The 117912-nt window shown below is 40.3% G+C and overlaps 3 protein-coding genes across 4 annotated transcripts; 2 read left to right on the plus strand and 1 right to left on the minus strand.

The window, feature by feature from the left end:
• The first annotated feature begins 1175 nt into the window (after positions 1-1175).
• Positions 1176-34857, plus strand: LOC137287848 (adhesion G protein-coupled receptor B1-like). Its single transcript, XM_067820230.1, has 29 exons — positions 1176-1251; positions 2317-2418; positions 3764-3865; positions 6019-6189; positions 6688-6918; positions 7383-7598; positions 8228-8362; positions 8939-9037; positions 10433-10527; positions 11366-11554; positions 12841-12915; positions 13317-13425; positions 14332-14439; positions 15250-15316; positions 15559-15679; positions 22616-22662; positions 23780-23891; positions 25203-25306; positions 27232-27334; positions 27933-28083; positions 28580-28649; positions 28893-28959; positions 29451-29536; positions 30498-30624; positions 31239-31280; positions 33187-33276; positions 33438-33474; positions 34258-34424; positions 34699-34857. The coding sequence occupies exons 1-29, from the start codon at positions 1176-1178 to the stop codon at positions 34855-34857; spliced, it is 3258 nt and encodes a 1085-aa protein (XP_067676331.1).
• On the minus strand, positions 17376-19781 carry LOC137286660 (uncharacterized). The gene has a single exon (XM_067818636.1). It carries the CDS (start codon positions 19779-19781, stop codon positions 17376-17378), a length of 2406 nt encoding a protein of 801 aa, XP_067674737.1.
• A 10173-nt stretch (positions 34858-45030) lies between the features above and the next one.
• LOC137287596 (adhesion G protein-coupled receptor L4-like) lies at positions 45031-91262 on the plus strand. Of its 2 annotated transcripts, XM_067819968.1 has the most exons (33): positions 45031-45139; positions 54588-54677; positions 55230-55322; positions 56189-56293; positions 58785-58868; positions 59274-59498; positions 59682-59897; positions 61127-61261; positions 61606-61848; positions 62032-62247; positions 63072-63206; positions 63670-63768; positions 64370-64464; positions 64958-65149; positions 66903-66977; positions 73923-74031; positions 74558-74665; positions 77638-77704; positions 78114-78237; positions 78896-78942; positions 81307-81418; positions 81772-81875; positions 83250-83352; positions 83568-83718; positions 85049-85118; positions 85266-85332; positions 86008-86093; positions 86578-86704; positions 87819-87860; positions 88284-88346; positions 89338-89380; positions 89815-89936; positions 90085-91262. In XM_067819968.1, the coding sequence occupies exons 2-33, from the start codon at positions 54611-54613 to the stop codon at positions 90205-90207; spliced, it is 3648 nt and encodes a 1215-aa protein (XP_067676069.1). In that variant the 5' UTR covers positions 45031-45139; positions 54588-54610; the 3' UTR covers positions 90208-91262. The 2 variants fall into 2 exon arrangements, with proteins under 2 accessions (XP_067676069.1, XP_067676070.1); XM_067819969.1 differs by lacking the exons at positions 61606-61848; positions 62032-62247; positions 63072-63206 and having other exon boundaries at positions 45058-45139.
• The last annotated feature ends 26650 nt before the right edge of the window (positions 91263-117912 follow it).

Below are 117912 nucleotides of genomic sequence, written 5' to 3' on the forward strand. Positions count from 1 at the left end.
GTCGTTCTTCAGTCTGTGTAAGCGATTGTCGACTCATTGTGTCTTTTTCTGCTTGTCTGCTGGCCTACCGCTTAACTGTTTGTATATCATTGTCTGTCTGTTTGCCGACTGTTCGTTTGTATCTTTGTACCTTATGTTTGACGGTTAATGGTCCCGTTCAATCCCTGCCTGCCCGTATATCTTTCTTATCCACGTGTGCATGTTTATTGGCTGACCCTTTGTCTGTATCCTTGTCTGAATGTATGCTAGTCTCTTGGTTAGTCTGGCGGTTTAGCGTTGGCTCGTGGCGCCAAAGACGAGGGTTCGATTCCTCACATGGGTAATGGGTGAACCCCACTTCGGAGGCCCCCGATATCGCTGAGGCAGTGCTTAAAGCGACATAAAACCATACTCACTCATCACAATACATTATATGTTGACTAAAGTTTGCCCGCTTTCGTATGCGTCATGTGCATAATGTGACCATATCATATGTCAGTACACTGTCTCTAAACCTCTCTGGGAAATATGGAAAGAGTGTTGTTGATCTGTTAACAAAATCATACGGTGACTTTATGAAATATATCTGACCATTTAACCAGTCCATTCACCCAAATACTTACTCTATGTGTTTAAAGCAATGTAAAATTTCTCCACTCACAGTCCTAGAGATCAATTACATGTCACCTTCATATATCGGTGTTTATACATATGGCGAAATTTCTCCATGTATTCATAAAATAGTGATGCAAACTATTTTTGTCTGAGGGTTTATATTGATTTATAGAGCGCACATAACCACGCAACTAGTGTATCTCCAAGGCGCTGATGGTTTTCTTCACTCGATCATTCGGTGTCAGTCTCAGCAGCACATCGTATGATCAATCTCGACTCCCCGGGGATCATACACCTCTTGCAGACACTAGGAGCACCGAGTTATTGCAGCTTTGTCAGCCTTACGAGGTGGACTGGCACACATAGTCACAGTACTTTGACCAGGTTTACTGCACGTTAGTGTAACTGCAAGTAGGTGTTTGCACGGATATATGTGGCCACTATCTGGTCATATACCAGCGGATTTGTGGGTGCTTTTAAGTGCACAGGGTTGTGTACTACACGCTAGTTTGATACCATCAGTATATGATAACTGGAATAACTGAGTTATAACTGTATTTATTTCCAGGTTAGTTGGACAAATGGAATTACTTCGCATTTGTGTGGTTGCTACGACAGTGTGGCTCAGTGGAGTGGTTCTTTCTGAAGACACCACAGGTAAGTATTTATATCATCATCATCATCATCATCACCATCGTCGTCGTTATCATCGTTATCATCGTCGTCGTTATCATCATCATCATCATCACCATCATCATCATCATCATCATCATCATCGTAATCGTTGTCATCGTCCGCATTATTAGTAGCTGCAATTATTCATGTCATCATCATTTTCAGCGTCAGCAGTATCGGAACTAAACAATATACGACCCGTGCTTGTCGTGAAAGGTGACTAACTGGGTCGGGCGGTCAGGATCGCTGACTTGGTTGATGTACGTTGACACTGGGTAGCTTTTAAAACCAGTTTCACTACGGATCATCACGGGTCTATGAATGAACTAATGTTAAGGAGGTAGTTCAAGATCCGTAACATTATTAAAGAGGCCCTCCTGGGCAGAGTTAAATGTTTGAAGTGCACACAGTCAATTTCTGGGTTCGATTCCAAATGTAGATGTGTGAACCCAATCTATGGTCATATGGCAGGACTATGCTAAAACAATCAAACCCCACGAGAAAAGCCAGTAGAAACTATAGACTTGATGATTAAAATAGATTCAAACTACTAGTATTTAAAAAAAATTACTGTCTTGGATTAAACTGAGTCATTTCGGTGACCCTCTTCTGCCCGTTCCTCAAAGTGATTGTAGCGCTGACGTGGTAGGAACTCTCATATGTAAACCTATGACTTTCTAAGTGCTACGATTGCCCCCAGATAAACCTAAACTCTTGTGCATCCTTTGAAACCCCGATAATCTAACCCTCTTTCTAATTATGGGTGGTTACTGTTTGGGTAGACGGTAGAAGGAGGCATATTACTATATTACTATTTTACTATTTATGTTTCTTAATCATCTGAATATTTGCTTTGCTGAACAAAGTCGCTGTGAGCTGTATCATCCTGATCAGCGGTAATCCATGCTGTATAACGGCCAAATATCCCAGTATGTAACATCACAGCTTCGTGCATCAAACCTAATGCAAGAGCTATTCGTTAGAATACCAGTGTGGCGCTGACAGCTTCATTCTGCATCAAGCATTAACATCCGCCGACTATTTCAGACATTTTCGACTCAGAGCTGTGGGAATTCTCCAAAGAGAGTTTCTTGCAAGTTGATGAAGCGTTGCTCCGCCGACGGCGGGACACTGACGTCGGCAGTGGAGGCATGTTGTTTTGAAACTGCACATTTTGAATATAACTATCTAACACTGCTCACGCCTGCCATGTGTTCACCTCTCCTTAACTTATATAACAGATCTTATTGATCCTATATATCGTCACCAGATCCTAAAGTCTTTGCCATCACATACAGATCCTTACACTTTCACTGACGCATTAATAACGATAGAACCTAGAGTCGTCACTGTTTGCAATGCTCATTTCACCGATTCAGGCGTTACCTAACCGCAAATCACGCAATATTTCGTGAAGATTCATTTTTCTGAGACAAAGAGACTAGTACGAGACCATCAACGCCAGGTTTACATCCTTGCACACCTAAACAGTTGGTTAAGGCCTGTTTTATGGGGATTGCCTTGATTTTGGATGAGATCGCCGCCATTTTATTTGAAACAACTGCTTGTAATATGAAATGTAGAGTGTGATTGGTCAATTTGAAGAAGGAACATAATCGATAATATAAACTGGCGCCGAGTCACAAAAGCTATTTGGGCAAGGGTGGAAACTAGACACATTTCTGTCAGTTCAAGAAATGTTCCAGACACGACATTCAGAAGAATGCTACCCTTTTATGTAAGACTTACAGTTTATCTCTTCCAAGGAAAATCTGAGTACCGTCACTCCGCTGACCAATATACACGATCGATGCCCAGCTGTTTTCTGTACGAAAGAAAGCATCAGACGGTCTGTTCTCCACACCCGGAGGCAAAGATGCAGGTTTTATTCCCTATCTTGGTAAAATATATGAGCCATGATATATTTTTCAGACTTCATTTTGCCTTGGTATATGCTGTAAATACGCGGGAACCATACACCTTTTCACAAAGTGATTCTTGGAAGTTCGTCATGCCCTTGTAAAAGTATATTTTCATTTACAGTAAATCAAAACACTTAATTTTTGGCACAACCTATAATGAAAGAAATCACGAAAAATATCAATTTCCGCTGTTTTATGCCACCGACAATGCTTATGCAGATTATCGGTTGGTAAATAGTAATGACGTTTGGTTCGGCCCAACCATTTTATGACGTGAACGCTTCGCACGAATCCCCGGGTAGACGTGATCCTATCCAGCAGCATAGGTGTCCTCGAATGGACCTCGAATACAGACGTCTTGTTAAGGTGTGTAGGGTGTATAAACAAAATCGTCAATACTTTGGTGAAGTAATGACGTATGCCAACGGTTAGATCTTGCAGATGGACACATGGCTATGTTTGTGTCCGTGTGACACATGGTGGGCTTATGTTTGCGTCCGTTTGACACATGGTGAGCTTATGTTTGTGTCCGTGTGACACATGATGAGCTTAAGTTTGTGTCCGTGGTCTAGCTGCCTTAGTCATTGCAGCTAGGAAGAAGCAGCACATCCGTCCACTAGACTCGACCACTGCCCTTCCAGACAGAACAACAGTGGAAATCACACGGTACGAAGGTACGGTGATGGTTGTAGTCTTACAGACAACTGGTTCAACTCTCGGTACGTCCTTGACACCAATGTCAGCATCGACAAATGCTGTCACTTCACTCTAGACTACCATACTCCGGAAGGGCTGTTGATGTATGAGGATACTTACACGCTTAATGGGTAAAATCCGCCGATACAGAGTTGACGGAAATGATCAGTTTCCTACACAGAAGTAGTTAATACGCCAACATAATAACTTCACCCATGCTAGTTAACGCATCATAGCCAGTGCTGTTTGTTTATAATCCTCATTGCAGTGACGGTCTACGTACACACACCTTCCTTTAACACACCATGTACATTCCGCGTCATGTCGAAGACCCGGGTTCGATTCCCCTCGTAGGTACAATGTGTGAAACCCATTTCTGGTGTCCCCTGCCGTGATATTGCTGGAATATTGCTAAAAGCGGCGTAAAACTAAACTCACTCATTCAGTGTACATTCCATCCACATCAAGAACTAATGCAGGTTAGAATTGATCTTTAGTTGGCCATGCTTGTTGTAAGATTCGATTAACGGGATCACGTGGTCAGGTTTGCTGACTTGGACACATGCTGTCGTGTCCCAGTTGCGTAGATCAATGTTCATGCTGTTGATCACTAGATTGTCTGATCGAGACTCGTTTATTTACTGACCGCTGCAATATAGCTGGAATATTGCTAAGTGCGACGTAAAACTAGACAAACTCACTCACTCACAAGAAGAGTTGCACACTGCACTCTGCCAGAAACATTTTCCCGGCAATTTTTGCGGATCACTCTCCTAGCACTATTTCAACACAAGTTGTACAAGCCAATCTCCCATAACCATGTTCCACATACCGTCCACACTCCTTGCAATACTTCCCAGCACAGCCCTCCAAGTAACGCTTCCAATACCACGTCTTTCTAAAGAGCACATTTAATTCAATGCAATGAATATTATCCAGTAATACTGCTCCTTCAACGCATCTGACATGATTAGTAAATGATTTTCATGTTTATTCAAGAAATTTGGTTTATAATTGTTGACCAACTATTTTAGGAGGTGATATAGACACATCGACTTCACAGGATACACCGTCTACTATATCGATAGATCCTGGTAAGTGTACCATTCTATGCAGAAAACAGGGACAAACAATCACCCTTTGGTGCAGTATATCAAATTAGGGTAGAACTGCGTTGAGTCTTAATTTGTTTGTTTTAGAAACATAGTTTTGATTACGCAACATACACGCATTAGTTGTATTCTGTCTCAAGATGTTAATTCAAGTTGACAAGAAAAGGAATTGCTATGACTGTTTGCAGTGAAAACGTACCGATGACTTAAAGGTTTAACAAAAATTAAAGTGACATTAGGATGGTGAATTCTCATAATCATACTTTGCCAACTGAACATTTGAATATCAGAATTTTATTCAGCTTAGTATAAAAGTTGTTTAACAAAACGATTACAGTTTCAAACCGCTTTATTTGTTTGTATTTGCAAGGGGTATGCACATTAAATCAAACACCGAGAACAAGTAGAGTTGGTGTAAGTACGTTCATCGGTCCGTTTTCACTACAAACAGACTATATAAACACTTTCATCGACAACATTCGACATTATACTTGCGCTTCAATCAATTGCTGCCACTGACAAAATACTATACAACCATCATCATGACTTCATAAGAACAACTACACAGATAAACCGTAGTGCTGAACGTAGATTAGAATTAACCAATTACCGTTTTTTCCCCATAAATCTACATATACTTATATCCCGTTTCCTATAATGCCCGCATGCGATGGTGTAACTGTTTCAAGGCAACATCTATTTGATACCTCTTTCAACTACCATTCTGTTTCTTTTCATTCATGTGATATAAGGCAGTGCTGGAACTGAGAAAGATACACTATTCATTTGCCAGTGTTTCTGCAGGTGTTTGTCGTATGTGCGACATGAATCAAAGTGACATTAGGATATTTCCAAAAGATTTTCGACTTTCCATGTGCGAAGTATATCTCTATGTTACAAGTCTTCACGTTTGGTAGGTTTCTGGACTTCGTATTTCGTCTCATGCCGTTAATTCAGTTGTAGAAAGAACGTTTTATGCAGTGAAAATTGAATGTAATGAGAATGCTCAAATTCAACAGGAGTTTCCATACTTTCGACAACAAGTACGGAATATGGCGTTTCATATTCCTCATCTTCGACAGCAAGTACAGAATATGGTGTTTCGTATACCTCAATCTCGACAGCAAATGAGGGAACTGCAACTACTTCAACGACAGAAAGGACAACTACAACACCAGTCATTACTCCTGGTGAGAATCTATTAGGCGTTTACAATAACAAGATTTCTTGGTGTAAGTAAAAAGTGTTTGAATGTTTAGAGACTGAAAAACAGTTTTGATGACAAATCAGCCAGTAGTGATTGTCTATGAGGCAGGCTCCAGTAAAGTGACATCATGTCAAAATATTATCACCCACTTGGTGTAATATTACCGATTAAGCTAAAAATCGCCTTGTGACTTATTGCTTCCCGACAAGCATGTTTTTCATCATGGAGCATACACATCTCTAATCCGCATCTACCAAGATCACAAGATGACAGTGGTTTTACTAATCCATATTGTGCTCATGGAAACAAATAAGGGAAAACATGAAAGCACAAATGTTTCTTTATTCTTTTCTTTTGTGTAAAACTTTGGAAATACATTAAGGAACAATTGTGCTATCGTGTTTCACCTTTTCTGTTACCATGAGTATATTGCAAGCGGCTGTGACATAATTAAACAGCTGCCCGTTTTATTTCGCTTCAGTGAACATCACAGGGAAGTGCAACCACACGGATGAAACGACAATCAGTGGCAAAACTACACTTGGGATCGGCTGTGTCTTCCGCAGTGTGCCTTCCAGAAATCTCACCGTAACCTGCCAGAAAGGAGGTTCCTTGATCTCATCATCAAATAGAATACTGTACAGAACTGGGCGTGAATCTGGGTCGTTTTTTGTCCGGCTACAATTTAATCCAATTTTGCGCCTTGATAGAGGTGGGTATTTTAAAAGTCTTTCAGTTTATCCATAATTATTGGATTTTTGTAGTATATACGTTTCGTACCAATCGTGTAATCAGAGCTGTTAATACATTTATACCGAATAACTTAAGTGAGAGTATTTACCTTTTCTTTTTTCAAACTGTTTCAAACGATCTTTGACGTTGGGAAGTGAGGGACGAGGACAAATTTTATGGCAATACAATTTCTTTATTCTGTATAGGTGCCGTTTCTTTTTCACTTGCTTGACAGCGACAATAGAATCTGTGTGGAAACGTCGCAAACCGAGAATAAAGAAATTAACTTTTTGGTATAGATAAAACAAACCGAAATATTCCCCATGACCATCTTTGTTTTAGGTAAAAGTGGGTGGGTCATGTGTCTGAATATCATTCTCAATCTTTCTCTTTGAAACTGGTATGGAAAATGATATTTTCTTGCTGTAAATTTCGCTGTTCTAGGTAACTACTCCTGCAAGGCTACAGTGAATGAGTCATCTATGGAGATAATTGTCTCCATCCAGGTGTTTGAAAATCCCACTGTGACGTTGTTCCCGTCTACGCTGTCTCTGTTGGAAGGTGACCAGAAGAACCTCACCTGCAAGGTTACCAACACAGATGATGTGAAGACGATCCCTCCAAGTCTAGTATGGTGTGGCCCAGGTGGATCCATCATAGGTCAGTGTTGAATATGTGATCATGTGGAAACGATCTGAAACTGTATATTGTCTCATCCAGCTATCAGCAGGTTAAGACACATAATGCGTTATCTGCACTGTACCTCCCATGAAAGGAGAAATGCCAAGAAGACTAGGTCACCCTTTACATACGATAAAATATTGAGTATGGAATAGGATACGAATTCAGGACACTTCAACCACATTAACTCGGTGCGCTGCAAGAGTTGTCTGATGCCCAGGGAGTTGAGTTTGATAATACGACGTGCCGCTGAAACTGAATGGGCAGTCATTGGGGGAAATACAAAACGCATTTGCACAGCTTAGCTAGATATTGTTGCTATACAAATGTTAGTATCATAAAAAATTATTTGAAGGCAGGAGCATCATTTATCATTGAAGTACTGTTCCATGTCACACAGTCACATTTATTAGTAGCTGTATATTGAACGACATTAATGAACGAAACAGTACGTGATTATTCAAACGTTTCAGCAACAGAAACCAGAATATGTTTACTCCTCAGTTTAGAATGACGTTTCACACTGATCTGTAGCAATGATATCAGCGCACAAGTGTTCGATACACTTTTGAAATGTTCTCTTTCATCGACGTGTCCTTCCAATACAGATCGATCAAAGATCGTGAACGTGATGGATGGGATGGGGATTCTGATGCTGAATTCGACTGATGCGGATGGCGTCTACGGTTGTGGAGTCACCAACTGCACTGAAACTGCCACCCTTGTTAAAATAAGGGACGAAGGTAAGAATCCTGGCAAGGTGATAGGGTGAGTGAGTTTAGTTTTTTTACGCCCCACTCAACAGTATTCCAGCTATATGGCGGCAGTCTGTGAATAATCGAATCTGGACAAGACAACCCAGTGATCAACAATATGAGCATCGATCTAAGCAGTTGGGAACCGATGGCATCTGTCAACCAAGTCAGCGAACCTGACGACCCTTTAGTCGCCTCTTACGACAAGCATGGGTTTTTGAAGGCCTGTTCTCCCCCGGGTCCTTCACGGTGGGCAAGGTCATAGGAAATTTGAGCGAAAAGCGGAGTTGATTCTACAACTCTCACTGTACCAAACCAAAGTGTTCCAAGGATCACTGTCAGTCGCACGTTGTAGAAATACCAGCACAGTGTCTCAGGGAGTTTAGTTAACGGCGCAATATTCCCGCAATATCACGGAGGGCACATATTTATCTCATGCTTGTAGTAATTTCAAAATTTACGTTGTTATGTATCTGTATTTCTGTCAAGCTATGTGATACAAAGCGAATTCCCTTTAAGGTAATAAAGTATTGTCTATTGTCTGTTGTTGTCTATTTCTTTCAGATAACCTGTGTCCACAAAGCACAGACTCCAGAGGAACAGCGTGGCCACAAACTGTCGGAAATACAACCTTGGTGCTGCCCTGTCCTGTGGGATTTCGAGGTGGGTTCTTGTTTGATGACTGGAACACTTTGGAGATAAACGTCATAGGTTGGCCAATTTGTGGGTGTTATTGAGTATGTGAAGCAAGGGAATATTTCACGGCGTCAGCTGGAGGTTTCAGATGAAATACTCCCTTCAAATACTCAATAACACCCGGAAATTGGCCAACCCATGACGTTTATTGACATTGTAAACAAAAACGTAAACCAAAGCATTTTACTGCCTGCATTCGTTAACGTCACAATATTATTTGAGTGACGTCACCACTGTTGATGACATAATAAAACAATTGTGTGCGATGTTTTAATGTGTCAATACGCAGTGAATAGTCTAGCAGTTTCCGGGAATCTATTACCATTTGATCATGTTTTTCAACCAATCAGATTACAGGACAAAGGAACTTTTGGTTTACAATTAGAATTATTTTATACATTTCAATATATCTAAGTCCCTGCAAACCAAGGACATATTCACAGAATACAGAAGACACAGAAGAAGGCAGCCAGGACAGTGACATTCAGATCCAAGTACGATCATATCACGTCAACACTAAATCTTTGCACTTGCAAAGGTCGCGCTCTCCCCCTTACGTATCAGTGCTTAAATGGAACTGCACCCGAGTACTTGTGTGAACTCATCAATGTGTCCATACCATCTTGTTCTCTTAGATCAGACACACAACATCTCCCCCAGATACCAAGTTGGAAGCTCAAAAGATCTGGACGATGTTCATTCAAAAGCTCTATGGAATGCCTTGACATTAGACATTAGAAAATGCCCATCGTTGGAGAGTTTTAAAGTTCATTTGAAGACACGTCTCTTCAATATTATCCTGACTAAACTATCACTTGCTGCACACGTACATCGCTTTGAGCATATTGTATATGGATAAGGCGCTATAGAAATATTCATTTATCATTATTGTATTATCCCTATTGTCGGAAATAGTAACCATGTATGTTAATATGTAGAAAAAATGATTGTATTATCTTCCAAGTAAGTATACTAAAGTTTGCAAAACATGCCTTGTTGTTTAAAGGCACTGTTTCACGTGAACTGATGTTTTGCAAAACAAATGTTGAAAATAATTTTGTCATGAGGTCAGTAAATGATGAAAATTAGTGAACTTTGGCGAATTCTCAAGAAAACTTTACACCACAACGCAGGTGTAAGAGAGTCTAACACTTTTGCCGTCTAGTTTCTGAAAATACTAGACAGAAGACATCTTTCTCCTTATAGCCTCTGTATGTTGAGTATGAGATTTGATGTGATTTCATACATTTGATAAACCCCAATGTTCTCAGCATCTCTGAGATGTTTGGTTTCAAAGGAGTTATCGTGTTCATTTAAAAATGCGGCTTGAACAGCTCCTTCACAACGTGTTTCATATTGAAGGTAACGTTCAACGTGTCTGTGACGCCACTGGTGTGTGGAAAGAATCAAACTACATAACCTGTGTTAGAGAAGAGATAGCTCAAATAGAGGAAGAGGTGAGTCAAGTTAATATGCAGCAGGCAAGCTGTGAACGTATATGTGATCTTACGTAGACGTCAGTCTCTTCTGTTAATATACTTAGGGTCGATGGACTGCGACATACGAACAGAAATACACATACATTGGAGTAAGTGAGTTTAGTTTTAAGCCGCAGTCAGCAGTGCTCTAGCTGTATTGCGTCGGCCTGGAACGAGTCGAGTCTGGGCCAGACAAGCAATGATCAACAGTATGATTATCGTTCTACGTAAATGGGATCCGATGATATGTTCATCCAAGTCATCAGCGAGCCTGTCCACCCTTATGTCGCCCCTTGCGACAAGCATGGGTAACTGAAGGTCATTCTAACCCGGATCTGGAACTATAACGTACATAAAAGCACGATTGTGGAACGGTAACTCACGGATCATAGATAGCAGCATGCAGACTGTGGAACAGAAACGCAGATTATGGAAGAATAACATACAGGTCATTGAACAATAACACACACAGACAGTGGAACGATAACACACATATAGACAGTGGAACGATAACACATACACTATGCAACAGGAACATGCAGCGTATGGAACAATAAACACACATACACGGCACACACACACACACACACACACACACACACACACACACATGCACACACTATGTAAAGAAACGGATGGTAACACGCGGATTATGAGACAATGGCATGCAGTAGCATGCAGGTTATGGAACAAAAACACAGATTGACATGACAATGAGGAATTAATGTAGAAGGAGATATTGTGGTTTCCATTTAAACGTATCTGTATGATTTCCTTACAGTTTTAAAGCCTTTACCTGTGTATTTCTACTCCACAGGTGTCTGCAATCAAACAGGGAGGTGCGTCTAGTGATGCCGTCAAGAATGTGTTGGAGAGTCTTCAGAAGGCGACCAAGAACAACGATTCCTCTTCGGGAGATCTGGACAGATCCATTGACCTAGTGGACACGCTGGTCACTGCAGTGAGCAAGTCAGCCGTCATTGTTATTGACAGTGCAACTACACAGGTGACTTGAGTCTCAAAAGGATGAATACATGGGAATAAAATCATGATCATGATCATCATCATCAGCAGCAGCAGCATCATCAGCATCATCATCATCAGTATCGGAACCAAACATTATACGATCCATTATACGAACCGGGTTAGAATTGTTTTCAGCACCCCATGCTTGTCGTTAAATGCGACCAACGGGATTGGGTGGTCAGGTTCGTAGACCTGGTTGACAAATGTCATCACATCCATGCTGCATATTCATGCTGTTGGTCACTGGATTGTCTGGTCCAGTTTCGATTATTCGATTAAATCCGCCACTTAGCTGAAATATTGCTGAGTGCGGCGTTAAATAACAAACTAACCACTAAATCAAAATGTATGTTTGTCTTTAGAAATTGTAGAGCTACTGATATCATTGATATCATATAGATTTCTATCAGTCACATTCAATAGCCAAGGTTGGATTCAAGGGTAAGATGGTTGTGTGTTTCCTGATATCAATCATGAATATTCTTATCTGCAACAGAAATGCAACTCTGGCTTTTGGCTAGTAATTAAATAGAAGACATAAACAGGAAAGCTTATTTTCATTTTTTTCGGAACTGCGTTTCTTTTGCTGTTCAGTGCATTTGTTACATTTGAAAGTTTAAACCTTCTTCCATATGTTGCTACATATGACTTCACTTTGGGAGAGCATAAATTCAAACACCCTCGTAGAACGATATATGTATGTTCATGTCAAGCAGTACTATCAGGTGCAGATGACATGACACAGATGACATGACACAGATGACATGACACAGATGACATGACACAGATGACATGACACAGATGACATGACACAGATGACATGTGACAGGCATACAGAGACATACTGAGTAACATCAAGATGTCATAATGTTAGGTCATTCATTAGCATCTTTATCAAACACAAGTAGGTTAAAAACCTGGCAAATGTATGCGTGTATATTTCTTGTATAACAGTACTAGCATCATGTGTGTATTTGTATGTTTATAGCTCAAGTAGTTGACTAATATTTTTAGAACTCTTGAAGGTCCGGGGTAGAATTGATAACCCATGGGGTAACTAATGCTTGTCGTAAGAGACAATTAATGCGATCGGGTGGTCAGTCTCGTTGGCTTGGTTGACGTCATCAGTTCCCAGTTGCTCAGAACGATGCTCATGCTGAGGATCACTGGGTTGTCTTGTTCAATGTTTACAGACCGACACCGTATATCTGGAATATTGCTGAGTGCGGCGTACCACTAAAGTCATTCACTCACTTATATTTTTAGACTTTCATCAACGTGGTTGACAACATTCTGTCTGTGAACACAAGTCAACAAGCCTGGAAACAGGTTCAGAGCAGGGTGAGTTTAACAGTGCTTCAAACACATTTCGATATCCACCGATTTCCAACGGTGACCAATAACATGTGATGTGTGTTCTACCAACCACTGAAGTCTCTATTATAGAGGTATCTCCGGTCTTCTTCTATGCAATTCCTTCAATACTGGCGCTAATTACATCACCTACGCACATTGCCAAATTCTCCCTTTAATGCTGACTTATTCATTTCTTAAATTCTTACAGGAATCATCTCTTTAGGCATTTCCAGGAATATTACACATGATTTCTTTGAGAGCCATTTTAGGATTTGTTAAGATAAAGGAAAACCTAGTTTGTATTCAACTTCTTTATTGCAACTAGTACGACGTTTTCCGTCATTGTATATGAATGGTATTTTTATCTGAATATATTTTTGATTAAGGATGAAACAAAGGCTGCATCCTTGATGAGGTCAGTTACATCCTTCGGTTTGTCTGCTGCTAAATCACAGGCGGTCAACACACCTTTGAGAGTTACCAGTTCAACTTTGGGTAAGACTTCTGATCTACATGACCTCATGACTATAGCTGTTCCATACCGAAGTGTCAGACGGTATCGAAATATATTATACACAAAGAACTCCCTGCATGCTTACAATGACACTTTTTATCACGTACAGTAAATTCGTGGTAAGCACGATGGAAAAACGTTAGTTTCTAACTTGCATGATTCTTTTTTTTTTTGACTCACACATTTTGACTATTAAACTACAAAATAATTTGATTTGGTGATAATTGCTCAAAGAAAACAACACTGATTTTCATACAAAACCATGTCCGCACAAGCATGGTCCTGGAATGTTTAATGTTGAATGGTAAATGTGTCTCACACGATTCAAGGCCAGTACCAAGTCAAACCTACTTCTGACTGTATGACAGCCAGCACTCTCCTCCTCATAGACCTTGTCCGCCTACTGATCCTCTGAAGGGACAGTGTACGCAATTCCTCGTGTAAAGCAGCTTCCAATTGGACCAGGTTATGTACAGGAGGATCCCTTTGTTGCGCAGGACGACCAGCCATGTGCCAGATATGCTCCAAAATGTTGAGACTGGGACTCATTCAATCGTGCGATATATCACGGGGTGCTTTACCAAGTTCTTTGTGTATAGTATCTAAATCGGACGCGCGCTTTTGTATTTCTTTCTTGTACCAGAGTAAAAAGTGCATATCAAATAATACACACAGAAAAAGTATGAGATCTTAGACGAAAAGACGCCTCTGGATATTTGAACAATTCAAGACTACTAGTTTAGACGAAGATATTTCCATTGTAGGACAATGAATTTAGATAAGCGAAATCTTGCTAAAACCTAAGATTACCGTAAAATATCTACCTGTCTATCGTTATTTGTGATGTAGATCTACATATTTCCTTGCTGTTATGTGATTCATTCCAGTGATGGAAGTCGCCAATATTACAAGGGAGGATATTATGTTCTCGTCAATGGCCCTGGCGGAAACTGGAGACTATGTGATACTTCCAAAGGAGAACTTCCGTGATTCTGGTAAAATACGTAAACTGACATACGAAAGAAAGGATACAAGGAACCTTTTATGAATAACTTTTAAAGATAAAAAGTACATATTTTGGACCCCCTTTTCCCTGTGACAAGGAGTTGGAACAGTGAAACTAATGCACTTATGCACGTGAGATACTTGATGAGCGTTAATTTAGACCAACACTTCTTGTTCTTTGTGTTTCACTTAAATTATGTGCATACCCCTTTGTGATGCAAATCACCAATAGCGATTTCAAACTATGATCGGTTTACCTAAGTGGAATAAAATTCTTATATTTAAATGTTCAACTGGCAAAGTCAAATTATGAGGATTCGCAATTTCAATTTCACTTTATTTTACTTTTTTGTTTAAATTGAAATTCATCGGTACGTTTACAGTGCAAAGAGACTGTAGCCACTTTCTTCAGACAACTGTTCGAAACTCAATTTTGCAAAATATTCCATTCTGTTTTCTGTTTACACATGAATTCAAGCGTTGTCAAACAAATTCGCAACGTCGAAAAGATTATTATCCCAAGTTCAATACATGATGAATTAAGTAAAAATTGGCGACTTCTCAACAATACATTACACCACAATGTAGCTGTTCACATGCACGAAATTAGCAAATGTAATTTGATGCATGTTCCTCGTGTGAAACATCTGTATAAGGTTTGCTGTTGGTTCCCCCAAGTCAGTGATGAAAGTCATCTTCGATTTATGACATATAGTCAGTGCCTTTGGAGGCTCTGAACCTTTGATGGGTAGTATGTTTGACATTATTGATGGAAACTGGTTTTCTTCTATTTTTTTCAGAAAAAATTACCTACGTTGCAGCGTTTTACAAAGCAATGGCAGAATTCCTACCGACAAATACATCCAGGTTAGAAAATATTGTGCTTCAAGTGTAAACACAAACGCAATTAATCATAATGAAATAAGTGTCTCCATATTTACATTAAAAACTTGACTCTTAAAACTGAAGTGTTCTCTAGCATTATAAATGTCTATTTAAAGAAACAATCCCTGAACCAAAACCCATTTATGTTGGAGACAGAATATAATCACACACCCATATTAGTGGTCCTTGTGAAAGGACCGACGCATGTGGTGTATATTTTTCAGTGGGAACGTAGCCATGGACAAAGAGATCAACTCTCAAATTCTTGCACTTGCTGTCCAAATCGAAGGAAAGGAATTCTCAAGTCTCAACATGAACGTATCCCTAAACTTCCACCATATACAGGTAATTGTTGTACTGGAGCCTAGTTAAGCAGCGAGTGGATTGGTTTCAGTGAGTGAGTGAGTTTAGTTTAACGCCGCACTGAGTAATATTCCAGCTATGAGAAGGCGGTCTGTAAATAATCGAGTCAAGAGACAAGAAAATCTAGTGATCAACAGCATGAGTATCGGTCTGCACAGTTAGGAACCGATGACATGTGTCAACCAAGTCAGCGAGCCTGACTATCTTATCCCGTTAGTCCCCTCTTACGACAAGTATAGTCGCCTTTTATGGCAAGCATGGGTTGCTGAAGGCCTATTCTACCTTCAGGGTAGAAACCTGTTGGTTTTGTTGTGAAAGCCTAAGTGCTAGGGAAAGGCGCTTACCTTGTGCTTGGTAAGCGTGGATGATGGGGAGATCGTTGTCGGTTTGCGTAGCAGTCAGCGTCTTGTCTGTTCGGTGTCCTATCTCGATCTGTCAATCGTCACCTGTCAGATTTGGCGGGTAAGTTGATCACGTGCCTCGATCACACCCGGAAACATACGAGTGTCACTGGATGGCCAGTCCGATGAGACCCGATGTACGAGTGCGGAAGCACCGATCACTACATTCCTCCCTCTTTTCTGGACTGGTACACACTCTCTGGGACTTAGAAGGGCTGAGGGAGGATCCAACAGGGGACGTCAGCAGGTCATGAGAAAATCCCTGCAGGGTTGGGCAGCAACGTTGTGCTATCAACCGAGACAGTTCACGTAACTCATGATTAGAATATGATGCACATCTGAATAAGAAAATCCCCAACCAGGTTGTTTGGTGGCAACCGAGTCGGTTCACATAACTTACCAGACAAATTAATTAACCCATGATTCAAAGGGTGATTCGACATGATTTATTTCCATGGCAACCCCTAAGACTTCACGAGCCTGAAGCACCACTTGCTGATCCGAAGGGTTCACAAGGCACACAATCGGAGTACTTCCACTAGTTTGGTATGTCCTTGCAATCAGCAGATCTTGTTGCGTTAGACGTGGCTCTATAATGAAATCTGAGAGTTTTTTCGATATCGGACATTCAAGCTGTCTTACCGAATTGGGTGGAATGACAACCTTTCTGGTTACTGAAATTCTTGACACTTGTGGTACCTTTTGAGAACGACATAGGGTCATCTCAATTGTATCTGATCCAATCTGCAGTATCTGTTGAGTCAGGTCCAGATGAGCACCCTGAGGAACTAAGAAGTCCAATCCCAGAAGAACATCATCGTGAATAGGACCCACTACTACAGGAATCGAATAGGTTTGAGACCCTAGTTGCAGCTGGAGGGGTTCTGTCACAAATGAAGACAGAAGTAGATCTTTCCCAGCAGTTCTCAACTTAATGTCCTGTTTCTTCCGAGGTTTCCGTAAGAGTTTCTCATAAAGAGTGTCTGAAATTATGGTAACCTCAGCCGCGGTATCCACCACTGCAGTTGTATGCTGGTTTTGGATTTGGACTGGTACCAGAAACATAGACCCACTTTTTAATTGACTAACTGTGATCTGCGGAAGTGATGGACCATCGCCCTCCGAGGAACTAGCTGACTCGGGAGTTGTAGACGGGATGCAGGAAGTCATTGGAGACGGGTTATTTTCAGCGATGCCCATCAATGGCTGACATGGGACCACAGAAGTCTCATTTTCGGTCACTTGTTCTAGTTGGCCTTCTTCAACAGGGACCGAGGTTAGGCCTCCAAGCTCGATCCGGACACGTTTAAAGCCTCAGTAGCATCTTGGATTGCTTTAACCTCTTTTTCCTGAGTGTAAAATGTGACCTTCTTCTCTCCTGGCCTACCTTCCTTAGAAGGACAATCTTTGCGGAAATGACCTGTCCTCCCACATTTGAAGCACTCCCCCGATCTTGTTGGTGATGATGAGGGGCTTCGAAATCGTCTGCTCAAGAGGGCAGTCAACTTCCGTATATCTAAGGACATCTCCTCAACCCGAGCTTCCAGGTGAGTCAAACGTTCCAACACACTAGTCCTTTCGGATTGTGAGGGAATTTGCCGCTTATCCTGTGAAGGAGTGTGACTGGATTGAAAAGTCATTTGCGACTCCAAGTACTCCTCTTTCTCTGAATCATTGGCCAATTTCGATTGCTTGACATCTCGTCTAACCACTGATCTACCATATACCGCCTGGGTGTTCTGGAAGTACTTCTGCACAGCATCCATAGCAGATTCCAGAGTTCTCAATCCCAGGTTGGAAACATAGTGGGCAGCTTCTTTATTTGCACATCCTTGGCAGAATCTCCGCACCACTTGTTGTTCCACAAAGTCATCAGGTAAATTCGGAAAGGCAGCAATCGCGACTTGAAGCACCCGCTCTGCCCATTCTTCTAAGGACTCATCTGAATTCTGTCGAAGGTTTGGAAACTGCAGTTGGGCAGTCTCTGCATGGCACTGTTTCCCAAACCGCCTTTCAAGTTTCCGCACCATTCCTTGGAAGGAAATAAACTCATCTCTCTCTAGGAGTAGGGTAAAGAAATCAGCTGCTTTACCGGTTAGGCAGTAACACAGCCGATCTAACTTTTCCTCATCCTTCCAGGACTGAGAGCGAGCAAAACGTTGAAATTTCATATAGAATGAGGACCATCTAGTACTACCGTCGTAGGATAACATCCTCGGTAGTTGAGTGGAGGGTTTATCCCCTCGATGTCTCCTCACAAGATCCTGAGGACGAACCTCATCAAAGTCACCATCCGAAGAGTAATCAGGGGATTCTCTCCAGGCAGCCTGATGTCGATAAGGTTTACGTAGAGGATTACCCATCCTCTGCCTCTCTCTGGAATCATCTTTTAAATATTGACCCCGACGTGGCTGGGACCCCCCACAACTGTTTTCTTGGCGGACTACAGGATATGTAGCATCCTCTCGACACTGTCTGGAATAATATTCCCTTGACTGATGGTCCATGATGTCCACCGGTATGCGGGATTTTTGTGATCGGGAACATTGATGGTTACCATAAGAATGGTCATATGGGTCTTGATATACAGGATACTTATCTGTATATTTTGACCAACCGTGTTCCGTCCAGTCTTCTGGATACCTTTCCTCTCGGGGCCCAGCAGGGGTACTAGAAGTAGGAGGCCCAACAGGGTCACTCCTGTTCCGTTGGAACAGATATTCATCACCTTCTTCTGACTCACTATCTGAGATTTCCCTGCTTTTCGACATCCTGTGCCACAGACTGTCATCTCGTCCAGGCTGGGGACAATGGGACCTAGATGTAGCTGCCCCGTGGGTGGATGGGTTTTCACGTGTGTTAATCCCCTGGGCTAAGTTAGCTGGGATTGGTTGAGGGGCCATATGCTTGGTCTGGCCTGTCCCCCTCCGCTCCCTATACCCAGGGGTTAGAGCATATGTCTGAGGGACATTCCCCTTAGCACCTTGGAGGACCCGAGGGTCTATCTCCTCAGTACAGGGCTTTGTCCTTGAACCCTGCCAGAACACATCCATACCATGTACCACAGAAGAAGGGTGAGGCATGGGTGCCCTCGCAAAACGGCCAGATACAGGATCTTTAGGATCACTGGCTTCCAGATTGGCAAGAACATCAGAGAAAGCCTCCATTTCCTTGCTGAACTCGTGAGAGGCCGCTTGCCACTGGTCATAGAGAGCGCTATGACTCTGTGGAGTAAGTCCTCTACGCCTGGCCTGCAGGTTGGTTTCCGCTTGTTCCAACTGTTTTAAATTTGACTTAACAGCTTCAGCATCCGAAATTTGGGTGGGTTTTGGGACTATAGGCTCAGTAACGGACAATTCACAATGGGCACTCTCGGTGACCGGTGTGTACTGTCCCAATATTGCTTTGCTTTTGGATGGTGCAGCCTGCCCTGGAGCCTGTGGCTCCACCATCCTGCGTGACCAAGTGCCTGCATCTGGAATACCAGGAGAGTCCACAGCAAAAGAAATAGCACGGAGAGCCTCCTCAGGGTTTCTGATAGAGGGGAGTTTTCGGAAATCCTCCTCTGTCAGTACACCTTGGGTCTCTCTAAGCTGCACAATTTTCCGGGCCAGTTTCATCCCTATTCCTGGAATAAGCCTGAGTTCATCTTCAGAGCAGATGTTAATATAGACTGGTGGCATGATTGAATTGTCTGAAATAATCCAACAACCACAATTAATATAGGAAAATTTCGTACAAGTTATGACCCCATTTTTGGAACGAATACTATTGGGAACATAATTGTCCGAGCCTTCCCTACAGTATTCTTGCTCTTGTACTACAACCTATGGTAAGACCAAGCTGACCTATAGGTACTTACATGGTAGCTGAATAACCTGAAACTAACTTAAGTATAGAGTTGCCAATATTATGGATAAGACAAACTCTGTATATATGTCAAAGGATAGAAGGTGAAGGTCACACCCCATGTGACAGGTCTACACCCAAGCAGTAGAGACCATGACGGCAGAGAAGACCTGAGACATACCACCAACCCAAGCCACCACCAATAGAGAACTGATACCAACCCGACAGCACCGTGCCACACGTTGCTGATAGGGTGAGGCAATGGCAGCAGACTGTTATGCCCATCGTCCAAAGAAAGACAGAGCGCCAGTCGATTGTGATGAATGCTCCACGTTGCCGAGTATACTGACTGCGGACCAGTAGTATGTTATCATTCATATGAAGGACAGAGCATAAAAGTGGACGGCATAATGTCAGCAACTGGACTTACAGGCTTCACAAACCAGAATCAAGTGAACGGTATCGTTCCCAGGAGGACCGACAACCCAGCCGCTAAGCGTAAGCTACCCTTACCTAACACCACCAGACTTACAGATGCACACACACAATGCCGCAGGCAAGATAACAGAACTATACCAGTAGTCAACAAAGGCAAATGGCATACCCCAAAATAATCTGTACGGCCAGCGGGCGTCCAGTACTGAAATGCAACCCGGCCTCACTAGGGTGAAACACTACCCAATCTAACGTTTGACCTATGCTGATAAAACATAATCATATTTCATGCACAACATAAACATGATTATAAAAATGACAAATAAATAAACACTAATATTTGGCATAAGCTACCACACTTATCATATGGATATAAATAATAAACAACTAATATACACACCAGGCCTAGGCGACAATTAACCACTGTCAGTCAGTCTTGACAAGAGTGAGTGAGCGCAGAAGTGTCATCCTAAAACCTTGTACAAAACAATAATGCACAGTGAATACATACCTGCTAAACCATTCATCAAAGAAAAGACCGGCAGGCTACTTACCCACTTTTAAAGTGCATTAAAATAAATACATAAGTATATATGCAATTAGAATATAAATGGATATATATTGCAACACTACACATGTAGAAATATGCTGACAGAATTTGGGTTAAATACAAAATACGCAAAGCCATGTGAACGTTGCTACAGCGTTGCCATGTATCCAGCGACAGTGATTGATAGCTAGATACATCACAACACTGAAATCAACACCATGAAATGTACATGTAATACGCGGGGTGCGAGGCATGCAGCTTCCAGCGGTTGATATGAACAAGCACATGGATAGTGGATACATCAACACCCTTTGTTATTACTATGTTATTTACATTGCGATTATTTGTTTACGGCCGAAAAGGGATAAATATATAACTAAAGAGCATTGGGGTATTACTCTTATAGCCATGGAAAAAGCTTAGAACGCTCCACACAGCGAATTTTGCTCTATATAAGGACACCACGTGACCCATTCATCAGTCCTTTCCCATGGTCGTGTGACATATTTATTTTGTCACAAATTTCACAAATAGGCTTAATCCTGTTCACAGCGCCATTGTTGTGAAAGCCTAAGTGCTAGGGAAAGGCGCTTACCTTGTGCTTGGTAAGCGTGGATGATGGGGAGATCGTTGTCGGTTTGCGTAGCAGTCAGCGTCTTGTCTGTTCGGTGTCCTATCTCGATCTGTCAATCGTCACCTGTCAGATTTGGCGGGTAAGTTGATCACGTGCCTCGATCACACCCGGAAACATACGAGTGTCACTGGATGGCCAGTCCGATGAGACCCGATGTACGAGTGCGGAAGCACCGATCACTACATTTTCAAACCTATAAGTGTGTAAGTGAATATGATTTTAGTAATATTCCATTTAGCAGTAATACAGTAATATCAGTTTGGGGACCGCAAGAAACAGGCTTCATACATTGTAACTATGTGGGGAATTGAACCCTGGTCTTTGGTTTGACGAGCGAACGCATGACCGATTATGCTCCTTTTTACACCTTGGAGTAGCGTTTCTTTTTTTCGAAAGCAAAACACATAACACACGTAAGAAAAAGAAAAAAAAGATGTAATGTCCATGAGACAATGCATAAACAATAACATCACTATGCCAACACACACACACACACACACACACACACACACACACACACACACACACACACACACACACACACACACACACACAATCTTACACCATACAAAACATTTGGAATCAAGAACCCTGAGCCGCATATTGAGAAAACATACAGGAAAACCAACCACACGTTCATTCGTACATGTAAAACAACACACCGTGTAAGTATTTACATTTGATTTATGTCATCTAATTATGTATATAAAAGTTTACTTTGCTATGTGCATAATAATTACAAATGTATAATTACTAACCTTTAGCTAAATCTTTAAACTTCTGAAACAATCCTCATGTGCATAACAGTGGTGTGCAACTGGTTAGTAGGAACATGGCGTTGAGAAGTATATTTGAATTAAACCAATCATACGAGAAGCTGAGCTTGGACCATTGTTAAAACAACCAAAGACAATGGATGGTTTCAAATCAATTAATTTCGGATTCGAATGGAATGCCTTACACGCATGGGACACAGTGCCTTGGGTTTTGTTAGGCTTTTTTGCATCATCATGCACACGATATATCCTAAATATGTAATACCATTTCAGACGAACTACTCAGAACCAGCCTGTGGATACTGGGATTTTGATAAAAGGTAAATATTTGTTGATACCCTCCTGACAGCAGGTCTTCAGGGCTTTGTGGGAGCCATGCGATGATTGGTTGTTTGATTGTTGTTTAACGCCGCGCTCAACAGTATTCCAGCTATATAGCGGCGGTCTGTAAATAATCGAGACTGGGGAATACCATTCAAGGATCAACAGCATGAACATCGTGCTACGCAAATGGAATACGATGACATGTGTCAACCAAGTCAGCGAGCCTGACCACCCGATCCCGTTAGTCCCCTCTTACGACAGTCATCAGTTGTTGAAAACCAACTCTTACCCAGATCTTCACAGGTTGGGATGGTTACTGTCAGACTGCGAAACAATGAGGTGATTTCATAGTATCGGACCCAAACACCCTAGTTTTTTATAGAGTCAGAAGCATGTGTATTGGCACCAACGTATGTACAGTGCAGAACAGGTAACAGATATCCATAGCTCTCTCAGCGCTAAGACAGTCGTAAGTTAATGTTAGTGTACGGCACTTATGACTGAGAGAGCTCCGAGCTCCGAGCTCCCTGGGTCCTGGGCTTTATCTTACCTTGAAAAAAAAAAATAAAAAAAATCAAAAAAAATCATTGTTCAGGGACGCTTTAACAAGTTTTCATGACACCCATCCCAGGAGGGTGACAACTGGAAGATATATTACTCGCTGCCATGGTAACCACCAAACTCTCCGCCGATAAGCTGTTTCGCTAACAATCCTATGACGTCACAATATGACGAATGCAGTGCCCGGTGTTCGGAAAACTTTCAATTAGCGGTTTTCGATTAGCTGACGCCATTTTGTCACAGAGTCAGAATCGATCTTCTAAATAAAATAAACTGATATTTTGTAAATTAAATATGGCGGTAAGATAAATACGTTGTATGCTCTCCCTTGGGTGACACTGTCTGACGTAAACCTCGTCATAGAAGTGTTATTCCTCGCCTTCCCACTCGGATAACACTGCTACAACGAGGCTTTGAAAATATTCCAACGTGCTGAATTTAAATGCTACTGACGGAGGCCGTATAGATGGTCTATTGATTATAGTTACATGTTATGACTGATTTGTATCCGAACTGTCTGATTTCAACAGATACCTGTGATCATTGTTGCAGTTCCTGGTACACAGACGGCTGCACAAGCTACGAAGTGAACGAGTCCTTCACAAGATGTGAATGTGACCACCTCACTAACTTCGCCATTCTCATGAGCCCTGGAAGGACAGTGGTAAAAGCTTTAAATTCATTCGTAATCCAGATATCTGGACATATCTTTCATGGTTCATTTTCAGAATGAATTTTATTGTTATTGGACTCGAAATACATCATTCATTCGCAATTAAATGTAGAAATACAAGTCAGAGAGTGAGTGATGGTTGTACGCTGCAATTATCAAGCAATATTACTTCCCCAGAAATATGTTTCATACATTGGACACATATGGGGAATCGAACCCGGGTCTCTGGCATCATGAGCGAACCCATGAAGCACAAGGCTACTCCATCGACCTTCATAGTCAGAAAATAATCAGAACATTTATATGAATGGTCACTCAAAGCAAGTAGCTGTACAGAATTAAAGGGAGCATAACGTACAAACGTTCTTCAGGGCAGTCAGTTTTGCGTGGAACGGTAGTTTTGCTGTATTTCAGCATTTATTGTAGTTCGCCCATAGCAAACTTACATAACACGTATTGAAAACATTACTTGCTTAATACTTACAGGTTGTTAAGTTTGATCAAGTGAATACTAATGTGACCGTGTCACAACGTGTTGGGTCTATTATTTTGAAGGGGTGTGCCTTTGTCAGGTGATTGTTAACATGTCCGAACAGCCAGCGTTTGACATCTCAGTGTGTCGAGAAATCGTGATCAGTGTGCTAACTTTCTTCAAACAATTAGCTGCAGATGGTTTGATGTTTTCTATTCGGGCTTTTAGGCGGCGAACTCCCCTGTTTAATGAAATTAACTCGACCAGCCGTTTGTGCCGTTTGACCTCCCAGATCATGCATATGTAAAGTAGCTCAGGTCAAGCTGGACAACCTGTAGTGGCCTATTATCGCCTACGTTAAACATTGTCACATGATTGTGCAACGGTTCACCTTTTACTGAGCACCTAGCGATGCAGTCAAGAATTATATTGGCACTGAAAATGGCGATAACGTTAATAGCTTGATTTACATCTAGTGACTTTAACCATCTATTTTCACTTAGTGATGCCGTTATGAAATTGATTTACACATTGGGGCAACATTAAGAAATTCACTTTGTGCGTTAGTTTAATGTGTTTCCGATTTATTGTAGAAACTGTGGGCCCATAGAAACACACCTTGCACTTAGTGACACAGTTAACAACTTACTTTACGTCGAGTGACGTTAACCATTTTTTAAAATGTCGTGATGCCGTTAAGGATGTAATATAAATTTGTGGCACCGTTAGGAATTTACTTTACATTTGCTTAAATTAGCAAGGTCTTACACGGCAGTGTTGGACCGTCAAGATTGATAGGAGAAACATAATCATTATTTTCACTCTTCTAGCCGGAGGAGGACCTGATTATATTGAAGATCATCTCCATAGTAGGCTGCTCCTTGTCTATCCTTGGCTGCGTGGTGACAGTACTGACACACGTGTGTTTGTGGAGGTAGGGGGGCTGGGCACCTTATTGCCATCGTCTGGACATCATGCTCGCTGCTGCTGAAACTATTCAGATAATACTCTGAACTCAAATGCAATTGTACGGAAACGTCCTAGTGCCACAGCCTGAATTTTTTTATCTCCTAATTAGGACTTAATATTTCCTAATTAGTACTTAATGTCTCCTAATTAGGACCTAGTATCTCCTAATTAGGACTTAGTATCTACTAATTAGGAATTAGGTTTGCACTGGATGGGAGCAAGATGGTTGCCTTCGTTGTTTCAACATTGATTGGAACAGCGTTTTCAACTGGAATTGGTTTTCATTTGTCAGCATCATCGTTGTATTGGGATTCTTGAGAGGCATTTAGAAGTTGCTGAAAATAATAAGACGAGTATACTGATGACAACTTCTTTTTATTGTCTAACACGACGTTTCGGTTCTATTTCTTGCCCCTTCTTCAAGTGATAGAGATAGGAGTACGAGACATATTATATATACCAGTACTTACAAGACAAGTACATGTATATACAAACAAATCACAGAGGACAGATGAAATGCAGTTATAAAAACAATGATAACATTGATTAAGTGAAGCCAGTTAACAAATGTGTACAGAGTCATATACAGATAATTAGATTTACAGGAAGCCTGAGATGTACATGTGTATACAATCAATGAGGTATATGAAATAGACGTTATATAAACAATGATGATGGGGAGATGTAAACACAACAGAGTGATATAAGCCTGAGGTGTGTATGTGTATACAATCAGTGAGGTGGATGAAATAGACGTTATATAAACAATGATGATGGGGAGATGTAAACACAACAGAGTGATATAGTCCTGAGGTGTGTATGTGTATACAATCAATGAGGTGGATGAAATAGATGTTATATAAACAATGATGATGGGGAGATGTAAACACAACAGAGTGATATACAGCTGATTAAATGACATTAGGGGTGGCTTTTGTGATGTTCCAGGCACTGGCGAGATATACACCTTGATGTTTCATTTTATTCGGACAACACTTTGAAGACCATCATTAAACCAAATGAACGAGGTACCAGGAACCAGACTATGCAAAACTTCTAAATGCCTCTCAAGAATCCCAATACAATGATGGTGCTGACAAATGAAAACCAATTCCAATTAAAAACGCTGTTCCAACCAATGTTGAAACAACGAAGGCAACCATCTTGCTCCCATCCAGTGCAAACCTCTAAACTCTACTAATTCCTAATTAGTAGATATTAAGTCCTAATTAGGAGATACTATGTACTAATTACTAGATACTAAGTCCTAATTAGGAAATATTAAGTCCCAATTAAGACATATTAAGTACTAATTAGGAAGTATTAAATCCTTATTAGGAGATAGAAAAAAATCAGGCTGTGGCACTAGGACGTTTCCGTACAAATGTATACTTGTAATGATTGCAAACCTGAATAATTTTAGTGTTTTTCAATATTCAAGCCCCGAAGAATATCCTATCATTGAAATGTTAAATATGATTTATTTGTATGTGTTTATAACGATGTCCATTCTGTCAAATACTAATTTTAATTTGACAAGTCGCAATTTGGGTGTTGTATCGATAAATGAGACGTAAACTACAATCTCCCATTCACTAAATACTTTAACAGAGTGAATTTGATCACTAGATCTAGGGGAGGTAAGTCAGTTTTTAAACTACAATCTTCCATTCAGTAACTGCTTTAAGAGAGTGAATCTGTTCACTTGACCTGAGGGAGGTAATTCAGCAATCTTCCATTCACTAACTGCTTTACGAAATTGAATATGTTCACTCGATCTGAGGGAGGTAATCAAGTTATTAAAGGGTCAAATTATCACGCTAATGAAATTGGATATTCGATATCCTGAATGTGTTCCACTCATGTGTGTTCACTTCTTCCTGTGTATAGATACGTTCGCTCGTCCAAGTCCGTCATCTTGGTGAACCTTTGCATTGCGTTGACCTTGGCCTACATCGTCTTCCTGGCTGGTGTGGAGAGAACTGAAAACAAGGTAACGTTGCAACACAAATAGCGGTTTCTTATACAGGAATGATTGCTCCTCCAAGTGTGCCACCCTTGCGAACCTGATCCTTGGCCTGCCTCGCCTTCCTGCCCAATTTTGTTTTGACCAGGGCTACTTTATATCATCCTTCTTATTTACAGAGTGAGAATTTAAATGCTATCGATTGAGGTCTCTTGCTATTATATTTTCCTGTTTATTATTCACCCCTGTCCAGGCTGCTACTGATCATAGTTACACGTTCATTATTCGCCCCCGTCCACGTTACCAGACTTCTATTGATTATAGTTACATGTTAACTATTCGCCCCCGTCCACGTTACCAGACTTCTATTGATTATAGTTACATGTTAACTATTCGCCCCCGTCCACGTTACCAGACTTCTATTGATTATAGTTACATGCTAACTATTCGCCCCCGTCCACGTTACCAGACTTCTATTGATTATAGTTACATGTTAACTATTCGCCCCCGTCCATGTTTCCACACTGCTATTAATTATAGTTACATGTTAATCATTCGCCCCGCCCATGTTTCCAGACTGCTATTGATTGTGGTAACATGTTCTTTACATGGTCCATGTTTCCAGGCAGTGTGTACAGCCGTCTCCGCCATGTTGCACTACTTTTTCCTGGCTGCTTTCTCTCTCATGTTTGCCCAAGGAGTCGACATCGCCATTCAGGTGGTGCATGTCTTCAGGGATAATTCCAAGCAGAAGATCTTAATGCCTCTAGCATGGGGTAAGCCTGACCCTTTAAGTTTGCCATAATTTTGTTCATAATTTTTCTTACAGCATGTAGGTCCTGGTTAAAAGTAATCCTAAGCAAACCATGCCTGCAGCGACTTATGGGATCAGATGGTCAGATACACTAACTTGGTTTTACACGTCATTGTATCCCAATTGCGTAGGTTGATGCTTATGATGTTAATCACTGGATTGTCTGTTGAGACTCCATTATTTACAGACCACCTTCCTATAGCCGGACTATTGCTGCGTTTGATGTCGAACAGCAACCCAAATATTCGCAGACGCATCATAATTTTGACTCAGCCTAACCCTGTTGTAGGTAGAATATCACAGATTAAGTTGACATTGTATATCTGTTGCCCTTCGGTATATCAAATGAGAAACATAACAATACCTATTGTTTATTCTGAAACATATATGTTTAGTTTTAAAATTATTTATATTATGTGCCTTCTTCATGTAAAACCTTGTTTCACCTGTCCACACAGGTGTGCCAGCAGTTATAGTCGGTATTACCCTAGGGGTGACTAAGCTGGAGGGATACGGAAACGACCAGTTGTAAGTTGGACTGCCCTGTGATCACTTGTTATTAGGGAAATCCGTTAATGATAACAGTGTATTCTGTTTGATGCACAAGGTTTGTGCTGGCATAAATTAAGTGTAATATGTTGTTTACTCTTTTGTGAGGAAAGGAAAATAAATGTGAATATAAATCTGGGGTGGTAATACAGATGGCAGTTTGTTTAAATTCAGTGACTTAATTACAGAAACAGTTGTTAATTGTCAGAATTTCTGTTTCAGCTGCTGGCTTACCATCACCGATGGTGTGCTCTATGCATTCGTTGGACCAGTTCTCTTTGTAATACTTGTAAGGCAAACTTCTAAAGGATCAAACAATGACATAAGTGTACCGTTTTTGGTCATTAATAAAACTGGATCATTTTAGAAATATTGAAACAATTTCCAAATAGTATATAACTGTCACTGTCCACTCAGTATGACATACTGCTAAAAGCAAACCAACCATCTTCATCCTCAGCCGATTACCCGCTTCACCTCCACCTCATCCCAGCTCCTCAACCTCCTCCTCCACATCCTCTTCCTCCTCTTCCACTCCTCCACCACCAACCCCAACTCCCCCTGCACCTTCACATCCACATCCTCAACATTCACCTCCACCTCCAACCCCATCTCCATCCCCATCCCAATCCCATTCCCACCCCCACCTCCACATCCAGCTCCACATCCTCAACCTGCACCCCCAACTCCATCTCCTCCTCCACCGTTACCTTCATCTTCACCACCTCCTTTATCATCTTAAATATATCTTATTGTTGTTGTAATTGTTATTTTATACAGGCTAATTCCGTGATAATCGTCATCATTCTGCGGGTTCTGTGTTCAACAAAGATAATGGTCACTAAAAGAAAGAGAGAGAGGGCTGTGTGAGTAAACATGTGTGATACATAGTCCCGTTTAGAATTTTATAACTTGAAGATGTCTCCTAGAGTTGCACCTGACCTGGTTTTCTCTAATTTTCTTCCATAATCATGGTGCAAATAGTCGGTATAAACGTGAATGGTATGACCATTTTCAAGAGGAAGTGGTGCGACATCACAAACATTCAAGAAGTTCCCAGAGTATCCAAATAAGTAACCTCTACGGTACCTAAGTCACGGTATCGGTTGATCATGCATGGGTGTCATCATATAGCAGTTGCCCTGGTTTATGCTTGTGATGTTGTCTGTCTGATCCATACTCGATTATTTCCAGAAAAGTTGTCATACGTGGGTATTACTGTTTTATGAATAAAACAAATACCTTATTCTCAACCAGTTTGTGTATGCTCCTATGACATTTCCCGACGACTTCAATCTTTGATGAAATCTCGTGCTTATATATGCCACTGGGAAAGGAGTTTGGACCAGTGAACCTGAGAAGTCGCTCAAAGTAATGCAAATGTAGCTGGACGTCAAGTCATCTCATGGATGACATTGTCACCGTGTCAGCTTGCCGACGGGGTTAACCTCTTTGATCGTGTGGACAATTTTGGATGGAAAGGTCTTTGGTTCGAATTCCCAAACCCGAAATTGGTTGGTCGCTACACAAACAGGACTGATGGACATTTTGCATGGTATTTGATGAAAAAGAGTGAGCACAGCCAGACAATTAGATACAACAGATGCTCATATTTAACCTGATAAACTTATGGCAAGACTTGTAAGTTACTGACCTCTGAACAAAGCATTATCCGGCGGACATGTAACATCAGCCGAAGTTACTCGACCCAGTTGAAATTTCACTTGCTCCTGGCATTGGGCAATGGGATGTTTTGATCCTGTGAGACAACACGGCTATCTGTATTACGTGACTACCTCTCATAAAACCCCGTGTTTTGTCTTTCAGAACAACTGTTCGAAGTCTGTGTGTTCTCATGCCAGTTCTTGGTGTCACGTGGGTGTTTGGCGTTCTGGCAATCAACGACTACACAGTAATCTTCCAATATCTCTTTGCCAGCTTCAATTCCCTGCAGGTAATGTAGCTTATGTTTTTACAATTTATGTTCAGTTGATAAACTGATTCTTGTTCAACTCCGCACTCAGCAGTATTCCAGCTGTATGGCGGTCTGTAAATAATCAAATCTAGACTAGACAAACCAGTGATGAACATCATGAGGATTGATTTATGCAACCGTAAAACGATAACATGTGTCAACAATGCCTACAGGACCGATCTCCAGATCCTGGTATTTGCTTTTAACGACAAGCAAGGTTTGCTGAAGACCAGTTCGAAACAGTGTTCGCTCATCACGTAGAATACCAGGGATGGGCACATGAGTACAAAGCGTGAAGCCCATCTCTCGTGTTCCCAGCCGTGATATCACTAATTTGCAATAAGTGAAGTAAAATCACACGTACTCACTGACCCTTAGTTTTCTGTATGTAAAAGTGGGTATCGCTAATTTTCCATAACAGTGTTTTTTTCCCACGAAATGTCTTTCCAAGTGAATATATATAAACATTTGGTTACCATTACGAAGATAATTTGGTGGTGCCCGTTTTTGTCACCTTTTCGTCTGTTATGCAAATATATTACTGTCAATGGTGGTATAAATGTTTATATGGAATGGAAAAGTATTTATTTCAGGGGTTCCTGATATTTATTATGCACTGCCTTTTCAACAGAGCTGTAAGTATGGCTATTCAGAATAATTTATTCCATTCATGAATATATTTCATACAGACCCTGAAATATATATACCCAAGTCAGGTCATATATGTCCGGAACATGCAGCGCGGTCTGAAAACCAAGACAACCTCGATCACTTATATATGGACATAATTCCGTAGCTTTTGTAAAATGAAATATGTTCATTTTAGAGACAAGACAGTAAGAAAGCAGTACTTATGATGTGGAAGTTTCATGGATAATATACGAATGACATGAAAGCATCACATATGATGTGTAGATGTAAATATGAAATATGATATTTTTTTCAAAGTTGAATGCATGTAAATTGTCATATATGATTTATCTAAGTATCAAGTATGATGTATAGTATTCCCAGAAATTATTGAGAATCATGTTGCGTCATGTAACTCATTACGTTTATTAACTTCTGGCATTTTACTTACATAAACATGTTAAAACATCATCCTTTTACAGTCTCAGTCTTGTTTTAGTACTTTGTTAGACCTCCTCGCTCAGCAATGCATGCCTGAATACGCCTAGGCACACTAGTACTACCCATCAAAGTTTGTAGGTAATCGTGTGACAGGGTATCCCAATATTGGACCACCTCGGCCTTCATATCTTCAATATTTCTCAGTCCCTTTTGGTTTATTCTGTCCTTCATGACTCCCCACACATTCTCACTTGGGTTTAGGTCTGGACTGTAACTGGGCCAGTCTAAAACTTGAACATTTTCGCCCGACAACCACTGTTTTGTGTAGCGCGCAGTGTGTTTTGGGTCATTATCATGCTGGAAAATCCAATCATCTTCATACAATGTTTGTGCTATCGGAAGAAGGTGACCATTTAGAATGTCAACGTATCTTTCTTTTGTCAACTTTCCCGTGAAAACACACAATGGCGTCACTCCGCGAGCCGATATGCCACCCCACATGTGAAACTGAAAATGTTTTGGTCGCTGGTAGATAGGTTTGACAGTATCTTTGGTCCAAATTTTCACACAATTAGGGAAAAGCCAAACAGAACTTTCATCCGAAAAGAAAACATTATCGCAATCTTGATTTTCATGAGCCCGACACCAGTTTAAACGTTTTTCCTTTAGTGCATCTTTCATCAACGGCGAGGGAATTCCACGTTTTTTCACCCAACTAAGTCTCTGTAATTCCTGCCTAACTGTTTCATTGCATACCTGAGGACTTCCTCTGCTAATCATTTCATTTCTGATGTTCTCAACACTTTTCAATTTGCCCCTACTCACAATCTGCCCAAGTCTTCGGCGATCCACAACACTGAATTTCCTAGGCCGACCTGCCCCTGCTTTGTGCTCTATCCCGGTTCCTATTTGAATATTCTTCAAAGTTCTGTATACTGTAGACAGAGGAATACCATGTCTACAAGCTAACACTTTAGCATCAGCCTCACCCCTTTCAAAATCATCTAGAATGAGCTTTCTTTTCTCTCTTGCTGTAAATTCTGCCATGTCAACACAGGAAACCGTCTGCTCAGACAAGGGAGATAACTCTTGACGTAATGAGCTGCCTTCTAAGCCTTCAAGAGTTGTCTCCCATATTTAGTATGCTTAGTGCATAGTTTAAGCCCTTTTTCCAATCTTAACATCATTAGAAAAAAAGCAAAGATTTTCTCATTAATTTCTGGGAACACTGTATGTACGTTAGTAACATTTGTAATGTATGTATGAGTCATCTATGTTGTGTGTATGTGAGTACCATACATAATATATTTATGCAAATATCATATATATGTTTGTAATTATGATGTGTAAATATGATATATGTTTGTAATTAACATGTATAATATGTATGTTTGTAAGCATCAGATATGGTGTATGTGTGTAAGTATCATCTGTGGTGTTTTTAGAACATTGGGTATGATGATTTTTCAGATAATCGACGGCATACGAAAGGCAAAAGCCCGCTATGACACAAACAAAACAACATCCAAATCACTTCCTGATTCGCGGAATAACTGGAAGGTAGGTCGTGTACTTATTACAAAAAATCAATTTCGGAACAATTTCAATCGTTTTCTGATTCAGGAATGGCAGTTGGGTCAAGTGAAAAAAACATTCTCAATTTTTTAAATTAACAAGTGTTGAGCAATCTATTGCAGTCATATTGTGATCTTCTTTTTAAGTATGAAGAAAAGAAGAAGCATCAAGAAGATATGACAGGTAATTGGATTCACGTCTTTGAGAACAGAATCTGTTTCTCTATAGTGAATGGATGAGTGAGGTTTACGCTGGTTTTGGCAATATTCCAGCACATTTACTGCGGAGGATACAAGAAGACTTTACACTTTGCAGTTATGTGGGAAATCGAACCCTTGTCTTCGGCACTGACTCATTCACACTCACATATCCAGTTGTCGTTTACCTAGAACATGGGTGTATAAGCTCCGAACTACGCCGTCAAAACTGCAAAAGACGGACAGAATGGCAGTTAGGTTTCTAAGCATGATATTGACACTCAGTAATAGGTGGGATGATCAAATATTTTTTGAGATAAGAGGAGTGCCAAGGAGTGCATCATATTGACACTCAGTAAATAGGTGGGATGATCAAATATGTGTTTGAGATAAGAGGAGTGCATCATATTGACGCTCAGTAAATAGGTGGGATGATCAAATATTTGTTTGAGATAAGAGGAGTGCAGAGGAGTGCATCATATTGACGCTCAGTAAATAGATGGGATGATCAAATATGTGTTTGAGATAAGAGGAGTGCAGAGGAGTCCATCATATTGACACTCAGTAATATGTGGGATGATCAAATAATTTTTGAAATAAGAGGAATGCAGATCTTATGGATAGCATGCATTACGTTCATTGTGGATCGGTAAGGTTTATCAGCATTAAGATTCCGATATGTTGTTCTACCTAACAACGTTTCGTTGTAATTGCGTTGCCTTATTATTCTACTCAGCATAGCTGTTTTGTTTCTTTGAATGTTTGCTAGAGATTCCTACCGACTACGATTCCGACGACCCATCTGACAAGGCACCGTCATCAAGATTGGAGATGATGTTGCAAGACAATGACGTGTGGCAGAGAGCTGCGTATAACAACGACGCGTACCTCCCCCGTCCGAAGGTGCGACGAGAGTTAAAGAGGGTGCCAAGTCAGGTTTGTTTAATTTTTTTTGCATAACGACTCAGTCGGCAATATTACGGGTAAATGACAACTGCCTGCGTCTACATGAGTGATTTTAGTTTTACGACCCTTTTAGTAACAGATTAGCAACATTAAGGCGCGGGACATAACGCATGGGCTTCACACGTTGCACCCATTTAGGGAATCGAGTTGCGTCCCTTGATATGAAACCATTCCCTTCCAATGACTTAACCTGACTCTCACTATAACACCTTTCCTAATTCAGTAATGACTGATATATTTCCAGGATTATTCAGAGAGTTCCGGGGACACGGACAACTGTTTGCCAGACTACCCAACAGGTCCAATGTACATGAATCCTGTTTACATAAACACTGATGTTGAAGACGAACCATATACATCCATTTTAAAGATTTCCAGACCTTCATTCAACACTCACCTATAGACAGAGATCCTTCACAACACTGGGAGAAACGTTCCTCTTTTGACCGCAGACTATGGTGCATGACGGCTTCAGTGGTGCTCAAAAGTTAAACTTTGTGATATTTTTACAGAGCATTATTGGATAACCTACAAACACATAGTTTCTTGTGTATAATGATGTTGACAGCCGTAGTAAATACTCAGTCAACGCCATTATGCATCCCGGACACAAACCCAGACCACCTCATACCGAACAAAGTCGGTTCATGTAAACTGACGGACAAAAAACACTTACCGGTGTTACTTTTCTTGGTGGCTAAACTTGAACAAGCACACAAATGTCACTTGATTAAATCACGACCACTGGTGTGGTGTTCTCACTTGTATTTTGTAAATTTGCAAAGAGACGTGTCATTAACCAGTTATTAGGGAAACTACGTGCAGGTTACTACTGCCACTGCCAACATGGAGTGTCACATACATAATAAATTAATATGACAAAGTATAACTGTCATTGTGACATTGACATGATTAGTAAATAAAAATAATCACTAAAGTTCATGGTTGCTAAGCCATGAAATGTATACTGGGTATTTTTATGATTGGTATGTTATCAGTGTGTCAATGGCCATTATTCATAATTTACATATATCCCTAATTTGTTTTGTCCAGTATATCTACTAGAATACAGGATTACACCTGACTTACCAATATGAGAAAATGTTGTAATATGAAGCAGCAAGGTCATCTCTATGGCAAGCTGTTACGGTCACAATTTTGTATTCGTGAAACGTGCCAGGGTTGCTGTGCTATATGAGAACATCAACCTGAGACAAAAGCTCTTACTCGCTGGTGACGTATTTCATCCGGATAACACAGACGATTGCAGGCAATGTTTTTTCTGGCAATGTTTCAAGTAGTTATATGTAAATGTTATACTCATATGTAAATGTTTTAGCAAAATCCAGTTTTCATGTGTACACCTTTTTTGCCAACAGATTATCATAAACGTGTTTTCATTGAATACCATTTGCTGTGTCATACCGTCTTAGAAAAATGTTCCTAGATAAAACACATGTGTCAGCAACATTTTGTGTTTAATCACAATAATGATGGGGAAAAAGAACTTTTAAACAAATTGAAACTGTTCATGACTCAAGTTTTGTTTGTGTAAATTCGATAATCTTGTGTTTTGTGCAATAATATAATATCACAATAAATGTATCTCTTTTCCATTCTCTACTTGAAAAAACCCATGTTTTATATAGTCAGATGTACAGCTTTAAGCCATATATACATACTAGTATTTATGTCTGGATATTTGTTTGTGACGTGGAGTAAATGAATCACTGCTCAATATACTGATGTTATCATTTATGTGGCACTAAATATATAAGCACTCAGTTTAAGCTTTGCTGGACCCCTTTCTCAGAACGGGACGGTAGGATTGCCTAGTGGTTAAAGCGTTGGCTCTTCACACCGAAGACCCGGGTTTGATTCCTCACATGGAAACAAGGTGTGAAGCTCGCATTGCTGGAATATTGCTAAGAACGGCGTAAACCATGCCCTCTCGGTAACCTTCTAAGAACGGCCTTCACGAACTTACTCAAGTACGTAATGTGAGTAACTTAAAAGAGGATTCCATTGCTCCATACTGACATGTATTTGTGAGTGAGTGAGTATAGTTTTACGCCGCACCCAGCAATATTCCAGCTTCACGGGCCGACATGTATTTGTGAAGCTGTTGCCACTGAAGCTGTAGGCCACAGCCTACACATACCTAGCTTCAGTTGTGTCAAGATGCTCATCTTTGTAACATGGTCAATATCAATAGTAATATGCTATCTACATTTTCTAATTTTGAATTGTCATGATCTATAGCAGTATGATTACATTATAATACAGTGGATCGTGTTCTCGCCTGGATAAAGCCAACTGATATTTTCGGTATCATTTGGGGTCATATATGGATATCGATGCAAGTTAGAGAGGTCATATGGAAATTTTAGGGACTACTTCACAGAGTACACAAACATGGCGTCTAGGGTCGGCGGCTGTTTACGGACTGACGGCCGTGGCTACGGTACTGTAAGTGCTTTGAAAAGTCATGCCTGCTTATGATAGATAGAATAGATTACAAACCTGACATAGACATTTATAGGCTTACGATGATACCAACATCAGTCCAGACTGCAAATGAATCATGATCTGTGGCAAATGAAATGGCATTTTTAAAAAAATTATAAAGTATGAATGCCATTGTATGATAAACAGGTTATCACATTCGTGTGTTTGGGGATGGTTAATATCCTGCATTAGGAATAAACACTATGTTTTTAGCTCCCCAAGGCTCGCTAAATGCAATGTTTATTTCTTAAGCAAGATATTAACCACCGCAAAACACAATCGCGTGACGACCTTTACTTACCTGTCAGGTGTGAGAATAGAACACTGACAAGAGTTGGACCTACACATAATGAATTCTGTGACGTTATACCACTAACGCAGATGATTGAGACTTGAATCTCAATATTGACCCTGAGTTCATTGCTTCTCTTGGTTACACAGAGACCTCCATTGAAGCGGTTTTCAATGATGATCGGGTGGCATACAATGAATCCTTTCAGTGGCATGGCTGCATTGCCATCTTTGAGCCAAGGATGACTAGGTGGTGTATAGTGAACGGGTTCTGTGACATAAAGGCATTGTCATCACTGAACCAAGGATAACAGGGTGGCCTACAGTGAACTGGGTCTGTGACATAAAGGCATTGTCATCACTGAGCCAAGGATAACAGGGTGGCCTACAGTGAACTGGGTCTGTGACATAAAGGCATTGTCATCACTGAACCAAGGATAACAGGGTGGCCTACAGTGAACTGGGTCTGTGACATAAAGGCATTGTCATCACTGAGCCAAGAATTACCGGGTGGCCTACAGTGAATGGGTTCAGTGACATAACAGCATTGTCATCACTGAGCCAAGGATTACCGGGTGGCCTAGAGTGGTACAGACAGCCACTTATAGGTATGAAATCTCACAGATGTTGTTAACGTGCGACAGGGTTAAATGAAGGTATTTTGTCTTTCTGTATCTTATGTCCGTATTATTAGGACGGACAGCGATCGTCACCGATATTGTGAGCATGTGAAGGTATAAATAAATTAAGGCATGTTGTCTTTATGTATTTTGTATGTCAGTATCAGTAGGACAGACAGCGATGGTCACGTATCAGATCGTCGCCGATATTGTAAATTTGCGACCGGGTGAAATTAAGGATTTCTTTGTATATTTTGTATGTCAGTATCTGTAGGACTGACAGCGATGGTCACGTATCAGATCGTCTCAGATATTGTTACTATGCGACAGGGTTAAATTATGTTATGTTCTCTTTTAGTATTTTTATGTCATCAATTGGATCAATATGGAACCAAAACAAACAACGAGACACTGTCATCGAAAATATGTAATGCTTTATAATATGTACTCTTCAAAAAGGTTGAGAAACTGTACTTTCATTGTACGATTGTCGAAATGATGTCAAATGTTTTATACGGTATCGAAAAAGAACAAAATGTCAATGGTATGGTTTATGAAAGCGTCATTTGCCCAAAATAGTTGATGAAATAACCTTATCCAAAGAGTTAGAAAACTATGCTTCTAGGTCGATAACGGAGTCTAGCTCTGGCTGTACAGGGTCGGGGAAGCATGCCCCCTATAATCTTTTTACAGGTTACTTTTTTGCATAAACGAATTGATGTATAACACTCTTTTAAAGTGCTCCCTTAAATGAGAAATGATAACTTCGGTCCTGTTCAATGTTATGGTTAATAAAAGCTTCACATTCCTAAAATATTTGATGAAATAACATTATCCAAAGTATTAGAAGACTGAGCTTCACGGTCGATAACTGCGTCCAAGCTCTTGTTGTAGCTATTCAAAGTGGTCTGTCAGATAACTCTGATATCACTTTTGATACATTGAGAAGCTTACGATTAACTCTCCTCTTCGCTTTCTTTCATATCATATGTTACATTATGTCAGAATTGGAGTCATCTTCAAGCCAAAGCTGTTCTGGCAACAATCACCTGCCATACAAAAAGACATGTGTCAGTGCACATTGAATCAGTCTGTCTGCATTTACATAGATCTCTGCTGGCATACTGACTTTATTGCATTTACACGATGTTAGTTCAACCGATCCACGGGGAGGAGAATATCTGGACATCAGTACACCAAAAAAGTCATAAGCTGCCCATCACAAATGCTCCAACCATGGTCAACTGGTGAAGGAATATGATTAGCTGTTGACACTGTTTCCAAACATGCACTTGGTAGTTTACTTGCTCAGTGATATTTTAAACTGTTGGATGTTGGGAGCTTTTCATTTAATGGCTTGTCTCATCTACAGGCATCACTGGAATATTTGGTACATACATTGAGCTAAAAGTCTGTGCGATGTGAACTGGTAATGTTGATAGGCTTTTGTATTATAAGTTCTGGTTTGTAGATATTATAGTAAGCCCTCTGCCATCCTGATGCCCTAAACAATGAACTGGACCACCTCAGAAAGACATTCCCTACACTCAACGGTTACCCTGCCCAACTTGTCACAGCCACCATCAACAAGACCCTCAAGGACCGAGAACCCCGCCTCAAGCCTTCTCCATCACCCATCAGAGTAACCATACCCTACCTTGGCCCCATCAGTCATCAGATATCATGCCTCATCAAGACCAAATCCGGCATCGATGTCACCTTCTCCAGCGGCAAGACCATCAAAACCTACCTAAAAGCCAACGGTAAAGGACCTAGCTGTAAACACCCTAACCCGAGAGGATGCATCTACCAGATCCCTTGCAACTGTGGCGACCTATACATTGGAGAAACGCTGAGACCAATCAACACCAGAATGAAGGAACACCAGACCTCCGTCAGCAGACTCGACCAGAAATCGGTCATCTCTGAACGCATTCTCAAGAACCCTGGACATTCAATTCGATGGGAGGACACTAGGATACGATCTACCAACAACAACAACAACAACTGGCGCCAAAGGAAACTACAAGAGGCCATCGATATCCGGAGACAGAAACCAGCAATCAACCGTGACCAAGGAGTGTACTTACCAAGTGCCTGGGACTTATTGATAAATTAATCTTATCTATCTGTGTACATTCTATCTATGTAAGTCATTAGTTTTGACACAACAGTGTGCCAATGTATAGAAAATCTACCCGTGAACATCCTTATCAACTTGTGTTTGTACGTCATCAACCCTCATGTAATCATGTTCATCAACCCTCATGTAAATCATGTACATCATCCTTAATCCCCAATCATGTGTTATGTAAACATCATCCTATCATGCGTAATGTATCACCACTGGCTTCCATCCTTATGCCCAATCATGTACATTGTCCTTATCCCCTATCTGTGTTATGTAAACATATCCTATCATCTGTAATGTATTACCATTGGCTTCCATCATTGTTATTATAACTGTCGGCTTCCTATCGGTGCTTGTTTATACTGGCTTCCAGCTTTCGTTAATTCATTCCACCTGTTACTTTGTTATTGTTTTACCTAATAAATATAGCTCTGTACCCCATTCTCATTCACCTGAAGAAGGAGTAAGCATTAACTCCGAAACGTTGTGTTCTCATAATAAAGAAGTTGATATCCATAAAAATCTTCATTCTTATCAAAACAATTCTTCTCGAGTTCACAACTTTCAAAAACAAAACAAGAAAACAAACAAGTACACTTGGACCTGTGCGGATTACGTTTGTTAATGTCATTATTCCATACATGGAACACTACCAAATCATAAACACATATAAACACCAACATTGCAGAATGTGTGTCTAAATTGACCTAATTGAGATTTGAACAAGGTCAAAGGTAACTGAGGCCGACACGTAAAACCAGAGCTAAAAAAAAATGAGATAAAAATCCTCTGGAACCGTGTTACCTCAACGTATGCAGCACTACCTATTCCACTGGAGGGTTTACAGTAGTAGACACGCATAGTACATTGTCAAAAAATGTACGAATAGTAAAACATCCACATCCTGCTGCTCCTGAAGAATCCTTGATCCACTTCTGTCCATGGATTTGTCTTCTTGGCAGTCATCCTGCCTCTGGCAGACTTCAGGGTCCCTTTCCGTCACCAGGACGATGGCATCCAATAATAAAGGTAAACATATTTTACATCATTGGTATTGTGTGTATTAAGACAAAATATATGCCTCCACGAGAAAAAAGCTCAAATATGAAACGCAAGTTGTGACTTGGCTGGAGACGCAATTGAAAACAAGGAGGCATTTCTTGTTTTCTTTAAAAGATCGTTTGATTCAAAACAGTTGCTTCCGTGGGCGACAGTTCTACTTATAAAGGTAAATAGTATTCTACATCATTTAAACTTCCCACATATATTAAGACTGCATGAGTGTTGTTTTCACACCGCTTTTAGCAACAATCCAGCTATATCACGGTGAGAAAGAACAAACATATGCTTCACACATCATTCCCATATGGGAAATCGAATTAGGGTTGTTTGGAGCGTCATGAGCAAACGCTTTAACCATTCGGTTATTCGACAATCCCCAAAGATTTAAATGCAAAACAAATATGTCGGGACGTGAAAACAAAATTTAATCTAAATATTTAACGGAAATATTGAAATGCTTTACCAGCATCGTACAGGGTCTGCACGAAGGGGGGCCCTATGGACACTACCACCTAAATCAACCAGTCAAGTGCAGTCAGCATTGGGCTTACTGGGGATGCTGAAAAGACAGGGACCACAGAGTGTGCCAACCCTAGACTAGCTGGGTTGCTGTAACAACCATCCTGACTGTACATTTAGGCCCTTGCACCGGACCTACAGTCGGCGGAGGGGTACGCGGAGAGCGGACGTACTATGGAGCCACCATGGGACAAAAACTCGGAAAGCCTGCGTACTAAAGTCCAGGTGGTAGGGTTTAGAGGGACACAACGCCAAATCTAGAATGTGCCAGGGTTCCTGCATCTGAAAGAAATGAGTCATGTATAAGCACCAGGAATCAGATTTCTCGCGGATGTAGATTGGTTTGACAACAGCGAGTAAGTGTGGTTTTATGCCGCTTTTGGCAACATTCCAACGACGGATCTCAGAATTGGCGTGAGACATATTATTTAAGTGGGGCATCGAACACTGGCATTGAACATGGCTGAACATGAAAAAAATGATACCACAATCTGAGAGTATTACCGGACTTTTCATGAGCCCAAGTCATCGTGCTAACTGAAAATAGTGTCAAACCAAATCAGTACTGGGGAGGCTACGGAATCCTATTTCTAGGTCCCTTTTGAGATTCTCCTCCTTTACTATAGAGCCAGGCTCAACTCCCAGATGGGTACAATGTGTGCCCAGACAGCTATATTGCTGTAATGTTTACTTGGTGTTTGCTCAGCCATTCGTTTCGTCTGTTACGTTACTTTATAAACGATAACTCCCCCTAGACTCAAATGACCCCGCTTATCAGGATCAAATCACCCCATTCTCATGATCAAATAACACCATTCTTATGATCAAATCACCCCATTCTTATGATCAAATCACTCCCTTCTCAGAATCATCATCCCCTTCTCAGTATCAAATCACCATGTACCCATTATCAATAGCCCTTTTTTGGATCAAATCACCCTATTCTCATTATCATCAGCTCTTCCTTGGATCAAATCACCCTCTTCTCAGGATCAAACACCCACTTCTCAGAATAGCGGTCCTTCTTTTCTCGAGCGCAAATCATGTAAATCGCGTAAAAGTAAACTCATTCACTCCCTTGTCTACCCGGGTGACAGTACTGACACACGCGTGTTTGTCGGTGTAGGGAGTGCTGGAGCCAGTATATGGACGCCAGGCTCTCTGCTGCTGAAACCACTCACATGACACTCAGAAGACAAGAGCAATACTCGCCTTGTAATCAGTATGTGTGGCTTTGTAACACACCAGAGCAAATTAAAATCATACAATTGAAAAGTATTTTGCGTGCTTTTGTATAGATGTTCATTTAGTCAAATTCTACTTTTACTTTACTGAGTCGGAATATCTTAGATTGATGAAAGAGCCAATCTTTCCAATCACTCACTGCTTTAGAGAGTGAATCTGTTCACTCAGTATCTGTTAGGTATTCAGTTGTTAAAGTACAATCTTCCATTTACTAAGTGCTGGAAGTGTGTGAATCTGTTCACGTGAAGTACTGAGAGAGGTACGTCAGCTGTTAAATTGCAATCTTCCATTCCCTAACTGTTTTAAGAAGGCGAATGTGTTCACTTGTTAAAGTGTCTCTTCGTTGAGCTGATTAAGCTTCGTTGAGTCCATATCCCGGATGTGTCTTTCACATACATTATACGGTTCATATCCCGCCAGTTATTAATATCGCTACACACACTACATACCACCTACTCTGACACTTATCACTTCTTCGTGTAAACATATACGTTCGGTCTTCATCCTGGTGAACATTTGTACTGTGTCGACCTTGGCCTATATGGTCTTACTGACTGGCATTGTGGGAGCGGAAACTTGTCATTGAAATGCTAGCATCTTAAATATTATCATGGCTTGATGTTTTTGATCACACTATGCAGAACTTGAAGTACATTGTATTGCTTTTATTTCATAAAGAAACAGCTACATGTTTATTATTCGTCCCCGTCCATGTTTCCAACCTGCTATTGATAATAATAATGATATGTTCATTATTCGTCCCCGTCCATGTTTCTAACCTGCTATTGATAATAATATGTTCATTATTCGCCCCCTCCATGTTTCCAACCTGCTATTGATAATAATAATAATATGCTCATTATTCGTCCAGGTCTATGTTTCCAAGCTGCTATTGATAATAATATGTTCATTATTCGCCCCCTCCATGTTTCCAACCTGCTATTGATAATAATAATAATATGCTCATTATTCGTCCAGGTCTATGTTTCCAAACTGCTGTTGATAATAATAATATGTTCATCATTCGCCCTCGTCCATGTTTCACTACTTCGTGTACAGTGTGTACAGTCGTCTCCTCCATGTTGGACTACTTCGTCCCGGCTGTTTTCTCCCTCATGTTTGCCAAGGAGTCGACATTGCCACTGCCTCTGACATGTGCTAAAGCTGACTGCCGCCATCTCTTGTGTATCAGTTTAGTTACAGCATGCGGCATGACTAGGCTTCCGGATAACGCCGAACCCTGGAGGTCCGGGTTTGTACTTGACGTGACTGAGGCGGCCATCTGGATCAGGGAGTCAGGCTCGCTGATGAATGTCGTGTCCAAATTGGGTACATCAGTAGTCAATGTTGATCACTGGATTGTCTGATCCAGACCAGATAATTTACATACCGCCGTCATGTAAATACAATCGTGGATGATCATTAAGTATTGTGGAAGCAAAAGAAGATACAATGTTACAGCATAAACCTTTTGTCTATGGTCGTATTTAAAATTTTCAGTTAAGATATTTAACGAAAGTCATCAACATTTGTCGTGTATTACTACTGAAGCATCCTCTTGGTCAAGTGTTGTGGAATATCAGTTGGCCACGTTTTAGCATGAGATATGTTGTTTCCTGCTGCCACATCGGTTTGTTATTGGAGACCGGCAATACACCAGCTAAACTTTAATTGCATGTAATGCCACGTCCAGAGGCATTTTGGTAGCAAAGTGGTTAAAGCGTTCGCTTAGAAGCGCCAATATCGATTCCCATCATAGGTGCAATGTGATATTGCGGCGTAAACCTTCACTCATTCATTCATGTCACGTCGTGTGATATGTTGATTTAGGCTATCAGAAATAAGCGAGGTTTCCATTTGTTTTTTGTTTTGCTCAGGATAGTTAACTGGCAATTAAGATTATTAACTAACATCATGTCTTTGAATTGGCACATTGTACAGAAAATTATGTTTCTCACATAACATTCTTGATACATAATGAAAAGGAGCCCACTCCCCCTGGTCCTTCAAAAGTGATTTGAATCGGATGATTGATTGAGTAATACCGGCCTTAGTGACCACCCATTCTTTTTAATTCGTACGCAGTATGATCGAACTGTGGTCGGAAACGGAGTTGCCCAAACGACGGATCCCGGAAGCGACATAGCCAGTAGTGATGATGTGTACGTTACAGCGCGTATGTCTTTAAAACACTTCCCTGTATGACAGAGGACAAGAGTTTCACTCAACGCGCTATGCAGTTTATGGACGACAGATTTCATGTACACCCTCCATTTTGAACGGCTTACTTCAGAAAAGTTCCAGACTTGGTAAGACAAAATTGCCTAGTTTAACTGAAAAGATGCATGCATGTTTAAGGAACTATCACTTGTTTGTATGTGTGTATGTTTGTCGTGTAACGCTGCATAATATCATCGCTATATAGCGTCGGTCAGTAAATAATCCAATGATCAAGAGAATGAGCATTATCTGCGCAGTTACGATACTATGACATGTGTCAGCCACGTCAGCGAGCCTGACCGACCGATCCCCTTAGTTGCCGTGTACGACAAACAGGTTTAGGTTCACGGGTCGTTTACACAATGTCTTTTGTTGGAGCCGCCGTGGCTGAGTGGGTTAGATGGCTGATGTTGTATGCTGGATTAGTGCTTTAAGCAGACTAAAGCTTAGTCTCTGACTATATATATATTTTCTTTTCAAATTGAAATGGAGCTCCAGTGAGTAGAGATATTCAGAATCTGAGGAAATCTAAACTTGTTTATTACTGGCTCTATAGCATTGCATAAGAAACTGTGCATAAAGGTCAATGATGCGGTTCATTGAATGTGAGACAGGCTATGCTTCACTCTCAGTGTGAGGGTTGGAATTCCGGTTGAGGCTCATCCTGAAATTGGTGCTTTGAGGAAACGAGAAGCGTTAATTAAAGCGTTTTCAAGAACATCTGACAGAAGTGATCGGTCTTTCTCTTGCGGAATAAGCAAATATACTATTGTATGCTGTTACAATGCTGGTGCGTAATATATACTAGCCACATAAAGAAACTGTAAAAATATTATCCCAGTTGATAAGTACAACAACAGTGTCAAAGGTACATACAAACTTTAATGGAGGAATCATGAGGCCATAACAAGTCGGGAGAATTTCAACTGAAAAGTCAATCAGAATGACGTCACGAGTACACAAGCGGGACAGGGGTCACACGACCATGGCACAAGCTCAATAACGGATATGTCCACCATCGGCATTGAGATCAACGACGCATAGAGTCTATCAAACGTGCAAGGAAGGCTTGTGGGATGTCACACCAGATTCTCTGAAGTTCTGTTGCAAGGTCAAAGGCGTTATCTGGCGGATGAGATAGACGTAGACGTCGATCCGTCTCGTCCCAAACATGCTGTATCTAGGAGCGATCAGGTGAATTTGCAAGCCAAGACAGTAAGTCAACGTTGTGGTGTTGCAAGAAACAACAAGCAACCCTTGCCGTATGAGGGCGAGCATTGTCCTGTTGGAATGTTAACCCAGGACCATAACGTTGCAGAAAAGGAATTGCCACGGGTGGAAGAATCTGATCCCTGTAGCCCACACCAGTTAAGTTGCCCTGAACTATCACCAAAGGAGTTCTTTGGCGTGCTGTTATTCCACCCCAAATCATAACGGAACCATCAGCACCAAAGCGATTCCTCTCCAAGATACAGGCCTGTGTATAACGTTTTCCCTCGCGTCTATAGGCTATTAAAGAAAATATTAAACCTAGACTCATCTGTAAAAACATTTCTCCACCAAACCAAGGGTCTGCGGACATGATTTTGGCACCACATTCGGCGATCTTGTCGATGACGTTGTATCAGGATAGGTCGTATGGCGGGATGTCGTGGTCTGATCCCGTGATGACGTAAACGTTGTCGAACTGTTTTGGAGTGAATACGGCAAAGTCCTGGGATGGTCCGGACAGTCATCACTGGATTCTGAAACCTGTGGTCACCCTGATCCATTTATCCTGTCTTGACGTTGACCTCCAGAACGTGACCGATCGGTTACGTCATTTGTGTTGTGGTAACGTCTCACCAGGGCAGAAATGGTGTTCCAATGGCAGTAGAAATGTGCAGCCACTTTTCGTTTGAGACATTCCCCCAGGGACCATGGACGTGGCTCATGACATTGTGCAGATGTTAGCCTTGGCAAGCTATATTGGATACATGTCACTAATCTCTGAGTTTAAATCCTTATGTGTCCACAGAGGTTTGATAAATTTAGACTTAAACGTTTGTATGCACAGTTTCTTTATGTGCCGAGTATACTTGTTAGTAATGTATGTCACACGTTTGACACAAAATTAGCAAAATGAGCACCCATTTGGAAGCGGTCGAATCTTGGGCGAAAAGGACCACGCATTTATTAGGTTCTTGTGTACTTCAGAAATCCACCGTCACAGTTCGTTTGAGTCAGAAACGAACCGATGAATTGCAAATTGTTTGATTGTACAAAGCTGCTACATAAATATAAATAGTACACATGTTTATCATTTAGTAATACCCAACAGCTTGCTTATTTTTGAAATTTTCTGGACTCCAGAACATAAAAAAAACAAAAACAAAAAAAAAAAAAAAAAACAAACAAAAAAAACAAAAACAACAAAAACAAAAACCCCATATCATCAATGAAAACGCAAAAGTTGTTATTTGTCGTGGCGACACCGCTGAAACGGAACAGCCACTATCTCGTTGGACGGGATACACATGTCTGATGAATATGATGATGAATGATTAAAGCGTACTGTTTTCTCTTTGCTGAAGCCGAAAGGTAAAACCATTTTAAGCTATGTTCAAATATCGGAAAGCTGTTTGGTATTAGTAAATGATAAACATCTGTGCTATTTATATTTATGTGGCAATTTTGTACAATAGTAAAATTTGAATTTCATCGGTCCGTTTCTGACTCAAACGGACGGTAGATGATATTACCTAAAGCAAGCTGAATGAGTAGAGGTTGTCCTGTAAGTAACATGAAACTGGACCATTCATGTTGTATGAGCTCTGACGTAAGACTAATGGTAAATGAAATAGAATACACCACTTCTCTCGGAATGGCAGATATGACTGGTTTCGTATGAACGTATATATGTACATTCGGTGTGCATCCTTTCAGCGTTGTATATAAACTATCATTTGCTTGTAGTGTACATTAGATATCTCAACCAGGAAGAACTGAACATAAACATAAAGTTACATTCATCATAGTGAAGTGGCACCACTTGATGGTGTGTGATCATGTAGAGGTCCATGACAGCAATGTACTTATACACATCAGGGGAAGGGTGTGTGTGTGTGTGTAGGGGTGGGGGTGGGGCGAGGGGGTGCAGGAGGAAGAGGTAGATGACAATGTATCATAGGGTGGTGATGATCGGGGCAACTACGCTCTGACGAGGATGATAATAATGTATGATATTATACATTTCTTACAAGACAAGTAACAGTTATTATATGGAGTATATAACGGGATAGATTTCATTACATCATTTGATGATGATGATGATGATGATGGTGGTGGTGGTGGTGATAATGGCACATACGACGAGGATGATAATAGCCACGTGTGAAGGAGCCAAGGAAAAAACGGCCATGAAGCTGATTATGATGTTTCGAATGAAGTGTTATATCTGTATTGTTTTTGTCATATATTTTTGAGAAATCGTGTAATCACCCGAGAGAGAGAGAGAGAGAGAGAGAGAGAGAGAGAGAGAGAGAGAAAGAGAGTGGGAGAGAGAAACAAAGAGAGAGGCTAGGGAGAGCGCAGAGCGCAGATTCATTATTATGATATGATCATATTACATTGGATTGAAATCCCATGATTTACAATTACTAAACAACAGAACAACTATCAAAGACAGAATGACCGAAACTTTATTTGTATTACAGCAGAACATGTGTTACATCCACTCACGCTTAGAAAGCTGTTGATCTAATACGATTTCAGCTTCAATGCATAAGAAAATACAGTCAAACATATTCAATATACTTTGATTTAATAAAGATATAGCTGAAACTTGTGAAGTTGTGTTTCTACACCAATGCTTTTGTAACACATTAACAGATAACAACAACAACAACAACAACAACAACAACAAAAACAAACAAAAAGTAAATCCCAAAACTAAAACAAACTTATGTCTGCTTTCTAAACGAAGACAACGTTGTTATTAATATGTGATGTTATCTGTCAAACAACTAAGACATATTTCACTTACTTGAAGACAAGTATTCTACAGTTAATATTTGAATGTACTTACTCAAGCCTATATATAGTCTGGTTCATAATTATTGAGAATTTTTCTTCTTACTTTGAGCTATCCTAACACCTCAACTGATTCACTGATACTTAAAACTAAGTAATGGTATAAGGGAGGTAACTCTTCTTGGCCTACTGAGTATAGTACAATTAGAGTTACCTCCCCTGAATTTGTAGCAGACGTCATTTTCCCCAGCACTGTCAACAATGTCTGTTGAAGATAAAAGAAGGTTGATTTCTGAGTTGTGTAATCAAGGAATTGATGATGTAAATACATTGGCAGAGAGAACAGAAACTCCTCTTTCTACTGTGTATAGGATTAGGAAGAATTTTAAAGAGGGAAAGGATTTTGGGCACCAGAAAGGAGCAGGGAGACCCAGAAAATTGGACTTCTCAGATCGCGTCCGGCTGGGAATTTTAGCGTCTAAAAAGCAAAAGGCAAGCATCTCCAACATCAGGTATGAAATGATAGAAAGGGGATCAACAGTTGTATCAAAATCTACAGTTAGAAGAAATCTGATTGATCTTGGATGGGAGAAAAAGACTGGAATTCCTTCTCCTCTCATGAAACAAGAACATAAAGACAGGCGTGTTGAGTCGTGTTTGGCACATGAAAACTTTGACTGGGAAAATGTGATTTTTACTGATGAAAGCTCAATATGGGTATATCCCAATAATGTGAAACTTTGGACAAAGTCTGCGTCAGCACCGTTGTATCGACGACCTAAATACAGCCCAAAGTTTCATGTATGGGGAGGGATATCCTTATTAGGAACGACCCCGCTGTGTGTGTTTGAGGGAAATCTGACAAGTCAACGCTACATTAACATATTAGATAATTTTCTGCTTCCAAGTGCACATGTGTTTTATGGAAATGACTGGATTTTGCAGCAAGATAATGATCCTAAACACACCGCAAAACATGCCAAGCAGTGGTTTCAGGAGAAAAATGTGACTGCATTACCATTTCCTGCATATAGTCCTGACTTAAATCCCATTGAGAACATTTGGGGGATGATGAAGGAATGTGTGAATCAAAAGGGGTTGACAAAAATTGAAGACATGAAGAGAGAAGTGGTCCGATACTGGGACAGCATAACTCACGAGACACTAACCTCTCTGATAGGAAGTATGCCTACCCGTCTTAGACTGTGCCGTGAAGCTCAAGGAGACTTGATAAAATATTAAATTGTTACCTACACAACATGAAAAGGTCTATTCACTTTCACAATACATTCAATTTTATCTGATTTGTTCTCGTTTAATAATATGAAATGCTTTAGCTATTCTCAATAATTTTGAACCATACTGTATATGTATATCTATGTATGTATATGTATATCCACACACTATGTATGTATGTATGTATGTATGTATGTATGTATGTATGTATGTATGTATGTATGTATGTATGTATGTATGTATGTATGTATGTATGTATGTATGTATGTATGTTTGTATGTGTATGTGTGTATGTGTACGTATGTATACACGTGTATGTGTGTGCATTTACGTATGTGTGCAGTATTATGTTCCCGTTCCAATTCCATTGCAACCTTGAAAGATATGTTGATCCACATTAGAGCCAACTAGATCGCCACATGAGCAAACAGTTCCTATTACATACAACATCCCTGTTGCACCGTGACTTACCAAATTGCACAATCCTGTCTCATCTTTGTGCAGGATGAATATAACTACACATGTGAATAAAGTAGTGAAAAAAATATTCTATAGTTCACAGAGTTTGAAAAATTGTTCACGCGTTTTTGCTTCTACACCAACTCCTTTTCTCATGTAACAGAAACAAACAAAATCCTATAAAGTTCAATTTCTTTTTCAAATTCAGAAGAATTTCAAAGGACTCCTAGACACTCCTATTCCTAATGCACCAGGTCTACTCGTTACTTTTAGCTGGACACATTTTGAAAGAATAACCTCTGAAACAATACACACTTGCAAATACTGGAAATGAAATCCTTTCTTCAAAGTTAGCAGATTAATCGCGAGGCGGTAGTTCTTGTTGTCAGATAGTGGAGATTTTGTCGGGGCAGGGGGGATGTTGTTAGACAGTGGAGATGTCAAACAGTTTGAGATGTCAGACAGTGGGAGATGTTGTTAAACAGTGGAATGTCGGGGCAGTGGAGAAGATGTCAGACAATGATAGATATTGTCAGACAGTGGGAGATGATATATTTCGGTGGAGATGTTGTCATTCAGTGGAGATGTTGTCAGACATTGAGAGATGTTGTCGGAGAGTGCTAGATGTTGTCAGACATAGGGTAATGTTGTTAGTCAGGGGGATATCAGGTAGTGGGAGATTTATTTAAAAAGCGGGAGGGGTTGTCAAAGAGTGGTGGATGTCCGGGAGTTGGAGATGTTTTCAGACAGTAGGAGATGTTGTCAGACATGGGTCATCTTGTCAGGCATTTGGGAGACTTTTTCAGATCGTGGGAGACGTTATCAGATACTGGTGAAGTCAGACAGCGGGATATGTTGTCAGACATAGGGTAATGTTATTAGACAGGGAAATGTCAGGCAGTGGGAGATGTATTTAGAAAAAGGTTGTCAGAGAGTGGTGGATGTTGTTAGGGAGTTGGTGATGTTTTCAGACAGTGGAGATGTCATCAGACAGTGGGAGATGTTATAAGACAGTGGGAGATATTGTCAGACATTGGTCATGTCAGGCATTTGGAGACCTTTTCAGACGGATCAAGATGGTATCAACCCCTGGAGAGGTGAAACAGTGGGAGATTTTGTCAGACAATAGAGTTATTGTCAGGCAATGGGAAATATTGGCAGATAGCGGGTGATGTCATAAAATAGCAGAAATTTCAGTCAGTGGACATGGTGTCAGGTACTTGAAAGTGTTGTCCGACAGCAGATAGTGGAGATGTCATCGGGAGATGTTTTCAGGTTGAGGAGATGTCAGCCAGTGGGAGGTGTTGTCAGACAATGTAGATGTGAAATATTGTCAGACAGTGGGAGATGCTTTCAGACATTTGGATGAGTTGTCAGACAGTGAAGATGTTGCCAGACATATTTTCAGATGGTGGGAGATGTCAGACAGTAGGAGATGTTTCAAACGATTTAGAAGTTGTGACAAAGTGTTAGATGTTGTCAGGTTTTGGGAGATGTTTTTAGATAGTGGGAGATGTGGACACTGGGAGATTCTGGTATAAAGTGGGAATTGTTCTCAAACAGATGAGATGCTGTCAGGCAGCGTGGAGTGTCAGAGATTGGGAGATGTTGTAACACAGGGAGATGTCAGGCAGTGGGAGATGTATTCAGACAGTCGGAGGTGTTGTCAAGGAGTTGAGGTGCCAGGGAATTAGAAATCTTTAAGACAGTAGGGATGTTATCAGACAGTGGGAGATGTTGTCAGACATTGGAAGATGTCATAAGACAGTAGAAATGTTGTCAGACAGTGTGAAATGTGAGACAGTGGAGATGGTATCAGGCATTTGGGGACGTTGTCATATGTTTGGAAATGTTGTCAGCTAGTGGGAGATGTCAAACAATGGTGAGGGCGTCAGGCCTTTGGAGATGTTGTCCGACAGTAGAGATGGACAGTGAAGATGTTCCCACACATTGGCAGATGTTACAGTACAGGTGTTTTCAGACATGGCGAGATGTAGTTTGAGAGTAGGAGATGTTTTTCAAGACCGTGGAGATGTTGACAGACAGTAGAGATGTCAGACAAATGGGAGATTTGACTCAGAGTGGGGACGTTATCAGACAGTGAGAGATGTCAGGCAGTGGGAGATTCTTCAGACAGTGGAGATGCTGTCAGGAAGAGGAGAAAAATGCTAGACATTTGAGATGTTGTCAGACACTGGAACTTATTGTTATAAGGTGGCGATATTGTAAGACAGTGGGGTTGTTGTCAGACAGAGGTGAGTGTTTTCATGCAGTTGGAGACATATTGTCAGACGATGGATATGTTGACGGTAGTTCAAATGTTGTCAGGCAGTGGGAAATGTTGTCAGGGAATGGAGTTGTTGTCAGGCAGTGGGAAGTGTTGTCAGACAGTGGGAGATGTTGTCAGGCAGTGAGAGATGTCTGACCCAAGGAGATTTTTGAGACAGTGGAAACAGAGTAGGAGATGTTGTCAGACAATGGGAGAAGTTGTCAGATAGTGGGGATGTTTCAGACAGTGGGAGATGTTACCAGACAGAGGGAAATGTCAGGAAGCGGGAGAGATTTTAAGAGGGAGATGTTGTCACACATTTTGATATGTTGTCAGACATTTGGGATGTTTTGAGAGAGTGGGATATTTTGTCAGACAATGGAGGTGTTGTCAGTTGAGAATTTGTCAGACAGTGGAGGTGTTGTCAGAAATTGGGAGATGCTGTAACAGTGCAGACAGTGGAATATGTCATACAGTTTAGATGTTGTCAGACAGCGGGAGATGTTTTGAGACAGTGGAAGTTTTGCCAGACTGTGGGAGACGTTGTCAGGCGTTGAGGCATACTGTCAGACAGTGGAGATGTTTCAGCTATGTAGATGTTGTCAGACAGTGGGAGATGCTTTGAGGCAGAGGGTGATGTTATTAGAACTGTTAGATGTTTATATAACGTTGGAAGATGTCAGACGTTGGAAATATCTGCAGGAAGTTGAAATGTTCGCTAAATTCAAAATAATGGCTACTGTTTTGTTTCATAGTACTCATCCCACTTTTTCACCGAATATCACTATGTTGATTCCACAAAGAGAATGTACAGTTTAACAATGTGAAAGAAGAAGCTACAGGCGTGTAATATATAGAAAATATGACCACTGATGTCTGCTCCATGATATTTTAGCCAACAGTGAAGCAGATAGAAAGAATGACAGCCGGGTTGTTTCATTCTGTGCTCATCCAATATCACTATAACCTCTTGACATCTTTGATGGAGAGCTCTGAGATGTTGAAGTATTGGCAAAACTGGAGGCACAAGTTGCAACCTAAGCGTAGTGTTGCAACATTTTAAAGTTATGTTAAGTTGACAGATCGTCCTTAAACACTGAATATTTCTCCCAATAATAGGACATAATTCTATTAAACTTTGCTTTATGTTGTTATAATGTTTTTTTATAATAAGTGCAAGTTTTTGACAATTTCCCACAATAATATGTTTATTTTGAGATTTCAACATAGGAGATAATGTATTCTGGGTAGAACTTGATCAGCTGGATTTACACATCTTACAATTTTAGGGATGACCCGTGGTGTTAGTGTATAGTCAAACCCCTACCTCGAAACGCTGTACTGGTGATTTGATTGTTTCATTTCATTCATTTGTTATAGACTGATTTTAACTGATATCATAAAGTTATAATTGACACGAACAGAGCATTTTCAAAAGCATGAACTAATTCTGATATAATAAATGAAAATAGTTTACGAGTAAATCGGCAATAAAGGTGGCGACAACCTACATGATCTAACTTGAATATTGTTCTCTAGTGTTGACTTTCACCACTTTATAGATCTCCTTTCAGGTTAGCCTGACATGTGTCCCTACTACTCGTGTCTAGTGGCTATCGCTATCTGTCATGTTGGGTCAGTTCAGTCCTTGGGTAAGTTTTAATTGACGTGTTTTCTCTCTCCTGTTCATTCATTCATTCATTCATTCATTTCGTTATCTTTAATAAAGAGGCACATTCAAGCTCCTCCAGAGGCGTGAATGCAACGCTAGTGTTTAAAAACGTTGTTCATTAAAGGCCTTGACCTGTTCTTTTTTCATCTTTGAGTAATGCTGGAATGTAGATCCTGATCTTCTTACTGCTGCTGATGTTTCTGCCGCAATAAAAACCAACGAAGGTGAAACATTTTGAGAGGGTGTTGAATTAAACCTCGAGGCTAGGGTTATGAAATCGAATTAGAACCTTATTTTGTGATCTTGGATCTGAATGTCAAATGGCAATAAGAGACTGTGGATGCACGGATGTTGCGTGTCACCTTGTTTTGATTTCTTGTTGCTGTTGGCATGGTTATACTGACGTCGTTTGATCGAGGCAAAATAAGTACATATGTATTAATTTTACCTTAACGGCAGCCTGCTGAGTTAAATCTTGTCTGGCTCCCTCACTCCAGTTTAGCATAACGTGTATTTGTCAACATATTTGCAGAGTTCCAGTGCTCGGACACACATTGTGAACAACAGAGTGTTCTGTGCGACGGATATCAAGATTGTGATGACTCGAGTGATGAGAACAACTGTTGTAAGTATTCTACACATTAATCCAGAGATAAGGGGCGGTAGGGTAGTCTGGCGGTTAGTGTGCTCGCCCGACAAGAGTTCGATTCCATAACAAGGGTACTATATGTAGAGCCCCTTTCTGGTATCCCTTGCCTTGATATCACTGAAATAATGCTGAAAGAGGTGTAAACTCACTCATTCCAGAAGGGACCGCGCAGGATATTATGTTAATTTGACGAATTACTGAAAACAAACGCGAAATTATTTTATGAAGTGATGTTGTGACGATGTACACTCTTCGAAACAAGAAATGCTTAGTTGTTTTCAGCAGTACATTTCGATATATTTTGACAGCAGTCTTCATTAAGGCCATTCCTTTGTTTGAGTTATGTCGTGGTTGTTGTCTATTGCCGACAAACGCATCCCAATAATGTGTTTGTAGACGTTTGTCAGAGAAAATAAAGTGTATGCAGAGAACGTTATTCACCCAATGCACGTGCAGTGTGTCTGGGAACACGAGTAGAGACATCGACTAGAACAATGCTTCATTGCGAAATTCACCACAGCACGACTATTGCTTCGATATACCCGCTTCAATTTGACCCAAGACCGTCCCAGAAGTGGAAGGCCAAGAGTGACCACAGCAACATCGTCCACATCCTTTGAATTCACCTCCTTCCACTTTTTAACCGCCAGAAGGAGCTCTTTCAACACAAACTTAATCGACTTTTGTACGCTTAAATACGTTTAATACATTCCCTTATTATTGGCCTTAGTGGGGTTGTATTTGAGAGTGTCTATATATGACATTGCCTTCAGTGTTTATAAAATGCAATAGATCTTTCCAGTGGAGAAAAATTCACTTTCCTGTCTGCATAATGGTTCCAGCCGAAATTGGGTATTTCATGTGCCGGAATTCCACCCCTATTGATTCGTCGCTCGTGTGTAATGGAAACGACGACTGTGGGGACGGGAGCGATGAGATTCCATGTGGTAAGTTTGTTTAACAATAGAAGAGACAAATAAGAGAAACTGTCACATTTAGAGTATGACTTTGTGGTAAACCCGTGGTTAAAGCGTTCTCTAGTCACATCGAAACCGCGGTTTTCCTCAAGAGGGCACTGTGTGTAAAGTCTCCCCTGGAGTTCCTGGTCGTTATATTTTTTTGAATATACTGCTCACAAAAAGTAGGGGATATTGAAGTTGAAATCAGTGACTACACCACAGGAATGTATACGCCTCTGATTACTTTAGACATGTTTGAGAACAATCACTGGGCAACCCTATCATGATGCAGTTTGATCTCGGGCTGTTCTAGGGTTATGAAATGTTGCGCCCAAACTTACCAGGGTGGGTCGTAAAAAATGACACCATGTTTCACTCGTGCATTTGGCAAAATGCCTCATGTGCAATAATGGCTATAAACGCTGTTCTCTGACCACGTCCTACGGTCTTTCCACTAATGGGCACAATGCAAAGACTTCGAGAAGACGAATGATTGAGAGGCATAGGGGTGCTCAGGCCGGAAGAATACAAGCCTACACTGCAGTACAGCTTGGAGTTTCACAGTCTGTCGTCAGCCGGCTGTGGGCACGCTACCAAGCAACTGGTCGAGTAGCCGACCGACCACGAAGTACCACCAGACACGATGACCGACGGATCATCATCGGAGCCCTTCGCGATCGTCGACAAAATGCGACACAGCTGCAGCAAGTACACAGACAGGTCACCGGGAATCGCACCTCGACACAGACAATACGTAACCGTCTCCATGCTTCCAACTTCCGATCACGGCGACCTTACATTCCCTTGCCCCTAACAGACCAAACACAGGCAGACCCGGAGAGAGTGGTGTCAGGGTCATCACAAGTGGACCAATGGCCGGTGGCCCCACGTTATGTTTAGCGACGAGTCAAGGTTCACGTTGAACTTCAGTGACGGTCGTCATCGGGTCTGGCGTCGCCGTGGGGAACGTCAACAATCACGATCGACATGGAAGTGGATCTGTGATGGTGTGGGGTGGGATCACGATGACTGGTAGGATCGATCTGCACGTTTGCCAAGGGAGAGTCACTGGGCTCTACTACCATGACAACATCATTACGCCACACGTCTTGCCGTTTGAACGTCGCCACGGGCAAGGTTTTGTGTTCCAGGATGATAACGCCAGGGCTCACCGTGCTCGTGTTGTCCTTGATCATCTCCAGCAACACCAAATCCAAACTCTTCCTTGGCCAGCATTGTCCCCAGACCTCTCCCCCATCGAGCATGTGTGAGATATGCTTGGATGACGACTGCAGGGGCGTCTTCACCCATGTCAAGACTTTTGACGTGGCAATCCAAGAGGAATGGCATAGGATTCCCAACCTGACATTGATCGACCCATTAGGAGTATGAGACGTCGGTGTCAAGCTTGCCTGACTGCTAATGGTGGACCTACCCGCTATTTCGAGACTGTAACATTTGGATTACCGCCCCTTACGAACTTGACAATGTCCACAAAGGTCATACGCATCATTACCAAACATAATTTGTTAACAACAGTTCATAGACTTACTCGTCTGCACATGTACATATCTTGCAGACGGTGATTAAACATTTATTTGATTTTATTAGTCTTTACCTTTCATTATCCCCTACTTTTTGTGCGCACTATATAAAAACCAGGAATTCCAGGAAATCCGTAAAACCATACCAAGTCACTCATGAGCCCAATGGAACGCATTACTTTGTTCAGAGTTTTTTTCTGCCAGGATGAAAGCAATATGAAAGCAAGCTAGATGTTAAAAGGTGTCGGTCTCTTGTCCATAAAGTACAGGTCTAGGATATTCCACTTCTCGCCCTCCCGCTATTTTGAAAAATGAGACCACCCCTGATGATTTATTAGACGAGAACATGTCCTGTGGAATCTGATCCTGTGGAATCTGATCCTGAATCTCCTTTCCAGGCACACTGAACTATAAAACAATTTTATTCTTTTATTGTGTCTGTGTGCTCTTTTGTGTTTACCACCATAATATGGTCTGTACATAATGGAATCTGGACCATACAATCCAGTGATCAGCAGCACTGGCATCGATCTACGAAACTGAGATTCGATGACATGTGTCCACTAAATCATAGAGCCTGACCATCCAACCCTGTAACTCGAATCCTTACGTGTGTTGATTTATGTGAGACATCTGCCAGAGTTATTTATTTCTATAATATATTTGGCTCATATTTTTTTCAGATGTATATGTTTCAATGTCAATTATCCCTGATTCGTATACATCCATGGCACAAATCTTCACGTGCAGATATGTTTTCTGAACGTTTTGCACAATTTCGTCCCATTAATTGTAGCTGAAAATGAAGGTTTCATAAGGTGCATAACGGCATAACAGTACGTTAGGGTCTCCTTGGACGATTAATATACGTACGTAAATTATACTAGAATAAAACGCTATTAAATAGATGTGTCATGATTCTGCATATTTAACAGGGAATTGCACGCCCCCAACAACTATCAGAACGACATCTCCTTCAACGACAACAAAGCCAACTACAACAACTGTCGTTACTCCTGGTGAGAAACTTTTCAAAAGTATTTTTCTGAATAGCAAAATGAAAATATGGTGAAAACAGTGGAACACACACAGTCACAGACACAGACACAGACACTGCTCGCTTTACATCACCTGAGAATTTGTGAGGATTAATGGACAGGAATTGTTATTGGTCGCTGCACTGCCCACCTGATGTCATGGATCTAGATTTCTGAGCGTCAAACCAGAATATTGCTGACTGTTGGCTTAAACAACATTCACGCTATCTTTTTTCAGTGAACATCACAGAGTAATGAAGATACGAAAAAAAAATATCCCGTGAGTTGCTAATTTTCACCAACTCAAGAGACAATCAACTGGCGATCAGTGTGGCTGATTGTGTTGCTGTATGCCATAATATGCCAGTTCAAACTATTTTGTTTCAGTGAACATCACGGGGATGTGCAACCAGACGGACCAGACGTATATTAGTGGCGAAACAGACGTAGAGGTCAGCTGTATCTTCGTGCCTTCCAGAAATCTCACTGTTACCTGCCAGAAAGGAGATAACCTGATCTCACCTTCTGACAGAATACTCTACCAAACTCGACGTCAACCTGACTCGTTTTCTGTTCAGCTAAGATTTACTCCAATCTTGCGGCGCGATAGAGGTAGGTAAGACAGATGTCCAAATGTTTTGTGTCTTTTCAAAGTCCTCCATTTCCTCGAGGACAGGTATATCAGAAAACAGAGAAAATAATGTATAAATGCTCGGTTACCAAACAGTCCTTATTTGGCACGTATCATCCATCCTGACCAATAATAAATGTGTCATGTACTTCTCTATATTCTAGGTAACTACTCCTGCAATGGTACAGTGGATGAGTCATCTAGGGAGATACCCTTCTCAATGCAGGTGTTTGAAAATCCCACTGTGACGCTGTTACCGCCTATATGGTTCCTCTTAGAAGGTGACCAGAAGAACCTTACCTGCAAGGTTACCAACACAGGTGCTGTGAGGACGATCCCTGCAAGACTAGAATGGTGTGGCCCAGGTGGATCCATCATAGGTCAGTGTTGAATATGTGATCAAGAGGAAATGAAATTGAAATATGACTGAAACTGTATACTGTCCCATCTAAAATTACGTCCAGACACATAATCCGTAATATACCCAGTACCCTAGTCTTAGCTGAATGTATATTCCTGCAACACCACAATATGGATTATCAGATGCATCTACATTCGGCCGCGGAGAGGTCGTCACATAAGTCTTTAACTTCAGCATAAACTTGACATCGTACATCCAGTGTTTGAGTATGTACATAAACTCGACACTCGGTTAAAATAGTATCTCTTTTTATGTCGACCAGGTCCAGGCTTGGGTGTCTCTATTTCATTACTTTTGAGGTACAATCGAACTGTTCTTTTTTATCACGGACACCCCAAAGCGGGTTTACTGCTTCTGCTGATATTAATTTGAGCAGGGTAACAGAACTCAGTAGCCAAGTAAACGTGTCAAATAAAAAGAGTGCATAACATTTCTACACATGTGGCATTAATGGCCAACACGTGTCTGTTTCACATTTTGAGCATAGATGTACATGTGTAAATATTAACTGCTTGGATCCCGAAAGGTCGGGAGACATAATGGTTTTGATTGAGTTTCGGTCGAGGTCGGCCACGGCGTTCCCATTCTTCCGGAACAAACCTACTTGAACAGTCTTCACCAGAGTTGCTATACTGCCCATCTATATCATGTATATGTGTCTTTTGGGGGTTTGATGCTTTTCAATTATATTTTGTTCTGTTTTCATTGCAACAATTTGGACTTGGTCTTTTGAAGGGTAGAGCTTGTGTTTGGAACATAACTCTAATATCACTTCACTCATCTTCGTCTAATTTTGTATTATTAATGCCAACAAATCTATAAAACGTTGAACTACAAAACATGAACTTTCTCTTTATATTTGCAAAATAGGTTTGTCGTGTCAGAGGTGTGTCATTCTTTCTTGTCATGTTACTTGGAGACATGGAAGAAATCAAATGAACTGTTTGAGGTATCAACGTTTAATTGGGGGAGGTGTGTGTGTGTGTGTGTGTGTGTGTGTGTAACATCTCTTTGTACGAGTAAAACGTTTCAGCTGTAAAACGTTAATACAACGATTGAGGTCTGCAGGAACTATCAGAGCTTACAATTACTATGTCTGCATACAGTGGTATGTGTTACATTGCTCAACACTGTGACGGTGCAATTATTCTGGTGGGTAACCGTTACAACGCTGTCTTTTTCTGTCAGACAAATCGAAAATCGTGAGAGTAAAAGAAGGGATGGAGAGGCTGATGCTGAACTCGACTGACGCATCTGGAGACTACATGTGTGGTGTGACAAACTGTACAGAAACAGCAACGCTTGTTATCATCAAGCCAGATGGTAATGATAATACCTCCACACATTCTTATCAAAGGTTCCGTGAGTTTTTAGTTCTGACCCGAATAGCTGGTGGTCAGTCTGCCTGAATTAGTTGTTGCGCCCCTCTGAAGCCAAATATATGCAGAGAGCCATGCATGTCGAAAACGACCACAAAGGTTTGGAGTCTTTGTGACGTTTTCATTAGTACTGATTGCTCCTCCGCTTTGTCAAATGCCCGCCATATAGTTGGAATAATGCTGAGTGAGAAGTCAAAGAACTAAAACATACCTTAGTGTTCCAATTTCCCAATGTCTCTGAACGAAGTTTCAGACTGTAGTTTGCTGGTCTTCCGAATTTATTTACAGACAACCGTGTTAAACCAGTGAACATCACAGGGAAGTGCAACCAGACGGACCAGACGTATATTAGTGGTGAAACAGACGTAGAGGTCAGCTGTATCTTCGTGCCTTCCAGAAATCTCACTGTTACCTGCCAGAAAGGAGATAACCTGATCTCACCTTCTGACAGAATACTCTACCAAACTCGACGTCAACCTGACTCGTTTTCTGTTCAGCTAAGATTTACTCCAATCTTGCGGCGCGATAGAGGTAGGTAAGACAGACGTCCAAATGTTTTGCGTGTTTTCAAAGTCCTCCATTTCCTCGAGGACAGGTATATCAGAAAACAGAGAAAATAATGTGTAAATGCTCGGTTACCAAACAATCCTTATTTGGCACGTATCATCCATCCTGACCAATAATAAATGTGTCATGTACTTCTCTATATTCTAGGTAACTACTCCTGCAATGGTACAGTGGATGAGTCATCTAGGGAGATACCCTTCTCAATGCAGGTGTTTGAAAATCCCACTGTGACGTTGTTCCCGTCTACGCTGTCCCTGTTGGAAGGTGACCAGAAGAACCTCACCTGCAAGGTGACCAACACAGATGCTGTAAAGACGATCCCTGCAAGACTAGAATGGTGTGGCCTAGGTGGATCCATCATAGGTCAGTGTTGAATGTGTGATCAAGAGAAAATTGGAGGTGTTCTTTTTTAACGGACATCCCAAAGCAGGTTTACTGTTTCTGCTGATATTAGTTTGATCATGGTAACATAACTCAAAAGCCAAGTAAACATATCTAATTATAAATTTCTGAACTTGTGGCATCAATGGCCAACATGTTTCTGTTTCACATTTTGAACACAGATATACATGCGTAAATGTCAGCTGCTTGTACCCTCAAGAATCGGGAGACATGATGTTTTTGACATGAGTTTCGGTCGAGATCGTTGCCGATGTCGGCCACGGCGTTCCCATTCTTTCCGGAACACAAATACTTGAACAATCTTCACCAGAGTTGATATACTACCTGTACACATCATGTAGATGTGTCTTTTGTGGGTTTGATGTGGTCAGCATATGTTATCATTGCAACAATTTGGACTTGGTCTTTTTGAAGGGTAGGGCTTGTGTTTAAAGCATAACTTTAAAATCACTTCACTCATCTTTATCTAATTTTGTATTATTAATGCCAATGAAGCTATAAAACCTTGAACTAAAAACATGAACTTACTCTTTATATTTGCAAAATACTTTTATCATGTTTTCATGCTTAGAAAAATGGAAGAAATCAAATGAACTGTTTGAGGTATCAACGTTTAATTTGGGGTGTTGAAGGAGGTGAAGGGGGGACGAGGAGGGGGGGGGGGGGGAGGAGACATTTCTTTCTCCGAGTAAAACGTTTCAGCTGTAAAACGCTCAATTGCCCAACACTATGACAGTGCAATCATTCTGGTGGGTAACATTTAGAACTCTGTCTTTTTCTGTCAGACAAATTGAAAATCCTGAGAGTGAGAGAAGGGATGGAGAGGCTGATGCTGAACTCGACTGATGCACCTGGAAACTACATGTGTGGTGTGACAAACTGTACAGAAACAGCAACGCTTGTTATCATCAAGCCCAATGGTAATGATAATATCTCCTTTTCAAAATCCATTTACTCCCTCTCAAATCAGCCAGTGACTGTTAGTTTTCAGGAACCCATGCTTGTTGCAAGAGGTTGGTTCGACCAGCTGAATTTATTTATGCATGTTCCAGGAGCGCGTACCAGTACTCATGATATCAATCACTGGATTGTACAGCGACTTTTTTCTCAAATTCGACAGTCATAAATCTGGTCCATTGCTTAATGCGGCGAACAAAAAGCCGACATATCAAATTGTTTTGTTGATATGGAATAAATGTACATCCAGAAGCAGTGTATATGTCGGTACTGAGAGGATCAGTTACAATACTGAGAACATGCGGGTAACATTTCCCTTGTTTGTCTGACCTGTAGAGTACATCCTCTCAATCCTACAACAACAAATTATATATTTCTCTTGTACGTGTGGTTTCGGTGTATTATATTCAATGTCACTGCTTTTAGAAAAGGTGTGTCCTGAAATCACAGACTCCAGAGGAACATCGTGGCCTCAGACTGTCGGGAATACGACCATAGTGCTGCTATGTCCTGAGGGGTTTCTAGGTATGTGTGTTGAGATGTTTGGGAAAGGGCTGATGACATTTGGCTTTTGCGTGTTTACAACATGTATGGTTCGACGTACGGTTCCTTCCTGATTGAGAGTTACATATATATAGAACGTCATACTAGTGCATTGGACTGTTTTGTATTGAACGAGAAGATTGGTGCAGATTAACAAGGAGTTTGAAGAACGAGTGGCAGGACAATCGAAACGGTGCAGGGGTACCAAAAGTAACAGTAAGGACGTTCATGGGATTCAACCCGTCAGTTGATTTGCAACGGCTGGTACAAGTGAACAATGCTTTAATATTGTCCGAATATCTGATCATTGAGGCTGAGACCTCCATTACTCCATGAACATATGCAAGACCTTCTCTAAATTGAGTCAGATGTTTGATTTATGACAATACAATAATTCAGTAAAACATGTAAAATTCTGTGTGGAGTTTACCTGTTGCACGTGAAGTGTCAGTGGAGTTTCGAAACGTAATTTAGTTCTGTCTATTTACCTGAAAAACTGCTTTCAATACCTGAACGTGCTTAATTAGCATTAGTCCACACACTTAGATAAACTGTTTGCGCAATGACCTTTACAATCTTGAAGGTGACGTTCGACGTGTTTGTGACGTCACTGGTGAGTGGAAGGAATTAAACTACATAACCTGCGTGAGAGAGGAGATAGACCAAATAGAGGAAGAGGTCAGTCAAGTTTACACTATGCGTTGTCAAACAACACCTTTGATAAAGTGTAGCGTGAAGATTACATGTTGATCGTTGTCATTGTCAGATAACTAGTGAAGAGGTTAGAACTAATCTTCCTCATCTTGTTGAGACAGGAGACTAACATTTCAGGTGGTCAGCCTTACTGACTTGGTTCACACATCTCCCACCCCACCTCACCCCACCCCACCCCAATCACTGATAACGGCTGTGGTTCGTGAAAAATCACATCTACATAACAATACACATCGATTTCCTAAATCTTTGATTTTCAACGGAATCGTAAAACAATATACCAAGAATTGTGAGTCCGTCTAACGCATGTATTTTGGTATCTGCGATCACTGATAGAGGAAGTTGTTCGAATATTTCTGATGATACTCAGCATTTCTAGTCTTCTATTTTTAATGAAACAGTTCAAGCATACTAACAGGAACACAGAAGTGAACATTGTTTTACCTCTTGTGTTTAGGTAGCTTCGATCGCCGAAGGAGTTGTGACCAGCGAGAAGGTCAGTGATGTGCTAGAGAAGCTGCAGGAGGTTACCAAGGTCAACGACTCCACCGCCGGAGATCTGGACAAATCCATTGACCTTGTGGACACGCTGGCCACTGCACTGAACAAATTAGCTTCTCCGATTGTAGAGGACATTCCTACAGCACAGGTATGAGTGCATGTGGAGATTTAAACCCTGTATCTATACATATAGGTGTCTGTACACATGTTGCTATGCATACCTGTATCCACAGATACACGAAGGTATCTTTCCACTAAGGTATCTGCACACAAAGGTATCTATATCCTCACAACCTACCCTGGTGTGTCTATACGACTTTGTCGTATAGAGGAAGCAGGGTAAGGGTACATTGATAGTAATGTGTTCCATGAAAGTACGGTGTAGGGTACCTTGATAGCAAGGTTTAGGGTATCTTTCTAGTAAGGATACCTTAATTGTGCACCGTGAAAGTAAGGTGTAGTGTACCTTGGTAGTAAGGTATAAGGGTACCTTGATAGCAAGGTTTAGGGCACATTTGCAGTAACGTGTAAGGATACCTTAACAGTAAGATGTACTGTGAAAGTAAGGTGTAAGGGTGCCTTGATAGTAAGGTGAAGGGTACCATGGCATTTATGTGTGAGGGTACCTCGATAGTAAGGTGTAGAATACGTTGGTATTAAGGTGTAATGGTACCTTAATAGTGAAGTGTTTGGTAACTCTACTGTACGGTGTAAGATACCTTGGTAGACTTGTGTATGGTACCTTGTTACAAAGGTGTAGGATATCTTGGTAGTAAAATATATGCTGCTAATATCCTCTTGGGTACCTTAGTAGGCGTGGCGTTTATGCTCTAGTACAGATGTAAGCTATTTTAATCTTAGAGCATTCTTGTAAATATATGTGCAGTTAATAAAATCAGACACTGTATTCATGTTGACTTCACGCTTTGTTGAGGATCCCGGGTTTTTCCACTCGTTTGGATGATCCTATCGCAAGCCCTGGTTAAACATATCCTTGTTCTCTGTATCTGCATGTTGCTCGACTCACGGACTTGCCTTGTGCCAACACTTCTTTGTGTGTTTCAAATATCTACATACATCATCTAAGCTTTCCAAACTTTTAGTAGGACAGACACTCTCAATAATGGTTAGTCGGAATTGAGCAATGTCCCGCACGGACACACGCGTTGTCTGTCTGTTTCTGATAAACCTCAACAGATGTTGTCATGTTTGTGGATATTACACAGTTTGTCACAAGTCAGTTTTTGCTCATAGAATGAACAATAGCGGATCAGAAAAAAACATCCCGTCATTCCATTTGGTTTACAACTCACAAAACTTACTTAATCATTTTGTAAACTGGCAAGGCTGGATAAACTCGGGTCGGGAAGTGTTTTCAGTTACATCACCAGATTTGGTTAAACCCACTAGCAAGGAGTTTGGTGCTGACAAACCGAGAATAGAAACCAAGGAATAACTGGGATTCGAACCCAGAGGATATATGTTTGCAGTTCGGCTGAGAGTGTCGGTTATACAACACCATTGTCCCAGCTTTAGTCAAGGGTAACAGCAAAATGAATTGTGAATTCTGTCATAGTGACAGAATACAAGTAATCCTTCATTGTAAAGCCGTAAAGCTAACCACACTTGCTACTATACCCATTTTGAATGCTCTTCGCATCCATTGTTATACTGAATGAATACATTTCACACTTAGTGTGCTGAACAATTGCGCCTCAGGTGGGAAAACTGCTTAGAACATCAGTGCTTCTGGGAATTAACAGCTAAAACTCACTCACTCACTCACTCATTCACACACTCAATCACTCAATCATTCACTCAATCACCCAATCACTCACTCAGACGAAGACAGTCCATGTCTTTGAAGTAGCATAACGTTTGTTAATGATTTTTACTTTCAGTCCTTTCTTAATGTGGTTGACAACATCCTGTCTGTTGACACCAGCAAAGAGGACTGGCAGCAAGTTAAGAAAAGAGTAAGTATATAATTTTTATAGGGACAAAATGGGTGATAATGAATGCCAGGACACGCATGCCAATTTGCACAGATGTATATGACGTCACAAACGTGCCTAGTAATACGTGACAAGCTCAGTGACAGAATGTGCAACTGATCTCTGGATATGATGGCTTCAGATCAGTTCCCAGTACGTTTTTATGCTAGGCACATATTGTTGTCAACTAATCTTAGCTTACGTTTGAAAAATAATGGTACCTTAGTAGACATGTGTATGGTACCTTGGTACAAAGGTGTGGGGTACCTCGGTAGACAAGGTGTTCACCCTAAAGGAACGGATGTAGAAACAACCATCTTGTGTATAAATGTATAGTCACCGTTGCTCTGGTTCCCATTGGGAAATATAGTAACTTGTGACAATACAATATTTTAAAAGGTTTATCTGTGTTTTTATGAATAACAGTGTCGCCCGGTCTCTCCAAGAATAGCTTTGTTTGTAGCATGTTTACCCACCCCTAGAAATCTTTTGAGGAAGATTTTCACAGGCAGTTTCAAGATCAGTATGTCTAATGTTATTTAAGCAAATTAACATTGGTTCCAAAACTTTACTGCTGCATAGCCAAAGTTTTACAGGCTTTTGTCCATTTGAATCTTGATGAAACACGATACCCAGGTACTTGTAACAGGTTACAGGTTCAAGATTTATCGTTTTAATGCTCTATTTTTCATGCTTGGAAAGTATACCTCCATTTCTGAAAACAATGATTCTATGATTTGTCTGTGGTTACACTCAGTCCCCATTTCGAGCAACACTCAAATAATACATCTAATTGCCTTTGTAGGCCATCAGTGACCAAAACGAAAATATAACATCACCTGCAAATAGCAACAACATTAAGTCGTCAATACTCAGGTTAACAAATATACCATAATTGCAGGCTTTACAACTTTCGTGCACAAGGACATTAGTAAAGAATATAAACAACTCCATATATTAACTCCATGTACCGAAAAAAGTTGTCTTGAAATTATAGACATTTACAGCTCCTTTTATGGAGGAATATCCATCTTTTACAATAAGATATAACAATTTTCCTTGATGTGTTCATTTTAAATCTATAAATGCACAGTAAAATCCACCTTGCACATAAAGCCTGTAGAGTAAATACATGGTCTACAGAGGAATACTCAGTGCGAAACTGAGCTTGAGATTCAGAAATAATTATTAATTCATAGATATCTGACCCAATTCTTAAACCTTTTACTATCTAACATTTTACTGTTTAATCTTACCACAACAGTTCAAGAACGATATGCCTATGTAGTTGTTTGGGTTATTTCTTTTCCCTGATTTAAGTAACGGGATTACCATACCAGTGTTCAAGCTATTGGGAATTATGCTACTATCCAGAACTATTAAACAATGAGAGTAGAAAAGCTATAAAGATTCAGGTGGTATACCGTCATCACAGGGGGATTTACCAATTACTGTCAAGTAACTCTTATTCTATGATTACGCTTTTCGATATCTCATTAGTGAAGTCTATTGGGAGATTATCACCATATTCACATGTGTGGTTATCGACAAAACTATACACTTCTTCGTCGAAACAGTTATTTTCGGTATTTTACTTTGAGTTAAGTAGATCAGAGTAGTAGGAAAACCATGCATCTGGTGTGATATTACTCATTCCTTTACCGGCGTTTCACAGTCCTCCAGAAAACTTTTTAATCGTATTGTGACGCATCATTTGGAATCTCATGTGCAGGTAGTAGTTGGGCTTTCCTCATCTTGCAAGAGGTATTGGACTTCCTTCAGCTTGCAAGACGTATTGGACTTTCTTCAACTTGCAAAAAGTATTAGACTTTCTTTAACTTGCAAGAATAATTAGACTTGCTTCACCTTGCAAGTAATGTTGGACTTTCTTCAACTTCCAAGACGTATTGGACTTCCTTCAACTTGCAAGACGTAAAACGTTTGCTTTGAACCTGCTTGCAAATAATTTCTCTGCTTTCAGAAAGTTACACTCATTGTCAAACCATGGCGGTTGATTATTACTTATTTCTTTCTTCTTTTTTGTTTGCATTATAGTCCACATTAAAGTGGAAATATCCATTAATTTGGAAACAGCGATCTGGTCGGCGATCTGACTCAGTCCTCCACATTAGGAAATAAACAAGTATTCATGGATGACAATGCCAGGCCATATCGTTCACGTGCAGTGACGGCATATCTTCAGACTGAGGCTATCAAAACATTACCATGGTCGGCTATGGGCCCGGATTTGAATCCTTTAGAACATATCTGGGACTTTCTTGGACGTCGTGTGAGGTTGAGGCAACCTCCTGTACAGAATCTGGAAGCTGCTTTTCATGATGAATTGCAGCGATTGCCACTTGATGGCACTTGATTAACAAATGACCTTTCCTGATTGTTAATTTGTCAGGCAGTTGGCCATTGATGTTGCCTCAACCATACTTTTTCATTGTTTAATTTCAGCAAGAAAACAGTGTTGTCAAATTATCATTTGTCTTTCAAATTAATAAACAGGAATTCACTCAATTTTCCTCTTTTTCATTTGCCAAAAGATTGTACCATTCACTGGCGATGATTTTTCATTGTAAAATAGTACAAAAGTTATATCAAGTTTTCCTTCTGATCATTAGGAAAATATGGGGGTGCTTAATTAAAGTCCAGGTGTATATATTACATTGGTTATGTTTCACTATGTGGTGCTGTAGAGCATAAACATAACTGTTTTGTATCTATACACAGCAAGTCTGATAAAGCAACACAAAAAGCCATGGAATGCCGTTCAAGAGCACAATGCTCGGGCGCGTTGTGACATGTATAATGTCAATGACTGTGAAAGGTTAAAAGTTTGGGGCTGATTTGAACGCACTTTTTGAGGACATTTTGTCTGCCATTTTTGTCTGCCAATTGGAGCTTACGCTTTGTGTATCTTGTGACGAAACAGTCAGTATTGTATACTGGAAGCCATTAAAGACACTGAAAACCATTAAAAACGCAATTGGTATTTGGTGTCCTGGAACTTACAAAACTTCTATTGAAGATTTTTTTCCTGGGATAGAGAGGATGTTGGGATAAAAGCCTGATTATCTTGCCCATTTCGAGCCTCTGAGCATTCCTCTTTTATGAACTTTTATGCTCAAAAATGAACCTTTGTCATTTATCGTAAACACAATCAGATTCATGACACACGTTGTGCACGTGCATTATCTGCACCCAGTTTTTTTAAAAGCACAAGAAATTGTGAAACTGAATCACTTTGAGAAAATGTCACGCTTGACACAAGACGCAAAGAATCGGGTTCTCGCTATGGTTAGCGGTGCTGCTTCAAATGTGATGATTGTCAGGCACTGTAATGTGCTTCCAACCACCAGGACCACATCATCCGAGTCTCACACTTGCGAAATCAGTTCAAAATAGTTGATGATACTGCAAAGAGGACAACTGGGATAAGACACCGTCATGTCTGTGCCTAAAGGTTGTGAAGATGCAGGTTTAGTGTACTCTTAACAGATGGACATTGACGGATTTATCGACGTCTAGAGGAAAGACTTGCGCCAAGGTGTGGTTTTAAACATACTCATTTTGGAAGGGCTAGTGCCATGACCAAAGACAAGTGCTGAATTGACACCAGCCCTTCAACATCCCTGGCACACCATTCCACAGCTGTTTCTGTGAAATCTGTGTCTCCCAATGCCCTTGGAGACTGTCTTGTTGTTGATGGTGGACACACATGATATTGGCTGCAAGTGACCCCTCCTTTGTTTGAAATTGTTGCATCACTGACGTTGTTGTTGAAAGGATATTTTCTGACTAGGTTATCCACAGATTTGTATTTAAAACATATCTACCAGTTACATCTAGATACGTTGTCATTTGTGTGAGTAAAGAGTGTATGAATATCAAATTGTCAGTAAAAATGTAATTATAAGAACATGTGACTATCGCCATGTTAGGTGTCATCCTTTTGAGCCAGACTTAACGAAATGCACACATTGTATTGTAAGTAATTGGGTTTGGACAGAGAATCTAGTTATCAACAGCTAGTTGCCTCTTACCACAAGCATGGGTATTAGAATGGGGGTTTTGAGCCACACCCAATATAAGCCATATAATTATCAATAATGCGAATCTAGACCCCCTTTATCACAAACACCGAAAACAACAGACACTCTCCATCTGCTTCACATAAGGTGACTTTGTTCACATAAAGATGGCTTTAGGGGTTTTCCCCCACCTTGACCTCAGCAAAACAGTTTAATGTGTATCATCTATTATGCCGTTGGTTTTCGTAATAAATGCTTGTTGGGCTTGTTGTATCCCTTGTGTTATATATATATTTTTTTCGTCTTTGCTTATAGAAGATGTTTTATGAACCTTCGATTGAATCTCCTTTTCCATTTGGTTGTATTTCTCTAGTTTGCCTAAGATCAAACGAAACTCTTCTTCTGAGATTTTGTTGTCATTGAGTGCAGTGGAAACATGATCTTCTATCGTGTTTAACTTTGATACAACAAGAATTCCAAATTCATTGTGTTTCTTCTCTTTATGATTCAATTTGCGGGGTACAAATTTAAACATTGACCCAACTGTTCCTGTCACTACAGCTGCTAATTCAAGTCCTAACACCACTGGTGCGGCTACGACTGTTGTCAACAGCCCAACTCCTACTGCTCCTAATCCCATGCTAGTTGCAATTAGGATGGTATCAGCACCATCTATGTAGTTTAAAGCTCTATTGTATTTATGTAGTGATGCCTGGATATCACGCTCTTGTTCCAGGTGGCCAACAGCAACACATCTGTTTTCAAATAAAAATCATGACAGATTCTTACAACCCAGTTTTTCCCATACGTTTTTAGCGTGTTCGTAATCATCTTGCGAGAAAGACGAGTCTGACACCTTGCTATAGAATCGGTCAATGGGAGGTAACTGTCTCTCATTAAACTTAGACCAGTCATCCATATATTCGTACGGGTATATACCCTTACGTAGCAGCAAAGCTCTAGTTTTCTCTTCTGTGTAATGATTAGTTATAGCCTAATCGTCTGGGTTATTAGCCTTTTAGCAAACTGTCTAGAGATGACAACAGAAACTGAACACTATCTATGAATCTCAGCCTATTGAGCAAGAAGGATATATATCTCTCCATATTGTTTGGGATACAGGTTATGTTGCTTTCTACCTTTGAAATAGCTAACATAATCAAGTGTGCATCATATCCACATGGATTGTGAAACACCACTAGGATATGAATAAGTTTAGGATTTATTCTTAACTTCAAACTACACTCATTGTGAGCCGCACCTCTGTATTTACCAGTAATGTGACAGTGGTCTCTAACAGAATCACCATTCAGAGGTTTACAGCATACATAACAATGCATGCTTTTGTTGTGGGTTTTCGGATCTGTTTGCATCATATGCATTGGTGTTTTGTTGCACAATGTTTTCTTAATCTCATCCTCTTTTTGTTGTAAATCCTTCTAGAAATTTCCCAGCCGCGTCTGTGTCCCTATAGATAATGAAAGGGTTAGTTTGGCCATCACAACAAACGACCACATACCCAAACCCACATTCGTCATGCTGTTGAACTTTTTGTGTGAAACTTGTATCAGTGGATTGAGCTACTGCATCAATTGGTTTAATGATAGCTTTGAACTCAGCATAGATAGTGTATGGTATTGGCATCTGATTTTTGTGGTTGATAAATTTCTACATATTGTTGTTTTCTCTTGGCCTCTCGATCAGTATGGCTGTCTCCCCTACACCTCGGCAATCATCCCAGTGTGAATCGAGCAGATCGGCCCTAGAAAATCCATGATGGCGCCTTTCACAAAAGTGTTTTTTCCCCTTTATGTTTTGATTGATTGTACACTAAACGACTGAAATGTGTTGTCGGTATGTAGTGACATTGTTCACCTTCTTGTATTAGAAATATATAAGTCATTTTTCTACCCTCCTTATACAATAAAGGAAATGGTCAGTCATTTGGCAAAAAGACTAATCGTTTCAGTAATTTGGCCAAATGACTTACAAATTAGAGTTCTAGTTAGACTGATTGCCTGAACAGTTTCAGTCTTTCCATCAAACACAAGGTATTGGTTTTCAATGATGTCAAACAAAGAGGTCATAAAGGAAAACATATGCTACACACTTAAACTTTGTAGACATCAAAAAACGTATGGACAATGGGGAGATTAACACATACTGACATTAAGGTTTCATCATAACTGATTTAATTTGTTTGGTGTTATTTGACATTTACTGGTTTCATTTTACACACTGTGAATCGTCTGAAGATTCAGTCATGGTTGATTCAATCACTGAAACGATCACACAGGAGCTGTATGAGAAGTACGAGGAGCTAAAGAAGGTTATTGTTGATTCAATCACTGAAACGATCACACAGGAGCTGTATGAGAAGTACGAGGAGCTAAAGAAGGAGTTCATCCCCAAACAAAAATAGTATGCCACAACTGAAGAGATCAAACAAACTCGCCAAAATGACATCAAAGAAGACGCAACAACATTATTTTGTGTTTCTCCTGTGAATCTGAAAGGAGTTTAGTCACTTGGTTTAATGACTTGACGAACATTTCAATCTTTTGACCAAATGAGTGACCTTTTTAGTCATTTGATGAAATAACTGACTGTAAGAGGGAGTTCCGCTTTGGATCCTTTCCATATTAGTGGATGTGTTCTGTAGGATTAAGATAAGGGCTGTAGTAACATGTAGTAACAATAACCTTTGTCTTCGTTGTAGTCCAGTGACATTCATTTGAATTCAGAAGGATACCCCCGATGCAGTATTGGTAAACGCATGTAATGCACGCATATATTTTCATTTGTTTTTGGACATATTCTGCAAATTAGAATCTAATCATATACAGGTCTTATAATAATGGAGCATGCAATTTGCTCTTTCTTGAAGAATGCAACAAAGGCGTCGTCTTTGATGAGAGCTGTGACGTCCATTGGTTTGGCGGCTGCAGCATCACAGACGGTGAACAAACCTCTGACTATCAACAGTTCAACCATGGGTATGCACTTTCTTGATGAATTCGATTTCGTTTCATCACTGCAGCAGTATTGAAATCCAAACTCTAAGAATAACTGAGATGACTTTATGTGAACCAAGATTTATGTTATGTTCTGTTGAATGGATGTTCAGAATTTCTTTTGAACACAATACCCTTGCGCTATATAAATACACATGACCATATTGTCAGACCGTTCTCATACGTACCTTTAATTCTCGGTTTTGCTGAAACTATTTGTGTGTCTTATTGAATACTTGAATGTTTACCATTGTATTACCACTGATAAGTAGAACCAGTTGCATTGGAACTCTCGTTGTCTCGATGTATGTTTTCGTAAATGCCTAATGCAAGTTCTAGTTTCCCAGATTAGTAACCTAGACTAGTATTGATGAGACTCAAACCATCAAAAGTACTAGAATCAGTACTGCAAAAATAATATGACATGTATAACATTTGACCACAATCTAAATGGCATTATGCATTCAGTGTAAACGTTTTTCATTTCTTTGTTTTAATTTCTTTTAAGTGGTGGAAGTTGCAAAAGTTATGAAAGAAGATATCACCTTTCCTACAGAAAACCTTGAAGATGTGAGGAGTTCTTTAAGACTTTCTAAGGAAAACTATGATGCTGAAGGTAAGTACATATTTTCTGAATTTGCCAAAGTTCGAGGACATCTTCCAGGGAAGCTCCAGACACTACTTAAAGATGTTTGTCAGACACCATTTTGTCTTAAGTTGTCGGAATTCTGTCCCTGTTTATTTTTCTACCTGAAATTAACGAATAAGTTTCCTACATCAACTGTCCGCGCGCACTCTGTAAATGCTGTCTGTAGTGTGAAGAACAATAGTACCCACATTCTCGTTCACACTCAGAAACTCCACAGGTTAGCTTGACCCTTCTTCACTGATATGTACCGAGAAGTTGTTTCAGAATCAAACATTTTGGTCTACATTATACACAGAATAAAGACTACTGCAATTGATGTTCCATTCACAATATATAGTATATAAGTTACACTGTCAGTGAGAAACGTTTTCTTATTTCTAAAGTTTTACTCTCGCTTGCCGGCGAGTTGCATCAAAACGTATCACAGGGGTCTTGGTATTAAAGAATAACTGATTATTATTTATTTATTATGAAGCTGTACCACTGAGGTACAACACAGAAAGATGTCTTCGTTTCCATGCCATGTTGTACAATATATCCAATATAATTTGATGTGTGATTAAATTGTTTAAGCCTACAACCCCCCCCCCCAAAAAAAAACAAAACAAAACAAAAAACAAAAAAAACAAAACCAAAAACAAAACCAAAAAAACCCCCCCAAAAAACAAAACCAAACCAAAAAAACCAAAAAACAAAACAAACAAACCAACAAAAACAAAAGAACCCCCCCAAAACCCCCCTCCAAAAATCCCCCCCAAAAACAAAAACAACAACATACATTAACAACAACAAACATCAATTCCCCCAAACAAACAAACAAACAAACAAACAAACAAAACAAAAAAAAGACAAAAGAAACAAAAAGAAAAAAGGAGAAAAAAACAAAAAGAAAAAACAAAACAGCCTCCAAGAAAACAAAAAAACAAAACAAAACAAACAAAGCAAAGCAAAAAAACCCAAACAAAAAAACAAAAACAAAAACAAAAACAAAAACAAAAAACCCCACAAACCTACCCCCCCCAAAAAAAAAAAACAAACCAAACAAACAAAAAAACAAAACAAAACAAAACAAAAAAAAAAAAACAAACCAAAAAACCAACCGTGCCTCATGCCAAAAAGCATATTGGTTAATCTATTATTTTAGAGGGCACAGTTCGGTTTGTACACATTTCTAAAAGTATGAACATTTAAAAAATTAAAGTTAGAACTGGAATTAAATAACTGAAGCCTATATATCAGGGCACCAGATAGTGACTTTGTCAGTACTTTGCTTCCCTGTACAGGCCTGGCTTCTCTGAAGGATTTTATCTCTGGCAAAACGGAAACATATTTACCAGGAGAAGGATTATATACATTTCATTACCATGGCTACAAGGCCAAAGGGATACTAAAGATACAAGTGACACCAAACGCAGATATGTCTTAGTCGAAGTGGCGTAGTAGATACTTCGAGTAAAGCAATGTTCGACATAATCGGAGAAATTACCGAAAAGTGAATGTAAATGGATGAAGCTTTTACTTTAATTTCGCTCATTATTACTAGTCTACAAACGACTTGTCGATTAAATATCACTTCAAAATTACACTTACAACATATAGCAGTTTATGTATGTACATCAAAATCGTATGGATATTATTACGATCATGTTCATGAGTTCATGCTATTTTTACAATACATAAAGGAAGAAATTTTGAAAATGTCCTAACACAACTTATATTCGCACCCATGGAAACACTCACTTTTAATGGTGGGTAATTAAGATCATTCTTCGAATTTTTTTAACCTATGTTAACAGAAGAAATACGCAATGGGCAATGATTTACTGTTGTATCAATTTCTGAACATGGTCATGATGCAGCAGCATTCACGGGAACGGTAATTATACAGAAGAAAAAGCAGCATTTAATGTTTCATGTGAAATGCACGTCTTAAGTAGCTTAACATTGAAACTTCACGCAATTCCGGTCATTGAAGAAGACTTTATGCAGTATAAAGGTCACAGACGCAAGTACAATATGAACTCATACATACATAAAAGGTACTTAAAATCGCCACATGAACATTATGTATAACAATATTCACAATATTAAAGCTTCTTTGATGAAGACTGCATAAGGAGATATAGATTTAGGGTAGGCATTTTGAAGAATTATTAGACAACCATAATTTACATATTCAGTATCTACCATATATACATATATATTACTCGCAACCTATTATACATTTGCCATTTTAGCGTAAAATGCAAATTATCTTCTGAGATATACTCGTAAAAAAGTAGGGTTTTATATTTACTATTAAAAAATATTTAGGAGATTCATCGAAGTCAATCAATGTTGACATGATAATATTGAACATTTTGAGAGTACATTGCCATTTGCACGTCATTACAACCATAGCTGTTGGGTATGTGGTCGCTTTTGAAAGTGTATGGTATTTAATTTGCATGTCTACGATTTTCATTTTAAACAAACTACTAGTAATAAACACTAACAAATGTTTGATGCATGATGAGTGTCGAAATTAATGTTCTAAACGATTTCTCGACCTTCTTGAAAAAACGTCAAAATCAAGAATGGGACCCCATGCACGTGTATGGGGCGTGGTGCACGTGCATATCATGCGTTGTGTTTATAGGCGATAGTAGAAGGATTTGGTGGTGAGTTAATAAGATGTCTGTACTTGAAACGTGTCTCAACGTTTACACTTCCTATTCAAATTGAAATTTCAGGTTCCCCTACTTTTTTGAAGAGTATAATTTTTTACAAAATTGACAAAAATTTTAGGTATACCTTCTTTTTTACCAGCATTCTTCAAGTTTTTTTTACTTCACCTAGCTTTAACAGTAACACATATCTTGTTCAATCTTTATTGTACAATTTGGCCTGTAAAATGTATTGATTTCGTAGCTGTGATGTCATTTTTTGTTTATTTTCAGAAAACGTCACTTACGTTGCAGTCTATTACCGAACCATGGCCGACTTTCTAAAAAGAAATAACTCCGGGTAACTTAGATTTTCAGTTTACTCAGAAACACTGCATAACGTTTCCACTTTCCTCAACGGTTAAGTTGGATCATTATCTTCACATCGAACTGTTTTACAATGAAAAATGAGATGATAGAGGCCTAGGCTTGATATCCGGGGTGAAACTATGGTTTTCACAGACTACTGATGTAATGTGAGATGACAGAGAGCGAGGTGGATATCAAGGGTGAAACTCTTATCATCAGAGGCTGCTATCAGAAGATTTCAGAAAACAATTGTCAAAATCTAGTGACTTATACACCACAACTCCGGTAGTAAAACATCTGGGAACATTAATCATTATGAACAATATTTACTGCATTATGTTGCAATGCATTACACAACCATCTAAAAAATCATCACTCCAAAACATATCTTTCATTCACAGTGGAGGTGACAATACAACAGAGGAAGAAATACGATCTCAGATTCTATCACTTGCTGTCCACGTTGACGGTAAACGACTTACACAGCTTGACACTGATGTAACGATTAATTTCTACCATGGTCAGGTGAGCTAATGTGTTTCAAATTTTATAACTGCTGTATACATAATAATGTGGATCGTCTGCTTTATTCTGATTGAAGCATAGTCTCTGCTAGGTAGAGCGATTTATGCCACTACCTCGGGAAATGCTTACGTGTTCGACAGCTTAACCCGATCCTGTAATATCGATTACTGAATTGATATCGATCGTGTCTTAATAATTAATGGCGCAGTGGGGTAGCCTGGTTGTTACAGCGTCCACTCGTCACACAGAGGATCAGGGTGCGATTCCCCATGGGTATAATGTGTGAAGATCATTTCTGGTATCCCCCGATATTGCTGGGATATCGATAAAACGACGTAAAAGCATATGCACTCACTCTCTTAATGGCCGAACTAATTGTTCCTCCTGGAGTGTAACTCCCAGCATGGTTAGAATAGAAGATCATTTCGGCGGTGCCTCGACATCATAGTCAAGAACCATAAGGTTTACTCCAAGGAAAAAATATAACGTTTACTCATGACGTCAAAATCGATGTCCCGTTGTGGTACAAGGCGGTTCCTTACGTTGTCTAATAGCTTGAACATCGGGTTTTGGTGCCAAGGTTGATAGTAATTTATTGTCATGTTTTTGGTAAGTCAGTATTCATGTGTGAAGACGTCTTCTTTAATACTATTTTCAGGTAGACAATGCAGAACTAGAATGCGGATATTGGAACTTTAAAAAAGGGTAAAACATTCCTTTGTTCTTTAAAAGTCACCAGTCTCTTCCACATATTTGCAAATTCACTGAAGAATTGTCCCCGCACCTTAGTCAAATGCTGGATTGATTGTGCCAGGTATTTCGTTATAGATGTAAATATATCCTAACAATAAAGTCTAGTCACCCCTGAGACATAATTCCAAAACTATAATTTGAAATTATTGTTAAAGATATATACAAAAATAATATGATACACAAGTGTTTTTGAGTATTTTAACATTTTATCTTTACATGTGGTTTTTTTTCGGTATTAATGAATAACACCTTTAACCATGCCAAGGGTCATATGGTTGAAAATGTTTTCCTTGAAACAATTAACATCTAACATTAAACCAGAGACAGATTGCATGTTACCAATCGTTTCAAGAATGAGTAATGTTAGATGGAGGCAAATCAAACTTCAGTTTTCAGTTACATACAAGCAAACAAGCAAACAAGCAAACCAACCAACAAACAAAAAGACAACCAAAACAAAACTCGTTTGGCTTTTATTGTGCCTTTCAATTTCACGAGTGACGGGTGGCATTCTCTGTTCATGTGTCCATTTTTTTAAGAAGGTACGGATATGAAAGCTGGCATAACACCCTCCTGTTAAAATATTGTATTCACTTCTACTCAAACGTAAGTTTGGTCTGTTTGTGACATGTAAAGATCATTGTGTAAAATCACAACACACACAAAATGTAGAACATATTGCAATGTGTAGAAGCAATCATTTTTTGAGATAATGTACTTCTGACTTATGAGCATGTCTGGGACTTGTACAGGTTTCACTAAATACCGACACAGTACGCCTTTTTAGGCGTGTCTTCACATGGCTTCCGATTCTAAGTGATAAAGTCTTGAAGTCAAAATACTGCGAGAGTTCATATTTAGACTGTAGCCATGTGGAGCGGAAGTTGACAGGGCGTTGGTTTGATAGTAGCACAGTGATGTTTTCCATGTATACGTTTATCATACAGTCGATCAGCATGCATTTGTCAGACACAATAGTAGAATCAACATCATTGAACAGTGTGATTGTTACATGGAAACACACCATCTAATCACTGACAGGTAACCAGATGTTTTCAAAAGGTTATTCTAGTTTTATGAATATTCCCAGACTATACTATGTATTTTGTAGTACATAATTACTTTCGATTTAAAAATGATTTTCAAAATTGGCTCGTAGGTGGAAAAGTTCGGTTATGTTTACTTTTAAATATATGTGAAGTGTAAAAGTAACAAGACGTTATATAGGTTAGTCGTTGTCAGAGAAACGGCACAGCTTTGAGCAAACGTTAACCTGTAATTGAAGCTATCGCGTATGTGGTCAATACCAGAGAATATAAATGATTCCTGTTCGTTGTGTTATCTTTTGCGATATATCATGGTGGTTTGTGAAAGGTCGAATCTAGACCAGCCAGTCAAATGTTTGACATCACAGGCATCGATCTGCACAACTGGGATATATGTCACCCAAGTCAGACAGCGTGAACACCCAATCACTCTTACGACAAGCATGGGTTGCCGAAGACCAGTTCTAAGTTAGATCTGCACGGACATGATTATAATCATCCGTAATTGAGAACACTCTTCCCGGAGAGCGGGATGCGAGCGTTTCAAATCGATTTATGGCTGGTACTTGCTATTACCGAGCCTGACACTCTGCATTACTGGGATAGAAAGAGGACTGGTCTTCTCAGAGTTTACTGTTTTTGATTTAGGCATCAATGTTTAACCGCCATATGGTAGCTGTAAGAAACCGAGAATAGTTCTGAATGGGACACAAACACATACACTCGCATGGCAAGCTGTTTATTGTTTTGTAAGATGTCGTACATGAACTTTACTTATGATTATGTAATACATGCTGGTAATGCTTTCATTGCTATCTTAACAGTCAAAAAGGTATACTTGTATGACGACATGTTTTCTTGATATCTCAGATACATTTAAGATATCGGCAGTTCTACTTTGGACAGGATAAAATCATTGAAACCCTCTCAGTCAGTCTCTGATATCTTCAAGACACTATAGATATCTTAAATACAATGCAGCTATATCTGACTAAAACAGTTGCAGAAATTTTAGAAGTCTTAAATACAATCCATCTATATCTGACTTAAACAGTTGAAGACATTATAGATACCTTAAACGCAATACAGGTATATCTGACTACAACAATTAAAGGCTGTGTAAATGTCTTCCTATTCGCGACCGTTTTAGAAGTGCAATAGGCTTGATTGCCATGTTTAACCCTTCTGAGAATCGGGACAGCCATGAACCAAGCAAACAAACAGATCCCCCAATGCACACATGTAGATGTAGTGATGTTTTGTGTTTCAGTTCCTGGCAGACTGATGGGTGCAAGAGACGTCACATAAACAGTTCTTTCTCTAGATGTGATTGTGCTCACTTGACCAACTTCGCTATTCTGATGAGTCCAACGCGTGTCGTGGTAAAACGATCACTCTTACTGATAAGTCACTGGCGTTAGTTATCAAAATAATAAATCACGACTTCAATATGTATATACTGTAAATTTCCCCTCAGTTCACATTGACATAGTGGCTAGAGCTTTCGAATCAATCGCGAAATGGCGTTCGAATCCCAGTAATGGGAATTCTCATAAGAACAGAGATGACAAAATTCATATGATGTTCACTACCATATGTATCTACTCTGAAAACATTGTAGACTTCGACTCTCAAAGAGTTGAACTAAGTATAGTTTGACACATCAAAGAGGGGTGTAACATTAAAAGAAGACCATCATAAAGACATTATAAACATGATTATTTGTCATTCCCAGTCTAAAAGAAACTTACGACTCCTGAAGATCATCTCCATAGTAGGCTGTTCCTTGTCTATCCTGGGCTGCTTGGTGACAGTACTGACACACGTGTGTTTGTGGAGGTAGGGGAGCAGCGATTCCAGTATGTATTAGGGGGCAAAAGCAAGTATATGCTTGTTTGGGGTTACTATTTCTTTTAACAAAATAATAATAATACAATCAAGGAGATAAACATCTTTCAAGTCCGCAACCCAATCAGTCTTCCTGCGTTAATGAAACCAACCACACTGGAGATAGGACTTCCCCCAGGGGAAGGCACAGAACCAGGCCAAGAATATCTTGGTCAAAACATCTCAGAACCACACTACTTGAGTGTGCAACAGCAACAAGATCGCCTGATAATTCTGAAAAGCCATTGCACCGTGTGTGCATGCAGTGTGTGGAACAGAACAGCAGTCCAACCGACTCCTTCGCCTGGATGAAGTCTGCTGGTCTCAAATGTGAAACTGAGGGCTTCCTTTTTGCTGTTCAGGACCAGTCACTTCCCACTCGCAATCGCCAGAATATGATTCTTAACCAAAATGTTAACATGAAATGTCGACTGTGCAATGAATTCACAGAGATTGTCCAACACCTTGTCAGTGGATGCCCTTGGCACAACCAGCATATTTTAAAAGACATGAGGGCATGGCTGGCTGCTTTTACTATCATCTCCGCTATGCCTGTGGCTTTGACCCCGAGGTACATCAATGGTACGACCCTGAACATGTCCAGGGCGTCCTGGAAAATGATACTTTCAATAGACCAATATACAGCCTGAGACGAATTCAACCAACAAACCTGATCTTGTCCTTTTTGATGAAACCAATAAAATTATTTATATCATTGAATTTTTTCAGGAAAAGCATGATAAATATGCGGACCTCGCCTTCGAAATGTCTTACATGCATCCCGAGTTCACTGTCGTCAGGCTCCCCATTGTCCTCGGTGCCCTTAGTTTGGTACTTCATGATCTCTTAGCGCAGATCAGGAGACTACCCGGGTTCTCCACCGGGAGCACATCCCTTCTGACAATATGGGTAATGCAGAAGGCTGCAGTGCTGGGGAGCCTCCATATTCTCCGAAAGGTTCTTGGTGGGTTCGACTAGGCAGTGATTCCGGGGAGAAGTCCCATTCGCTGTCTGGGCTGTGTGTAGAGGGGGTGAGGGCCCTGAGGTAATGATGAACCTTACCGGCCTGACTGTGCCAGGATCATCCAAACCCTCTCTGCTGCATTTCTATCTCAAATTGTAAAACATAACAATAATGGTACAATGAAGACTGTAGCTCGAATTGGCTTTTGTCCTGAAATAGCAATTGTATTGATTTTCAAGCACCAATAATAATAAAAATATTAAACGATGCTTAAGTGTTCATTGAGAAAGTACAGGTAATCTCTTTGACACAACATGCTACCAGCTTGATTACCCCATCCCCTGAATAACTTCATTTTTCAGAAGTGTTCGCTCTACAAAGTCCGTCATCTTGGTGAACCTTTGTATGGCCTTGACCTTGGCATATATCGTTTTCCTGGCTGGCGTGGAGAGAACGGAAAATAAGGTAACGTACGCGTATGAATTGCGGCCATACCGGTATTGATATAGTATGCCGTCTTTGTCACGGAAGAGACATAATCTATATTGACACTTACGTGTACGTGCCATAATCCAAACAATAATAAATCATCTTTATTAAAATCATAATTTTAAATTTGGTTATTTTCAGTAGGTTTTCGTAGATTTTATCATGAAATGCCGTCTTGTCTATCTTTCCAGGCCGTGTGCACTGCAGTGGCGGCCATTTTGCATTACTTGTTCTTGGCCATCTTTTGTCTGATGTTTGCCCAGGGGATCGACATAGCCAGACAGGCAATAACTGTGTCTAGGGAGGCTTCAAGACTGGAGGTTGTTCTCGCTCTAGCCTGGGGTAATAAAGCCTTGATTACCGAGTGTATTATTAAATGTTTGTTGTATCATGATAAAACACGCAGACCCACTCGTTACAAAGGATTCATTACGGGAGTAACGTCGTGATTTGAATCAGATTTCAGTTACCACGCTAAGGAGAATCTTCCAATGAACTTCTCACACTCATGTGCAGATAATTTGTGTGGGAAGGCATTCCAGAGTGTGATGGGTGAACGCCATGGTTTTATGATTGTTGCCTTTCGCGTTTAATTAGGTCGGGAAGTTGGCACATAAAATAAAGTGTAGTTACAATGGTGTTTTCACAAAATATTGACATTTCTAAGTGTTTCAGAGTTAATATTGCTTTCGCTGTCAAATATTTGACATCATTTGTGTTATCGAAATATTATTTTCCGTTAAAACTATTACATGACATGCATTATTGTATACGTCATTAAAAATACTAAGAGAACGATGCTAGAACCTTCTGTACTAGTTAGCAGGATGGATCGAGACGACAGCTACAGAATTGGTGTAATGGTGTTTTTAAAGCAGAAAACATCAGTGAAAAAAGAATATCGAGCAGGTCATATATAATGGCTTTGGGGAATACAGCCCATATTTAGACATTGTGACAATAGTTTCTTAGGGTGATAGACTCAACTTCATGACACAAATGGAAACGCGTGACTAGAGCACACTTTTGAGGACACTTTATCTGTTGTCCACTGGTCCACTAGTTGATGTATCCTCGATGTTTGTTTATGTTCTCTGAACCCGAGTTTCAATGGTCATTTAGAAAAATGTGAGGTCCAGCAAGTCTATGATCCTGACCACCCAGTCCCGACAGTCGCCTCTTACAATCACGGTTTGCTCAAGACCACTTATAACCCAGATATTTACTGGTACCTTCCGATTTGACTTTACCGTGTGCCTGACGAACCATCCAGTAAAGTAACCTTTATAGTGTTCTCTTATGGGAAGCATTTTCAACCATTTCTAACCATGATCGTCACGGGTCACGACAGGTCAGGATCATCTCAGCCTTTCCGGACACGTAGTACTGACCTCCCTGACTTGGCTGAAACGTGCATCATTCAGTCCACAAACACGTCTTGTAACTACTAATGAACGATCCAGTAAAGTAGCCTTTATAGTGTTCTCTTATGAGAGGCATTTTTAACCATTTCTAACCTTGATCTTCACGGGTCACGACAGGTCAGAATCACCTCAGCCTTTCCGTACACAGAGTACTGACTTCCCTGACTTGGCTGAAACGTGCTTCAGTCAGTACACAAACCCGTATTTTAATTAACTTTTACTAATTGTATTGCCTCTCATTCCAACAGGTGTGCCAGCAGTTATAGTCGGTATTACCCTGGGGGTGACTAAGCTGGAGGGATACGGAAACGACCAGTTGTAAGTAGGACTAGTTAACTTCAGTGACACTCTTTGGATTAGGTCAAGCCTTCGCCTGAACTGATCCATAGCCATGTGGAATGAATAAAATGTATAAAAATTGTGATACATGTTGTCAGTGTTAAACATGTGGTTGTGTTGTTTCAGCTGCTGGTTGACTGTGGAGGATGGAGTTCTGTACGCCCTTGCTGGACCGGCCCTGTTCATCATACTTGTAATATCATCTACATGGGAAAGATATAAAAAAAACAAATTAATATTGTGCAAATGTTGTTACATGTCATAGAGTTGTGGACATACAGAGTTGAAAGATTCCTGCTGTTTACCTCGCATGACTGAATCATTTAAACCGATAGTGTTCAAGAATTCGAATCGGATTGCAACATGGCCTTCACAGCAGCCATATTGAATTCATGTACACGCACGCGCGCGCACACACACACACATCTTTCAGAAAGGAATGGAATATGGAACTTGTGTAGTTAATAGTGAGGTTCAACCTATTTGTTTAGGGATTTTAGTTTTTCAATAGTATAGATTTTCTCCTTAGTTGTCTGACAATCGCAATTACCGACAAATGACTTTTATTAATTTTTACGAGCTGACAGTGCTCCAAAATTATCTCAATTATGTATTTTGTTGAGAAATTAAATACTCATTTTCCCATTTTTAGATATGAAATGCACACCTGTGAATGAATAAGCTCATATGATTGCACAAGAAAAGTAGTTACATTTTCCAGAAGTGATAGTAAATGGCAGTAGTAGTCCCCACAGGCAGAGAGGCTACAGAGAGGTAACAGTTACCGTTCACAGTGCTCGTTGTGATGAAGCTTTTTCGACCACTAACTCCTGTTCACTAACTGTCCGAACACTGTCCCTTCACACAGGCTAACACCGTGCTGATCATCGCCATCATGCGGGTGCTGTTCTCCACCAAAATGATGATCAAAAAAGGAAATAGAGAGAAGTTCATGTAAGTGAATGTGCTACATGATATCACAATACATTCATTTAATCACAGGCATGTCCCAATTTAACAATCATTAGGCACAGTCCGGCGAGTTAAAGTTACCACAGGTCCGAGGGAACATAAACAAACCTAGACGGTACATCAACCCATGCTCCCTTCGTGACCAGTGAACGAATGTACAGGATATACCAGTATAGAATCAAAAAAGGGGTACAAAGAATTGAGGAACCAAACAAGTACCTTTGAACTAACAACACATCAATTTTCAGATCAGTCCACCCGTCCAGGGATACATGTCACTGTAGAATGTTATGTTTTAATGAAAACAGATTACTGTATCAGTAAAGGACAGTACAGTTTAAGTTTTTGTATTTCAGGAACATTGCAACAAGTACAACAGTACTGTTGTGACTGATGGCAAACGTACCATTGCTCACTTTCATATACACATGAACACATCTCGTCAAGTCTCGTGCTTTTCTTTCAGGATCAGTTTTCGGAGTCTCTGTGTTCTGATGCCTGTTCTCGGAGTCACGTGGGTGTTCGGTATTCTGGCGTTCAACGAAGACACAGTCGTCTTTCAATATCTCTTTGCTATCTTCAATTCGTTGCAGGTAACGACATTTATGTCAGGCTTATGAAAATATGTGAAAAATGTTATTCATTTCCGACATGCATATTTGGAAAAGAAGCCCCTGTAGATATCTAAATTTGATCACTACTTGATAAATTAGAGACCAGGGCATTTGTTTTACACATTTTAGAAACAGGAAATGCCTATCACAACATCGGAAATACATGAAATTTGAATCAATTAGATCGAAATATACTTCCCAAAGCGAAGATCATGCAAACTTTGTGCTGGATCCATTGCTTTGGTGTGTTTGTTCGTGTTTTACGATACACTCACTAGTTTCAAATTATACTCTTCAAAAAAGGGATCGTCATTTTTTAAATTTATGATTAAAAATATTCAGGAGATTTATCGGAGTCAATCAATGTTGATATGATATTATTGAATGGTTTGAGAGTGCATCACCATTTGCACTTCCTTACAACCTTAGCTATTTGGAACGTAGTCCCCTTTGAAAGTTGATTGGTGTATGGCATGCAATTTGCATGTGTACGATTTTCATTTTAAAACAAGTCACTAGAAGCAAACACTAACAAATGTGTGATGCAAGATGAGTGTCAAAATTAATGTTCTAAGTGATTTCTTGACCTTCTTGAAAAAACGTCAAAATCAAGAATGGGACCCCTAGCACGTGTATGGGGCTTCTGCATTGTGCACGTGCATATCATGCGTTGTGTTTAGGGTGGTAGTGGAGGGAAATGGTGATGCGTTCATAAGATGTCTGTCCTTGAAACGTTTGTTAACGTTTACACTTCCTATCCAAATTGAAAGTTCATTATCCCGTACTTTTTTAAAGAGTATATATGACGTCAGTTTGCAACAGAAAGTCCAGCGGTATCCCGAACATCCATCTACGTAATTGAGATACGATGTCATGCATCAACCAAGTCATCAAGTATGACCACCTCATCCCGTGGGTCAAATGAATATGAATACAAACTGTGATTAATTTAGTTCCACACATTTGCCTTCGTCAAATTTTACATATTAAAATAGATAATGATCTGTTTGTCAAATATATATTAGTTATTTTTCATAATCTGTAGCAATGTTGAATGTCTCAGTACGATTCAGTCGAACCTCTTGTGTTTCAGGGTTTCCTGATTTTTGTGATGCACTGCATTTTAAACAGTAAGGTGGGTCACTTCAATATGAATTATGGGTTACGGGGTAGCCAGGTGGTTAAAGCGTTTACTCACCTACACATTTCGTGAGGCTCATTCCTGGTGTCTCCTGAACGTTTGCTAAAAGCGATGGAAACCTCACTGACTCAACATGGATTAAACTATGCCAGAAGTCACTGTGAAGAGTTGCCCCTCTTAGTGCAGCATGGACCCCAAATCGCCGTGTAGAATACTGGCACTAAAGTTACCGGGATCTGTGGAATCGAATCATTCAAATCATGTCCCTTGAAAATTTCTTGCGGCTTTGAAAACTTTGATATGTATTTCTCATTCTTCAGTCGCTCTCACTAAATCTAGGCAAATGGTTTCTACTAATGTAAAAGTTGTGAATTGTAATAAATTTCCACGTATAAAGTTGTAAGTTTCATGTTCCAGATTCTTGCTGGATTGAGAACGGCTACGCAGCGCTACATATCCCAGATGTATGAATCCTCTGAGGTGGGCACAATGGTTTGACTGTACAGTAACGTGTAATGGAGTATTTTAGTGGTAAAGCTTTAAACACGTTTACTCGCATCATGGCATAGCATGTTGCTCTCCACCTCTACGTATCAATTCCAAGCCAAGTGGTTAAAGTGCTGCCTTGTTATTAGGGATACACTGATACATCGATACATTTCTAAGACGATGCAGTTATCAATCCATATGCATTAAAAAATATATCGATATTTAGTTCTGAAGGTGTCGGTTTAAATATGCACAATCTCTGGGAATCAAAAATGTCGATTTTTCATGGACAGTTATAAAATATGAAATGTTCACAATGAAACTATATATACGCAATAATGTTGCAAAAATAGGTATCGTGATACATATCGAATCGTGATATAGATATCGTGATACGTATCGATTCGTCAAACGTATGTATCATGATATCCCTATTTGGCTCATTAAGGACCCCGATTGGAGTTCCCGTGGGTTCAGAATGTAAATCCCATTATTGGTTTGCTCCCCTATGATATTGCGGAAATATTGTGTAATGTGCTGTAACACCGTGTCAACTCTCTCCAAAGCCATTCCATATCAGAGATATTTTTTTCTTACAATCTTTCTTTGTCAGCTAAATATGGTTCCTTGTGACAGTGATCATGTGAGTGGAGTGGAGTGGAGTGGAGTGGAGTGGGGTGGGGTGGGGTGGAGAGGAGAGGAGAGGAGAGGAGCGTTGATGGTTTGATATTCTGGACGTGTCATACGTTATAATATGGTACTTGTTGTTGCCTAGCCAGTCGCTCGCCATTCATTTGTGAAATAAAAGTCGGTTAGGCTCGAATCCTGTATTAGGTGTAGATTCATGTTGATTCATGTTGATTCATGTTGAACCACTGAATGCGCAAGTGGCCAGCATAATGAAACAGGAATTTTAGTAAAAGAAGCCACACACGCTAATAATCCAAAAGAATGTCTAAACCCCTTTTCCCTCACCTTTCAGAGCAAGGACAGAAGTAAAGAAACAAGGCTCGATAAAACGTCAGGTGAGATTGTGTGTAAGGTAAATTTTGACCTGTTCCACCTTACTGTTCAGTTTACTGTTAAGAATGCATTGGATCACGGCAAGTAGGAAAACGTGGAAAATCATTTTCATTGTACAATGTGTCGGATTTTGCAGAACTGATATATATTGCAGTCTCTCTCTCTCTCTCTCTCTCCCTCTCTCTCTCTCTCTCTCTCTCTCTCTCTCTCACACACACACACACACACACACACACACACACTGGTTGTCCAAACCCCGGCACCTAGTCATGGATTGTATGGGAGTCAAACCTCTGATCAAAGACATCCATCCCGCCTAAGGGAAGTTACTGAGATCGTAATGTTTTTGAGAGTGGGCGTCGACCTATAAGTTGATAATGCAGGCATCAATAGGTGTCAGAGATCATGTCCATCAGTATTGTCAGCTCTGTTGCAGACTTCACGAGCAGCCATGGAAACCTCATTGAGGGCACATCAACGACGGGTGTGGAACTGACAGCACAGAACACTACTACCAGTCCGACGAGTACCGGAATCGAGATGAGTGACCCCAGTCAGGTACTAACTGATATTATGAGAGATGTGTAGCCTACACACTGTTGGATAACAGATGTTTAGGTGTCCTTATTTTGGATTAGATGATATGTAATGTAATCACCCTTACATATACAATGTACATGTAATCACTCTTACGTTAATATTCCAGGAATGTCCCCGGATTTGTGAAGAAAATGTGAAGGAACCTTCCGAACAAGGCCCGACGAAAATTCAGCTGGGGCAAACTGTTGATATCATGATTGATATCAGTACCAACACTATCAAGATTTAAACGATTTCCTGTGTGTCATCTTTGATAAATAGGATTCGATGTGATCCTAGGTGCATTGTTTGTTTGTAGACTGTGACATTTCCTTCATGCTTCGTGAAATGTTCACATGAAACATTTTGTATTATGGTTTAAACCTTGGTGTTCAGGAGATTTTAGAATGTTAAATTTCGAGAATCAAGCATTGTGGAGGTCTTAAATTATTATAGACAGTTGTTTCCACGGTTTATCTATACTTGACATAGACAACTTTCTAAAGGGCACTTTCAGTTATGATTTGATATAGAAGTCACCATTATATTCAGTTAATGTAAACAAAAGATGTCTTTGTTTGACAGGGGCTAACTATAATGTGTCCTTTTTCAACCAGCACTTAATGGGTACCTGATGGGATTTTGATGTGCATGCATCACTGTATCTAGCACTGAGCAGATATTTTCCTGATCAGAATATTTTGAAGATCAGAATAAATACAGCGGAAATGAAATCTGATCAATGGACTAGTGTAATTATGTGCTTTTAACAGATCTGAAGTCATTATAATTGCAAAAATATTAACAACGATCAAAAATGTTATTTTTAAAGGTCAGCGGGTCATAGTTTATATTAAATCACCGATACAAGACATGCTTTTGATTTCTGGTTTAAAAAAAAGACCCAAAGAAACGAGACCGAAAATACTCAATGTGGCTCCCTGCTTGAGCAATAGTAATTATTGTCCTAGCATTGAGACACAGGCAAACTGTAGCGCAGCATAGAGTATATGACCAGTCTTCGTATATGCGAGTGAAACGAGCAAAGGTTGGCAACGCACTTCCTTCGCTTCGGATCGAAAAGTATTTTTATGGCAAAATGAAATATCGTCATCATCAAAGGTACACTCCCATTTCCTCACATGGTTGTGCTCTTAGACTCCCAACCCCATATTTCATAATTACTCACGTGAAATAAGTTTAATTCAACATTTTCCGCGCCACTCAGTATTCAGATTTTTCTTCGCCTCCGTTACCGCTGCCAGTGAAGGAACAAAAATAAGCAGGACTGGAAAAAAAAAGAAATGTCATATTGCCTAATTATATAATTATAATAAAATGTTAAGCGCCGCCTAGTATATTTTCCAACATGGGTTGTCTGATAGGAAATCTATCAGTACTTTTCAGATTAAAAAGCAAAACCATTATTGAAAGTGTCCTTTACTAGAAACAGGATGTATGCGCTTTTGGAAAACAGGCATTTTGTGTTACTCAAGTAGTTTAATAATGTTGTATAAGAGGTAACATCATTTATTTAACAATATTTCCTTTAATTGTACATGCAGATGATTATGGTATCCCGAAAATAAGTAACTAGACGAACTGTCTCTGAATATGGATTGGTCTTCCCATTTATTTTAGCCAATCATTTCCACAGCATCACATCTTAATGTAGTTTTCAAATAGGCTGGTGCTTAACTATTTATTTTGGTTATATCATGAACCTGTTCCAGTTTATTTGTCTTAACTGTCGTCGTTAGTGTTAGAATTTTCGTAGCTTCTATTCTATAATAAAAAACGCTTCTGGCTGTAGTGGGTGAATGAAGCAGGGGAGGTAACTCTGTAGATATTCCATATGGAATGATACCCTTCCTTCACTGCTTTGAACCGGAAGCTGGCAGGGATAGTGCAGGCAAAGAACGATATGATATACCATGAGTGGTGTTTAAAATGTTGAATACACGAGTAAAAATTAAATATGGGTTGGAAATCTGAGAGCACAGCCAAGTGAGGAAATGGGAGTGTATCTTTGATGGTGGAGATATTTTATTTTGACATGTAAAATATTTTTCTGACCGATGCGAGAAGTGCACATTCGTAACTACTGGTCTCTTTCCGTGACCTACAAGAAGACTTATGCGCCATTATTGCCAAGAATCGTGGCAAACCAGTTAAATCGCGCGCAGTAAAACGCATATCAAAACATGAAAATAAAGAAACTGTTGAACTTTGAAACTTCGCTAAATTATACCAAGCACAAGTTAAACATACTCTTTGAGCTAAAGGATGAACAACTTTCACCATTGAAACATATTTGCACAGGGGGCGACCGGATTGCTGTTTTGACCACGGGATGTAGGGTATTCATAGAGCCATGTTTGGAAATTCAGAGTTATCTTTCCTTGATAATGGTACTAGACTGTTTTCATCTCCATGCCCGTTTGCGCTTCGACAGGACCCAGTCGTAAACATGGCCACGAGACGAGACGCCAACCGGCTTACCGGAATGACACGAGTAAAATTCGCTCTCATGTAAAAAGACATATTCTCTCCGCTGCGCAACTCCATTTGCACTACAGTTTAACTGTGGTTGAGCCATCGCCATGCGCACACGCACGCACACACTTACACACAGCATTTCTACGTGATGCATAATTTTCATTTCGTATAGTTTTCCACTGTTCACATGTGTTGTATGGTTCGGCTCGATTTCACCGATGACGTAAACCAGAGCTAGCGATACCGTAACTTCCATATGTCAGTTTATTTTGTCATGCACTTCACTGTCACACTTGTAGGTGTAAATTTACGTTGTCATGCCCTTCACTGTCACTCTTGTAGGGGTATACCTTCGCTGTCATGCACTTCACTGTCACGCTTGTAGGTGTATACTTACGTTGTCATACCCTTCACTGTCATACTTGTAGGCATATACTTATGTTGTCATGCACTTCACTGTCACACTTACAGTCGTGTACCTATGTCGCCATGCATTTCGCTGTCACACGTGTAGTTGTACGCGTGTACACCTATGAGCTGATAAAGCAACATCCGCACAACACCGAAAGGCTTACATTCGGCCTGCATGTTTTGATATCAGTAACAGTGCGTATGTTTACAGACAAGGAAAGGAGTGGTCTCACGATATGCAAATTACATTAGAGTGGTAAGCGATCTGTCATCAAGGTGGTCAGTCAGACCAACCAGTCCCCTTGCCAGGAGATGCAATTCTTCCTTAGAGACTTCCATTCCATTGAAGTATTGTTACGAGGAAATTAGATCATGAACTATGCAGTGATACGTTATAATCCACCACGGTCACTTCTACCTGTCTTCTGCAATTAGACTTTCTTATGCCAGAGTGTACTTCTGTCTTTTATGAAAAGCTTGTTTCATTAAATTCCATTCATTCGAAGAAACTAGAAGAATTCTAACTTTTACATTTCTGATATAAGATATTGTATCTAACATACTACTGTTGTTCCCATCAGGACGTTAGACGTAATGTGTGACGTCTGTGACAAAAAGCGGTCCATATATATATCATGTAAAACCTCTGCACCTATTCTAGGCTAGTCTGTGTCGGAAATACCCATGTGTCCTTAGTACAGTGTATAATGATGTTGATAGCCGTCGTCAATGTTACGTCAACGCCATTATGCATCCCGGACCCAAACCCAGACCACCTTATCCGGAACAAAATCGGTTCGTGTAAACTGACGGACAAAAAAAAACACTAACCGTCTCTATTTGTTGGTGACTAAAATGGAACAAGCAGACAAATGTCACGGGATTAAAACAGAACGACTGGTCTGGTGTTGTCACTTCTATTTTGTCATTTTGCAAAGAGACGTGTAATTAGCCTGTAATTAGGGAAAGTACATGTAGATGACTACTGCCAGCATGTAGTGCCGTATATATTATAAATTAATATGACAAAGTAAAACTGTCATCGTGACATTGACATGATTACTAAATAAAAATTATCACTAAAGTTCATGGTTCCTAAACCATGAAACATACACTGGATATTGGTATTTTTATGATTGGTATTTTATCAGAGTGTCAATGAATAGATATGCCATTATTCATAATTTCAAAATTTACATATATCCATAAATATTTTTGTCCAGTATATCTACTAGAATACAGGATTACACCTGACTTATCAATATCAGAAACTGTTGTGATATGAGCAAGCAATGGCATCTCTATGGCAAGCTGTTGGGGTCACAATTTTGTATTCGTGAAATGTGCCAGGGGTGTTCTGCTATATGAACACATCAACCTGTGACAAAATCTGTTGCTCGCTGGCGATGTATTTCATCTGGATAACACGGGCGATTTCGGGCAATGTTTTCTCTGGCAATGTTTCAAGTAGTTGATATATTTATATGTAAATGTTTTGAACTAAAGGCTCTTTTTTCCACTTTTTTGGGCCAAATCCAGTTTTCATGTGTGCACTTTTGCCGACAGATTATTATAAATGTGTTTTCATTGAATACCATTTCCTGTGTACATGTTGTCTCAGAACAATTAATGTAACCGTTCTTAGATAAAACATCTTTATCAATAAAGTTTATATTGAATCACATTAATGATGGAAACAAAAACTTTCAAACAACTTGAAACTGTTCATGACTCAAGTTTCGTTTGTTTATATTCAATACGATGCGATAATCTTGTGTTTTGTGCAATAACATAGCATCACAACAAATTTATATCATTTCCATTGTCTACTTGAAAAAACATATTTTATATAATCAGATGTACAGTTTTAAGCCTTATATGCATATTTATGTATAGATATTTGTTTGTGACATAGTGTAAATGAATCATTGCTTAACATATTGATGTCATTATTTAAATGGCACTAAATATATAAACACTCAGTTTAAGCTTTGCTGGATCCCTTTCTCAGAACGGGGCGGTAGGATAGTCTAGTGGTTAAAGCGTTGGCTCTTCCCACCGAAACCCGTGAAGGTCCCGGGGTAGAATAGGCCTTCAGCAACCCATGCTTGCCATAAAAGGCGACTCAGCTTGTTATAAGAGGCGACTAACGGGAAGACCCGGGTTTGATTCCTCACATGGAAGAAAGGCGTGAAGCCCGCATTGCTGGAATATTGCTAAGAACGGCGTAAACCATGCCCTCTCGGTAACCTTTTAAGAACGGCCTTCACGAACTTACTCAAGTACGTAACGTGAGTATTTTAAGAGAGGATTCCATTGCTCCACACTGACATGTATTTGTGAGTGAGTGAGTTTAGTTTTACGCCGCACCCAGCACAATTCCAGCTACATGAAGGCAGTCTGTAAATAATCGAGTCTGGACCAGACAATCCAGTGATCAACAAGATGAGCATCGATCTGCGCAATTGGGAACCGATGACATGTGTCAACCAAGTCAGCGAGCCTGACTACCCGATCCCGTTAGTCGTCCCTAACGACAAGAACAGTCGCCTTTTATGGCAAGCATGGGTTGCTGAAGGCCTATTCTGAAGGACCTTCGCGGGCCGACATGTATTTATGAAGCTGTTGCCACAATGGATATTTTCGATATCCGTTGGGGTTATATATGGATATCGATGCAAGTTAGAGAGGCTGATGGAACACCTTTCATCAGATGATCTGCTAAATAGATTCCAGTCGGCATATCGTCCACATCATTTGGCAGAAACTCTTCTCCTAAGATTTGTAAATGACTTGAGAAATATTCGGGATTCCGGGAATATGGTTGCCCTTGTGTTAATTGATTTGAGTGCAGCGTTTGACACTGTTGATCACGCACAGCCATTCAAAATCTTGAATCTGCAAGTTGGAGTGAGAGGAACTGCGTTGAGGTGGTTTCAGTCAGGTCTATGTAGTCGGAGCCAAGAAGGGTCAGTTAAGGATGTTACTTCATCAAGACTTGAGGTATCCCATGGAGCTCCTGAAGGGTCCGTCCTTGGGCCGATTCTATTCATGCTTTATGTGAACTCGCTACCAGCAGTTATCAACAATCACGGTTGCAGTCACTATGTCTATGCGGATGACACCCAGCTCACTACCATCTTGAGACGGAGCTCACTTTTTGCAGACCTGCAGATTGTGGATGACTGTGTGTCTGACATAAAGAGATGGATGACATCGAGGATACTTCAGCGCAATGGCAGTAAGACCCAACCATTGATAGCCGGTAACTGCAAGGAGTATCAGTCTCGGATGTCAAGGTAGCCTCCTCTGTCATTCAACCCTACTCTGTAGCCAAGGACCTTGGTGTGTACATATACTCTAATCTCTCACTAGAGGCCCACATCAACCATCTACGTAATGTCTGCCATCACCACCTCAGAATCATTAGCTCAATCCGCCGATACATCACTACAGACTGTGTCCATGCCTTAGTGAGATCTCTTGTCCTTTCTAGACTTGACTATTGTAATAGCCTCCACGCTGGGTTGACCTCTGTGCAATCACAGAAACAATTCAAAATGCCGCTGCCCGTATTGTATGTCTAAAATCGAGATCACATCACACCGTCATTTATTTTCCCACAATGGTTTCCAGTTAAGTAACGTGTGAGCTTTAAAATATTGTCTCTTGTATATAAATGTCTCCACAGTCAAGCTTCAGAGTACCTATCTAAACTTCTTACACTGTACACCCCTGTAAGATGACTCAGATCCCAGAATCAGCATATAGTTACAGTCCCCAAAGTCAGACGTGTCTCCTATGGTCAGAGGACCTTTACCTACACTGCTGCATTGATTTGGGATCCACTGCCAGCTAACATCAAATGTGCCGAATCACTGAACTCTTTCAAGTCCCTTCTGAAAACCCATTACTTCTCCATAGCCTTCTCTTAGATCTTTCTTCCTTTTTTAATGCTAACTATTAGCAACGTCATGTATACGTTAAACATACAGTCACCTTTTTTGTAGCGTCTCGAGCGAGCATCGAATGCACGGATACAGGCGCAGTTACATATACCCACTATCATTACTATATGCAAATTTTAGGGACTACTTCACAGTGTAGGCACCCGTGGCGAGCCACCTCCTCGTGGTGGGTGCTGGGTAATGCTAAGTGCTCGCCAACACCCCGTTGTGGACCCGGGGGCATATTTGGTCCACCAACCCGTTTGCCGTGGGTTGCGGCCCTGTGTCGGTGGAGAAGGGGATCCTGGTGGTTGAGGGCATAGGAGCAGGACCAGTGTTCCTATTGCTCAACACACCACTTTGGCCCTGACTTCACCTAGACGGGTGGTAGAATGGGCCCAGTTCTATCAATCGGCTGGTCACGCCAGGCCCTGTGCATGGGGATTATTTTTGCACATGTTCATTATACTGTTGGGTCTTGGGTCTTGTTCAAAGTCAGATTTCATTTCTCTGCATCGAAGAAATTGCCTAGAGTCCTATGCCAGAAGGCGGTGGCTCATGGGCCAATCTGGTGATGTTGACCGCTGAATTCTATATGTCTTTGGATTATTGTTATGGGCCGAACCAGCCTGACAACTAATCTTTTGGACAAATATAGCTATTCATGTCATGTTTACTGGAGTATACCACCCCTGTATCCCTGGTGTTAGCATCCTGGAGATCCGATGCAAATTGACACCGTCCTTGTTGACACTCCATGGTGGGTGGGGAGCAGGGGTGATGAATTCGTATGTTATACCATGTCTCAATACAATTCACCTGGTTCCTACAAAGCAAATAAAGGCAGACATGTAGATGTGCTCTCGTCTGATGAGGAGGTCGCTCCAGAGATTTCTGATTCTTGGCCACGGTTTATCACAACTGCATCAGTTGACGGAAGTCCTTTAAAACTTAACCCGTTTGCTATCTCACTGGGCATTAGAGGTGTCTGTGGAGATGTTAAGAATGTCACACGACTACGGGCTGGTGCCTTACTAGTGGAGTGTTTAAGGAAACAACAATCAGTCAATCTGTTGGGCTTACAACAATTTGTTAATACTCCCGTTGTTGTTTCAGTGCACAAGACACTGAATACGAGCAGAGGCATTGTGAGAGATGTTGCTCGCTGTCTTTCTGATATGAGCGAGGAGGAAATTGCTGTTGAATTAAAATCTCAAGGAGTCACACATGTAAAACGTTTTTCCAGAAAAGCACAAGATGGTGCCATTGTTAAAACCAACACCTATCTTTTCACTTTTTCTCAACCTGTAATACCTAAATCACTAAAGGCTGGATATTTCAACATCGGCGTGGAGGTTTATGTACCAAATCCACTCCGATGTTTTAAGTGTCAAATGTTTGGTCATGGTGCTAAGTTCTGCCGTAGCAAGATGGTAGTATGCTGCCGTTGCACTGGAGCCCATGATAGCTCTGAGTGCACAAATGACCTCAAATGTGCTAACTGCAATGGAGATCACATGGCGTCTTCTAAATCCTGTCCATCGTTTGAATTTGAAGCCCAAATCTTAAGAATTAAGCACACAAACAACATAACCTACCAAGAAGCAAAGAAACTATTACCATCTCCTGCTCAAACATATGTAAAAACATATTCCGCAGCAATTGCATCCTCCACTCGAGTTTGTAAGACAATCTCCGTGTCATGTCAGACCGACATCTCCTAGGTCAAGGATGAGCAGACTGTACTGCACCAACCCTCTGACATATCTCAGAAAAGTAATATGAAATCAACCACTTCACAAACAGACAATCCTACTCGTGATGTACCATCTCACTCCATGGAAAGTACACATACCGGTGATGCAAATTTAACTAGAAAAGAGAAAAAGAAAGTACAGAAAAGACGAAAGGCGCTCACTTACGTGGAGACGCCCACTCAAGTTCTTGCATCTGTTTAGGTTCATAACTCGTATGAACCTCTGGAGATAGACGTTCCTCCTTCACAACCAATTCATAGGAGTGAACACTCCTCCCAATCACGATCTCCAGCTAAGCCTCCATGAACACTTCCAGTTCTATTATTCAATTGAAATTGTAGAGGACTGAAGAACAATTTTAATGATATACATTTACTTATACAAGATTTTAAGCCATCAGCATTTTGTTTACAAGAAACATATTTTAAAGAAAACGATCAAATCGATATACGACTGTACACTCCATATCACTGCTTTTCTCCTCCTGGGCCGAAAGCAACTGGAGGTTCTTCAATATTAGTGAGACAGGACATCATTCACAGTCCTGTTCCTTTCAATACCCATCTTCAAGCTGTTGCTGTCCGTGTAACGATGCACATTGTTTTTACATTGTGCTCTCTCTATCTTCCTCCTTCCTTTTCTGTGCAGCCTGTCGATCTGCAGGCACTTTATGACCAACTTCCTAAGCCCTGTATCATCATGGGCGATATGAATGGACACAATCCCTTGTGGGGGGGTACACATACAAACAGCAAAGGTAACATACTAGAACATTTTATTTCTGCCAACAATATCTGTCTCTTTAATGATGATTCCAACACTTATGTACACCCTGGTACAGGAACATATTCTTCCCTTGACTTATCAATTACTGACTCTACTCTGCTGGGTGAGTTTGAATGGTCAGTCCATGACGACTTGTGTGGAAGTGACCATTTTCCAACTATTTTTAAAGCTATATGTCCATCTGACGTCCCTCCATTGTCAAGAAGGAACTTTACCAAAGCTGACTGGCTTTTGTTTAAATCACTTTCATCCAACAGATTGAAGCCTGAACTGTTTATGGGAGTTCCTGACCCCGCCCAACTCTTTTCTGATGAACTGAACAAAATAGCCGATGACTGCATTCCAAAGTCCTCTACGATTCCACACATACGAAAACCATGGTTCAACAACGACTGCAAACAGGCTAGGAAGGCACGGAAAAAGGCTGAGCATTATTTCCGTCGCCACCCTATGGTCCATAATTTGAACAAATTCAAAATATTAAATGCAAAAGCACGACGTATCTTCAAACAAAATAAACGTCAATCTTGGCGAAACTATGTGTCGAAAATCAATTCGCGTACGCCGATATCAAAACTATGGAACATGATCCAGAAAATCAAGGGCAAGGGCTCACAATCTAGCATTAAACATCTTAAAGACGGAGACCAAATATTAACTAGTAAATCTGACATTGCAAATAAACTTGGAGAAACTTTGGCCAGACACTCTTCCTCGTCGAATTATGTACCCCGGTTTCAAAAGTATAAAAACCGACAAGAAAGGACACCTATCAATTTCACTTCAGATAATGGGGAAGATTACAATGAAGTATTTTCGATCCATGAGCTTCGTACTGCTCTTGACCAGACTCATGATACTGCTACAGGAGCTGATAACGTGCATTATCAACTCCTGAAGCACTTACCAGAATCATGTTTAGAAACGCTCTTAAACATTTTTGATGATATTTGGACGTCTGGAAACGTTCCCTCGTCTTGGCGAGATGCTATAATTGTTCCCATTCCCAAACCTGGACGTGATCATACTGATCCTTCCAATTATAGGACAATTTCACTAACTAGCTGCGTTTGCAAGACCATGGAGCGCATGATAAATAATCGACTTGTTTGGTACTTGGAAACCAATAACCTAATAACAGATATACAGTGTGGTTTCCGTAAAAACAGAAGTACTATCGATCATTTGGTGCGTTTGGAGTCTTTTGTTAAGAATGCCATAATTAATAAACAACACGCAGTGTCAATCTTTTTCGATTTAGAAAAAGCATATGACACAACATGGAAACATGGGATTTTAAAAGATTTACATGATTTTGGATTACGAGGCCGTTTGCCTCAGTTCATATCGAACTTTTTAAATGACAGACAGTTCCAAGTTCGAGTGGGTTCTACCCTGTCTGACCATTATAGTCAGGATCAGGTTGTCCCACAGGGTAGTATACTGTCTGTCACATTGTTTAGTATTAAGATCAATAGTTTATCCAAGGTTTTAAACGATTCAGTTGATGGATCACTTTTTGTGGATGATTTTAATATTTCTTGTCGTGGGAAAAATATGCATACCATTGAACGGCAACTGCAGTTATGTTTAAACAAAATAAATAAATGGTGTTTAGAAAATGGCTTTAAATTTTCAAAGTCCAAAACTAACTGCATATATTTTTGCCGCAAATACAAACTGCATAAGGACCCCGAACTGTATTTAAACGATACACTTATCAAAGTTGTAAAGGAGGCCAAGTTTCTGGGTCTTATTTTCGACTCCCACTTGACGTTTTTGCCGCATATTAAATCACTTAAGGCCAACTGTCTGAAGGCACTAGATTTGTTAAAAGTTGTTTCAAATTCTAAATGGGGAGGAGATCAAACTACCCTGCTTAACTTATATAGATCACTTATCCGTCCGAAACTAGATTACGGATCCATCATATATGGCGGAGCTTGTGAAAGCAACTTAACACAACTAGACTCTATCCACCACCAAGGTCTAAGACTTTGTCTTGGGTCCTTTAGAACTTCTCCCGTTGACAGTCTCTACGTTGAGGCTGATGAACCATCTCTTGAGCAGCGCCGTATAAAGTTAGCTTTACAGTACATTACTAAATTATACTCTAATCAATCTAACCCTGCCTATAACTGTGTTTTCAATCCCCTTTATGGGGATTTATACACCAAGAAATCTTCTCTTGTCCCTCCTCTAGGAAATAGAATTAAACCCTTTCTTTCTTCGGCCGGCATTGAGCTGGAAAATATAGCTCCATCCCGTCTTCTTTCTTCTCCTCCTTGGCAGTTGGTTAGACCTCAAGTCGACCTAACATTAACTTCATTTAAAAAATCAGAAACTAATGAATTACAATATAAACAAGAATATAATCAATTAAAAATTAAATATAGCAATTACAAACCCTTATTTACAGATGGTTCCAAAGACGGTGGTGCAGTAGCTTGTGCCACTGTCATTGGATCGAGAACAATATCTTCTCGAATTCCAAATAACAGTTCTATTTTTACTGCAGAAGCGAACGCCATATTAACAGCTCTCAAATATATTCAAAGACACCCTAAACATAAACAATATATTATCTTTTCCGACTCTCTTTTCTTGCCTTCAGGCCATCAAAAATATTTCTTGTAAACATCCACTTTTAATAGAAATAATCGAATTAATTAATAATCTTGCTACTGGCCAATACGACATCGTCTTTTGTTGGTTACCAAGCCATGTAGGCATTTCTGACAATACAATGGCCGATCTTGCTGCCAAGGCAGCACTCAAGAAATCCGTGACTCCACTTCTTATCCCATACTCTGATTATAAAGCTACAATCAGATCGCACATCCGAGATCTGATACAAAAGAGGTGGGACACCCAAGTGGGTGTAAATAAATTACATGCAATAAAACCTTATATTGGTTATACCCACTTGGGTTGTCAGTCCAGATTTGAGGAGGTCATTATGAGGCGATGTCGTATTGGCCATACGAGATATACTCAGATCATGAATACCTTTTGAAAGGTGAGGATCCTCCGTTCTGCATCCCTTGTGATGAAAGAATCACAGTCAAGCATATCTTGCTTGACTGTGTTGAGTATTCCATCACAAGGGATCAGTATTTTAATTCACAAACTATGAAGGATCTTTTTAGCAATATTAGCCCTCATTTAATTATTGCATTTTTAACGGAATTAGATTTATTAATTGAACCGTAAATAGATAAATATTTTAAAATTGGAAGATTAAATTAGAAACTCAAATCGTTAGTGGCTGTACCCTCAAAGGGGGTTGAAGTACCGTAAAATAATTGTCCTCCTGAGAGGGTACATAAGTCCAAAAACATTTGAAGTAAAGTTCAGTTTTCCAGGTTTTTAATCGTAGAATAAGTGTGTTTTTACTTTATGGCTAGATTTGTCTAAATTGCTAACAGCTGAAGGGATGATGTAAATCCAACTAGGGTCCATGCAGGAAGCATATGTACCGTAAGTCCCCATGATCTTTAGTATGGTGATCTACCTTCAGTTGTTGGCAACCTATAGCTCATTTTTATATTGTACTGTCCTCTATAGATACTATGTTTTAGGTCTATTCACTAGTTTTACATTCTACTCTGTGATATCCTAGTTAGTTTTACTGTCCTTCGTCGACAGGGTTTTACAATGTATGTGCTATTAATTCATTTGTATTATCATAATTACTCGTTCTCGTCACGATATGGCTGCAATATTGCCGATGTGACGTTAAATTTTAACTCACTCACTCACTCACTCACTTCACAGTGTAAGCAAACATAGCGTCGAGGGTCGGCTGTGTACGGACTGACGGCCGTGGCTACGCTACTGTCAGTGCTTTGGTCTCAGAAAAGTCATGCCTGTTTATGGTGGATAGAGTAGATTCCAAAGCTCAGATAGAAATTCATAGGCTTACGATGATACCAACATCGTTTCCATGACTGACAGTCAGTGTTAGCGAGAGAACGATACAGGAATCCAGGTGCACAGTCTCAAGCGAACTTTTTCGTGTATTTGATTTTCAAAGGGTTAACTGAAGGTCTCTGAAGTTCCACACGAGTTTGATGTTATTTTTGAAACGTAAGCTAAGATGTGTTGACAACAATGCGTGATTTAACATAAACACTTACTGGGAACTAGATGACCTAATGCATTCGGCTGAGTGATCAGAAGTAAATTGCATCACCGAGCTTGTGACGTCACGTATTATTTGTGACGTCATCGCTACATTCACTGTTTATTCCTAAAGCAGGATATTAACAATCCCAAAACAAGGCTTGCTACATTCACTGTTTATTCCTAAAGCCAGATATTAACCTTCCCAAAACATACTCGTGTGATGACCTGTACTTACCTGTCAGGTGTGAGAATAGAACACTGGCAAGAGTTGGACCTACACATAATGAATTCTGTGACGTTATACCACCAACGCAGATGATTGAGACTTGAATCTCAATATTGACCCTGAGCTCATTGCTTCTACTGGTTACACGGAAACCTGCAATGAAGCGGTTTTGTGGCATATTGGCATTGCCATCATTGAGCCAAGGATGACCGGGTGGCCTATAGTGAACCCTTTCTGTGGCATGGCTGCATTGTTATCATTGAGAAAAAGGGTGACTGGGTGGTTTATGGTGAACGGGTTCTGTGGCATAAAAGCATTACCATTATTGAGCCCAGGATGACAGGGTGGCCTATAGTGAATGGGTTCTGTGGCATAAAGACACTGAGGCAAGGATAACAGGGTGGCATACAATGAACTGGATTGTGACATAACAGTATTGCCGTTATTGAAGCAAGAATAACAGGGTGGCCTAAAGTGAATGGGTTCTGTGACATAACAACATTGCCACCATTGAGCCAAGGATAACAGGGTGGCCTAGAGTAATACAGACAGCCATTTCTAGGTATGAAATCTCTCACACGTTGTTAACATGCGACAGGGTTAAATTAAGGTATGTTGTCTTTCTGTATGTTATGTCAGTATAAATAGGACAAACAGCGAACACCAGATATCTGATCGTCACCGATATTGTGAACATGTGACAGGGTTAAATTAAGGCATGTTGTCTGTATGTATTTTGAATGTCAGTATCAGTAGGACAGACAGCGATGGTCAAGTATCAAATCGTCACCGATATTGTTAATATGCGACAGGGTTAAATCTTGTTATGTTCTCTTTATGTATTTCTATGTCATTATCAATGGGATCAAATCAAAATGAAACAACGAGATACCGTCATCGAAAATATGTAATGCTTTATAATGTATACCCTTCACAAAAGTTGGGAAACCGTACTTTCAATGTACGATTGTCGGAACTGGGAGGTATACGGGACTGAATCACGTTGACACAATAATAATGTATGTTTTGAGAATGCATCACCACATGGATTTCATTCAAAGCAAAGCTGTTCGTTCAGTTATACCCCTTGTTAGGTGACTGGAGTATGACATGAAAATTTCAGGTTTACAATTTAGAGTCAGTAGTGTGTGATTTGACCCTTAAAACCCTGACCGTGCACAGATGTAAGACAATTATAGGATAAAAATGGTCTACAATGATTTATCGTCCCTACCTGAAAAACGTCTAGATTCATAACGACACCCCATGCACGTGTAGGAGGCTCCCACGTTGTGCACGTGCTTCCCATGCATTGTGTTAGCGTGTGGTGATAACGTGAAATGTTGCTGCATACACAAGATGAATGTTATGGTAACGTTCCTCAATGGGTTTTCTTTCTACCAAACTTCACAGTTCAGCTTCCCCTACTATTTTTGAAAAGAATATATACATCTGAAAATAGAATGGCTGTGCCTGTCATGGAAATGTCTGTTGAGTCAGATCAATCAATGAGATTGTTATTTCAGGAAAAAATTGTTTTCCACCTTGATGAAATCTGTTCACTGTATATTAGAGCAAGGATCAACTCCCTCATGGGTACAATTTGTGCCCACACAGTTATATGTCTGTAATATTTACTTGGTGTTTGCTCATTTATTCGTTTCGTGTGATATATTACTTTCTAACCCTAGACTCAAATCATCCCGCTCATCAGGATCAAATCCCCCCATTCTTATGATCAAATCACTCCCTTCTTAGAATCATCATCCCCTTCTCGGGATCAAATCACCCTCTACTCATTATCATCAATCCGTCTTGGGATCAAATCACCCCATTCTCATTATCACCTGCCCTTCTCGGGATCAAATCCTCCTCTTTGCCGGATGAAATCACCTTCTTTTCAGGTGTCAAACACCCACTTCTAAGGATCAAAAGCAAGGAAGTAAAAGCAAACTCGTCCACTTCCTTGTCTACCCGCATGGCAGTACAGTATGTTAGACTGATAAAAGAGAAATAAACGACAATCTTTTCAATCACTCACTGCGTTAGAGAGTGAATCTGTTCACAAAATATCTGGTAGGAATTCTGTTGTTAAAGTACAATATTCCATTTACTAAGTGCTGTAAGTGTGTGAATCTGTTCACGCGAAATACTGAGCGAGGTACGTCAGCTGTCAAATTGCAATCTTCCATTCCCTAACTGTTTTAAGAGGGCGAATGTGTTCACTCGATCTGTGTGAGGTAATGCACTTTTTAAAGTTGAGCAGATGAGAGTGTGTCGATATTCCGATATGTCTTTCACATACACTATACGGGTCATATCCTGCCCGTTAATAATATCGCTACACATACTACATAACACCTACTCAGACACTTATCACTTCTTCATGTATATAGACACGTTTGCTCCTCATCCTGGTGAATATTTGTACTGTGTCGACCTTGGCGTACATGGTCTTACATACTGACATTGGGGGAGCGAAAACTTGTTGTCAGTGAAATGCTTGTATCTTAAATATTATGATGGCAAACTGTTTTTGACCACACTATCCAGAACTAGAAGTGCACTGTATTGCTTTTATTCCATAAAGAAATAGGTACATGTTTATTATTCTCCTCCGTCCATGTTTCCAGCCTGCTATCGATTACAGTAACATAGTAAAATTACTCATTATTCAACCCCGTCTCTATTCCCATGCTGCTATTGATTATAGTTACATTTGGAGACTATAATAATAAGATGTTCATTATTTGTCCTCGTCTATGTTTCCCAGTTGCTATTGATAATAATACTATGTTCATTATTCGTCCCCCTCCATGTTTCCAAGTTGAACTAGTGATAATAATAGTGATAATTATAATATGTTCATTATTTGTCCCCCTCCATGTTTCCAAGTTGCTATTGATAATAGTGATATGTTCATGATTCGTCCCCCTGCATGTTTCCATGTTGCTATTGATAATAATAATATGTTCTTTATTCGTCCCCCTGCATGTTTCCAAGTTGCTATTGTTAATAATAATATGTTCATGATTCGTCCCCGTCCATGTTTCCAAGCGGCTTTTAATAATATGTTCTTTATTCGTCCGTGTCTATGTCTCCGGGCTGTTATTGACTATAGGTACATGTTCACTATTCGCTCTCGTCTACGTTTGCAGGCTGCTATTGATTATAGGTACATGTTCATTATTCGTCCCCGTCCATGTTTCCAACCTGCTATTGATAATAACAATATGTTCATCATTCGCCCTCGTCCACGTTTCCAGGCCGTGTGTAGAGCCGTCTCCTCCATGTCGGACTACTTCATCCCGGCTGCTTTCTCAATCATGTTTGCCAAGGAGTCGACATTGCCATTCAAGTGGTGCATGTCTTCTGGGATATCAGAAAATCTTGCTGACGCTAGCATGTGCTAAACCTGACCCTTAAAGCCTCTATCTCCCATCCCTTGTTAATCATTTTACTCACAGCATGCGGCATGACTTGGTTGCCGGATAACGCAGGCCAAGAAAATATCTTGAGATGAATCATTCTCAATGCCGAGCCCTGGAGATCCGGGTTTGTACTTGTGAGTGAGGCGGCTAGCTGAATCGGCGGGTCAGGTTCGCTGACTCGGCTGATGCATGTCATCGTGTCCAAATTGGGTACACCGGTAGTCAATGTTGATCACTGAGTTGTCTGGTCTAGATCCCATAATTTAAATACCGCCGTCATACAGTGGGGTTATTGATGAGTGCGGCGTTAAATAGCAAACATATATACACCTGGAAATTAATCAAGCAACACCCCAATTTTTTCTATTGGAGCAACTTTGAAGTGTTCTGACAATCAAAATATGCCGGGTTGATATAGTTTGACACTTTTTTATTCAACAGACGATCTCTGACAAACAACTTAAAGGGAAAAAGTATCAAGACTTTGCTTTATTGCAACGAAATCCAAATTCTTAAAACTGTCTTAAATTCATGAAAAAATGGACACAATTTACTATTCATCCACAGACGTTGTTGTCAGGTGTATTAACACAAATGTCACATGGAAAGAAAGAACAGTCATCTGAGAGTCTGCACACCGACTTTCATCAATATCTAGTGTGTCCTCCCTGCGCACGCACCACCGATTCCAGACGCCTCCTCATTCCTTGGATGAGTCTCCGGATCTGATTCTGGGGGATCCTGTTCCACTCCTCATGCAGGGCAGCCGTCAATTCGTTGAGATTATGGACTGGTGGGTCTCTCTGCCTCACACGACGGCCAATAAAGTCCCACAAATGTTCAATGGGGTTGAGGTCAGGGCTCATGGCAGGCCATGGAATTCTGTCAATTGCATTTTGCCGCAAAAAATCATTTACAGCATGCGCCCTGTGAGGTCTAGCATTGTCGTCCATAAATATGGGTCTCGTTGCCAGAGGATGGTTCTCAAAATGAGGTACCACAGCCCTGTCAAGAACCTCCTGTTGGTAACGAACACCGTTAAGGTTGCCACGGATGGTAATGATATCCAACTTGCAGTTCATGGAAATGCACCCCCATACCATAACGGAACCTCCCCCAAAGGCCACAGTCTCCTGGATGTTCCGTGGAGCCATTGCTGTGTTCCTCTGCCTCCAGACCCGAGTACGACCGTCCACCATGTGCAGCAAGAACCGGCTCTCATCTGAGAAATGGACCTTCCTCCAAGAGGCAATGTTCCAGTGCAAACGGTCATTACACCAGGCCAGTCGGGCTGCCTTATGGGCTGGAGACAGTCTGGGTCGCTTGATTGGCCTCCTTGCCCGGTATCCTGCAGCTTTCAGACGATTCCGAACAGTCCTGTTCGAGATGGGTCTCCCTGGAAGCCACTCCTGTCTCAACCGAGAGCTCGAGTCGAAGGACCTGCGCCGTACAAGTCTCAGTAAAGCTCTGTCCTCCCGGACTGTGGTCTTCCTGGGTCTTCCTGGTCTAGGCAGGTCTTTAACTTCATTAGTGGCCCGGTATTTTTTCAAAAGTTTTGAAATTATGGAATGATGTCGTCCGATTTGAGTCCCGATTTGTCTTAGAGACATACCAGCATTCCTCATGCCGATTATTTGCCAACGAGTGGCCTCTGATAATTTCCTACGTGCCATGACATTGAAATGAATGAAAAACCGAATGCAATCGACAACCTGCGCTTGTAAACACCCCAGGGAAAAAGTGCATTTTTCGAAAGTTGAGGTTAAAGCAATGCACGTGCGCTGTGCAAGCTTCACGCGCGTCATATCAACCCATGAAAAGCTCATGCTGTATGTCAATACATCAAAATTGAATAATCAATCATCAAAATTACTTCGTTAAACTTTGTTAAGTTTTTATGTGTCTTTGAATTTGGTGTTGCTTAATTAATTTCCATATGTATATAACTAATGAAATACGATCGTGGATGATCATTAAGTATTTTGGAACCAAGAGACGATACGATGCTACAGCATGGGTCTTTGTCTAGTACCGTATGTCAAATTTTCATTAAAATATTTAACGAAAGTTATCGACATGCATCATTTTGGTCAAGTGTTGTGGAATATCAGTCTCGCCACGTTTCGGCATGAGATGTGTTGTTTCCTGCAGCCACAGCGGTTTGTTATTGGAGACAGACAATATAACCAGCTAAACTTTAAAGGTCACATGCAACCAAAAAAATCAAACATGACTAAAACACAGTTATCACTTATTCATGATATATAACATGCACTGCTACACACACACACACACACACACACACACACACACACACACACACACACACACACACACACACACACACACACACACACACACACACACACACACACACACACACACACACACACACACACACACACACACACACACACACACACACACACACACACACACACACACACACACACACACACACACACACACACACACACACACACACACACACACACACACACACACACACACACACACACACACACACACACACACACACACACACACACACACACACACACACACACACACACACACACACACACCAAAATTATAAGTGTACAATCGCGATTCAAAAGTGCAATATTTTGAACTTGGGCTTACTTCCCTCGAAACCAAGGCCTCGGGAGACCGAACCCAGTCATGGGGTGGATGTGTGCGATTGGCTGGTTCATTTGCTGATATGCTGAGGTCTCATTGTGTGTACAGAAAGATGAGCTGTTTGATGGGCATCTTGGCGAGTGACAAGAAAGTAAGATTCTTTATGGATAATAACTTCTAATATTGTACTTGATGCGTCGTTTCAGTATGGATCCATATATAGTTACTATAGATCCATATAGAAGAAACAGTTCTCCATAAAGAATGTATAGAGATGTTGGGTTTTGTAAATACATGTTATCGGAATTTGCATTCGTTCCAATCAAAATCATCTCAGTAAAGATGGCGAACTACTGTGTGCCTGGAAACTGTCATTCGTCCATGTACAAAGCAGAACTTGAAAGTGACAGAGTTTGCACCAGTTTCCGTCAGATCCGGTCATCCGAGAAAAATGGACGTAGTTTTTTTGCAACACGATGACATAAAACATGTCATGTGTACAAGTATCACACGTGCCTAATTACATAATGTGGCCGAGACAGGACTCGGGTGCACGAGTCATGAATCAATCTATTTTGTTTATGGCGCATAGTCTGATAAGGGTCAAGTTCAAATTGCATATGGTGAACGATCGACACATATAGGTGTCAATAAATCAGACATTGACCTCTCTCGGTGACAGCGGCTGCTTACTACAATCAAAAAGTCTCTTTATGTAACGAGTAGATCATTTACTTGTTTGTGTAAAGAACCAAGATTAGACTACTGCTCACGACCTCATACTCCGGACATGCTTCCTGTTGCAAGCTCCGCGAATCTATTCACTGCGCATGCGTTATGGGAGCAGCGCAGCAGAGCTGTTGAAACCACTTTTTCCCCCAGGGCTGGCGGAAATTTAGGAAAGCGTCTGAACTTCAATTTGGCGGGCTTTTTTTTATCGCGTTTCTTTCACCTTTATAAGGTGAATAGGCATTTTTGATGATTTGTTTCGGTAAGTTCATACCGAAAGGTATCAGAATCTGCAAAGTTGTGTTTTACGTTGCATGTGACCTTTCATTGCATGTAATGTCACGTCGAGAGGCATTTTCGTAGCAAATTGGTTAAAGCGTTCGCTCAGAAGCGCCAATTCCGATTCCCATCATGGGTGCAATGTGGCACCGCCGTGATATTGCGGTGTAAACCGTCACTCATTCATTCATGTCACGTCGTGTGATATGTTAATTTAGTCTATCAGAAATAAGCGAGGTTTTCATTTGTTTTGCTCAGGATAGTTAACTGGCAATTAAGGAGATAAACTAACATCTTGTCTTTGAATTGGCACATTTTACAGAAAATAATGTTCCTCACATAATATTCGTGAAACGTATTGAAAACGAGCCCACTTCCCCTGGCCCTTCTAAAGTGATTTGAATCGGATGATTGGTTGAGTAATACCGGCCTTTGTGACCACCCACTCTTCTTAATTTATATGCAGTAAGACGGATCCCAGAAGCGATATAGCCAGTACTGATGTTGTGTACATTACCGCGCTTATATCTTTAAACCACTTCCCTTTATGACAGAGGACAAGAGTTTCACTCAACGCGCCCTGCAGTTCATGGACAACAGATTCCACGTATACTCTCCATTGTGAACGGTTTACATCAGAAAAGTTCCAAACTTGGTAAGAGAAAATTGCCTAGTTTTACTGAAAAGATGCATGTGTGTTTAAGGACTTATTGTATGTATGTTTGTCGCGTAACGCTGCATAATATCATAGCTATGCAGCGTCGGTTCGTAAATAATCCAGTGATCAAGAGTATGAGCGTTGATGATTCTATGACATGTGTCAGCCACGTCAGCGAGCCTGACCACCCGATGCCCTTAGTTGCCCTGTACGACAAACAGCCTGAAGTTGCAGAAGACCAGTTCTAGCCTGGATCTTCACGGGTCGTTTACACAATGTCTTTTGTTGAAACCGCCGTGGCTGAGTGGGAGTGGTTAGATGGCTGATGTTCTGTGCTTGCTTAGTGCTTTACGCAGACTAGAGCTTAGTCACTGACTATATATAATTTTTCTTTTTCAAATTGGAAAGGAGCCCCAGTGAGCAGAGAGATTCAAAATCTGAGGAAATCTAAACATGTTTATTACTGGCTTTATAGCAATGCATAAGGTACTGTGCATAAAGGTCAGTGATACGGTTCACTGAATGTGAGACAGGCTATGCTTCACTCTGAGTGCGGGTTGGAATGCCGGTTGAAGTTCATCCTGAAATTGGTACTTTGAGAAAACGTGAAGAAACTGTGCATTGTCAAAATACTACCCCAGCTTATAAGTACGATAACAATCATTATGTCAAAGGTACATATAAACTTTTATGGAGGGATGACGAGGCCATAACAAGTCGGGAGCATTTCGATCCGGTGAATTTGCAGGCCAAGGCAGTAAGTCAACCTTGTGGTGTTGCAAGAAACGAGGGCGGGCATTGTCCTTTTGGAATGTTAACCCAGGACCATGACGTTGCAGAAAAGGGATTGCCACAGGTCGAAGAATGTGATCCCTGTAGCCCATACCAGTTAAGTTGCCCTGAACAATCACCAAAGGAGTTCTTTGGCGTGCTGTTATTCCACCCCACATCATGATGAAACCATCAGTACCAAAGCGGTGGAAAGTAATAAAAGCGCATGAGGCCGATGGTGAGGTTAATGGAAGCGTCGATCAAGTTCGTTCCATAGATACTCAATTGGTTTTAGATCAGGCGATTTGGAAGGCCAGGAAAGGACATTGGCATTTGCATTGGCGAGATGGACACAACTTGCACGAGCATGGGCGAAAAGGACCGTTTTCTGATGTCCGATGGCCGTTTTCTCGATTTTTGAGGGGTCCATTTTCGCTGGGGTCCGTTTTCTCCGTATCCCGTTTTAGTTAAGGAATCCCTTAACAAAATCACGAGTGAAACTTGGCAAACCTATGTCAGCAAGGCCTAACGTCATTCAACAAGGTTACTAGTCTCGGGATGGCTTACAACAAGCAACGGTGGCACCACTTGTCATCATTCTAAGTCGTGACTATGGCACTACGACAGACAAGGAACCGACAGGTCTCTGGAATTGAGTTTGAGATGTCCCCCGCCATGACTGGCTGTTCCGTTTCGACGGCTTCACCCCGCGCGACAGATAACAACTTTTGCGTTTTCAGTGATGATAGTTTTTTTAAACAACTTCTTTGGTGGAGTCGGGAAAATGTTCAAATATCGGACAGATTTTGGGTATTAGTAAATGATAAACATGTGTACTATTTATATTTATGTGGCAATTTTGTACAATGATAAAATTTGCAATTCATCTGTCCGTCTCTGACTCAAACGGACTATAGTTGCTATTACATTAAGCAAGCTGAATAACTAGTGTTTGCCCTGGGAGTAGGGTGAAACTGGACCAATCACGTTGTATGAGCTCTGACGTAAGACCAATGGGAAATGAAATAGAATACACCACTTCTCTTGGAATGGCAGATCTGACTGGTTTCGTATGAACAGATGTACATTCGGTGTTCACCATTTCGGTGCTGTATATAAATTATCATTTGCTTGTAACGTAATGAGATATGAGAGAACAGAACATAAACATCACGTGTTACCGCTGGTCACGTTACAGCTAGCACAGTAAAATAATACTTCTCGATGGTGTGTAATCATGAGCATGTTCACTAGTGTACTTACTGCAGATCAAGTTACATTCAGCACAGTGAAGTGGCACCACTTGATGGTGTGTGATCATGTACATGTCCATGACAGCAGTGTACTTATGCACATCGAGGGGTGGGGTGGGGTGGATGGTGGGGGTGTACAGGGGGAGATGGGGGAGGGGAGGGGGAAGTATAAAGTAGATTATATTGCATCATAGGATGTTGATGCTGGTGGTGGTGATGATGGAGACTACGACGGGGATGATAATAATGTGTGATAATATATATTAAGATATTAAGATAAGTAACAGTTATTATATGGGATAATATTTGAGGATGGATGACATTATTTGATGGAGATGATAACAATGTATCATGATAACAATGTATCACGATAACAATGTACCATGCTCAAGGGGGAGAGAAAGGGAGTTAGAGTGAGGGAGAGAAAGAGAGAGTGAGAGAGCGCAGAGCAGAGATTCAGTATTATGATATAATCATGTTACATTGGTGGCGATAGGATTGAAATCCCATGACTTACAGTTTCTAAACAACAGAACAGATATGACAGATAGAATGACTGAAACTTTATTTATATTACAGCAGAACTTGTGTCACATCCACACATGCTTAAAAAGCTGTCGAACTAATACAAACTCAGCTTTAATGCATAAGAAAGTACACTCAAAGATATAGCTGAAACTGAAGTTTCCCTTGGGAAGTTGTGTTTCAATGCCAATGCTTTCATAACAAATTAATGTAGTTCTTATTGAAATTGAGAATCAATGAAAAACGATATATATATATATATATATATATATATATATATATATATATATATATATATATATATATATATATATATATATATATATATATATATATATAAAACGGGAGGGATTGTCAAAGTGGGAGATGTTGTCAGAAATAGGGTACATTTTTAGACCGGGAGATGTCAGCCAGTGGGAGATTTATTTAAAAAGGGTTGTCAGAGAGTGCTGGATGTTCTCAGGGAGTCGGAAATGTTTTCAGACAGTGTGAGATGTTATAAGAAAGTGGCCATGTCCGGCATTTGGGAGACTTTTTCAGGCGGCAGGAGATGTTATCAAGCACTGGAGATGTCAGACAGCGGGAGACATTGTCAGACAACAGATATATTGTCAAGCAGACAGTGGGAGATGTGATCATATAGTAGAAATTTCAGAGAGTGGACATGTTCTCAGGTACTGGAAATTGTTGTCTGGCAGCAGAGTATGTTGTACGATAGTTGAGATGTAATGCTAAAACGGGAGATGTTTTCAGATAGAGGAGATGTTGTCAGACAATATAGATGCGAGATGTTGTCATGCAAATTGAATGTTAGATGCTTTCAGACATTTGGATGTGTTGTCAGAGAGTGGAGATTTTGTCAGACATTGAAGATGTTGTCACACAGTGTTAGATGTTGTCAGATATTGGGAGATGTTGCCAGATAGTTAGCGATGCCATAGAGTCAAACAATGGAGATGTCAGACAATGGGAGATTTGTCAGAGAGTGGAGATTGTTTTCAGACAGTGAGAGATGTCAGGCAACGGGAGATTCTTTCAGGAAGAGGGAGAAATTCGCAGAGAAATGGAGATGTTGTCAGTCATTTGGATATTATGTCAGAAAGTGGAGATATTGTCAGACATTTGAGATGTTGTCAGACACTGGAACTTATTGTTATAAGGTGGCGATATTGTAAGACAGTGGGGTTGTTGTCAGACAGAGGTGAGTGTTTTCATGCAGTTGGAGATCCCACACAGTGAATAGTTTTTCAGCTAGTAGCAGATGTTGACAGACTCTGGAGATGTTATGAGACCGTGGGACATATTGTCAGACGATGGAAATGTTGACGGTTTTTGAGACAGTGGGAGATGTTGTCCGGCAGTGGGAGATGTCTGACCTCAGGAGATGTCAGGCCTCAGGAGATGTTTTGACACAATGGAAATGTTTTCAGAGAGTAGGAGATGTTGTCAGACAGTGGAGATGTTTCAGACAGTGGGAGATGGAGTCAGACAGTTGAAATGTTTGAGACAGTGGGGGATCTTGTTACTTTTAAGGAGATGTTACCAGACAGTGGGAGATGTCAGGAAGCGGGAGAGATTTTCAGAGGAAGGGAGATGTTGTCAGACATTTGAAATGTTTTGAGACAGTGGGACATTTTGTCACACAATGGAGATGTTGTGATTGGAAAATTTGTCAGATGTTTTTGATAATAAGTGCAAGGTTTTGACAATTTCCAAATATAATTTATTTTTAGATTTTACCATAGGAGATAATGTATACTGGGTAGAACTCGATCAGCTGGATTTACACATTCTACAATTTTAGGGATGACCTGTGGTGTTAGTGTATAGCCAAGACCCTGCCTCAAAACCCTGTACTGGTGATTTGATTGTTTCATTTCATTCATTTGTTATAGACTGATATTAACTGATATCATGAAGTTATAATTGACATGAACAGGGCATTTTCAAAAGCATGACCTAATTCTGACATAATAAATGAAAATAGTTTTCGAGTAAATCGGCAATAAAGGTGGCGACATTCTACATTATCTAACATGAATATTGTTCTCTAGTGTTGACTTTCACCACTTTATAGATCTCCTTTCAGGTTAGCCTGACATGTGTCCCTACTACTCGTGCCTAGTGGCTATCGCTATATGTCATGTTGGGTCAGTTCAGTCCTTGGGTAAGTTTTAGTTGATGTGCTTTCTCTCTCATGTTCATTCATTCATTCATTCATTCATTCATTCAGTCAGTCAGTCAGTCAGTCAGTCAGTCAGTCAGTCAGTCAGTCAGTCAGTCAGTCAGTCAGTCAGTCAGTCAGTCAGTCAGTCAGTCAGTCAGTCAGTCAGTCAGTCAGTCAGTCAGTTTTATTATTTTCAATAAACGGTCACATTCGTGAATGCAACGCTACTGTTTAAAAACGTTGTTCATTAAAGACCTTGACCTGTTCTTTTTTCTTGAATAATGCTCAAAGCTGGAATACTGATCCCCTCTTTCCGTGTTACTGCTGCTGATTTTTCTGCCGCAATAAAAAAATCAACGAAGATGAATTATTTGGAGAGGGTGTTGAATTACACCTCGATGTTATGGTTATGAAATCGAATTCGAACCTTATTTTGTAATCTTGGATCTGAAGTTCGTAACCTTGGATCTGAATTTTGTAATCTTGGATCTGAATTTCTAATTGTTATAGGAAACTGTTACAGGACGCACTGATGTGCGTGTTGATTTCATGTTGCTAGTGGCATTGTTGTACTGAGGCCGTATGATCGAGGCAAAATAAGTACATATTTATTAATTTTACCTTAACGGCAACTTGCTGAGTTAAATCTTGTTTGGCTCCCTCAGTCCAGTTTAGCATAACGTGTATTTGTCAACATACTTTCAGAGTTCCTGTGTTCGAACAGACAGTGTGTACAACAGAGTGTTCTATGCGACGGAGTTGACAATTGTGGTGACAGGAGTGATGAGAAAAACTGTTGTAAGTATTCTACATATGTGCACATTCTTCCAGAGATAAGAGGCGGTAGGGTAGACTGGCGGTTAGTGTGCTCGCCCGACAAGAGTTCAATTCCATAACAAGGGTACTATATGTAGAGCCCCTCTCTGGTATCCCTTGCCGTGATATTACTGAAATACTGCTAAAAGCGGCGTAAAATCACGCTCACTCACTCATTCCAAAAGGCAGGATGTTAATTTGACGAATTACTGAAAACAGACGCGAAATTATTTTATGAAATGATGTTGTGATAATGTACGCTGATTTAAACATATTTTGTTCACAAATGTGAACGGGATTGGGGACAAGTTAACCAACTTAAAATACCCGCTCCCTAATATTTACATACGTACATTTTTAATTGTATACATCTTCGAAAACGATAGAGAGAAGAGAGGAAAAAGAAAAAGAGGAAGGAACGCAATTCATGTAATCACACAGAACGTTTTGATTGTCGAATATAAGTTTGCACACATCTACAAACGTATTCATTTTGCTCAGTGGTCATATGAGGACTTCCATATAACATCAATGACAGTGTGATTGCAGAAACTTGTTTTACAATACTTTTTTGATTTAACATTAATATCTCTCTTTGGATGTTGTACAATTTACACTCCCATAGGATGTGATGAACATTTTCACAAGCATTGCAACAGTTTCAATAGGCAGAATTTTTCATTTTGAAACGACACAGATCATAATTTAGCGGACTAGTCATATATCTCAACCTTGTATGTATAATATGAAGTTCTCTAATTCCGAACGAGTAATATGATGGAGCTACAGGTTGTTCCCACTTCAAGTACGACTTGAAACTTTGCAATGAAAGTCGATTTCTTTCGGTCTCAGGAATATAATTCCACATTCTTACAGTTGATGGATAAAAGGAATCATATAAATGTCTTGATCTTGCAGAAGGGACGATAACA

Source organism: Haliotis asinina, chromosome 6 (assembly GCF_037392515.1).
Source record: "Haliotis asinina isolate JCU_RB_2024 chromosome 6, JCU_Hal_asi_v2, whole genome shotgun sequence".
In the NCBI taxonomy this organism is placed as follows: Eukaryota; Metazoa; Mollusca; class Gastropoda; order Lepetellida; family Haliotidae; genus Haliotis; species Haliotis asinina.

Excerpts from the sequence above, each read along its gene's own strand:
- LOC137286660 (XM_067818636.1), bottom strand. The coding sequence starts at position 19,781 with ATGCCACCAGTCTATATTAACATCTGCTCTGAAGATGAACTCAGGCTT.
- LOC137287848 (XM_067820230.1), top strand. The coding sequence starts at position 1,176 with ATGGAATTACTTCGCATTTGTGTGGTTGCTACGACAGTGTGGCTCAGT. Across the intron at positions 15,680-22,615 it reads TAAACTTCCACCATATACAG|ACGAACTACTCAGAACCAGC; the intron begins GTAATTGTTGTA and ends ATACCATTTCAG. Across the intron at positions 30,625-31,238 it reads CCAGCTTCAATTCCCTGCAG|GGGTTCCTGATATTTATTAT; the intron begins GTAATGTAGCTT and ends TATTTATTTCAG.
- LOC137287596 (XM_067819968.1), top strand. The coding sequence starts at position 54,611 with ATGTGTCCCTACTACTCGTGTCTAGTGGCTATCGCTATCTGTCATGTT. Across the intron at positions 55,323-56,188 it reads GAGTGATGAGAACAACTGTT|CCGAAATTGGGTATTTCATG; the intron begins GTAAGTATTCTA and ends TAATGGTTCCAG. Across the intron at positions 61,849-62,031 it reads AATCTTGCGGCGCGATAGAG|GTAACTACTCCTGCAATGGT; the intron begins GTAGGTAAGACA and ends TCTATATTCTAG.